This window comes from Coptis chinensis, chromosome 3, assembly GCF_015680905.1.
Source record: "Coptis chinensis isolate HL-2020 chromosome 3, ASM1568090v1, whole genome shotgun sequence".
In the NCBI taxonomy this organism is placed as follows: Eukaryota; Viridiplantae; Streptophyta; class Magnoliopsida; order Ranunculales; family Ranunculaceae; genus Coptis; species Coptis chinensis.
In genome coordinates this window covers 36,515,179-36,624,402 of record NC_141458.1, presented here as the reverse complement: position 1 = coordinate 36,624,402, position 109,224 = coordinate 36,515,179, and the positions used below count along the sequence as shown (strand labels likewise).

The 109,224-nt window shown below is 38.3% G+C and overlaps 5 protein-coding genes and 2 long non-coding RNA genes across 7 annotated transcripts; 3 read left to right on the top strand and 4 right to left on the bottom strand.

Moving 5' to 3' along the window:
- Nucleotides 1-13,553: 13,553 nt before the first annotated feature.
- Nucleotides 13,554-19,017, bottom strand: LOC147509437 (uncharacterized). The gene is made up of 7 exons (XM_086597814.1): nucleotides 18,907-19,017; nucleotides 18,643-18,825; nucleotides 15,743-16,234; nucleotides 15,423-15,649; nucleotides 15,080-15,290; nucleotides 14,081-14,271; nucleotides 13,554-13,872 (listed from the first exon to the last, which is right to left on the bottom strand). Exons 1-7 carry the CDS (start codon nucleotides 19,015-19,017, stop codon nucleotides 13,554-13,556), a joined length of 1,734 nt encoding a protein of 577 aa, XP_086453940.1.
- Nucleotides 19,018-28,724: 9,707 nt separating this feature from the next.
- LOC147509436 (GDSL esterase/lipase At1g71691-like) lies at nucleotides 28,725-42,319 on the top strand. The gene is made up of 11 exons (XM_086597813.1): nucleotides 28,725-29,374; nucleotides 30,336-30,463; nucleotides 30,729-30,971; nucleotides 31,066-31,321; nucleotides 31,589-31,768; nucleotides 32,193-32,338; nucleotides 34,707-34,841; nucleotides 35,319-35,383; nucleotides 35,493-35,583; nucleotides 35,666-35,921; nucleotides 41,965-42,319. Exons 1-11 carry the CDS (start codon nucleotides 29,149-29,151, stop codon nucleotides 42,183-42,185), a joined length of 1,947 nt encoding a protein of 648 aa, XP_086453939.1. The 5' UTR covers nucleotides 28,725-29,148; the 3' UTR covers nucleotides 42,186-42,319.
- Nucleotides 42,320-43,750: 1,431 nt separating this feature from the next.
- On the bottom strand, nucleotides 43,751-44,485 carry LOC147509435 (uncharacterized). The gene has a single exon (XM_086597812.1). The coding sequence runs from the start codon at nucleotides 44,483-44,485 to the stop codon at nucleotides 43,751-43,753; it is 735 nt and encodes a 244-aa protein (XP_086453938.1).
- A 9,974-nt stretch (nucleotides 44,486-54,459) lies between these two features.
- On the top strand, nucleotides 54,460-56,459 carry LOC147509434 (uncharacterized). The gene is made up of 3 exons (XR_015216554.1): nucleotides 54,460-54,595; nucleotides 54,681-55,510; nucleotides 56,318-56,459. It is a non-coding gene; the product is annotated as an uncharacterized LOC147509434 (long non-coding RNA).
- On the bottom strand, nucleotides 54,580-56,735 carry LOC147509433 (GDSL esterase/lipase At1g71250-like). Its single transcript, XM_086599216.1, has 3 exons — nucleotides 56,480-56,735; nucleotides 55,740-55,995; nucleotides 54,580-55,561 (listed from the first exon to the last, which is right to left on the bottom strand). The coding sequence occupies exons 1-3, from the start codon at nucleotides 56,723-56,725 to the stop codon at nucleotides 55,356-55,358; spliced, it is 708 nt and encodes a 235-aa protein (XP_086455342.1). The 5' UTR covers nucleotides 56,726-56,735; the 3' UTR covers nucleotides 54,580-55,355.
- Nucleotides 56,736-60,921: 4,186 nt separating this feature from the next.
- On the bottom strand, nucleotides 60,922-67,382 carry LOC147509432 (AIG2-like protein D). The gene is made up of 6 exons (XM_086601727.1): nucleotides 67,287-67,382; nucleotides 66,873-67,113; nucleotides 66,732-66,804; nucleotides 62,973-63,065; nucleotides 62,016-62,099; nucleotides 60,922-61,268 (listed from the first exon to the last, which is right to left on the bottom strand). Exons 2-6 carry the CDS (start codon nucleotides 67,025-67,027, stop codon nucleotides 61,128-61,130), a joined length of 546 nt encoding a protein of 181 aa, XP_086457853.1. The 5' UTR covers nucleotides 67,028-67,113; nucleotides 67,287-67,382; the 3' UTR covers nucleotides 60,922-61,127.
- Nucleotides 67,383-83,079: 15,697 nt separating this feature from the next.
- Nucleotides 83,080-83,741, top strand: LOC147509431 (uncharacterized). Its single transcript, XR_015218493.1, has 2 exons — nucleotides 83,080-83,427; nucleotides 83,508-83,741. It is a non-coding gene; the product is annotated as an uncharacterized LOC147509431 (long non-coding RNA).
- The last annotated feature ends 25,483 nt before the right edge of the window (nucleotides 83,742-109,224 follow it).

Here is a 109,224-nt window from a genome sequence, read left to right as displayed (position 1 = left end):
CGATCTGAAGGCGAACCTGGAACAAGCCAAGGGTTTAGGTGGAGCGGCGAGCCAGGTGGTGGCGGGACTAAACCGCAACCCGTTGGCTGATGTGGTGTGGAAGTCCGAGGTTCCAAGAGAGGTTTAACCAGCCCAGGTTTGAGAGGTATGAAGGGAAGGGAGACCCAGTGGATCACATCCATCACTTTCATCAGCAGATGCCACTGTGGAAAGAGCCGCGGTATGATGGGCTACGATACATGATGTTTCCCGCAAGCCTGAAAGGGGGAGCCTCTGACTGGTATTACTGGCTACCAACTACGAGTATAAATAACTTTCAGGCCGGAGTTAGAGCGAGCTTTCATAGACCACTTCATACATCAGAAGAAGCAGGTAGTAGATATTGTGGCATTGTTTAATGTAAGGTAGAGATCCGCAGAGTTGGTGAGGGATTTCTTTTGCAGATTCAAGGCAGAGACGTTGAAGGTGGAAAACTTGGATGAAAGAACTGCAGTGATAGATTTTGAACGAGGGTTACGGCCGGGAACTAGGGTGCATGAGTCCGTGGCCAAGAACGAAATCGCGACGTTGCATGACTTATACCCAAGAGTGGAGAAATATATAAGGTGCGAGGACACTATACAGAAAGAAATGAAGAGATCGGGAAAGGCAGTATTGTCATTGGAGAGAAGCGAGGACCGCCAAGGGTATGATGCGTCGGGCAAGGGAAGCGATAGGTATTGCGGGAATTCATCGCGGCCAGAACGGGGCCGAGAAGAGATTAGAAAGGAGAATAGGGAGAGGAAACCATACCGGGAGATGGAACAGGTGGCGGTGAACAGGCCGTTGGGCAAGATATATATTGCCGTTGATTCAGAATTTGCAGGGTTACGAAGGGCCGCGAAACAAGCCAACGAAAATACCAAGTAGGCCTTATTGTGCCTATCATCAAATACAGAACCATGAGACGAATGACTGCTATGCATTGAAGTGGTTAGTACAAAGGATGATAGGGAAGGGATTGCTGAAGGAATTTATAACAGAGAATGGGAAAGAGGAGCAGGTACCAAATCAGGGGAGCTGAGGATACTGGGAACGATCAACGTTATTTACAGTGGAGAAGTGTTGAGTCACAACACCCACCGAGACAAGATTAGACGAACAGCGAATATCCAGCAAGTCAACAAGGCACCAGGACAGTTGCGACCATCTCCATGGTTCGCAAGTGGAAAGGGGAGCATAGTGTTTACTGACGTGGACCTTAAAGCTGTCGACTCCCCTCATGAGGACGCGTTAGTAATCATAATGGTGATGGGTAATTATATGGTGAAAAGGGTGTTGGTGGATTGCGGTAGACTGTGGATTTGTTGTTCATAGGGGCAATGGAGGAGATGAAGATAGACAAGAAGCAGTTAAGATCCTCGCAGATAAATCTGTACGGGTTCAATGAAAGCGAGACGGAGCCTTTGGGAGAGCTCCTGCTCCCTGTGACAACGGGGCCGGTGACATCATTCTCTCGATTCAAGGTGGTGGACGCGGACTCACAGTACAATGCCATTTTAGGGAGGCGGTGGATCCATGAGATGAAGGCGGTACCATCCACTTATTATCAGGTGATCCGATTTCCTACCCAGACTGGGATGTATGAGTTTCGCGGCGATCATGTAACGGCAAAGAATAGTCATCAGGGGACAGTGAAGAGATGGGTTCGAGGAGCAGAGGGAGAGACCTCGAACTCCAAGAAAAGACATACATAACAATTACAGTGTGCCTCTACCAAAGGGGAGGCTTAGTCATCGGTGGGACTGAAGACTCTAGATGAGATTGAAATAGTGAATTTGGGGACGAGAAAGGAAGAAAAGTTCACGTCAATAGGGGCCAGTTTGTCGGAACAGTGGAAGAATGAGATGGTATGGTTCTTATCCGAAAACAAGAACGTGTTTGCTTGGGTAATTGAGGATGTCACTGGATTAGACCTGGCTTTCGCATGTCATCGGTTGCACATGAGGGAAGACGCTAAACCAGTGAGACAGGAAATGTGAAGCGTTAGGCTGATGTATGCCGAGGTAATTCGAGAAGAGGTCGCGAGGTTGAAAGGAGCGGGAATAATACAAGAGGTGGAGTTCACGGATTGGTTGTCTAATGCAGTCGTGGTATCGAAGAAAAATGGCAAGGTTCGTATGTGTGTCGATTTTACGGATGTTAATTCACAGTGTCCTAAAGACAGCTACCCAATGCCGCGAGTAGATTAATTGGTGGACAGAACAGCTGGATTCAAAATATTTTCATTTATGGATGCATCAATAGGATACAATCAAGTCGCGATGTATGGACTGGGTTAGGAGAAAACGGCGTTTGTGGTAGAAGGGAGTACATATTGCTATACTAGGATGCCATTTGGGTTAAAGAATACAGGGGCCACCTTCCAGCGAGTGGGAGAGAAAATGTTTGAGAGCAAGATTTGAAAGGGAATGGAGATATACATAGACGATATGGTGGAGAAGAGTATGTCAGAAGAGGAGCACTTAGAGGGCTGAGGGAGACATTCAGAATACTACGGATGCATAACTTGAAGCTCAATCCAGATAAATGCACATTTAGAGTGACCACGGGGAAGTTTTTGGGTTACAATATCACCCATCGAGGAATAGAGGCTAACCCTGAGCAAATTAGAGCCTTGGTGGAGATGCCCTCGCCGCAGAACGTCAAAGAAGTACAGCGCCTAATGGGAAGAGTCGCGGCATTAAACAGATTCATTTCAAAGTCATCAGACAAATGTAGGTCGTTGTATCAGTTGTTAAGAAGTACGCCAGATTTCATATTGACCACAGAATGCGAAAAGGCATTTCAGGAGTTGAAGAGTTATTTGGGTAAGGCACCTTTATTGTCACGTTCGGAACATAGAAAAATTATACTTGTATCTGGGGGTCACGGAGTATGCTATTAGCTTAGTTTTGGTCCAGGTCGTTGACAAGATAGAGAAGCCGACCGTATATTTCCAGAGTTAAACCTTACTGGATGCCGAGACTCGTTATAGTAGAGTGGAGAAATATACACTGGCATTGATATTCTCGGCCTTGAAATTGAAGCCTTATTTCGAGGCATACTCGGTGGTGGTGGTGGTAACAAATCTGCCTCTGAAACAAGCGCTAAAGGTGGAAAAATCAGGAAGAATGTTAAAATGGGCGGTAATGCTGAGTTCTTATGAGATACAATATCAGGTCAGAACTGCGGAGAAGGCACAGGCAGTGGCAGAGTTTCTGGCAGGATCCCAATTGGGGGGAAGAGATGGTCATGAAGCCAGAAAGGTGTACTGAGCAAGACTTCTTAGACCCCTGGAACAAGAGAAACGGGTGGAGGGTGATCGCAAATGGATCCGCAACAGACACATGCAGCGGAATAGGGGTAGTGATGGTTACACCAGATAACAGCAGGATAGAACTAACCATGAAGTTGGGATTTGCTGCATCTAATAACGAATCGAAGTATGAGGCGGTGATAGCGGACTTGAGAATGGCTGAGGACTTGGGGGTGAGTGAGCTGACGGTATACTCAGACTCAAATCTAGTGGTGTGTAAGGCGAATGGAGGGTTCGCCACCAGGTACCCGCGAATGGCGAGGTATTTGGAAGTATTGCGTAAAAGGTCCTCTAAGTTTACAAATATCAAGTTCATACATTTGGGTCGAGGGGAAAATAGGCATGCTGACGCCTTGGCCTACGTGGTCGCGGTAATACTAGGATCTGGGAGACGTATCCTCAGATTGGGAGTCTGACATTTGGGAAAATTGAGGGAAGATGAACAGTTAAACGAAATGAAAGGCAAGAGAAAAGAAAAAGATAACCAACCTGATGCACTGATCCAAGGACGAAAATAAGCGCCTGAGCAAGTACTGAGAGAAGAAAGAAAGGGGAAGTAGAGCACCAAGAAACAAAACGGGCGGGTAGCGAGAAGAGGGCGGAGGTGGTGATAGAGAAGTGAGAGAGGTTGAGAATGGCGTTGGAAGCAAAATATAGAGGAGAGTGAGAAGTGAATGAGAAAGGGAGAGGAATCGAGCGGGATTTGAAGAGTAAGAAGGGTAAAAGGGTAAAAGCAAAGGGGTGGAAACCGAGGGGCCAACAATTGAACCAGGGGAAACATGACACGTGGAGGAACGGGAAACGAGGAGGTTCAGAACATGTAAACGTGGGACACGTGTAAGATGAATGATGAAGTGTGAAGCATAAGCCAGGTAAGAAGGCGAGAAAGCGTGAGTTATCGACTCCGCAAACATCAGTAGGTTCGCGGACTCGAGAGGGGGAATATGTAGCAACCCAAATTATGACAGTTGAAAGATCAACGGCAAATGGACATGGTAGCGAGATAGAAAGTAAAATAGGGAGCACCTTAGCAGGGTCGCGGCTATGGAAATATAGAGGAGAGGGAGAAACACATGAGGCACGAGGTCGACGGATGAAGGTCGCGAGTCAAAGGTTGGATTAGCTTGGAGTCAGATAAGCACAGTCCCCGTGGGGCACAGGATAGAGTATCAGACGCATTGGTACGTACGAAAACCCTACACGTGGCGATATGGAGACCAAGAGATTGATGGACAGATGGACAATCGGGGTGAACAGAAGGGGTATAAAGAGAACAGTGAAAGGAAGAGATGAGGGAGGGAAAAGGAAAAGAAGAGGGAAGAGAGAGAAAGAGAGAGAAAAGAGAGTACTACAGGTAAAAACAACAAGTGAAAGAGATTCGTGCTGATAATGTGATATAAAACTAAAACTGAAATAGTACCAAACTCGGATAATTTCCCATTCACTGAGGTAAGGGTGTCAATGGGTACCCATCTAATCAGAACCAGAATCGGAGAAAAAAACATAGTTCTGGTCCCTATTTTTAGAAACAGTTTAAAAATGAGTACGTACTAAAAAAAATTGGACCATATAGAACTAGAACTGGACCAAAACTGAATGTTATCGTACTTTTAACATAAAAAAATATCGAAATAAAGAATATAAAAACTCAAAACGTTCATTTATATATTAATAAATTTTATTTATTAGTATAATATGTAGTTTTCATAGTATTTAATGTTATAAATAATATGAAAATATAGCTTATAACTTTAAATATATTGTTTTATTTAACTTATTATTGAATGACATAATTATTTATATCAATATTTAAAAATCAACTCGTTCGTGCGGTATTTTTGTGTTTTTAGTACACATTTTTTAATAAGACCAATAAAAAATGTGTGTAAATAATGAATTTATTAAAAACCAAAATGAAAAACCGGAACCAGAAATACCCGCTATGAACCAATGGTTATAGATATGGTTCTACAGTTTTAAAAACTGTAAAAAACCGAAACCGTAAAATTAAATGGTTCTTAGTTCTTATAACACTAAAAACCGGATCAGAACCAGGCCGTTGACACCCCTAACTAAACTTCTACATTTATAGTTTACAAAATGTAGTAGTAAAATGTTTTTTTTTTTTTTTTAAAGATTAAGCTAGGGTTAGGCAGACCCCCACCTGTATTAATATAATATAACCTTACATTCATAGTACCACTCGGATCCTTGTTTATATTCACGAGGATTTGCAAGTGAGCCGTGGACAATTCAGCATCTTGGTGCAATTAAGCAACCATGCTGGTACTAACTACATTGAAACCCCGTTAGGCAGGGCTCAAACTAGGTTCAACCATAGGAGACCAATAGTTGATGAAAAACCCCTTATCCCGGCTCAAGTCTACACTCTAGGCTAATAAACCGGCCCAACTAAACGGGCCAGAATCCAAACGACTGCTAAAGCCCAAGACAATATGCTGCTTCAAGCCCACCCTGTTCCAGGCATGCGGATTGAAAGTGGATCTGGATCGTGCGAAAGTGGATCAGGGTCGTGCAACCCGATCAGTCTACCTTCTCTACCCGCTTGCAACATCACCTTTGTTGGTTTCATCCCTTTCACAAAACTTTGACATTTTCGAATCGCGAAGCTGATACAATTTCACATTCCAATACCCCCTTGGTAGCCTCCAAACAGTTGTACAAGATCTAAGTTTGGAATTCAGCTCAGGATCAGATCTGCAACAATTGCTTATGCTAAGAAAGCAGCATAAAGACAAAAATCGACCTCAGCTCCTCTCTTCAAAAACCCAACCTCAACAAGAAACTATCGGCAAGAAATAAATTCTATCCCAAACGCCAGTTTCTGCCCATAGAGAATAGGGTTGTTTAAAAACCAGCTCCTACCTTGAACTCCTCGTTTGTTTCCGTCCAAGCAAAGTATGAATCAAGTCCCAAACTTTACAAGTTCTCCCACCAGATCCAACCTCTACTCAACTCCAACCTCCAAGGACGTCCATGATAATGGACCAATGCTTTCACACAACACGAACTCAGTATGTCTTCTACGGATCTTGAGGAATCAGACCTGTCTCTCGACCCAGGCCAATGACAACCAAAACCTTGACAACCATAAAATTTCCCATCCAGAATCAGTTCCAAAAAGAAAAAAAGAAGAAGAAGAGAAGAGAAGAAGAAAAGAAGAAGAAGAGTTCCGGCGACGGTGCGTTAAGAGGCAACCGCCGCCGGTGGTTGATTGATAATAGGGTTTTGCCTTCAAGAAGAAAAATTTTTTATTGAAAATGATTCTTGCATGAGTACAATTAACCTTTTCAAAGAGTGAAGTTTCTGGTGGGTATAGTAAAATGTTATTCATCACTATTTGCATTTAATGAAAAGGTAATATTTTCTCGTCACCCCGGCCTATGCATTAGGCTAAGTCCAATGGTTTGGGGCACCATCACACCAAACCACAATAGAATAGTGTATAAGCTAGGTTAGTGAGATAGCATTTGAAGACCCAATGGTTTTCTCCAATGGCGTACAAAAAAAACCACAATCACACCTCCCTAGCCGCCTTTGACAATGGCGTACAAAAAAAAATCCCTAGCCGCCACTCCTAAAGGCGTATGGGAAATAATTTTTTCTTTCCTTGCCATTTTGCATTTTCTCTTTAGTGTACAAATACAAAATAATAGGAATACAAATGTAATTCACCAAAACTAAAGATTTTGAAAATAAATTTGGTCAAACAAATTTTCTAGCCACTTACTACCGTGCAGACCATATGCTATATTGTTAAAACTGGCGATATAGATAGGTAAACTTATACCGATAGTGTTGGCGGGTTAGCATTTTGACGCACCATTAGATCACAATTTCTATCATATTTGGTGTTTTTCCGCACCATTGGACTTAGCCTTAGGTACGGCGGTCAATCAAACAATTCAAATTGGCACATTTATAACACTGCAATAATTTTTTTTTTTGCTTGCAACACGTACTGATGTCTTCTCTATGCTATATTGTTTTTCCTATTATTATTCTATATACTGCAAATAGATATTAAGCTAGCTAGTTGTTGCTCATGTAATAACACGCAGTTTAAATTATATGTTTGTGTAAGTGTAGAGGTTTAGTATTTCTGGACTTACGACCTGAGGTTGGAATTGATAGGAAGTGGATGCACTCTTTCTTGACAAGAGTTGCCTATCAAGTTTCTTGGGGTAAATTTGAATAAAACCTAACGTAGTTCATCTCTCTCTATTATATATATTTGAGCTGACCTTCCTTATTTGCTCCAGGTCGTTGTCAAGGGTAGATCCACATTGTGTGTTATTTTGATGATTCGCCATTACTCCTGATGTTACAAAGTAAATGTCTCCTTAATTGGTGGGTTGACTGAACTCTAGGATTACGCTAGATGATTTGCTTCCATATATGGTCGTAACTGAGATTTTGGACAACCTGAGTTTGGGTCGTTATGACGTGCTGGTCAAGTGGTATGAGTTGGTGGAGATACGACCTAGTGTGGACATGTGTGTTGTAGTGACATGAGCGCAGAACGGAGGGTACTTACATAGCCCCCTTTATTTTATTTATTCTTTGGACAGCTGTATTGTGAAAAGGAAAAAATAGAATAAAGCATTCAACACGTGTCACATAGCTGGCTTTCCTTGGTTTGAAAAATGTGCGGGAACTGTTGGATCTGACCCATGGGCCCAAAATCGCGGCGGTTTGTGGGCGAGTTATGATTGTGTTGTGTGGGAAAACCAAACGTTTTGTCTTTTTCGAGGTTTGTGTAGCTGAAGGGTTTAAGGTTTAGCGGTGGCTTCTCATTTCTCATTCTATCAACACGAGTCAAGAAAGTAGAGAAAAAAAAAAAGCAAAAACTTTTCAAGTTTTCGTCTTCAGGTGCGTCTTTTGAACTTTAAAATTTGATCTCTTTGCTTCTTTTGTTATTGCAATGTCGATTACTAGTGATAGTTTGAGTGGGGAAGTGGAGATTGATCAGTGAAGAGAGAGAACTGTAAGTGATGGTGATGATGGTGCTAGGGCACTTAGTGGACGTGAGACATCATCGTCCTCTTCATTAGAGATGATGACTGACGTGGCGGTGTCCAAGTTGGTGTGGGATAACTTTGGGGATTTGAGGATGGAGTTTGGGATTGATAGCCCCGACCTGATGATATATGACCTGAGTGGTGAGAAGAATGTATTTGGCTGTGATTATGTGTCTCGAGGCGGTGGGGTTGTAATTATGTATGGCCAACTGAAGGCGGGTTGAGGTTGTCGTTCTCACGTCTGACTATGGACGTTCTGAACTTTTGTGGTAAGCCACCTGTAGGGGAAATTCCAAGTATCTCTTGATCTTCCTCTGTGCCTTGTGATCTAAAATCCTTTGCTGAATAGAGAAGGGATAAGATGATGGTGAGTTCAGGGTTGAACCATCTGACGGCTGCCTACGTATATCCTTTGTTTTATTGGAAAATCAGACCCTATTTTGTGTAGTTCCTAAAAGCGAATCCCTATGGTTTATATAGGAAGGGTGATGAGAGTCCTAGGGTTTAGAGATGTCCTCACGGCTTGTGAGTTCCCTTCCATCTTTGGACTCTTTCTTCCTATTAGGATTCCTCTTCTTATGGAAATTTGAATCTAGACCATATCTTATGGGAGGTAAATTTCCTTGTTGATCATAATGTCCCATTGTGTATGGGAAGATTATATCTAAAAGGTAACTCCTAAGATATGTCATCACGATTTCTTTCTTATCATCAAAGATCGCCATCTTCAATTTCCTTCTGTTCAAGAACTGTCTATATCAATTCCTAACGACTGGGGTAACTGTTATGTTTAAAGGCGATTAGTCATGTGCCTGGCACATGTCCACTAAACACTCATGCTCAGCACGAGATCATTTATTCACATAACTGATCCGATGGTCCTCGTCTCATTTTGGACATATATAGTCTTAGGTTATTTCCCTTACATGTGTTATATGTTCAGTGATGGGAAATCCCCCTACAGATGCCCCCACTCATGCCAGCTAGCACGTGGGCGCTTGAAGCGATGTTGCTTTTGGCACGAGAATCCTTTTCCAAAACTGTTTGTTGGAACTGCTGACGTACCCAACTAATTAAGGCTATAAAAAGACGGCTCGAACAAACACGCCGTTTCCCGAAAAAGGTAATGATGGCAGTTCCATCCCAAAAAGACACACCACTTGGGCTCATCCTAACCGTCCATCTTATTTGTATATAAAGGATCTAGTGAGAGAACTTTCATTATCTCTTCTGCTACCTTTTTCTGCAGACTAAACCTTTTGATCTCCCGTTAGGGTTTAACCAAAGCTTGAAACTTTTCCTCTTTCTTGATCATGAATCCCAACTGGTCATGTGTAAACTTCGGAGATCTTTCCTCCCTAGAACTGATTCTCGAGAAATTTCACATCCCTGAAGATATCAACCTGGAGTAGGGGAGGTTATCTGATGAGTTAGCCTACAAGGAGGTAGCACTCATCACCATTGGTCAACTTAGGGCCGGACTCACTCTTCTCCTCCACCCATTGCTAAGAGAGTGTCTGATTCACTTCAATCTTGCTCTTGGTCAGGCAACACCCCTATTTTACAGAATTGTTATGTACTCTGCCCTTTTTGCCAAGAGATATGGGATTGCTCTAAACCGCTAGGTCTTCGGTTACTTTTATGAGGTATTGCGTATTCGAGGCCAGTCGTACTATTACCTCATGACCAGAGACAAGAATTCTCCAATCGTCTTTTTTGAAGGGAAACAGAGTGACAAAGGCTGGGATAATCACCAACTTCGTGTGTTGGGTGATGCGTGGAACGTTTGCCCATTTGATGCTGATGGTGAGCTAATGGAAATTCCTATTCCCAAAAAACACACCCATACTCCAACCAGTAAGTCTTCATACTTAGGTACTTTATAACTTGCTATAGGAGTCTTTTGCTTGAATATCTTTTGCTATTATTCCATAGATGACTTTTCTCCCTGGAATCAACTGATTGCAATTGATGCTGCTACGGTGGATATTATCAAGAAGATCCCCAAGGAACAGAGAATGCCTTGGGTGATAGTTCATGATCCCACCCGTCTTTTTAAATATTTCAACATGTCTACTGAAGAACTGCTGCAACTTGTTCCTGGCTATTCCCCCTTTGGGATAAATACTGTGAATTCTGGGCGCACAATACTTTCTCCTCCTGTTGATCAGGATGCCAGACTTCTTCCTTCTCTAGTTCAGAATGAATCCTCTTTGATTACTAGAAGAAGAGGAAACTGCAAGGAGAAGAGTTCGGAGGCCGTCTTCAGTGATGCTGCGACGTCGAGTTTAGTTCAGGAGCCTGCTGTTAGTGATGATTGTGTGATCATTGGTGGGAGGGGCCCTAAAATGCCTCATGAACTGTTGGCGCCCAACAATTTTAAAAGGGGAGTGTGTGCGTCCAACCGTTCAAAATTGAAGAGGTCTGATACCATTTATGATGTTGCCCCCTCTGGTAAGAAAATGAAGTTTCGCTTTCTCTCTATTAGTGAAGATACACTTTTTAAAGTTCCTGCTAGTGTTCCCCCACTTGTTAAGTTTTATAAGAATGTAGTTGTACCCCCACCAGTTCCAGTTCCTTCCACCGATTCTGAACAAATTGGTGATAATGTCCTTCAGACTGTTGACCCTCCCCTCCCTGATAATCGCAAGGGGAAGGGTATTGCTGAAACCACTACTGTAACTGTCGCTCTCCCTCCTCCTTGATCCAGTGATAGGAGGGGGTGAGTGACGACCTGCCCTTTTCGCCAAGATCTCCAGATTCTCCTGAGAGGGCAATGATTGTGGAGATGAGGCATTGGGGATGAACTGATGAACTACCTGTTACCAACAAGCACTCTGTTAAGGATGTTGATATCGCGCTTGGAGTTCTGGAAGCTGCGTGTCTTCCTGTTGACAAAGCTGAAGCCAACATAGCTGGGACCCTGGACCTATCCTTTTGCCGATCTGCTATTCACCTTGCCAAGGTAAGACTTTCTTCTCTGTTCAGTGTTTGATTTCTCTGATTGTGCTTCTTACACATCCTATATTCTTTTCCAGTTAGTGAATAACTTTTTGGCTATGAAAGAACCCATCTTTGTGGCCTCCTATGATTTATCCACTGATGTCATGGCTACTGGTGAGTTAATCAAGGCGAAAGAGGCTGCTGAGAAGATAACTGCAGAGCTCCAACTCCAGGTTGACCAGCTTTTGGCAAAAGAGAAGAAATCTGATACTGACTTCAAGAATATGAGGGACACTATCTCTAACCTTCGGAACTCTCTGGAGAAAGCCCAAAAAGGAGCTGCTGATGCTGCCACTTGGAAAGTGAAGTTCTTGGAACTGCGTGCCTACTTCACTACCCTGCAAGCTAAACATGACCAAGGAAGCAACTTGGACAAAAAGAAACGAAGTGACTGTCCAAGGGGAAGTTAACCATAGGAACATCGAGATGAGGACCCTTGGGCAAGCCATTGGCCATGCAAATGAGGTCATATCAGGCTATGAGAGGGCTCTAAAAGAGAAACGTCTTCGCTCTGAGAAGAAGGTTGATGACCTCCTGGAGAAGACCTCTGAGTTTTATTCTCAAGTGGTGAAGGAGGTGAAGAAGAGGTCAACTGAAAATATCATTCGCTTTGCTCTGAGAGTACTTGATGTTTCTCAAGAGTCCTTCGATGCTGCCAGACAAGTTAAGTTTGAGGAAGTTATTGAGCCTATTGGGTATGTCTTAGGGACGAGTGACCAACCCTTTTATCTTGTTTCCTGATCTAGACACCAGTATCTCAACTATCCAGGAAGAACTTATGCTTGATGCCTCCTCATCCTCTGAAGAAGATACTGATGATGACATGCCTCCCGTTCAGCTTCCTTTTATACCAGTTCTAGTTTTAGGTGAGTGTTCTGTTTTGCCTTCGACCATTCCAGCTAATCCAACCACATAGTCTGTTCTTGAGAGTGAATCCAGAGTTCCTTATGATGGTGCAATAGCAAGCACTGATGGTGAACCAAAGTTTGATTCTACCCCTGCTTCATAATTTTTTCAGTTGATGATTCCCATAAACAATTATTTTCAACAATTATTCTATGGATCTGTAATAATGAGCTATGTAGCTCACATACAATTTACTTACTGAGCTCTGCAGCTCTTCTATTTTATGCATGTGTACTATTTACTTATTGAGCTCTGTAGCTCTTCTAGTTTATGTATACACTATCTTCATTTTATGTTATATGACATGTATTACTATGCATCCTCTATCCCTAATACCCCCAAAGTTCATTTGGAACAACAATAGGTGACCCTAGTAGGCTAAACAGATTAAAATGAGGCATGACCAGAATCTGATCAGGATATCATGGGAGCCATTCAAGTTAACTGTAAGTAGGAGTTCGATCGCAATAGAGCTTATGTTTTTGTGAAAGGAATTAGGTGCCATGAGCACAACACTGTGTTTAATAACGATATGTTCTATTTATTTTAAAAAATAAATATGTTATCGGCAGAACATCAGTGGTGGAGTCTTCCTCAGTGCTTATCATGCCGATACTATTCCAGGCTCATGATTTGCGTGCTAGGATCTGGATCCAACCCAGATCTTCCTAGCAACTCCGATGTTGATGTTTTTAGAGCACGAGGAACTAGCATACAGTTTAGGCTCTCAAGAATACTATCTCTTGTTCTAAGTCAAACTGGCATATTTATTGAACAGTTAGTGTGGTCGAATTCCCTAAAGGCTTAACCCATCGAGGATAATTGCATTATGAAGGAATTGGCGTGCAGTTCCAACTGCGTGGGAAAGGAGCTGGCATACAATTCAACTTTTCCATGCTCAATACCACTGGTTCTAAAGAAAATTGACATACAATATTATTGAATAGATAGTGAGAAGATAATTCCCTAAAGGCTTAGTCCATTGTGGATCATAAATAAAGAACAAATGCAAGGAATAAATTTGATGGCAATGTGGAGCACTTTATTGATGAATTGGAAAGGAGCGAACAATGCATTGAAAAGTATAGAATAACAATTTACTGATAGAACCTGCGAAGGTGCTGCGCGTTCCATGGTTTGACAAGAACATCCTCTTCAACAGTGCGTAGATAATAAAAACCAGTTCGACCAACCTTAGTCGATGATGTATGGTCCTTCCCAATTGGGCCCAAGCTTGTCGTTGGGCTCTGGGATCTCACACAAAACTAGATCTCCAGATTTGAAGATCGAATCTGGACTCTCTTGTCGTATGATCTTTTTAGAATCTGCTGGTTAGCAGCTAAGCGAAGTGCGGCACCTTCTCGTTTTTCATCTAGGAGATCCATTTCTCTACATAACAACTCTTCATTGTCCAGAGTGTGTACAACATCTGACTTCTGAGTGGGAGCTACCAGTTCTGGAGGTATGATAGTCTCAGTTCCGTAGGTCAGTGAAAATAGGGATTCACCAGTTGACTGTCTGGGTGTAGTTCGGTATGCCCATTGGACCCTAGGTAGTTCCTCAACCATAAACCTTTCACATCGTCTATTTTATACTTCATGTTATCCAAGATGACTCTGTATTAGAGGCTTCAGCGCCATTGCCTTGTGGGTATCTTGGAGTAGAGAACAGATGGGTAATGTGAAATTCTTCACAGAGTTCAGCAACCAATCCTCCAGTGAACTGTTGCCCATTATCTGAGATGATAACTTTGGGTATGCCAAACCTGCAGACTATGTTGTTCCAAATGAACTTTCTAACATCATGTTCCCGAATGAAGACAAAGGGAACTGCTTCTATCCACTTGGTGAAGTAATCCATCGCAACTAGTAGGAATTGGACATTTCCTGGAGCAGGTGGTAGGGGTGCTACGATATCAGTTCCCCACTGCACAAATAGCCATGGGTGAAGTTCTGTTGTTGGAGCATGGATTAGAGGAGCATACTGTTAACATTTTTCACATTTGTGGGCAAAAACCTATGCATCCTTTTGCATATAAGGCCAAAAGTATCCTTGCCTTTAGGATCTTGAGAGCTAGTGTTTTGCCCCCAGCATGGTTGTCACAAATTACTTCATGTACTTCTCACATAACCTGTTTAGTGAGATGTAGGGAGAGACATCTGAGATGAGGTCCCAGAAAGAACTTCTTGTACAGATCGTCTCCTACGAGGGTGAACCTTTGTATCTTTGCAAGCAGACGCCTTGCTACATTCTTATCCTCAGGGAGTGGTCCATCTTTGAGGTAAGACTTATATGGATCCATCCAACTTGAAGTAATGGCTGGAACAACACAAACTGTTGTAACTGGGATCTGAATGCTAGATTTCTCTTGGAAATCTATAAGGATGGAAAGTGACACGCTGTTGCCCAACATCAAAGCAATATATGCCAAAGCATCTGCGTGTCGATTTTCGGATCGAAGCAGCTGAAAGAACTGAATGTTCTCAAACTTTCCTTGAATACCCCTTACCAGTTCCAGGTATTTGGCCATTCATTCGTCCCTAGCCTTATACCCTCCATCAACTTGAAACACAACCAGTTGTGAGTCATTATAAATTGTGAGGTGTGTTAGGCCCAAGTCGAGGGCCATTGTGAGGCCAGCAAGTGTCGCCTCATACTCTGCCTCATTGTTAGAAGCGTTCCAACCTAGTCAGATAGATTTCTCTAGCCGCATATTATCGGGAGTAACTAACACAGCTCCAACTCCTACACCTCTGTCATTTGAAGATCCATCCACAAACAGCCGCCATACGGAGATTGACTCCCATGGGTTTGGATGGGAGTTTGGGGATTCAGGTAGGATGCCATCATCGGAACTGAGGGTTGTTGAATCGTACCCTGTGTAGGTCATTGGGAAATCTCCCAAGAATTCTGCTAGTGCCTGACCTTTCTCTGAGATCTTGGGGACGTAAATAATATCATATTCTGACAGTTGCACAGACCATTTAGCTAGCCTTCCTGACCTGATCGGTCATTCCAAAATTGATCGCAATTGATACTCTATGATCACTCTGATGGTGTGGGACTGGAAGTACGGTCTTAATTTCTTTGCAACAAAAACAAGTGCTAAAGCGACTCTTTCGAGTTTAGGGTACCTTGTTTCTGCTGGTAGAAGCGTCCGGCTCAAGAAATAGACAGGCTTTTCAACCTTCTTTTCATCCACGCGTATCAGTACAGAACTGATACCATAGTCAGAGGAATAGAGATAGAGACCCATGACTTCTCCCTCAACAGGCTTTGAAAGGATCGGCGGTGCCCCCAAGTATGTTTTGAGTTGATTGAACGCCTTTTGGCACTCTTCTGTCCATGCGAAGGAGGTGCTCTTTTGCAGTAATTGAAAGAGGGGTTTGCACTTATCTGAACTCTTAGAGATAAACCTGTTTAGAGCTGCTAACCTGCCTGTAACTTTTTGAACCTCTTTCATGTTTTTAGGTAAGGGCATCTCTATAAGCACTCGGATCTGATCTAGGTTCGCCTCAATCCTTCTCTTAGTAACCAGATACCCTAAAAACTTTTCTGATGATACAACAAAAGCACATTTTGCAAGGTTGAGCTTCATGGAATACTTTCGAAGAACATCAAATGCACATTTCAAGTGGGAGAGATGATCTCCTCGTTTCAAACTCTTGATCAGGAGATCATCCACATACACCTCCACAATGTCTCCTATTAATCTTTCAAATATCTTGTTTGCCAAACGCTGGTATGTAACTCTTGCATTTTTCAATCCAAATGACATGACCTGATAGCAGTACAAGCCATTCTCGATTGTGAAACTGGCATGCTTATGGTCCTTTTCATGTAAAGGGATCTGGTTGTAGCCTGACGACCTAACTGTGAAGGATAACAATTCATGTCCAGCCATCCCATCTACCAACTTGTCAATTCGTGGCAGATGGTAGTTGTCCTTCAAACATACACGGTTCAGATCCGTGAAGTCAATACAGATTCTCCACAACCCATTCTTCTTTCTTACTGGGACGATATTAGAAATCTAGGTAGGGAAATTGATTTCCCTGACAAAATTAGCTGCCTTTAGTTTTTCAACTTCAACTTTTACCGCCCTGGATCTGTCAGCACCTATCCTTCTCGGTTTCTGCTTGACTACTACTGCATCACTGTGGACATTAAGCTGGTGGCATGCCACATAAAGGTTAATTCCTGGCATTTCTTTGAATGACCAAGCAAACACATTTATGTGCTCTCGGAGGAACTGTATCAGAGCTTGACGCTTTTCAAAACTCAACAAGGTGCTAATGAAAGTGGTCTTTGGCGAGCTGTCACCTACAATTTCCACTTCCTCTACGACTCCAGTGAGGGGGGATCCTCCCTTTCTCATGGGACCAAGTCCGAGAGAGGTGGATCTAACTGTAACTGCTATTTGGCGGGTCGCCCCACCTCTATTGGTTCAAAAGGGAGTGGGGATTGTCTCGTTGCCAATGCATAGTATGCCTTGGCAGCCACCTGATCTCCTCTGATCGTCTATATTGTCCTATTATGCGGGAACTTCAAACATTGGTGATAGGTGCTGGGAACAACTCGGAGTTTGTGTAGTCAAGTCCTTCCCAAGATCATATGATAGGGTGTGTTAGCTTTTACTACAATAAAGTTTATGATGAGAGTTACCAAACCAGTAGCTACGGGTAGTTGGATCTCTCCAACTGTCAGAGCTTTGTCCCCACTGAATCCATACAGGTTGGAGTTGGTGGTCACCATTTCAGAGTCCGGAATTTGCAGATTTTTGAATGCGGCGTAGTATAGCACATCTGTTGAGTTGCCTGGATTAACCAATATGTGATACAAATCTTAATCCCCAAAAGGAAGTGTCAAAACAAGCGCATCCTCATGGGGGGTCTGGATGCTACAACAGTCAGTCTCGGTGAAGAGGATGAGCAGATCCGTGTGGGGTACCACGTTATCCTGAGCTCCTATAGTCAGCTCACTGTTCATGATCCTCATCTTCTTGGCGATCTGCATTTGATATCGCACATCCTTTTCAGTGATCTGTCCATTATGTTTACTTGCTTTTCTGGAAATCATATTTATCTGGAGTCGGCCATTAAGCGGTCCAGCACCTGGAGGATCCTAAACTGGCATACTAATCTCTTCAGTCAGCATCGCATTTGCCCGTTAGGTATGCCACAAACCGCCCGGATACCCCTTTCAATCAGATCCTGTAGTTCATTTTTCAGGGTCCTGCAGGCTCTAGTGTTGTGACCCTTACTATTATAGAACTTGCAGTAGGTCCTTTGGTCTCGGTACCCAGGGAGCCTGGCTTTAGCGGAGCTGGCCATTTGAGGTAGCTCTGATTTTTTATCGAGTCCAGAACCTCATCTGGCATTTTGTTCAGAGGGGCAAAGTTCCTATCCAACGAGGGAAGAGCTTCTTCAGTTCCTTCCACACGTGGCTTCTTCTGTGGTTTGCCATCTGCGCTACTGGCTACATTTTGGTATTGCCCTCTAGGAATTCATCCCTTTGATGGAGATTAGGCCCTTTGGCTATTACGATTACGGTCTCTCTTTGATTTTTGAAGGGAAGAATTTCCATTCCCTTCTCAAGGAAGCCTAGGAACTGCCTGACTTATCTTCTTTGCTTCCTGACGTCTATTCAGGACATCTTCTTTCCACCCTGCATGAGTTTCAACCCTGTCAAGGAGTTCCTCTAAATCGCGGGGTGGTTTCTTAGAGAGAGATCCAAATAAGGCGTTGTTTTCATCCAACCCGCTTGTTTGAAAGCTATTATAGCAGTCTGTTCATCGCAAGGCTCTATTTGGATTGAAATTTCCATGAACCGTTGCATGTAGGATATCAACGCTTCTCTCTCCTTTTTCTTGATGTTGAACAGTGCATCAATGCGTTTTGGCTAATGTTTGTTGCATGAGTATCTGTCAATGAAGGTCCTAAATAGTTCCTCTGATGACCTGATCTGACGCTCAGGTAATCTGTGGTACCACTGGAGCGTTGATCCAAACAGGGAGGCTTTGAACTCCTGACACATAACATGGTCATATCTCTCATATTGTCTTATAGTGGCACGATACCTGAATACGTGATCAATCGGATTTGACTTGCCACTAAAGACACTGAACTTCGGTTGTCTGTACCCACGGGGATATGGCTTCCTCATCACCCGTGATGCAAAAGGAGATCTGCCTGCTCCCATTATGGCTGATTGAACAAGGGAGTCTTGCATTTTCCTCCCCTTGTCCATCATCCGATGCATCTGATGGATCAGGTCATTCTTCTCAGTTTCCCATGCACTTTCTTTGGTAGAAAGTTTTTTGTTCTGAGTTCTTTTTCGGTGTCTAAGGTCGACATCACGATCCTGGTCAGTGGACTCTAGCTCTGAGGCTGTTCCTGAGTCCTCATTTGAGTTGCTGTATTCTAACTCAGATAGCTCGCATCGAACTGGGTCCCCATGCCTTGGGTTCCAAGTACGACTAACTTCGAGAGGGTCGCCATCATCGAGACCGATGAGTGGCTCCTTCCCTGTGTCGGACTGATATAAGTGCCTTAGAAACTGTAATTCTCGCTCAAGGTGGCTCCTTTGTTGTTCCAAAGCTTGCACCGCCTGACTTACCTGAACAGACTCTGGGTTGGTGAGGACAGCATTCTCGCCGTTTTGACGTTCCTCCTGAGTGTTATTCCTGAGACCTACTCTAGGAACAACTGGTTCATCGGTGCTGGTCATAGGTCCTTGGGGGGGGATCATTCACATCTTGTCGACCGACATTCTCTCCCCCTTCAGGCATCTCATGCTCTTCTTCTTTGGTGGCGACACTGCGCGTGGTAGTGCCACCCTTTGTTTTCTTTGCTCCTGCCATCACAACAGTAAGAGTTTTTAGAATAAATTAATCATTTGGAACAAATATTTACCTACTTTCGTCCCCACAAACGGCGCCAAAAGATATAGGGGAAATTCCAAGTATCCCCTGATCTTCCTCTGTGCCTTGTGATCTTGAATCATTTGCTGAATAGAGAAGGGATAAGATGATGGTGAGTTCAGGGTTGAACTGTCTGACGGCTGCCTACGTATTTCTTTTTTTTTATTAGAAAATCAAACCCTATTTTGCGTAGTTCCTAAGAGCGAATTCCTATGGTTTATATAGAAAGGGTGATGAGAATCCAAGGGTTTAGGGCTGTCCTCACCGCTTGTGAGTTCCCTTCCATCTTTGGACTCTTCCTTCCTATTAGGATTTCTCTTCTTATAGAAGTTTGAATCTAGACCATATCTTATGGGAGGTAAATTTCCTTGTTGATCATAATGTCCCATTGTGTATGGGAAGATTATATCTAAAAGGTAACTCCTAAGATATGTCATCACGATTCCTTCTTTATCATCAAAGATCACCATCTTCAGTTTTCTTCTATTTAGGAACTATCTATATCAGTTTCTAACGACTGGGGTAATTGTTATGTTTGAAGGCGGTCAGTCATGTGTTTGGCACATGTCCATTAAACACTCATGTTTAGTACGAGATCACTTATTCGCAAAACTGATCCGATGGTCCTCGTCTCATTCTAGACATCTATAGTCTTAGGTTATTTCCTTTACACGTGTTATCTGTTCAGTGACGGGAAATCCCCCCCTACACCACCCTTGCAATTTGTGGGTAATAGTTGGAAGGTGCTTCGCGTGCTGGATTTGTTAAGACTCAAAGGTTATAACATATGTTTGTCTGATGTGCTGGAGCATTTTGCTATAAAAATATCTTCTACTTTGAATTTTAGTTTTCAAGTGATGAGGGGTAAGTCACTAGTGATTGTTGGTGTGAGTAAAGAGGAGTGGTGGCGTAGGCCTCTATTGATTGTGGGGAATTATTGTCCTCCTGGGTATAAGGTGGAGAATCGTAGTGTGAGAATTGATGGTAGGTTATTTATTTGATGTGGGTCATTTTTATGTTGTAAGTTATAAGTTGTAGGTAGTTTGTTTTGGTTATAAGTTTGATATGATGACGTTCTGATGTTTGTTTGTTTTGAGGTCGTAGTTCGGAATCGCACATCCACGGGGGCGATTGAAGAGTTTGCTAGGCTGACTTTGGAAGAGAAGGCATCTTTGTTGGGGGAGGTTGCGCACTATTTCAAGAGACGAGGTGGTGCGAAGATTAACAAGAAGAAAGCTGAGCAGAAGAAGATGGCTCATAAGCTTGTTCTTGATATCTCTGATTCTAGCTCAGACACTGGGATGGAGAGGGAGAGCCAAATAAGGCAACCTGTTTCTGTAGTGAGAACGGCTGGAGGAGATACTGATAGATGTTCTACCTCAAGACATTCTGAGGGGGGCGATGGTGACCGATCTGGTCATGGTGGAAGTGTTGGGGGGAGTGGTGATGCTCCTACTCCTTTCCAGAGGCCTCAGCTGAAGAGGCGCTTTGAGGTGGTTGAGCCTGAAGGAGTGAAAAGGACCCGAACTGAGTCTAAGGAACAACCTGGTGTGGGGGAAGGTCATACTTCTTCAAGTTGGGCTCCTTTGAAGAAGATGAATCTGAAGGAGTTGGCTGTTGATGTGGGGGTAGTTGATGCCCGGGGCAAGAAGAAGGCTAGAGAGACTGAGCCAGCTGCCCAGAAGTGCAAGGGGTCGGGGAGTACGACCCCAGGTGACAAGGCTGTTGAGTCTGTCGTCTTGGATAGGGTGGTTAACTACTACGACCCAGTGAGTGGGTTGAGAAAGCTAGTGAAGAACAAGGACTACAACTTCAAGTCTTCACTAGTTGCTGGAGGGTTGCTGGAGAGCATTGCCTTGGATGGAGATTGGCACCAGCTGGAGACGAGGAAGGACTTGGAGGTGAACCTAAAAGATATAGATCATTCCATCTAATTTGTAAGTGTCCCTCCAATCTGATCTTTTGTTTTGTGCTTTGATTTATTGCTTTGTGACTTATTTTGTTGTTTGTCAGGTCCTGGCCATATATAGAAACCTGAAGGAGATGGCAACTATCTCCGACCTATATAAGAAGGAGCTGGATGCTGCCAAGGAGGCCTATGACAAGTTGCTGGTGGTGCAAGAGGTGGAGCGTGCTGAAGTTGGGGGGCTGAGGGCTCATATCGGGGACTTGGCTGGTAAGGTCGCCTTGTTGCAGTCGTCTCTTAACGCTTCTAGTGTGGAGGTCGGGCATTGGGTTGCAGAGTGCAAAAATGCACAGGCTGTTGCTGAGCGAACTCAGAATGAATACAATGACCTGGTCAACTTGGTAGAGAGTGGTGATGTCTACATTCGGGGATGATTATATGGAGCTAGAACGTAAGTACAAAACCCTCAAAAGGTCAGTCGAAAGTGGGGCTGCAACAGTAGCTGTGGAAAGTGCTATTGCAGATGCTAGTAGACGACCTGATCTACTTATCGACCCAGTCTTTCGCTCCAAATGCCGGCCTAATCAAGATGTTGCCACAGAAGTGCTGAATACAAGTGGTGATCCAAGTAGCGGTCCTGTTAGGGAAGAGGGCGGCCCATTATAGCCTTTGAATGTGGATAATCTTCCGATTGTTCAGTGATCTTGATCTTGTTGTTTTTTATTTGAAGTTTGGTTGAAGATTTTTTTTAACAAAGTTTAAATATGTCTCTTTTTTATATTGATAACTGATTGATTTTTTTTTTTTTTTTTTTGATGGGGGTGCTGAGGTCATTTTCTCAGGATAACCTGGGGGCCTTTAGCATCTAACCAAATTTGTATGAAGTAAAAATTATTTAAATTACTTACTTGTTTAGATAGTGTTTGAAGTTGGTATGAATGTGATTGTTTCTATTGCTTTGTTGTTTGACGTCCTGTGTTGCATAGTAGTAGAACCGACGACCTGCTGAACTTTGTTAGGTCGTCTGATGGAAATAGGTCGTAAAGCGTTTGTGTACAACTGATATATGTGTGTGGTTGGCACCTAGGTTTCCTCGTGTCCTTAGGTATATGTGTTGGTTAAGTCGTTCCTTTTAGGGGAACTCCTTATTGATTTTTGACAGCTAACTAGCCTTTGAATGGTCATTATAGTTTAGTCTAACTTAACCCATTTCAGGGATTTAAGTTGACTTGGGGTCCTTTTGGGGGTCCTCTGGATTGTATTTGTTTGATAATTGGCTTTTGTGTGGCAATTACAGTTGAATCATGTTTAATCCTGACATTGGTGTTAAGTTGATTGCGGTCCTTTTGGGGGACCGTAGATTGAATTTGACTGATAATTAACCAATGCGTGGCAATTATAGTTAAATTGTGCTCAATTCTGGCATTGGTGCCAAGTTGGATATTGTGATACCCCAGATTGGTTAGCGCGTGCAAGGTGTGCGGTATTTATGTAATGCAAAAATAATATTCATACGCAAAATGTTGATGAAATTTCATTCAATTGATTGATATAACTGGAGACATTTTATTGGTAGAAATGCTTGAGTAGTAGAGCTGTGTTCCAAAGTCGTGGAAGCACATGCATCACCGAGCTGAGTTTTGATCCAGTACACTCCATTTCCTATGTTGGGTCAAGCTTCGCTGGTGCTAATGTCTTTTTGAGGACTAGGTCGCCAGCTTAGAAAGATCTTGGGATGACCTTCTTGATATAAGATTGTTGGATTGTTTAATGGTACTGAGCTAGGGTAATTGCAGTTGTTTCCCTTTGCTCTTCTAGGAGATCGACTTCTTTAGCTAAGATGTTGTCATTTTCTCCTAATTTAATGATGTCAAATCGTGTGGTTGTGATTGTGAGCTCTGATGGTATGATTGCTTCTGTTTCGAAGCAAAGTGTGAAAGGAGACTCATTGGTGCTAGCTGTGGCTGTTGTTCTGTATGCCTATAAAATGTTCTCGAGTTGTTCTGGCCATTGGCTTTTCTTGCTCTCCAACTTCTTTTGGAGATTTTCTTTGATGGATTTGTTCGTGGCCTCTGCTTGGCCATTGCTTTATGCATATCTAGGTGTGGAAAATGCTTGAGTGATGCGCCATTTTTGTAGAAATGCCTTGACTTGTGTGCCAGCAAATTGTGTCCCGTTGTCCATGATAAGGGTGTGGGGTAGACCAAATCTTGTGATGATATTGGTCCATATGAAGTTGATGACATGGACTTTCTTGACTTGGACCAGTGGGATGGCTTCCACCCATTTAATGAAGTAATCTGTGGCTGCTAGGACATATTTGAGTCCTATTTTCTTTTGTGGGATGAATGGTCCCATGATGTCTAGCCCGGCCCCACATATGAAAAGGCCATGGGCTGGCTATGTTGATTAACTCTCGAGCTGGACTGAGATGGTTGTGGCCAAATATTTGACATTGGTGGCATTTGAGGACATATGTTTTTGCCTCGATGTGCATGCATGGCCAATAATACATACCTTTGGGCGATTGCTTTGTGAGCGAGAGATCTTGCTCCTGCATGGTTGCCACATTCGCCTTTGTGAATCTTGTTAAAGATAAGTTGGCCTTCATGTGGAGTTATGCATCTTAGGTCCACTACTCCTGTGGATTTATGGAATAATCGTCCGTTGATCACAGTATATCTGGGAGCTCGAAATTGTATTGCCCGAGCACTCTTTGCCTATGCTAGGGAGGTCACCATGTGAAATATATTTTAGGAATGGGCCTATCCAAGATTGAGTGATTTCTTCATCAGATGAGGGCTGAAAGTCCGTGAGGCTGTTGACACTTTCTTGTTGGTAAGCGGGCCTCTCTAGGATGTCGATGTAGACTGTGCTGGGACATGCCTCTTAGGTTTTTGAGGCTAAGAAAGTCAGGTTGTCTGCATGTCTATTATCCTCCCAGGGAATATGTTCTAAGGAGAATGTTTTGAACGAGCTGATGATGTCATTGACGACCTGAGCGTACTTGGCTAAGTTTGCTCCATTTGTCACACACTCTTTGGTGATTTGTTTGACGATTAGCTACAAGTTACTGTAAGCCTTGAAGCTTTTTAACTTGTAGTTGTTGGGCCATGCGGAGGCCTATGATTAATGTTTTATATTCCACTTCATTGTTGGATGTTGTGAAATCAATCTTGATTGACTTTTGTAGTTGTGTTCCCTCTGGTGAAGTTAACACAGCCCCCAGTCCACTACCGCTGTTGTTGCACACTCCATCTATGTAGAGGTATCATGTGTCTGGGGTGGTTGGTTGATGGAGTGAAATGATGGGCTCAGGTTCCCAGTTGATGTCTTTGACAGAGAAGTCGGCAAGAAAGTCAGCAATGATCTGACCTTGACGAGACGTTCTGGGAACAAATTCGATGTGATGCTCTCCGAGTTCTTCAGCCCATTTGGCCATGCAGGCCGTTTTGTTGTTAGAACTCAAGAGCTTGATGGGTATATCTATTATAACATTGATGCTATGAGCCTGAAAATAAGGTCGGAACTTCCGAGCAGAGTACAACAGAGACAGCATTGTTTTATCCATTGCAGAGTAATGTTTCTCTGCATCTGCCAATGTTTTGCTAGTGAAGTAGACTGGTTTTTCGATTCCCTCGCTTTCGCGAAAGAGGACCGAGCTGATGGCAAAGTCGGTAGTTGTAAGATAAAGCCCCACTATTTCTCCTTCATTTGGTTTGGATAGGATGGGCGGAGTTGATAGGTAAGCCTTCAGGTCGTTGAAAGCTTTGTGGCATTCGTCTATCCAAGTGAATGTTGCGCCTTTCTTGAGTATTTGCAGGAACGGTCTGCATTTGTCAAAAGCATGTGAGATGAATCTGTTGATGGCTGAAACCATGCCAGATAGCTTGTGGATTTGGTAGTTGGCTCTGGCATTTCTAAGAGAGCTCGTATTTGTTCTGGGTTTGCTTCAATGTGTCTTTGTGAAATGAGGTATCCTAAGAATTTTCCTAAGGCTACTCCAAATACGCACTTAGCTAGGTTGAGCTTCATCTTGTTTTGGCACAACCTTTCAAAAGCTTCCTGCAGGTGAGAAATGTGATCGCCAGCTTTTTCGCTTTTGACTACCATGTCGTTTATGCAGAATTCCATTAATGTCCCCCAGTAAGTCTTTAAACATCTTTGTGACCAGTCTTTGGTAGGTTGCACCGGCGTTCTTCAAGTTGAATGGTAGGACATTGTAGCAGAACGTTCCTTGTTATGTTATGAAGGACGTCTTTTCCTGATCTTCTTCTACGAGTGGTATCTGATTCTACCCGCTGTATGTGTCCATAAATGATAGATTTTCATGTCCGCAAGTTTGATCTACCAGGATGTCAATCCTTGGTAGGGGAAGTTGTCCTTTGGGCAATGCTTGTTGACGTTGGTGAAGTCAATGCAGAGTCATACCTGGCCGTTCTTCTTAAGAACAGCTACGATGTTAGCTAGCCAGGTCGGTACTCAACTTCTCTATTGAATCCAACATTTTTGAGCTTTTCTATGGCTTCATTGATGGTTTTCTGAAATATGAGTGCCAGTTTCCTATGTCGTTGTTTGATAGGCTTTATAGTTGGATCTACATTTAATTTGTGGCAAGCGACCTGAGGGTCAATTTCTGGCATATCGATATACGACCAAACAAAAATATCTTTATTGAGATATAGAAATTTGACAAATTGCTCCTTGAGCTTGGGGTTTAAATCAACCCCTACATAAACAAACTTTGGGTCATCATTTGTGCCCAAATTGATTTTTTCTCATGGTTCGATTTGTGCTTGTTTCTCCTTGAGCTTGTATGTTGCTGGTGCTTGTGTGATAGACGCTTGAGGATCTTGGAGCTTTGGGACGTCTTTGATCTTGGACGACCTGAGTTTTCGTCGTGGTTGTTGCGCTGACTTGATTGCATCTATGAGCTTCTAGTTGGTTGCTCCTGAGCTCCATGATGCCTCGAGATCCGGGGAACCGCAGGACTTGCTGTAAAGTGGATGGAACTGCTTGGATCTTGTGAATCCACCTATGTCCTAAGATGGCAGTGTAAGACGACTTGACATCAATTACACTGAAACGTGTTGAGGTCCTGACCATGTACTCTTTTTCTCCAATGGAGACTGGTAAGATGATGTCTCCAATGGCATCAGTATGCTCTCTGTTGAATCCATAGAGTGGTTGGTGCATTTGATTCTATCATCACTGAGTCTGGTAGGTGCATATCTTTATATGTTTGATAGAAGAGGATGTCACAGGAGCTGCCTGGATCGATGAGGACCCTTTTGACTGTCCAGCCATTGATTTTGATCGACGTGTACTACCAGGGCATCATTGTGAGGTAGGCACACCTTATCTAGATCTTCCTCGGTAAATGAGATTGCGGCTGTTGTTTGGGAGCTGGTAGGAGTGATCACCTCAGCTTTGTGGGGGAGGTGGTAGATTTCTTGCAGTGCTCCTACCCACCTGTGCTTTTCCCGACCTGAAGTCTCGTTGTTGGAGGTGTCTATAATCATATTGATTACTTTTTCCTCGTCATGGTCAAGGAGTATTGTCTCCTGTTGTGCCTCGACCGACCTGGAGATTTAGATCACTGGGCTGTTCTGCTTCTGCTCCTTCTGTGTGCAAGTCGTTCGTGGCTTTGGCTCCTGCTTTTGTGGCGATTAGCATTCAGCTTATGCTTGAGATCGCTTTTTGGTAGGAACTCTTTCAGTTTTCCCTCTTCGACTAAGTCTTGGAGGTAGTGCTTGAGGCTCCAACACTCATCGGTGTCGTGGTGTCGGAGTTTGTGGAAGTGGCAGTATGGACATCCTTGGATTGCTATGATTTTATTGATGTTGGGCTTGAAGTATGGCTTTGTATATATCTTCTTCAGGATATGGCTTGGCGTCCTGGAGAAGTTGGAGAATTCTCTTTTGGTGTATGAGGGCTTGTGGGAGCTGGAGCCCTTGTTGTTGTTGTTGTTGTTGTTGTTGTTGTTGTTGTTATTATTATTATTATTATTATTATTGCCTAAGTAGTGATTGTTTTCTTTGGGTCCTCGCTTGTCGCTTACTGCGATGACTTTTTTGCCTTTGCACTAGGCCATCCATTCTTCGTACTTGATGTACTTGTCGATTCTGTGGTACAGGTCGTCTAAGCGTTATGGCTCGTTGCGCATTAGAGACCCTACTAGGTCGGAGTCGTCCAAGAGGGTGTTAGTGAATGCAGAAGTTGCAAAACTGTCTTTGAGGCCTGCCTCCATTGATAAGAGCTCCTTCTTGAAACGTCCTAGGAAAGCACAGATTGTCTCGCCATGTGCTTGCTTAAGTTGAAACAAAGAGTCCAGGTCGGCTTGTTTTTTCCTGTTGTGGACGAGCTCCACTACGAACGACTTAGCCAGTTTATCGAAGTTGTTAATTGAATTTGGGGTGAGCGTGTAGAACCAGTCTAGTGCTCCGTCCTTCAAGCTGGCTGGAAAGAGTTTGCACTTCAGGTAATCATAGTCTGGAGCGCTATAGAGTGGGAGGATCTGGTTGAAACGAGCTACGTGTTGTCCTGGACACGAGCTACCGTCGTACAACGGGAACTTTGGAGATATGAATTCTAAGGGAGGCTGTTTGTCCCTGATTTCAATGGTGAATGGTGATGCCTTGTATGACTGGAGCATCTTTTGAGCGATCTAGATCGCGCTGGCTTTATCGTTTGACTTCTCCAACCTCTGGGCGAAGTCTTCTAGTCATTGATTGGTGGTGGTAGTGAAGGTTGTGACTGTGTTGTGCTCCCCTGCGTTTGGAGTGTCGTTGTTGGTGTTGGAAGTTGTTTGCTCACGCATTATTTGGTTTTCTTGTTGGAGGGCGATGAACGAATCTTAGAGAGTCTTCATTTGGTCTACTAAGGCCTGTAGCTGTGCTTCCATGGTGGTTTTTTATGACCAGCTTCGTGGGTTTGAGAAAGTAATTTGTGTGTTTTCTCAAGGAAACGAACCGGCAGACGGCGCCAATGTAGAGGTTTAGTATTTCTAGACCTACGACCTGAGGTTGGGATTGATAGGAAGTGGCTGCACTCTTTCTTGGGACAAGAGTTGCCTACGTATTAAGTTTTTCGGGTAAACTTGAATCAAACCTAACGTAGTTCATCTCTCTCTACTTATAGATATTTGAGCTGACCTTCCTTATTTGCTCAAGGCCGTTGCCAACGGTAGATCCACATTGTGTGCTATCATGATGATTCATCATTACTCCTGATGTTACAAAGTAAATATCTCTTTGATTGGTGTGTTGATTGAACTCCAGAATTGCGCTAGATGATTTGCTTCCATACATGGCCGTAACTGAGATTTGGGACAACCTGAGTTTGGGTCGTTATGACGTGTTGGTCAAGTGGTACAAGCTGGTGGAGATACGACCTGGTGTGGACACGTGTGATGTAGTGACATGAGCGAAGAACGGAGGGTAATTACCGCAAGTAATCTAACAATGTTATTGGAGAGTAGTATTGCAATTCAATTCATCAAAAATTGAAGCAAAGAACAAAAACACATGCATACATTTCATTTCTTCTTATGCATTTCCAACTTGAATCAAAATGTTTTGCCAACCAAGTGCATCGCACGTGCCCGTCTGCTAGACTTTATAATAGTGCCAACAGACTCACAAGTCACAACCGACCGTCAAATAATGGAAGAAGTCATCTCTACTTGTCGAGACTCGAGAGCTTATTGACATGTCTAACACGGCACCTGGAGGGCTGAAACTCGATCACAGTCGGTCTTTGTCTCAGTTCACGTGTTCGATCAATTCATCTAAACACATCACCGCAATCTGCATTTAGTGCATAAAAGCGCGTCTTCTCGTACCACAGATGCTTTTATTGTTGTACTAGCTAAGCATACATTTTCTTTACGAGTTTAATTTTTTTTTCAGCTAGCCACTAGTAAGCTCTGTACACATGACTCTTGTTCTGAGTGCAGCCACTCAATATAGTTCACAATGGTTATAAATACTACCTGACACCTCCGAGCAACTTCATAACTTCTCTTCTGGACATGGAGATCTTTATGCTGTTATTTGTTTTTGTTGCAATGCCGCCTCCAACTCTGGGTTCATTGCAAATTCCAGCCATGTTTGTGTTTGGAGACTCTTTAGTTGATCCAGGGAATAACAACCCACTCTACACTTTTGCAAAGGCAAACTATCCTCCTTACGGTGTTGATTTTCCACTTGGTCCAACAGGGAGGTTTTGTAATGGTGCAACTGTTGCCGATCAATTAGGTAAACTTCATGTAATCTAAGAAACACATTCATATTATGTTGATTTGGCTTTGTGTCGTTGCATCTGAACTATATGGCCAATATATACCGGCCTGGATTATATTTTCCTTCGTTCATATATTTTCCTTCCTCGGGAACAAATGTATAATATTAATCTTTAAGAGTAGAAAGTCCTTCCTAATCTTCGCACCATTACATAAAAATTGAAATCCTGGATTATCTTCGACAAGAACTTACGTTATAATCCTTGGATAACAACGTACGTACACGGTATACAAACTAGTCGACACTCTACAAGTACAAAGATTACTTATTTGGTGAATGCGACCACTACCATACTACAGAGTACAGACTAAGAAAATGAAAGACTCATTGACTGAACGAAGTAGTGTTCAATTCAAGCAGGCATTCGATATTTGGGAATACTTCTGTTATTATAAATTTTCAATCCGAACCACCAAACCGATGTCCCCTAGCAGGAATGACCCGGCCCATGGGCCATGGTATGTAGGAGTAGGAGGTTTATTTACTGAGAGTAGAACATGTCTCCCAGTTGAGAAAAGTTGTTACTGGCGAATTAAAGCTCACAAAAGTAGCTAATTAACATTCCATGGGACATGCTAATATGTGTTGCCAAAGTAAAAAATAGTGGAAGCATGTGGTGATCTGAACAAAAAATAGATTGCTACTTCGAGAGTATGTATTGCCAGTGTTTTTCGATGCTATTTTTGAACAATATGGTATGTATCAATATCTTGAACAATATGGTATGTATCAATATCTTGAGTCAAGGATGTAAATTTCACCAATCTTGTATCTATAAGCATGTCGCATTTGTGCCTTCGCGGTAAATTCTCTGAAGTTATTCTCATCTTCTTATTCTTCAATCTATTTCGATGATCTTCTCCTTTTCCCTCTTTTGTTCATATACATGTTGAGTTTTTTCGTCCAAAATCTGCAGGCAACATGCTTGGGCTACTATTAATCCCTGCATTCAATGATCCAAGCACAAGAGGGCCAAATATATTGCAAGGAGTAAGTTACGCATCTTCTTCAAGTGGAATACTCAATGACACCGGTGCACAAACGGTGAGCAATCAGAGTTTTTGGTTTAATTTTCTTCGCTACTATCCCATCATTTATGACATCTTTATAATAATGCCAACAAAATTACGTACATAGCGTTCTAAGCAAGAAAAACGTGTTGGAGAAATGAGTTATATCCAATCAACCATAGAACAAATGAAATATTATGGCACTAACTAATCTGGTTGGTTTTAACATGACACGGAGAATAACACAAAGTGCAGTGCACCGTGTCGTAAATAACACATGGACGATTGTGTTTGTTCAGGGACAAATTATTCCATTGTCTCAACAAGTGGAGCACTTCGGTCAAAAAACAGTCCCGGAGTTGAGGACACTGGCATTGAATACCACAGTTGAGGATTTTTTAGCCAATTCTCTCTTTTTTTGCAACAATGGAAACAATGACTTCCTCAAAAATTATTTACTTCCCAATGGCAATCTACTGAACCAGGAAGTCCCACCAGAATTTTATGATTCCCTTGCCCATGAATACAGCATCCGCCTCAAGGTACAATACCAAACCCTTGTAATTATTGTAGTGCTGGCTCTACTACATTGATACATAGCAAGTAAACTATATTTAATCATGTTGTTGATTGCAGAAATTATACAGTTATGGCGCACGGAAGTTTATAGTGAGTGGATTAGCACCTCTGGGTTGTATCCCGATGGTTATAGCATTTTACAGTAACGATACAAATCAGTGTTATGAGCATCATAACGAAGTTTCTCGAAAGTTCAGTGCAAAGATCAAGACCATGGTTCAACAGCTTAACCAAGATCTTCCTGGAGCTTCCATACTTTACTTGGACATATATAATATTGCTAAGAAAGCCATCGACAATCCTTCAGATTATGGTATATATAGTAGTTTACAGTTTTCATTAGAACTCTTTTCACTAATTTGTAATGAACTTTGTTAGTTTTTTTCTTTTTGGTAGGACACGTGCATGCGACAATTTTTTTACCTTCATGCAATAGATTTAACTGAGTTGAACGGGGCAATCTTAGCTGCACACACATATTTCTTTACCACTTTGTGCATTGCCCTTCCCGAAACCCTGTGGGAGATGCTCTAAGATGCGTACATGTACTAATTGTAATTCTTGTCCATTTTGCACACAGGATTCAAGTACTCCCACACTGCATGTTGTGGTGGAGGGAGGGCAAATGGTTTAGTACAATGTTCACCTGTAAGTTTAATATGTCCTAAGCGAGCGGAGTATTTCTTTTGGGATCCTTTTCACCCAACTGAGGCTGCAGTTAAATTTCTTGCGAAGGAAGCCTATGACGGCCTGGTACAGAGCATGTGATGCTGTGGCTTATTCAAGTCTAGTACAGTAAAAGCCTTTGGCGTTCGATCGCTGTCAATCCTTTGCTCATTTTCTGAGTAAATATTACTTGTTGGAAAGGCAAAATGAATGGACAGTTCTAACGAATAACAATTTTATTAGTTGACCTGATCACCTTCAAATTATGTCACTTTTTATACTTCAAACTAGAGCACGTACTGCAATAGTTGAGACGCAATTTGTCGACTTCAAGGTATCCTCGTAGGAAAATGCACACGTGAAACGCATAATATAAGATCCTATTCATCAAGGGCGCTCTCTACTACAATGATCTAGACGGACCCAGGATTTAATTTCATCGAGGGTGGTCATACATGTTATGTAAGAATGACTTGGACAAATCTACAAGATCTTCTAAGGCATGTTACCAATTGCAGAGCAATTCCCCCCTCTCAATACTATTCTCACAATGCTAGGGGTGGATGTAGCCTTATTGCCGCAGCCAAATGAAGATATAGAAGATGAAATGCTCTGGGAGCACACTCCTAACGGAGAACTCACTGTCGCATCAACTCATGAAGCTGTAAGAGCCAAGGGGAATTAACCTTTTTGGGCTAGTTTCCTTTGGAATGCAACACTACATCCCAGAACTGCTGCAATTTGATGGAAAATCTTCAGAGGAACCATGCGCGCACACATGATAAATTGTAGTCCATGAAATTCAAGCTGGCCTCAGGATGCATCATCACCTGTAAACAACAGTGCGAGACCCAACATACATCACTTATTATATGAGTGTGAGTTTACTAAGAAGTGTTGGAACTATGTCGCTAGTACTTTTCAGCTGCAGCAATCTCCAACTACTCACCTACCCTTGAAGTCGTCGAAGCATGCAAGAATCACAGCCCAGTGGCAAAGGAATTATGGGCAGCAGCTTCCATCTCTTGTATGGTTGCCATCTAGAAAAATCGAAATAAGATGCTTTATGATCATAAACGAGCTAACTATGCTCTGGTTTGCAAGGGAATCATAAGCTCACTCACATTTGCGCGCGCACAAAGGGTCTAATAAGCACTCAAGTTCAATTGACCATCACATGCTTCAGCAACGCGTACAACTTGCAGCCCAAACTCAGACACGCGCCTAAAGCCCTAGAATGCTACTAGTTGCTGCCTCCGCCTAGTGTTATAAAGGCAAACACAGATGGGTCCTTAAGAGGTAACCCAAGACTTGCCAGTTGGGGGAGTATGTAGTACTTAGGGATCATAATGGGATTGTGTGTGGTGCTAGGATTGGTGGAGTAGGCATTGAAACATACTATGTAGCGGAATTCCCAGGCAATTCTTGAAGGAGTGGAAAGAGCAGCTCAAATGGGTTAGAAGAACATCAGGGTGGAGTCTGACTCTCAAGCCGCAGTTCATGCATTTCAATCAGGTAATGTTCATTGGAGGTTTAGAAGCCACTGGAACAAGCTAAAGAGTAAAGTCTCATTACTAAGCATCACCTCATCATGGAGAGAGGTAAACTTCATTCTCCGCAGATACATGCGCTCGACAAGGATGTGCACTAGCTTTAGGAACTAAGCAATGGTGGAACGGTAGGCCAGAATTTCTAACAAAGCTTGAGGATCCTGCTGCCACATACTACAGATTTATCTCTTCACGAGCTCTTGGAGTTACACTCCAATGGCCTGCGCTTTATGTATCTTCTTTCTTTTTCTATTTACTCCCACGTAATTTTCTCCTTTCTAATTAACATTACCCTTTAGCAAAAAAAATTTTAAAAAAAATGCAGAGCAATTCGGCACGTCTAGATGGTTGCAAGTTGCAACCTATACCCTTCTTATGACAAGATCGAGCTGAGATATCTTTTGGGATGCTTTTCACCCATCAGACGCTACAAATGGAATTTGTGCTAAGCAAGCAAGCATATGAAGGTATGATACAGAACATGTTGATGCAGCTTCTTCAACTCTAGTACACTGAAGCCGTTAGCATTGCAATTTTCTCACTGTCTTGATCCAGGAACAACAAAACCTACATAACATTTGCAAAGGCCAATCGTCTTCCCACTATAATCGGATAAAAAATTGTGCATTGTCTTCAAACACAAAATCGGCAGGAAGTTGAAGTTAGCACTTTAACTAAGGCCCCCATTGGTGTTACTGTAATTCTAAAGGTTTTTTTTCATAGATCCCGTAGCTTTAACATAGTTAACTTTTTGTGAGGGTGCCCTAATTGAATTTTAATTCTTGTATATTTGCATCTTTATCAAAAGAGATCTTCGGAGGTACTTGATTGCAACTTCTCTCCAGGAGATTTCAGTGGAGGTCCACGTAACAATAGTGTACAAATTTACACTTAAATTGTTTTGCAGTTCTCATTTCTTATGTTGAATTAATGTCGTATTTAACTGTTTAAGAATCTTAGAAAATTGTAAATTTAAAAGAGCAATTGAAATCCTAGAATAATTTGTTGAATTTCATATACCTTTAAGATAGGAATGCATTCGGGGAACATATAACAATTACTTGCCCAAGATTTAGGTCTTGCAAATAGTATCAAGATCTTCTTGAGAAATTATACTAAAACCTTTATGATGTGCGTGTTTGACGACATTAATTCACATATAGATCTTGTTACTCTTATTAAATTTTGCAGTGGTCATTCATATTTGTTGGCTATTCCACATGAGGAACGCAACCCAAGTTCACTTCTGATAATAACGGTCCAATGATAACGGTCCACAGGGCCTACACAGTACACTGTACCCATGCACTACTGCTATTCCACATTTACACTTAGTTATAATGTTGCGCAACCATTGAAAACCACTGCAACGTAACCGTCTAAGCAACTTCTTTGCTGCTACATATGGAGACCTTTGTGAGGGTTGTAGTGTTTTTCCAACTATTTGTTGGAATGCCTTTTCCCACTTGGGCTTCAATGCAGGTTCCAGCTATGTTTGTGTTCGGAGACTCGTTACTTGATCCGGGGAATAACAACCATCTAAAAACTATTGCGAAGGCAAATTATCCTCCCCATGGAATTGACTTTCCGTTTGGTGTACTGGGCGATTTTGCAATGGTGCAACAATATCAGATCATTTAGGTAATCTTTGTGGCTACATTGTTAATTGATTTGCCATTCTTTTACAAACATAAGATGTACAAATGTACTTATTGTTGAGCTATCTATGGTCTCCAAAATATGCAGGCTACCTGCTTGGGCTAGACTTAATCCCAGGTTTTAATAATCCAAGCACAACAGGGTCAGATATGTTGCGAGGAGTAAATTTTGCATCTTCTTCAGCTGGAATACTCAATGACACTGCTAAAACAATTGTACGTGGGTGATCAAACTTTCAAGTCACCTCACATATCCCTTCTTTGGTCTAGATTTTTATTATGTTTCAACAATAAAATGAGTACATTTTAATTGCAATGCATTATCTTACTGTATCTCTTTGCAGCCTAGTTTATAATCAAAGCTGTATGATATTCTTTTTTTCTAATAACAAATATAAAACTGAAAGGATCACCCTGATTGCTTCTGTATGTTCAGGGACAACGAATTCCATTGTCACAACAAGTGGAGAACTTCGGCGAAAAAGTACTCCCAGAAATAAGGTCACTAGTGTTGAGAAGTAATGCAGAAGAACTTACGACATTTGAGGATTTCATTCATAGCCAAATCTCTCTTTTTTTCTAACATTGGCAACAATGACTTCCTCAACAGATACTTACTTCCCATTGAAAATCCACTGAACAAACCGATTCCACCAAATTTTGATAATTTCCTCATTAAAGAATACCGCATCTATCTGAAGGTAATATAAATTTATGCATAACATTATTCAAAAGAAATACTATTTTCCTTAATGAATTCATCTCTTATTTTGTTGACTACAGAAGTTATACGATTATGGCGCAAGGAAGTTTCTAGTGACAGGATTGGCACCTCTAGGGTGTGTTCCAATTGTTATAGGATTCTATAGTAAAGATACCAATCAATGCTTTGACAAGTACAACGAAATTTCAGTGCAGTTCAGTGCTAAGATCAAGGCCATGGTTAAACAACTGAACCAAGATCTTCCTGGAGCATACATCCTTTATTGGGACATATATACTATCATGAAGCAAGTCGTCGACAATCCTACACCATATGGTACATTAGTCCCTCTTGTGTAGTGTACTAATTAGTCATTAAGTACAGTTACATTCGAAATTGATCGCCTGTTATACTTATTTTGAAATGCAATGAGTATCGTTAATGTTAAGTAAGGTACTATAAATGTAAAAAATTTAATGTGCTCAACTTCTTTAAAATTTTGGCGAGTCTACTGGTACATGCCGCAAAGATTTTGTATAACACCCCGTGTTTTTATTCTTTGTTTTCCTAATAATAATAATAATAAAGATAATAATGAAAATATCTATATAATAAAACAGCTTGGTCTTTAAGCTCTTTGTGTGAAGCCTACATCGGATCTGCTAACAGAATACACTACTACATCCGAATAGATAGTTAATATATATATTAAATTATATCTCATATCTTCATTCGATATATATCCACAGGATTATATCTCATATATATCCACGGGCCGCACTCATCTTCTATATAGACTGACTTTTGCCCCATCGGAATAAGTTGATTCCAATTAGAAAACTACTCAAAGATACTGATTCATACCAATTAGGAAACTACTCAAAGATACTGATTGATATTAATCTATATCTTCATTCGGATATATATCAACAGGATCCAAGGCTATATAAATCTAATCTAAGTTCATTCCAATTAGTATATACAAAGCTCAAATCTATATAAATCTATCTCATATATATCCACGGGAAGGCTATATAAATCTATCCAGACTGACGTAAAATCTATCTATATAAATCTATCCAGACTGACGTAAAATCTATCCAATTACCACAAAGCACAAGCCGATACTTGAAATAGAGAGTCGGAAGAGTCCTAGGATAATAGAGAGTCCCAGGAAATAGAGTCCCGCACTCATCTTCTATATAGACCTGCGCCTGCCCCATCGAAATATCCACGTAATAAGTTGATTCCAATTAGGAAACTACTCAAAGATACTGATTCATACCAAGTAGGAAACTACTCAAAGATACTGATTGATAATTAATCTATATCTTCATTCGGATATATATCCACAGGATCCAAGGCTATATAAATCTAATCTAAGTTCATTCCAATTAGTATATACAAAGCTCAAAGTTTAGCTTAGTAAGTGAATCTCACGCTTTAGAAGCATTAAGCCCGACTCAAACAAGAAATTGAAGTAGTGGAATCACTATCCAATTACCACAAAGCACAAGTCCCGGGTAAGTAAAATCATATAAAGGTGTCAATCATCACTCACACCAATCAATGAAGTATAGATTATAGCTAGAGGCATTAATATAATTAATAAGGGAATTAGAAAAGAAGTCCAAGTTTTTATTAATGTGTATGCCTTTAACATCGCACGGAAATTAGGGTTTTAACGGCTCAAGTTATCCATCTCTGTATTGCGAAATCATCTATGCAACGGGTACACAAAACGTTAATAGAACTTTTATATCAAGTTACTCCAAAGTTCACATCAAGTTACTCCAAAGTTCATCTATTAGGGAAAAAACATGTGCACAATTGACACTTCACACTCACACCTTTGAATCGGATTCAAGTTAATTGGTGATCGAAGTTCTTTCTATTTACACGCTTTCTTCGCATAAGTTTCCCATGAGTGCATGATTTGCAACAATTGGAAAACTTGGGTAAACCGAGCCTTAACGGATTTCGCTTTTCACTACAAGCCAATAAACCAACATGCAAATTAACATATATCAAACCACTAGCACAAATTCAATAAAGTCTGTTTTTGTACCATGGGTAGACCTCATTCCCTTTATTATCAAAAAAATAATAGTAATAAAGACCTCATTCCCTTTTAAACCAACTACCAAATCCAGTTACTTAGTGGCATGTAATGTAAAAATCAAGCAGATATATATCAGATTAACAGAGGCAACTCTTTAGAGTTAACTGCTATGTGCATCACATCTTAAATCCTAAATCTACCAGATATACATGATATATCTCAGGATAATTCCAAACACACACCAAGTCTAACGGCATAATAATAATAATAAGATTCCATTGTAGTATCCGGTGGAATAACCAAGTCCAAGGATGATATATCAATCCGCTCTGGGGTAATGTGGTGGAGGTCCCCGAGAACATGTGTCCTTTTCCGGTATGGAGCCTTGCCAATCGAGGGATCCCCGGAAGAAGGGGTTCAGAGTCCCGATTTAAGTAGGTAATTGCCAATCTTCTTTTTCTCAGAGGTTCCCAAGCTAAGTGACCATATAAAGAGCAACAATTATTAGAACTCCTCCTATAATGTTGTGCAAGTATGAAAAATACATAAAGTTAGCACAACGATGATTGTCGCAATTTAATTAAGATATGATGCTTAGTTTTTCGATAACTTGCAAAGCCAACAGCTACAAGATACGCCTCGACATATCCATTTTCGGGCTTCGTATGGGTACCAAGTCCAACTACTCCTGTTTGTGGGATATAGCAGTGTCTCTTCGGTTTGATAAATGACATGCAGTCAAACGGCTAAATGCATATCAATAGAAGAACCAAGGCCGATTGTCTAACTAAAAAAATGGTTTGATAATGCTCCTTAGGAATGATCTTTTGTCATATGGTGAAGACGAATCGAGAAGGTTTATCAAAGTAGTCATGTTTTTGTTTTATCAATATCAGTGTTGAGGATTATATGTGTATATATATATATATATATATATATATATATATATATATATATATATATATATATATATATATATATATATATATATATACACATATAATCCTCAACACCGATATTGATAAAACAAAACATGACTACTTTGATACTTAAAACATGATACTTAAAATAGTTGTTTAACATGAAATTGAATATTGTAAAAATAATGTTTAATGCACTTTTGTAAAAAGCATAGTATGAGCTAATGGGTTTAAATTCTAGTATAATAGATAAAACAGATATAGAATATCCAAAGTAGCTTCGGACGGATAAAAGCCCGTGAGGTAAATGGATAAGTGTTGTCCTTGTTTTTCGAGTTTTCTCAATGAGTTTTGGGAAAAAACACAACGAGGGTTTTAGAAAAAAAAATGGGAGTTTTAATGGGAAGGAAAGGAAGGTTTTTCCCGGTAGGGTGGTTGATAATCGGAGAGAGCTACTGGTGAGTAGATTAGTTTTTCTATTCACGCCTAACTTTACCGCTCAAAGATTCCACTCATGGTTTCTCGCTTTTTTCATGTCATTATTATTCGCCTTGTTGATGTGAAAACTTGTTAAACCGGCGTTATTAAAACCGGTTAAACTCGTTAAACTCGGAAAGTGGAATTTAAGTGTCGGAGCTTATTGGGCACGATAATGGCGGCACGTCCTGTTTTTGTTTTGGTTGAACTATTCTGTTGTAGTTGAACTTTGATGGTTGTGGTGTGATTGAGTAAGGTTTGGTTGTGTTTGTAAAAGTGTGGGTATGAGAATTGATGTTTGTGGGTTCCGTAGGCTACTTGGAGGGTCGTCAATGGAGGCGCCAGCCTCTTAGAAATCGTCCTGTCCCGTTTATACTTTTGGGGTGTTTTAAATTCCACTTGTGGTATTGATTGTGGATGATTGGGTTTATGTTTGAGTGTGTGAGGACGTCGAGATGGAGATTAGAGTGTGTTGTTGAAGCTCGAAGCTCCATTAATGGCGGCTTGCCCAAACCAAACAATACAGTAACATAGTTTGAACGTTTTTTTTTGTTGATATTGTTGTTGTTTGAGTTTAATGATGATAGGGTAGTGTAGCGTGGGTGTCGGGGCTGTCGATTGGAGCTTGGAACAAGCTTTAATGGAGGCCGAAATTGTAGATCTACTTTTGAAGAAAGGAATTGTTGTAATTAATTGAAGCTTTCACTTTTGTTAATGTTGTTTGGGTTGTTATAGGGATCAAAACCGCGGGGTTGTATTGGGTGGTCAATTAGAGCTCGGTGGTGGTCGGTTTTGGTGGCTGTTGGTGGAGGGAGAAGATGAACAGTAACCGATTTTGGGCTTGAGCCTAATCGGTTGGGCCGAACCCTTATTGTTAGCTGGGCCGAAATGTTTAAATTCTTTGGGCCAATTTCTATTTCTTATTGGGCCCAATTTTAAGTTATTTGTGGACCAGTTTAATTTAAAGTTTTTGGGCCGGTTTCAGTTCAATTCTTGGGCTGAATCACTTAACTGTTTTGGGCTAGTTTCTAATATTGTTTGAGGCCAGTCCATATAATTTAAAATAGATCTACATGGGTCTTTCAACTTTTAAACTTTCGGGTTTTAAGGTTTGGGCTTGGCGATTGGTCCGAACCGCTTTACCTTAGCCATGAGCCATACGACATCGACCTTATCCATGAACCGTGGCTATAACCCCGAACCTCGCTGAACATGGAAACGATAGTTTGACTTCGACCATGATGGTTGACTTTGATCGTTGACCAGGGTTGACTTTGACCAATTGACCCAATTTGACCTTTTAACCTCGGATTATGATTTGGGTTATTAAGATAGGTCTAGGGCTATTAGCATACTTGACTTTAGGCTAAGACCTCTATATATAATGCGTGTATGTGTATTAACTACTATGTGATTTTGCAAGATTTTATGATATGCAACGTTATGACACTAAGACATCTTTGAAATTAATAACGCGTAAATAAAAAATACGAGAATTAAGATACTCATTCGTTCTCTCCGAAATGATATATAAAATAAAGTTCAATAATGCGTAAATAAATTTACCGCGACTCTTTAGAACTCTCCAACGCCTAAAGTTTTGGAATTGAGTTTTATGACCGCTGATGTCATATGTTAGGTGGGCATTTATGGAATGTGCCATAAATGGCCCGTTAAATGCTATCTATGGGTATTCATTGAATGTGCCATGAATGACCCGGTATTCATTGAATGTGCCATGAATGACCGTGATTGTTTGGATCCGCCTTTGAGAGAAACTAAGGTATTCGGCCTTCATGGGTTAGTTGTATTCCTTAAGTGTATCGGAAATGTAGGGTTGGGTATTCTTTGAATGTGACGAAATGACCTAAGGTACATAGGTTGTGAAATATGTGTATAAGAAAAGTAATTGATTATTTGATAAGAGAAATTGATTTGATTGTGCGAGTGTGCTTGGGTTTACTTTTGAATACCTATAGGATATCGACAAATGTTAGAAGTTCTAACTTTCTTTTGCAGGAGGGTAGGACTTAATAACATTTTGTGCAGGGACGCGGTCCTACCCTTATACAGCAGTGGATATCGGTAAGTTTTAATTCAATGGTTTAGATATTAAAACGAGTTATGATAATGAGTTATATAATGGAAGTCTTGCTTGGGAAGAAATTATGCCGGTTAAAATGACGGAACTACCTGTCTTCCAAGCTGTGAATGATTAAGTTATGAGAAAATATAAAGTGATTGTTTGGATAATTAAAGTATGATAATGTTTATATGTGGTTAGTCTACTCATACCAAAGAAATTCCATTTTGTCACCCATGTTTGCTTTGTTTTGGCTAACGCGTGGGTGTGTTCTTGGGAACAAGGCAATGGAACCGCCGAACGCAGTGATTTGGATTCTTGTCCGAGTAGTCCGGGAGTTTATTTTATTAGGTCCGATCTTTTGAAGTATGTAATAACGTAGTTTTCTTTTCATATGACACGAGAATACGATGTTGGAAATTGTTATTCTTAAAGTTTGTTTATGTTTGTATTGGGATGGAAGAAAGTTTTTAATAAAGTGATAGTTGAAGAATTTGGAGATTTTTGTTGTTAAGTTGATCCTGTTGTGATGTGGGTTTTAGGTTTTGACATGTGTTGTATCACTCCGTCATAGCCTGGGTTTTTAGACAATTGAACCAAGTGATGTTTGAAATATTTATATTTCAAATATTCATTTTTTTTAATTGTTTAGAAAATCGGGCTGTGACATTTTGCCTCAATGCAACCAATCTTCGCTGCACTATTATATCTTTATCCGTTAGTATGTCTTGTACAAATGCCTACATGGCTCAGAATTTCAGTTTACTCTATTGGAGTCTGGAGATGTTCTAGGATGCTTATGCTTGTACTAATATGTGTTCATGGATTTGCATACAGGATTCAAGCATTCACATACCGCATGCTGTGGTGCAGGGCGAGCAAACGGCTTACTGTTATGTCTTCCTGTAACTTTTCTTTGTCATGATAGATCCGAGTTTGTATTTTGGGATGCCTTTCACCCATCAGACGCTGCCAATGCAATTTGTGCTAGGCAAGCTTATGAAGGTGTTATACAGAGCACATACCCCAACAATGTGAAGCAGCTTATGCAATGCTAGTGAGTAGTGATTAACGACAGTGGATATCAACACTAGCTCCAAAAAACACAACGGATACCACACAGCTAGCTACCCCATTAAAGACAAGGCTTTGAAATACTGTCATTCGAAGCTTTTGAACTTTCATCTTAAATCCATGGTAGTGAATGTGCACAGTCTGTGTTTCTTTAATTTGAGAGACAATTCTTTTTTGCAAAAGCACTGGATCGATCATAGTGCAACATGGATATATCCATTTATTTGGTTGCTTATAGTGAACGACTAGAAAAATGCTTATCCTGACAGTCGCACATTTGACTTAGAAACATACTTGTCCTTTTTTTTGGTAACTCGACAGATACTGGTATAAACACCGAAATTAGGGTCTTTTCTAAACACACGGTCAATTTGGTTTGACCGTTAACTTTCAAGTCAAATAACTGAAAATGATATAAATGCCCCTACCTAATTAAAATTGAATATTTTCTTTTTGAAAACAATTAGGGCATTTGTGTAATTTTCAATTATTTGATTTAAAAGTTAACGGTCAAACCAAATTACCGTGTGTTTAGGGGAAGACCCTAATTTCCCATCTAGTGGGGGGAAAATCCTAATTGGCTCATCTAGTGGGGGGTAATACTAGTTAACCCTAAAAACAATGTTTCAAAGTGGTTACACTACTCCTGTAATCCAATTGTCCTGTACTTATTAGTTGCAGAGACGGTCTTAAAAATCATCAATGACTAATGCAGGACTACATGGTACGTTTTTGCACAAATGAATTGATGAATCTGCAACGAGAGTTGAAATGTTGCTCCAAGACTTCATTTTCTGTTGTGTGGACAGGACAAGGAATTTTCAGGAAAACATACAATTAATCTGTGTGCTCAGGGGCAGACCTAAGGCATGGCTAACAGGGGCTATAGACCTCCCCCCCAAACTTTCTCCAAGAAAAATAATAATTACTGTCTATAACTATGTATTACGGAAACGCAGGCATCCATCCACATTAAGCTGTGAGCCTGTACAAACCCAAATAAAACATCCTGCTTGAATCTAGTCATCTAGTCCAACTTAATAACCCCACCCCACCCCACCCCCCCTTCTGAAAAAAATTCTGGTTCTGCCCCTGTGTGTGCTTGCAGTGATTAGAAACTTGAATCCTGTGGTAAAATTTAAATAAGGCAGACAAACAGATATGCACAATTAGGCCTCCTACTAGCCGAACATACCAGTCTTCTGCTAGAGAGAAAAAAAAAAACAAAGTAACTTCAAAGTTTCAGACTGACTATTCTGAGAACTGAGAACTTTATAATTGGTCACAGAAGAAAATAACATCTGAATCCATAATTTTGTCTCAATCAAGATTCAAGTATGCATGTGCCATTGAAGTAAATAACTCCAGTACAATGCAAACACCTTACTTATTCCAGGAACATCAATGTCGAAAAAACTAAAACATAAGAGGCTTAATCTTCTGGCCATCATCACAAGTGTAGCAGCTCTACAAGAACCATATTGGAACTAGAACCTGAGGAAACTTCTATCTCCTTTAGCTTAATCACATCTTCATTACCTAGAAAATTTTAAGGAGATACAAGGCTTGGAACAAAAAAAGATGCACAGAAGGATCTTGGAATCCCATTTATCTCAAGAATGAAGCGTTCTTTCTTATCTAGACTATACAGAGCAAGATGATTATGATACTCGTGTGATCTATAAAGAGAATAATGGTTATGATACTCCTGTGAAGGAACAACATCCTTTATCTCTAACGCTTCAAACAATAAATCGTCATGGCTCAACACACCCAAAAGTCGGAACCTTCTTCTAAAGTGTTGAAAAGTACAAGGCAAACTAATAGTGAATTGACAAACCCTGCCACCAGTATTCCTGCTACCCACTATTTGCCATATCCAAAGAACTTCTTGAGAGGAACTGATTTCGACCAAAGCTAGGGACTCCCTGAATTTAAGTAGATCTAAGAACTCAGGAAGCTTAACAGAAGGTGGAAACTTGATTGTTTGAAACTTCTCGCTGACAATGTCCAATACAAGGATCTGGTCCAAATGAGAACCATGTCCTTTCTTATCAAGCGCCCAATGGAAGGCGCCATTCGAGAAAACACTCCTTAGTTTACTATTGCAGATTGTCACTTTGTGCGGAAAATCTAGTGCTCTCCAGGAACTTTCACCCACTGTAATAATCTCACCCTTGATGCAGAACCCAATAGGTTCATCATAAAGTATGTTGTATACTCGTACAACTTTATATATCTTGTTAGCTGAATCATAACCGATTCCGAGGTCACTTGCATACATTAAAACTGACATGCCCTGAATTGTAAAGTCTGACTTTGGTAACATCAAGCATTCTCTTAAGATAGGATTGTATATGACAGGGTCATCTCCACCTTATTTAGATATGCAAAACAAACCATTGCAAGAGTCTCTCCTGCTACCCCAATCATTTATACTTTCTGGAATCCCCTTGCAACTCCATTTACCATTTGCAGTACTGAGCAAAAACAAATTGTTTACAGGACCTGAGAAAGTTTGTTGAAGGACGATATCAGTTGGGTGTGTTGTTGCTTTGCTCAAATGGAGATCAATGAAGCCAATCTCCTTTGATAACTCATCCAAACTCTTACATACAGTTCTACATCGACCGATATCCTCAACCGGAAGTCTAGACAGTATATCAGAAATGATTTCCGTGGGAAAATCCAGCAACAGAACCACTTTAAATTCATTCCCACCAACAATTTTCTCTGTTTCTCCTTTTCTTAACTTGGCACCGAGGACGGTTTTACTTCCACAAACAATGTTAGTTGTTTCATAACTGATAGACTTATTGCAAGTACACACCTCAACAGAACTGGTCCTCGTAACTTCAGTAGTATTGCAGGACGTGACATTCACCTCTGTATTATTTCCATCCCCAACAAAAATATCTGTCCATGTTACTCCATCAAACCACGTCACGTCTTGTCCTTTCCGCTTTCGCTCCATTACAGCTTCAATACTCCACCTGTATAATTATATTTGACAAATTTCAGTTTGTGACAACATAGAGATCATATATGCTCAGACAATAGTTTCATGTTTCCCCAAAATAACAAACAGCCAGTTTTGTCTAATATGACTATCTATCTCATAATCATTTTTAGAACATACATACCAGTGCCACCATGTTATTTAAATAGTTTTTTTTTTTCGAATATGGCCTGGGTTTAGCAGTCCCCACATACTGTTGCATTAGAATCACAAATATACATGACCTTCTTTATCCTCCTCCACTATTCTCTGTAACTGAGGCACTAGAGGGGGTATAAAGTAGTTGTAACCTTCAACATACTCAAGAGAAGCCAAGAGATCGGCTGCTCTATTACATTCTCGGTATACATGAATAAATTCTATGGAGAGGAATCTTGATGCAACCTCTAGAATTTCTGCTTTGATGTTCCAGCAATCCCATGGCGCTTGTTCTTTGTTAAGGAGTATATGTACTGCTCGCATTGAGTCTGAAGCCACCTCTATTCGCTGAACTTGTATAGTCTCACATCCCTTGAGTCCCACTAGGATAGCATTCAATTCCTGGTACAGAACAGTTTTCAGACCTCCAACTCCTGTGTATGCAAGAATAACATCCCGTCTGCTGTCTCTGATAGTGCCTCCTATGCTTGCTCGAGTCCCAATGAGAGAGCCATCAGGGTTGATTTTAACCATCCCTTCTTTAGGTTTTGTCCAGCTGCATTGTTTCGCTATATTGTTTTTGTAGTTCACCGTAATGCCCAAAGTCTCCAATATATACTGAAACTAAGGTTTTGTCCAATATTGTTTTAGCATCCTGATTAACATGTACTGAAACTAAGGAGCCTTGCAGAAACACCTTCATGTCAGTCATTAGTCGATCACAAACAACCTGCCATGGTTGAGAGGTGTTCTTAAATCTCCTGTTATTCCTTTCTGACCAAATGAAACTAACTGTTGCACAGATGAATGCCTTGAAGATTTCTGCCTTCATAGAGTTTGAACTGCATAACCTGATGATCCTGTGTCATTCATTGGTTGAGTTTAAGGTTGTACCACTTAACCCCAACTGGTTCTTTACTCGGCCCCAGATTGCTTTGCTGTACTGGCACTAAAAGAAGAGGTGTCTAGAGTTTTCCCTCGACCTATTGCATAGGCAGCATGAGGAATGATGAAGTACCTTCTTGTGGATCAATCTGTCCTGAGTTGGTAAGCTATTGGCAAAAAGCTGCCAAGTGGTGAAAGAGTGTCGTGGTATTACATACTTTCCCCACACAAGGTTGTACCATATGACCCTTTTCCTTGGTATTTTTAGGGCATAATATGCAGATTTGGATGTAAATTTGCCACTTGGTGGGGGAGTCCAGATAACACAATCTTCTGGTAAGAAGTTGTTTATGACTGTATCTTGAATCATCATCTTGAGTTGACCATCGGGTAGATTGGAAACAAGGCCATTCCACTTACCATAGGCGATCAGTGGGCTTACTCTTGCATTAAGAGGGACATGGAGATGATTGCGAGCATCAGGCGTATCAATCAGCAATCTATTAGAACACCATGGGTCATACCAAACCCAAGTGTTCTCACCATTAATTAGAAATATTGTACTTGATGTATTGAATAGCAGTAGCTCTAGTATCAAGGATTTTGTGCCACACCAATGAGCAGCCAGTGGGGCATTTCATTTTCCAGAAAAACTTGTCCTTTATATGGTTCTTCCATGTCCAGTCTGTCCATAAAGAGATTTCCCTCGAAACCAACTTGTAGACAAGGCCACAGTACGAGGCTTTGTTACACAACCTGAGGTTAGTAATCCCTAAATCTCCTTCCTTCTTGCTCAAAGTTGTTTTGTGTTTGTCTGCATGGTGCATTTTCTTCTCCATAAATGGCCCACTCCATACAAAATTATTGCAGATTCTTGTAACTTCATCCAGAATAGTACATGGTAGGACAAATTTCCTAGCCCAGTAGACATGGAATGATGGGAGAACATAGTAGATCAGCTCGAGCCTCCCAGCATGTGAAAGACATATAGTTTTCCAATTGTTTATTCTGTTGGTTATCATCTCAATGAGGGGCTGACATTCTCTAATGCCCAGCCTAGATGCTACTAGGGGGAGTCCTAGATAAGTAACAGGTGGTGTTACTAATCTAACTTCCATATAGTCCGCCAAGAATAGGCTTTCCTCTTGACTTAAACCCCCAATGAGAAGGGTAGTTTTGTTGGTGTTTATTCTTAATCTAGTAACTTGTGCAAAGGAATTAAGAATTACCTTCACAGTGATCATAGATTGTAGATCTCCGCAAAATAAAAGAAGCAAATCATCCGCAAAGCAAACATTGATAGTCTTAGTCCTTTTGCATTTGGGATGAGCATTGATGAGTTTAGAATTGAGCCCTTCCTTAAGCAAAATACTGAGAATCTCCATAATAATGACAAACAAGTAAGGGGACATAGGGTCCCCTTGCCTAAGGCCTCTTCTGCCTTTGAAGTAACCCTCAGGAGAGCCATTGATGAGCACAGAGTAGTAGGGTGTTGTAAATAAACACATCATAACCCACCTGAATCATACAGAGAGGAAATTTGAGGCAGTGCAACATACTCTCTATAGCCTTCCAACTGACAGTGTCAAAAGCTTTAGAGATGTCCACCTTAAGAGAGCACCTTCGAATAGTTATTACAGAAGAGAATATCCTCTTTTTGATCTCTTTGGACCAACATCTGAAGATGATGATCCCAAGCCATATATTCCTCTACACTAACTGTTGGAATCTCTATGAGTATTTCTAAATACTAGTGTGTGTATGCAAAGTAGAGGAGATGAACAAAGTGTGTTCTCTCCACTTTAGTGCATTGTAGATAGTCCCACATTGAGCGAGTTAGACTGCTATGACTGACCAAGTCTCTATATATAGGACTGTGCATCCATAGAGGTTATAGACTTGATCAGAAACCCATCTCAGAGAAACATAAACTATAACCTATACTATTCTTCTTCTCTTCTTCCTGTAGCCGCCAGAGAAAGTTATATTGCTGTTCTAGAGGGTAGTATGTTCTAGTGCAAAGTCAGGCTGTTGTTAACTATTGAATCCTATGAGGAAGATACCACTGCTGCCTTTCTACACCATTGGAAGGGGTGAAATCTTTACTTAAGGACAGCCTAATCCACGCCTTGGTTATTACCTGTTAATTCTGTCATTGTCTATTGTTCCTTATGTTCTACTCTAGTTGCTGTGTTGATACAACTATTCTAACAATCTTAAGAAAAGAATTTTTCGTAGTAGAACAAAGGAGAGTGTTTTAATACGGCAATCAAAAGATAAGTCTTAACTTTAGAAATTTTTTGATAATTTCGTTTTTGTTAGGAAAACCAATTAAAGATTGAATCTTAATTGATCTTTTGTAGTTTATCAAACCCTATATAGTTGTAGACCTTTCTCCTACGTTTGTGGGAGACAAATTTGAGATTTCTATCAAGAAAAACGTCAAAGTTCGTCTTTTTGACAGTTGCGTCGCTCATTATGAAAACTGTTGTAACTTTCAGCTCAGAGCTTGGTTTTGCAATCCACATTTTGTGTTGGATAGCTGATTCAAAGAGATTTCCAATGGTATAAGGCTTGATACCCAATTCGTCCTTGAGCTGGTTCAGAATTACAGTTCTTTTGAAATATTTTTTCTAGAAGGAGGAAAATATGGTAATCCGGTTTTTCAATCGGTTAGGTATCGTATTTTTTCACTCTTTGCAATTCTTTTGGTTTGATTATATGGTGATATTCTTGCCTTGAGTTGCATGCTACTTTTTCTTAGGAGGGAAATCCCCAAGCTTAAATTTCTTTAATAACCTAGTTAACAAATTATACGTGTTTATCACTAAGATATTAATTGGTTTGACTAGAAATAGTTTGATATTATTTTTCTTTGTACATATGTAGATGTATGTAGATGGTCTAAGAGAGACCTTAAGATATTTAATATCAATCACACTCAAATCTTGAATAGTAATTATAATATATTCAATGCATAATTGCTTACCTCTATTGAGTGTATGTATTGTTAGATGATAGTTATAATTGTACTATTGTAAAAATACATGTTAGATGAAGTAACTTGTAGCTTATATCCAATATAGCATATGTTAAAGTTGTATAGCATGCTAGTTTTGGATATTAATCATCGTGGATTTATTTTGAACTTGATGATAGTTTATTGTAAATTTTTCTAGTTGAAGACATTAATGGGTTGAGCCATTAGATGTTGTGGTAGTACTTGAGGTCTTGTTGATAGGGTATCTCATCTTGCTTGAGCTCATGTAAAAAGATGAGGTGAAGTCCTCAGTTGTTTTGCATATTCAGTGGCTAGATTTGCTTAAATATCGTATACTTTTTGTTGTGAGGGGCACAGTTAAAGTTTACTTTTCCTGAACCTATGATATTATATTAACCATGTTTGGCATGAATGCATTATTTAATATAGGCATGAAGCTTAACCATGTCATATATTATTAAGTAATGAGCATCGTTGTCTATGAGAGGAAACAATATGGGAAACAATCATATCCTCCTAAACCTAATTTAGTCAAGGAGATGTAAGGTTATGGATTATCTTCTTAGACAATATCCTCCAGTGACTATTTTAGACAAGGAGATGTAACGATTATAAATTGTCTTATTAGGCATTATCCTCCTATGACTGAATAAATAGCAAAGGTGATGTACAAGTCCATGGATTGTCTTACTATGTAAGTTGAAATGTTGAATTATGAAAAGAAGAATGATAATGATATTATCTTGGGTAAAACCCTTTTCATCTAATTCTTCTATTCTTTAAAATTCATTTGAATCACTTGTGGATTTCCTTTTATATAAATAGCATGAACATAATATAACTATGTTTAATATGATCCATAATCATAAACTTGAGTAAAGTATATTCTTGTCATAAGAGTGCATATTATTGTTGTTGATTCTTTTAGTATTTATAACGGTATAATGTATTTTGCATATAAGTTTGATTAGGTTGAGTAACCATTGAACTGTGGGGGTTGGTGATCCATATGTATGACACTGTTTTACCATAGTTTACCTCACAAGATAATTGGAAAGACATTGAACTACAAAGTATATATGGAAAGGTCTTGGGCCTATCCAAAAATGCTTCAAAATGTGGGGGTGTCTTGTCAAGGCTATTGTGAATAAATCTAAAAGAAGTTTTTTTTTTTTTAAACCTAGAACTATCTAGTAGATGTTCATTGGTGAAACTCATAATAGTGATGTTTGTTTTTAGTTGTTATGCGTGATAACAATCTTGTAGATGCCACATTATTATTGAATGTCTTATATGCTAATTTTATTTGAGGATGTGCTTTCTGTGAAATTGGCATAGAGTGGTTGAATGTTCATAATGAACTACATAAGAGGATCCCATAATTTTTGAACAAGAAATTTAGAAGACTATCAGTCAGTATGTCCACCATTCATGGTGATGATGTTTATATGTTTTTGAGAAATATTCATTATAAGGAAATTGTTTGTCTATGAGAAGTGTATTTTTTGAAGGATACAACTCATTTAAACCGGACTCTTAATTTATTGGGAGATCTATAGGTTGAATTGGATCTTCAAGAGAAAACTAAAACGTGATAGTTATATTGCAAAATACAAGACTAATAATAATAGTCAAGGGGTTTCACTTAGATAAAAGATTTATAATATTTTGGAACCTTGCTCATGTAACTAGAATTTCTTCTTCAGAATTCTGAAGACTCTAGTTAAGTAGTTGTGAGGAACTACAATACCAAGTAGTACTAGGTGATGAGCTTAAGGTATACAATTTAGTTAAATCTTTGTATGAGTTGATTCAAGTGCCTATAAATGGCATGAGCAATTCAACGATATATTAGTGTCGTATGGATGTCAAAGTACCATTGTTGATAAAGATGTGTCCTTTCATTTAGAGTAAAGCAAGACATATGTGTTAATCTCTTTTTGTTTAGATGATTTAATATCATGAGTGCTAGCATTGAGAATGTGTATGAGACAGAGAAATTCCTATTTGAAACACATAATAGACCGTCATTGAAAATGATAGTTCATTGTGTTGTTAAACTCATTTCTGTAACTGCTATATTCAATTGTCAAAATGTTTACGTTTGAATATGGTTGAAGCCCACAACGTACCTTAAACCAGACCGGTCGGATGGTTTAGGGAAATTTCGGGCACTACAAAATTGAATGATTGGTGAATATAGGAATTAAAACTCATGTTGGTCTTATTATATTATTTTAGCATGTAGTAGAAATATTTTTCATTGACAAGTATGGGTATTCTTATAGTAAGCATGTGTTAACACCTTTTGTGGCAAATATGCATCTTATGAAAAATAATCTACTTGTGTTTTCTCATACTAAATATGTCAATATCATTAGTAGCCTATTGTACTTAATGGATTATATTTATGAGACATGGCATTGTCTACATTAATGGCATACTGAGTTAATAACTCATTGTTCTTAAAAGGAACATTGGATGTATATTGTCAAATTATCCAAGTACTATAACGGACCTATTGATTATGGACTTATATTTAATAGTTTTACAACATTGTTGAAAGGGTAATGTGTTATAAGCTGGATCCAGTAGTGTTTATGTGTTTACCCTTGGTGGAAATTGAGTGTCTTGGATATCATCCAAGCTAATCGCCTTAGAAAAGGCATGTGCTGATGTTGAGTGGGTTAGCAACCTCTTGGCAAATCTTCCTATTGACTCTAAACAGTTTCCTGATGTGTATATGTTTTGCAACTGTCTCATTGCAATAGCTAAGACAAAGAAATATGTGCAATGGGAAAAGAATACATGTAAGTTTGAGATATAACTTAATCAAGCAGCTGCTAGAGATTATGTTAGGTTGGACTTCGTTTGGCTACATGTCTGACCACACCACTTTTTGGAGGCAAGTGGTTATACGTCGAGGGGGATGAGACTTATGCCCATATATAGGGCGACACTAACGGCAACCCTACCTATGTGATTGGAGATCCCATGAAGTAGGTTCAAAGGGCAAAACAAGTCACTTCGTCGTCCTGCAATACTATTGTCTTATTTATTTATGAGACATCCCACCCTATGGCGAGATGGTACTATAATATACTTTGTATAACTAGAATTGCAATGAGTAAGAATGAGTTATTTTACTCTTATTGGAATCCATAGTCCATTTTATAATGAGATAGTGTATTTTAACTGCGATGTACACTTGATAGATATCCACTTACGTGAATGTAGAACTAGGTCGGTTCATATAAGTATACGGGCAAGTACTCTAGAGCATTCATGGAACACAAGCAGCGCAAGGGCCAAAAAGTGCAACACCGCAGAACAGGCATATAATGAACGAGTTGTGTGGGTGCATGTGATCTATTTTACTATAAGGGAATATTGGTTCAAAGATTTTTTAATCCACCACTTTCACGTATTATAAGACATGTTACCCTATGACTGGTTCAAGCCCGTAAAACACCAGTATCTTATGCATTGTTTTTTCGATTCTCTCTGGCATTTAGTTAACCCATTTCTTTTGTAATATCCTATTCCAAAATAGTGGGGGACTATTAGTATTTTGAAATAGTGGGGGATTGTTGGAATCTCTATAAGTATTTCTAAATACTAGTGTATGTGTGCAAAGTGGAGGAGATGAACAAAGTGTGTTATCTCCATTTTAGTGCATTGTAGATAGTCCCACATTGTGCAAGTTGGACTGCTATGACCGACCAAGCCTCTATATATAGGATTGTGCGTCCATAGAGGTTATAGACTTGATCAGAAACCCAACTCAGAGAAACAGAAACTATAACCTATACTATTCTTCTTCTCTTCTTCCTGTAGCCGCCAGAGAGAGTTATATTACTGTTCTAGAGGGTAGTATGTTCTAGTGTAAAGTCAGACTGCTGTTAACCATTGAATCCTATGAAGAAGACGACACTACTGCATTTCTGCACCATTGGAAGGGGTGAAATCTTTCCTTAAAAACAGCTTAATCCGCGCCTTGGTTATTACCTGTTAATTCTATTCTTGTCTTTATACTCTAGTTGCTGTGTTGATACAACTATTCTAACACTAACAACAATACAATTTCACTATAACATTTGTACATGCAAATTATCTCATGGCCAGATGAAGGGGATTATGGAATAATATGGGGACATTGAAGTATTGAATGCTGATGCACCTTGTTATACAACCTACATTATTAAGAGACTGGCCTCTCAAAGGAATTATTCGAATTTGACATTATGGAACTAAAAGTAAAGTTACAAAATATGTTCCATGATGCTATCTTAAAGAAACCTAAAAAAATATTTGTTCTTATAAACAGTTACATACACCGGTCAACAATCTGATGTTCTACATATAATACAATGGAAAAAAGGGTTGTACTGCAGACCATAGTATAAAATATCAGGATATGAATATTTATCGATATTTAATTTCTGGATATGTATCGTGGATATATCTCCTTCTATGGGGATATTTGACATTGTTTCACATACAAATATCGTGGATATATCCAAAATATCGACAAATATTGTAGATATTATGGATATTTTTGATATATCATGATACATTATTTATATTTATTTGAAATATAATGATAAATATTAAATAAAATTGTTATATATACAAAATATCAAAATATCACCAAATATCTCTAAATATCACAAATATTATCGAAATATAACTGATATTTGCAGTCGTATATATCTCTAAACATATGGTGATATTTAAATATCTTTTTCTGAAATATGGATAGATATCTCCAAATATCGCGATATATCGAGATATTTTGTACTATGCTGCAGACAAACCTATGTATAGTGTGATCAAGTCCACTATGCCTTGAAAAATATACAAAAAACCTAAAGGAGACACAAGGCATGGTACTTGCATGCCTAGTCCAAAAGTTCGAAATTTCCAATTTTAATTCTTTAACACACATACCAGTGTTAGTATATTGACTAATATAAACTGAAATATTATATACAAATATATAAGTATTGAACAACATGCCACCTGAAAATTCCTTCTCAAATCACACCAAGAGGGAACAACAGGAAAAGGTTGAGAAACCCTTCGTTCATACATATTAGTGGGTTCCGGGCCCCGCAATTAATGACTTGCATTAAATAGACCCGGCCCAATTGACACTGCTTGGGCCGAAGCCATTGAGCCCATAGATGATAGATCAATTGACGTTTTTGATGCACAAACGTCAGACGTATCTGACATTCTGACAACAATTTTGCTACTTTCTTTTTCTTATTCGCCGGCATTTTTTCTTTCGATTCATTTCTTACTTAAGATGAAATTTCTTTCAGTCACCATTGATTTAATGCGCCATGGTATGATGGTACAAATTACAAAAGATAATTTTCCTTATAAGCAGTTTTACTGTTGTTATATTGTATTGGTCATTTGGTTTTGCAGATACTGGATTTAATCTCCCTGGTGTGTTGATTTTGGATTAACCATGCCTGTTGCACTTGGTACGTGTTGAATTCACTGATCGAAACTGTCGGTGCGGGACTTTGGAATCCCACAATGCTCGTGCCTCCGACATGGAAACTTTGGAAAGTGCCTTAATTTGAACTATCAGTTGACGCTAGTTTGTTGCCCTCAGGATGGCATCAATAATGCTCAACTAGATTATGTGGCATATTTTGTTGTTACTTTTTAGGGTTAGTTAGTATTATCCTCGATGAGCCAATTAGGATTTTCCCTATTAGAGGGCCGGTCTTTTCTCTAAATACACATAAAAAAACACGGTCAATCTAAGTTGATTTTTTTTTTGTGTACTCTAGTAGGAAGAAATCCTAGTTAACCCTACTTTTTATCTTTGCATTGACGAGCCAACGAGCATAAGATTTCATACTTTTACATTTAGGAAGCATAAAATTGAGATAAGGATGAGGTGATATTTGAGGGACCTGAAATTGGGGTTGGATGTTTTAACTGGGTGATTTTCAAGAAAACCCTGTAAGGACCAAGACTTTGTGTACATAGTTAGCTGTATACACAATAACCACAAAATGACCAATGAGCACTCAGAAGTGGTTGTGTCACATATTCACATTTAGCGCCAAAGAATTGATCAAGTTGCAACTAGAGTTGAAGAAGTTGCTTCACATTCATGGGATAAGTGGTCTGTATAGTACCTCTGTACGCTTGCTTGACCAAGATTTCATTTGCTACATCCGTAGGGTGAAAATCATCCCAGAACACATATTGAGATCGATCAGGACACACCAAATTCCCAGGTAAACATATTACTATACAATCGCAACACCCAGTGTGTGAATACTTGAATCCTAATAGATAGTTGAAATTTTGAAATGTATCAGCCAAACATTCTATGCTAAAAGACCTACTCACATGCACACACGTACCCATTATCCATATATGACCACATTAATAAACTTCGAACACCACCGTAGTATAAAAGTATATATGATCATGAGTACGTGTAGATAGAGATAGATGAATTACCGTACTCCGAAGGATTATCAAGAACCTGTCTCATATTAGTGTATATGTCCCAGTAAAGTATATAGACACCAGAAAGCTCCTGGTTTAATTGTAAAACCATTGTCTTGACCTTGGCATTGTACTTCACTGATATTTCGTTGAACTCCTCGAAACATTGTTTGCTATCCTGGCTGTATGATCTGATAATATTAGGAATAAATCCCAAAACTCCTAATCCAAAAACCAAGAACTTCCTTGCTCCAAATTTGTACAGTTTCTGCACCCATCAACAAATAGAGAGGAAAACCAGTTAAATTATACATTATTTATGATTCATGATTTTCGTTTTCTTTCTTTGGATAACCTTCATAATTTCATATCATTACTCTCGACGAGCGACGCCAACAACGAAGTCTACCTACAAATTAAAAAAACACAGACCCGCCCATGCCTTTAAGACCATGTTGCTATTAAATGGATCTAAAATGAACTAAAATAGGTTTAGCCCATCTTGCCATTCATGAATCATGATCATTGACATTTTATTCAGCTGGTTCTTATCTATAGAAAAGCCGTTCTGACTTATGGAACATTGTCAGAAAGCTAAAACATGGCAACCAAGGATATGGATCTGATTTGAACAGCCTATGATGATGGGCCTCCAGGCTCTTACAACATGGGGAGTGGGGTCTGCTTCATAAAACAAGGAATTAACTGATTCTTGCTGAGAAAATATAAGGAAGAAATAATAATGTGTATACCTTGAGATAGAGTGTGCATTGATCCACAAGTAAATTATAAAAACTTGGTGGAACCTTTTTATGTAGTGGATTCGCCAGGTGAACGAAGTAATGGTTGAGAAAATCATCATTCCCAATGTCGGAAACAAAAAGAGATTTGGCTAAATAACCATCAAAATTGGTTGTTGCATCTTCATTGCTTGTCAACAATAACGACCTCATTTCTGGAAGTACCATATTTCCAAAGGCCTCGACTTGTTGGTACATTGCGAGTACTTGTCCCTGATGAATCACGTCAGCAACGTGGTCAGTTGGTCACGCAAAGTACATTAATATTGGCTGGCCAGGCCTTTGGCCCGTCATTGCGTTATTTAAACCTTAACACTGGCACCCCAAAATTTTGCTAGATTCCTGGTAGGGGCCCTGGATTAGGGCAAGACCGGCACTGACTTAAAAGTTAAAAGAGCACTTACTGCGCGGTTGCCAGTGTCATAGTACAAAATATCAGGATATGGATATTTATCGATATTCAATTTCTGAATATGTATTGTGGATATATTTTTTTCTTTGGGGATATTTGACATTGTTTCACATGTAAATATCGTGGATATATCTAAAATATCGACAAATATCATAGATATTGTGGATATTTATTGATATATTATGATACATTATTTATATTTATTTAAAATATAATGGTAAATATTAAATAAAATTGTTATATACATAAAATATCGCAAAATATCTCCAAATATCGCAAAATATCACAAATATCATAAATATCACCGATATTTACAGTTGTATATATCTCTGAACATATCGTGATATTTATATATTTTTTTCTGAAATCCGGATAGATATCTCCAAATATCACGATATATCGGGATATTTTGTACTATGGCTAGTGTCATTGAGAATACCAGCACCTGATGAAGCAAAGTTAACTCCTAAAAAATTTTAGGCCCTTGTGTGCTTGGGTCATTGAACGCTGGGATCACACCTAACCCAAGGAGGTAACCTGCAACATTGAACTAGATTTGTTGGAGCACGCATGACTTTTAGACTCGTACGTACCAACTATATAACATTCTTATTTGGTTGTCGACAATATCATGAAAAAAGATTCAAAATATAGAAATTTACCTAAATGATCTACGATTGTAGCACCATTGCAAAACCTGCTTGTTGCACCATATGGAAAATCAATTCCATTTGGAGGATAATTGGCTTTTGCTATTGTTATGTAATCATTGTATTTCCTGCATCAAGTAAGGAGTCTCCAAACACAAACATGGCTGGAAGTTGAACTTGCGCTGACGCTAAAGTGAAAGTAAGCATTCTAACTTGAAGGAGGAAAAGTACGAACCATGAGAACGCCTCCATATATGGACCAGAACAACGAATGCTTGAACTCATTTTTCTTGTGTTTGGCTTTAATTTATAAACAAAACAGTTGAGGGATTCAATTGTTTTAGATACAAATGAGAAATAATATAGTCATAGTTTATGCACAAAAAGACGAGCTTTTTTTTTTTTTGAAGCAACTAGGGGCTAAGGTAGACCCAAACCTTTATTAATCATCAATGAATTCTCTCATACATCATTCTAGACACATTCTGCTCTAGAATATTACAAAGTTTAATTTACATCATATGGAGCTATGAAAAAACTCAGATGATCAACTTCCATACTGCACTTGGAGAGAAAGTCGATTAGCTGCTTGATTGGACTTTCTAAAGGCTAAACACATGTAACACATTCACTCTCTCAAAAATTCGGATCTTAACCATGATTGAAGCATGTAGATCAGCACAGTACCATGAGACTTTTTCTCTTCCTTGTATTGCATTGCATTAACTGTGTTAGGGAATCAGATCCTATCCTCAGCTTTCGTACTCCTAGTTATTAGAATATGTCCAATATATAAAATCTCACATTTCTATAAGTGTGGACATCCATATCTAGTAGTTTCTATTTTTATGTTTTAGATTAGTATAAATATGTAACTCTAGGTAGAAAACTAACTCAATCACTCTAACCCTAATCAATCTCTCTCTTTCTCAATCTATCAATCCATTATTTTTCTTTTTGTGAGAAAGATTGAAACTTGATTTGAATTGAATACTGAAAATTGAAAAAAAAAAATTGATTTTGATTTTGATTGATGGTGAAATATTGTTCTCCTAACATACCACTAAACTTTGATTTGAACATCACGCTCTGATACCATATTAAATTCTATGTTATAGGTGATGCTAGGAGAGTTGTGACATTGATATATTAAGATAACCAAAAAGAAAAACAATGGATTAATAGATTGAGAGAGAGATTGATTAGGGTTAGAATGATTGAGTTAGTTCTTTAACCAGAATTACATATTTATATTAATTTAAAACATGATAATAGAAACTACTAGATATAAATATCCACATTTATAGAAACGTGGGACTTTACATATAAGGCATATTCTAATACTGACTATATTCTAATACTAATAATGTAGCACCAAATAGGTGAACTTATCTTGTCATTATAGCTCTAGTAAAGATGAACAACAACACCACCAACAACATTAATAGAAATTAATAGAAATCTTTCATATTTGAAGAATCTAGGTGGTGGTAACTCTATAGTCTCTTTATATTTGAAGAATGCGCCAATACTAATGGTAAATTCCAAAACAACTCACGCGACATTAAGAGTGGCGTCTAACCATTCAAAAGTAAAAAAAAAAAAAAAGGCTCCTCGTGACCATTACGTTAGATATTTCCCCTGGTTTTCAAATTTCATGTTAGAGATATTTTATGTGATGCATTTTGGGAGGGTCAAGGAGGCTCCGTGAATTTTCTCACCGATCCGAATGAGGGGAGATCGACACCTCTACCTGTATTGATCTGATGTATTGATCGCATTGATTGAGGCATCGTGTGTTTGATGTAACCGGAGCCTCTCCATTGGTAGGGCTTGGGAATGGAGTCTTTGAGGTACTAATGAAGCGTGGTAGGGAAAATTGAGAAACACGAGGAGGCTTGTATATACAATTCCTTTCGGTTTGACACTTTTGGTTTTCTTGCACAACAATCTGTTGAAACAACTCACGTAATGACATTGGTTCTAATGAGTTTGTTTTTAGGAGGATAGGATTTGCCATTCGAAACCATTTATTAATAAAATTTCCAAAAAAAAAAAAAAAAAAAAACCACGCGACATTAGGAGTGGCGCGCTAATGCATTCACCGCTCGTGGTCTTTGGGTCAAAGTCAAAAAAAAGTAGGGCGACATTTGCAATGGCGCGCGATATTACCAATGTCGCTCCGCATCCGCATCCAAATTGTCAAATTTGCGAACAAGAATGCGAACAAACAGGTGATGCGACTACGAATGCAACCACCTAAAGATGAAATTTCGGAAAATTCCGACGCAGTCATTCAAATTTGAAGGATGCGACTAAGAATGTGTCCACCTAGAGATGCTATTACCCAAAAAACCCAAAGTTGATCGCTATCTATTAACTAAGAAGTGCTGCATGGCTTAAAAATATAGAAGCACATGATAAAAGTCATAAAACAATACGAAACATATCAAGAAAAGATTCTCGCCCGCCACATTCAGTAACATGGGATCTAGTATTTGCTGCAGAGACACCCACCAACAAGCATTAAGTTTCCACTTGAAGGATTTTGCATCCCAGCTCAAAATTTATTCTGGAAAGCTATGATTGTTTCGTTCTTTCCTTGCTAACCAGTACTACCACAACTAGGGCTGTCAATGTATCGGTCTGTGTTGGGTTATGTAAAATCCGAACCCGATAAAAAAATTGAGAATTTGAAACCAAATAAACCGATAATATTATATTTTATTCAAAACCGAATCCAACTGATAAGATATATTACAATCTAAAATCGAACCGACCCGAACCAAAAATTATAAAATCAATTAAATCTTAAATTAAATCAATTAATTTCAACCACACAATTGATAAATATATACAAAATTAATCATAAATATTATTAAAATGTCATCTTATCGGTTCGGATTCATATCGGTTCGGTGGAAGACAAACTCCATAACCAAACCATTATCTTATCAGTTCGGTTCGGTTTTGGGTCGGTGGAGAGCAAACAAAATTATCAAAACCCAAACTATTTTTTATCGGTTTGGTTCGGATCAGTTATCGGGTTATCGAAACCCATTGACAACCCTAACCACAACAGCACCTTTATGACCTAGCAGAAGTGATGGTAAAAGTTCACTAAGAGCATCATCAACACGCTGTTATATTTTTTTGTGACACCTCGGCATTTTTAGTTGATCAAAATTCCTAATGATTAGTGATACTACGTTTTCACAGTGAGCAAATTTCTAAGAACTGTACCTAAGAAAATTGAACCCACTCAACACGAGGGATAGGTTCAGGAAGTTAAAAACCTGGTGGTATTGTGTCAGAACGTCCATGGAAATTAATTAACTCAGAAAAATCATTATTTATGGGACTATGCGGTATAATTCAAGATGACTTAGTTGATCCGGATAGAGCAACTATATAACTATAAAAGAGAAGGAAATAGTGAAAACAGAAAACGGAACAACACGATGGATTTGTAAATCCCAAATTTAAAGCAAGTAGACACTTCAAGTATCAATAGTTACTCTATACAATCTATTTTATATCAGAGAGTAGGGGGACTCTCAGCTTGATGAAAGAACTCCTCATAAGTAGCCACCCTCGGCTTTGATTCAAGTCCTTCAAACTCTTCAATGAAACCAGTTGTCATCTTGAGAAAGTCGCTCATGTGCACTTGCCTCCATGCCTTGTTAGAGATACCAAAAAAACAAAATGAACGTACATAAATTATAGGGCCTCAACATATTACTATCAATATCGACTATTATTATACTAAATGACATAAAAACACATACGAAGTGTTGCAGCTGTCCGCCTGTCGGGTTGGGCAAGTGCCCAGGGTCATTATGCAGCCTATCCAGTAGGGTTTTTTTTTCTTTTAATTGTTTTCTCATCCTTCTTTTTAAAACATATGTAACCATTAATCTAATACAAATTAGGCCAACCCCAGCTCAACCCAAGGCAGACAATTTGCACTGCAACTAGGCATAGGCTGCCAGTTAACCCTTCAACTTGATCCAAGGCACCCTTCAACCTGCCCTACTCACCTGAATAGCAATTCTTCTACGGTTTTTCTTTTTGGAACTCGTACAGTCTACTACGTTTTCACAGGTAGAGAACAAGGACGCGGCATCGAATTATACAGCAAACATAGAACTTCTACATGTTCTACAATAGGTGCTATCACAAAAACATTAAAACACAATGATAACAAAAATCTAGTCAGAGCACTTCTCATAAATTTTGGAGGATTCATTTCAAAGTCTTGCCCTGAATCATAAGTTTTATGTTGAATTCTTGTCCCGGACATATCAGATTGAAAATAATGTCTCAGCTAATCAATTCACTCAAAACATTTAATTGGTTGCAAGGTTTGTATAGCAACAGAAATTATCAAAATGTACTGCATGCGAGTGTTGATGAAGATGGTTACCTCAATATCCCAGTCCCCATACAAATGTGGATCATTTTTCTCTTTCCAAACATAAGTGTAGGTCTGCACCCTCTCACAAGTATCCTGCAACCCACCCAACATTCTTCCAATATAGTAAGCATGAAATAATTAGGAGTGATAAGACAGAAATAATTTTCTAAGTTTCTATATTAAATAGGGGAATATGGAGAACTTCCACTAATCTAAATTTCAAGATGATATATACACCTGTACATCTTATTGCAGAAATCAGAACGGCCAATAACAGCCTCAGCCTCAATGAACTTGCACTAGAGTGACAAGAGAAGAATAACGTAAACATATTAAGGCCTTAATGAGAAACGACTGAATGAACGACCATGATTCTTCCAGGCAACCCCAAATTTAAGAATAAATATTTTCATGAATTTTTTTTTGCTCGGTAAGTTTAAATTCTATTAAAGATGAAAGCGAACTGTACATTGAGTACAAATGGTTAGCAGGGTCAAGATACCCTACTAGGACTCAAGCTAAATCTCCATCTACATCGCCCATTTATACATAAGCGGTAGGAAACATTTAGACAAATCTAAAGAACCTATCAAAAGGTACTTTCCCACTTCTGCAGCCATGGGGACCTACCATCAGTCGAGATAGTTTCATTCGTTGCAGATATTTTCATGATTACATTGCACTCAAACACTAATTTCAAGTCTTCTACTTGAAAGAACACGACTCGTCCAGAGTTAAAAACAACGAGTTAATACCATTATGATTTTTTATTTTGACTGTGCTGCACTGAAAACATTGCCACCCCTGTTCTCCTTGAAGAGTAGGTTTCAAGTGTTTAAGTATGCAAAGTAAAGTTTCCTATAAACAAGTAGGCTATTAAGGTGTTCAAAGCACACTAGTCTTTTCATAATCACATATAAATCATGAAACGGAGAGCAAATACGATTGAAAGAAAAAATTACTTACAATTAAAAAGGCATCGACTGTGTTTCTTTCATATTCAACATCCTCAAATGCATCTAACAAATCTAACTCAGGATCCGTGATACCAAATAAGACCTGTTAAATGAGCTTTGTTTAGTGAGTAATAACGATAGATATGATCTTCTAATACCAACATGAAGAGAATGAAATGTAATAACCAACTGACTAGTATGGTAGTATTTTTCATAAGCATAACTAATCTAAGAAAGAAGTAAGCTAGTGTAGATACTCAGAAATTGGACCCATGCACCTGCCATCATAGCTTGAACATTTTGGACATCTAGCCAAGGGTTACCTAGAACACATTATTTGAAGCTAAAGAACACAAAAAAGCCGCTTTTCTCTCGGAGCCTCAAACTTACAGTCGAGTTTTGAAAGAAAAAATTAACATGGAAGCTATATATCCTAACATTGAGGAGAATGAGATCTGGACAATATATTCATGAATTTCGGATGCGCTTCACGTGAATACCCTTGAGGAAACTCTCTATACACTTTCACGGGGCTGTAAATAGCAGCCTCATGGGGAGCAAAAAGATGTTTTCCATCCTCTTTCGTCCTTGTACTTCCTTCTATAGAGCCTTTTCCCTTCTCCAAGCCATTGTTGTTGTCCCCTGTTTGTTTTGTCCACTTCCATTTAGGCCTTATCACATTAGCTCTTTGGTGACTCCATTTGACTTAAATGGCCAAGATCACAAATAAGAAAAGAAAGGGGCACCATTATACAATTGTCGAACGCCCACAGCTCGGAAAGGGAAAACTGATTGGAGAAACTAACAATGTCGACCGACACCTCCCTACACTAGCATAGTACCACCTTGAAAGATCAACATAGAAACACCGTCGACAGACTATACCATCCAAGCCATACTGCAAAGTGAGGAGGTCACCAGAACACCGCATTATTCCAACAACTTTCTGCTCTTCAATATAGGTTTCTATCTATCCCGCGAGTCAACAAACAAAGTGCTTCAGCTTCCTTTTGTCCAGGCTAGTGACCATTACTTACAGCAGCATCTATAACCCACCAGAAAATATAAATCCCAGCAAACAAAAAGCATATGAATAAGAGTTCTAATGCAACAGAGGTAAAATCATATAAATCACTTTCGTAAATCTAGGAAAGCAGGCGAAGCAGAATTTTGGGCGGCAATGTAGCAGCTGCATCTGCTCTGCAATAAACATTGGAGGGAGATGACTTTAAAAAGAGGTGCTAAGGAAGTAATTGAGACCAGCAAGGACGGAATAGTGTCTCCATTTTGGAGTTGGGACTCTGTTCTAACTAATATTCATGTCATTTCAGTTAATTTTGAGTTTGTAATATTTAGGTATACTCGTAGAGGATGATAGTTTAGCCAACAAATTTGCACCTTGGGCTTAGAGAAGGGGATCTGCTGAACAGACTCTTCTGTAGTAACAGTTAGACGGTATCCATTATCCAAAAAGAAAAGAAAAAAAAATGCAATAAACAAAGAGTAAATAGCTTAGAAAGTGACTTGCAAAAAGGGAAAAGACATCAGAAAACGAAGGAATAACACGAAAGAGGAAGGTGAGAAAGGATAGAGAAGATCCCTTCCAGCTATTCACAAATGCGCTATTTATAGCTTCCAACAAAAATGAAGAATTTTCAATACGGGTAATCAGATGAAGAACACATGAGAGTCGTAACTCGAACGAGATATTTGTTTGCATGAATATCCCATATGGATCTTGGTTTGTATCCTTTCACTGAACTGCTGGGTGACAACTAACAACAAGGCTTCCATGTTGATGGCCACAATCCTTTGCACCACGAAAATATGCTCTACCAGCTCCAGAGCACGACATCCTATCCAGTAATTTCAAATTCAGAGTCAACAATAACACGAGTGTAATCCAAGACATTAGGTTTTTCTTGGCTGACCAAAACATGTTCTCCAATTGACACTCTTCGTCATATAAAAACTTCCAAGGGAATCACAATCTTACATGCACTCCTCATGAACCCCACATCAAACTCCCGCGATGCATGTTCCCAGATCTTGGGTACCAACAGAGCAAAACATCCATTACTCAGATTCTTTTGATACAAACAACAAATCATTGTCCTATATCAAAGGAAAAAAAAATCATGTTCCAATAGATAAATCCTCATATTCTACATCAACATCACAGTCCCTTCCAATGAAGGGTTCTCTGAAAACGTGCAGGACAGAGGGCAAAGACATCTCAGAGGCCTTATACATGAAATAATGAGTCTCAGAGGTCTAAATCTTATGGCAACCACTTATGCCATGCAATTGCCTCAGCCACACCTTCTATGTACGAAACTAGTACTCTCAAACCCTTGCCATGATTTATGACTATAGAAACTATATAGTATAATCAGAATTAGTTAGGTCTGGGGACTTTTCAAAAGTTTACACTTTCTCACTGTCTGAACCATCTAAACTGGGGACTTTCGGCACGCTAAGAAATCACTTTCCAGCTACGCAGGACAGTTCAAGTATAATGGTTAAGACCCCTATTACTCCTAACATGGAAGCCACATCTTTCAACACTGTAAGGACAATGAGATACAACACAATCCGTTTGAAATATTCAAGCCAGAAAATATCGCATTCAAACATCACGTGTACAGTGTTCCTTACATGATGACCCTGATGGAAATTCCCCACCAAATTTCGTGGCTATAAATATTATGTCTCTGCAAAGAAGAATGATCATTTTCATCCTCTTTTTCCCCTCTTTCACCCTTGTGCTTCATCTTCTGGTAAATCAATTTTCATTTTCAATTTTCAATTATTATTACTATTTTTATTTTTTTTGGATAGGTAAATCAATTTTATTAATATACACATCAACAGTAGGATGAGGTGTCCGACCAAAGTACCAAATACAAAGATTACAGATAGAAGAGGTAGAAAAGAAATAATAAAAAATGCATTAAGGAGCATAAATGCTCAAAACAGCAAATAGAAACTGTAGAACCATGAGTTGTCTTCCCACAATTAGCTAGTATTATTATCACATGTTGATTTTATATTGTCATACATGTCTTTCTTTATGTCTTTATATGTGTCACAGGAGAAGAACAAAATTATCTCATTCACTTTAAATCTTATGATGGATCAAGAGCATTAAGTTCTACTCCAAGGGTTCGCTTTTTCTCAAGATGCCAAAGAACCTTCTCAAACAGTTGCTGCCTCCTCTTCAATGCAGCCTTGATTCCTCTCTTCAAAGTTATTGTTTCTGGCACTCACTGAGTTCAGTTCGTTCCATCTGCTGATCAGATCATCAGACAGCCAAAATGAGGTACAGATAAACCAATGAAGAGCCTTCAAACTCCCCAAGAGAAAGGACAATTCCCTTTCTTGGCTATCCCCTCTGTTCCATTAATTACCATCTATGGTCTTATACAGCAAATACCAATACCTAATCTATGGTCTTATACTGAAGGACGAAATTAAGTCAGTCCCAAACAAAGTGAACAATTGAAAGAATAACAGAAACTTGTGCAGTGCTTATGAAACCAGATTGCAAATTAATAGCTACTAAATGTTTACATAAGACTTACTAGAAGACAAGGTCCAGATAAAACTGAGTACATAATGGAAGAATATATTTATTGCAAATCATGATCACATAAAGAAAACTAGTCGAGGTATCCCAATGGATTAATTGAGCATCATAAGTATATTTTATAAACTATTTTTATGAAACCAAATTCACAAAATATGAACAGAATCAATAAAGACACACCTTTCCATTAACTTTCTTATCCTCCACTGGTGTAATTGCTGGATATACACGTCCTTCAACGCTAAACCTACGGCTGCATGGATCAAACACGAAAATAAGGGGGGGTCATGAGCCTCAAGAAGAAGAAAAAAAACAACTTACTATCCATCGAGAATGGCGGGAGAAGAATGAGGAACTCTCTTCAGAATCACGCTGACAACCTCATCAGCTAATAAGCTTCCGTACACAAACACTATGTGACTACTCTGTGGAGGCAGAATCGTAGACCCCATTTCTGTCTCTGTAATAGTAATCATTGTGACGTACTATTATATTACCGGTTGCCACATTAACTCTCTACAACCACGTCTGTCTTGACACAAGTGTAGAGGAGTTTCACTTCCTATAATTTATAATAACAAAATTTTTATTAAAATTAACTTTTAAGTATATGAGATCGATTTCTCTAACATCCATTATATACTAAATAATATATTGTTTACAGACTACAAAGAGCAAAAAGTTTAAATTAAATTGGATTAGAAAGATGGAGACACAAACTCGCCAAACTCTCACATTATCATTTCCAACAAGTATGAAAACAATGCTACGCATCGAGATCGATAGTTAGCATGGTTTATTTGGATTCTAATTGTAAATGGTAATTGTAATTATATAGGAAAGACCCGTTTATTTATTTTTTTAAAACAAAATGGAATATAATTATGTTATTTAAGTAATATTAGAGAGGTTATTTTAAATTATCAATAATAAAATAGGGTTTGCTTTAATTTCAATGTGGGAATTGACATTAGATAGGTGTTTCTAAATTATTAATACAAAATAGACCTTGTTCAAATTATATTAATAAAAGTGGGGCTTATTCTAAATTTAGTGAGAGAGGTGTTTCTAAATTAAGTAAATAAGAAGATTTTAAAATGGGGGACAAAGCTGAAAAGGACAAAATTCCAAAATAACAAACCAAAAAATCCAACTTATTTCAAAAAGACTCTAAGGGCAATAGTTGACTTTTGTCTAAAAAAGACAAAAGTACCCTGATATGCACAGGTGTCGGTGGATACCACCTTAAATATGTCGTCTTAGGTATGCACAGACATCAGTGCATATCAAATATCACAAAGAAAATAGTATGCATAAGTGTCAATGCATACCACCTCTTGGTATGCGAGGTATGCACAAACTTCAATTCATACCAAATATCACAAAGAAAATGGTATGCACAAGTGCAGTGGCGGAGCCAGGAATTTAAGTGAGGGTGAGCCACCCAGAAACCAAACATAAATAATAATAATAAAAACATTAAAAAAAAAATACACTATTTTTTTTAACTAAAAATTCAAACTCGATCACAAAACAAGTATATTTTAAACATAAAAAAATCATATAAAATGATTGCAATAAATGTAATATAAAAAAATAAGAAAAAACAAAATAATTCAATCTAAACAAGTACTTCTTCATAGTTGTCCTCGATGACTTTCTTTTTAGTCATCCTTCTTCATATTTTGGAAGCATTGCAAGATCAACTCGGTATCAATGTTATCAAAAACTTCTTTTTCAATGTATGTTATTAACAATCATTCAACCGTCATCCGATTACAACGACTTTTCTTTGATCAAATTATTTAGCATAGCTATTTAAACAATTAAAATAAATCACCAATCAATTTAATTGAAATTGCACAAATTAAAATAAACCACCAATAATGTGCACAAAATAAAATAATAATCACAAACATATAAAAATCTAAATAATATGGTTTAGGAATCAGTACAAAAAAACGACAAAAAATTAAATAATATAAGGCTTACCTAGTTACCTCCACAAAACCGGTAGGTGTAGTAAAAGTGTTTGTTTGGTTAGAAAAGTAGAAAACTTAAATTTTAATATATAAAGTAATAGAGAATTGAAGAGAGGAGAAATAGAATATGTGAGGGGTTTTTTTTTTTTCTTTTTCTTTTTCTTTCTGTGTTTATATATATATATATATATATGACAGAAACTTGAGTTTATATATGGGTGTGTTTTTTCGGAGGAGTGATTGTTGGGTTTTCTATATATATGGGAGGGATAGAGGCACATTTTTATGCGCACATTATAGCCACATTGTAAATTAATCCAAGCAAATTCATGGACTTAAAAGTTGAATTAAGGGCTGATTTTTTGTAGATATGATCTCCCCACCATAGAGAACATGCTCACAAAAATTCAGCTCATTCAAAGAAGTCTAACATTACAACATGCTCACAAAACTTTTAGACCGTTAGATAAAAAGTTCAAAAATGAACACAAATGAACACTAAGTTTTACATGGTTAGACATATCCAAATATTATGATTTTTTATGAGAATGATCTTCATGGTAGGTAGATCATCTCCACAAAAAACTAGACCTTAATTCATTCGTATGTCGAAAATGTGGCTACTTAAGTTAACTTAAAATAAGTACGTACGTAAAACTTCACCTACAAAATGAATTCAAACATAATTTTTTGTGGTTATGAAGCACTCACCATAATGATTATCTTCCCAAAATTTCAGCTAATTTAGAAATCTCTAACATAGATAATAATTGTTGTCATCTTTAAAAAGAAATCTAACGGTCCAAAAATGTTAAATTTTTGTAATTGTTTTTTACCAATATTAGAAGTTTCAAAATGAGTTGAAATTTTGTAGAGATGATCTTAAGTTAACTTAAGTAGCTACTTTTAAGAGAATGACTGATATATATATTTATTTATTTTTATTTTTTATTTTTGCCTTTTTGGTAATGTTCTCCCGAGTCACGATTGTACACCAATTACATCACACGTCAGCACAACACATGTGCCTTTTATTTTTTTTTTTACTTGTTTTCTTTCTACACATCGATCAAGTACAACACATCCAATCATCAAGTACATAGTACATCAGCACATGCCCATTTTTACTTGTGCATGATAACTCAAGTTGAGGATATGCTACATGCCCATTTTTACTTGCACCTTATAACTATATGTATAATTATTATTTTTTGTTGAAGTTGAGGGTACGCCAGGGTGTACCCTGGGCCCCCTTGGCTCCGCCACTGCACAAGTGTCAGTGCATACCACCTCTTGGTATGCGAAGTATGCACAAACGTCAATGCATACCAAACATAGAAGGGTAAAATTGGAAAGAGTAAAAAATAATAAAATCAAGTCTGTCCTTATTAATAATTAAAACGTAAAATCTAGTTTTTCTAGTAGTTATAAGCCAAAAAATATCTTTATCAATGGTTTCAAAACCCAATTGTCCTAGACTATGATTAAAATTGAAAATTGGGCCTTTTGGCTTATTTCTTAATCTTAAATTCTCTACTCGATATTGGGAAGGGTATTCCGGAATACCCGGCTATCATATAGTGTAGATATATCGAACGCGCTCTCTTTGGTTTGAAAAACTCTATCTTGGAAAATAGCTAAAAGAGGTTGATGTATAGCCAAGTCCAAAATCGAGTCCAAAATTGGCTCAAATGAACGTGTGTCACGAAATTATGCAAAAGCAGAACCGATAGACAGTTTATTCGGCTAACGTGCCCACGCCGTTTATAAGTAATAGAGATGAAGGTGATCATCACATTGACGTGGTCACTCATTTGATGGTGGGGATGCAAACGAGATATCACACGGTGAAAGCATTTATGGGTTCTCTTCCTTTGGAAAACAGAAAACAAAGGTGATCGTATATTCATATTACAAAAACTAAAAACTAATGATGCTCATTTTATTTTTTCAGCTAATGGTGCTGCTGAAATCTCTAGCCTTTGGGTTTTTTTTGGCACCTCAAATTGAAGCTCAGACACCCCTACAAGTTGAGTTAAAGTGTTAATAGTTTGTGGATATGATCTACTAACCAAAGATAACATCTATACAAAAAATCATCTTATTTGGAAATCTCTAATCTAGATAAAAATCATCAACTTTGAATTTTTGTTAATAGTTAAGATTTTTCGATTTTGCAATTATCTTTTGATATAGTTAAACATTATCAAATGAGTTGAAATTTTATAGAGGTTATCTTCATGGTTAATTAAACACATCTACAAAAAATTAGGTTATAATTCATTGTAGGTTGTAAATGGTAAAATATATATATATATATATATATATATATATATATATATATATATATATATATATATATATATATATATATATATATATATATATATATATGTTTGTCTAAAGTGCCACTCTTATAGTGACACTCTTATCTCACACTTCTCCTCAGCCGTTCGATCCAACTCCAAATTCTAACCAATCAAGTGGGGGTAAAAACGTCTTTTCGTTCTCATCTTCTCAAAAAAAGAAAAAAAAAAACAGATCTACAAAAAAAAGAGAGGGATCGACTAATATGAGGGATCTACAAAAACAACCAACCTGACTTTGCTTTTGGAGTGTCGTTACATCTCAATTACACCAGCATCAAGCCAGAGAAGGGACAAGTATCATTTGGCAATTCAACTACCAGTTGCATCAATTCAAATTTAAACTTCTTTTTGATCGCCTTTGTGGATAGAATTGATAGATATGTAATTACTATAGTGCACTTTTGGTTATGGTGCTTGCCTATTGGAACGTTTTAATTGACACTTGGATTGTCATTATACCATAAAAACTTGAATTTTGATTTAATTTAGGTTGCTATGATTATAGTTATGATTGATACCCTCGTTTAAAGACGGCAACAATTTCGGTGAACTCTGTCAGAGTTCGGTGAAGTAGCATATTCGGTGAACTCTGTCAGAGTTTTGAACTCTGTCAGAGTTCGGTGAAGTAGCATATTCGGTGAACTCTGTCAGAGTTTGGTGAACTCTATCAGAGTTTTGAACTCTTTCAGGGTTTTGATGTTTAAATTATTTACATTGTTTATGTACATTGGGATTTTTGACTGTTTAAGTTATTTATATTTTTAATTTTTTCGATTTATAGAAATGGAGACAGAGACATTAATCAATATCGAAGAAGACGTAGTTGGGTCTTCGTCTACTAAAGCCCCTGTTCAAGGCATGCAAACATTAGCTGCTCCTTATATAAGAATGACTTTTACAAGTGTTGACGAGGCAAATACTTATTACAAAGAGTATGGTCAACAAGAGGGATTTGAGACTCGTGTTCGAACGACTTCCAAGCAACAAAATCAGGTGGATTTGGTTAGTGGTTGTTTACTAGTTTGCTCACGTGAAGGGGTTAACAAGAGAGATGAAATCCGATCAAGAAATACATCAACTATCCGGTGTGGTTGCCAAGCTAGAATCCGTATTAAGAAAAGAATGCATGAAGAGATATATGAGGTCAGCGTTGCTCATAATGACCATAGTCACGGTTTGGTGACCCCATCGAAGAGAATTTGCATGAAAACTAACAAACATATGCCCTCGCCAAAGTGCTTGACCGAGATATTTAGTGATAACAGTTTTATCCGTTGGAAAAGTGGCATCTGTTTTCCATGGAGAGGAAGTTGGGTTTACACAGAAATATTGTTGGAACCATTATTATGGTTTGACCAGAGAGATGCCTAAAGAAGGTGATGCAACTGCCATGCTGCAATATTTTATGCAGAAGAGTGTCAAGAATCCCTGGTTCTACTACGCTATTGATTTAGATGAAAATGGGACTGCGGTGAACTTTTTCTGGGTTCATGGGAGGTCTCGATGCCAGTATGACTATATCGGGGATGTTGTGTCTTTTGATACCACATATCGTACCAATGCATATTCCATGCCTTTTGCCCCTTTTACTGGAGTCAACCATCATTATCAGTCGATTCAGTTTGGTTGCGCATTGTTGCTTGATGAGATAGAAGATATATTCATATGGCTATTTAAGGCCTGGCTTGCAGCCATGGGTGGTCGTGCGCCAACTGCAATCATCACTGACCAGGATAGAGCGATGAATGCAGCCATTGCCAAAGTGTTTCCTAGTACTCATCATCGTTACTGTCTTTGGCATATTATGCAGAAATTCCAAGAGAAGATGTCATTTACCAAATTTGAGACATTGGTAACCGAAAGTTGAAGAACACTATTTTCTTTTCGTATAGGATTGTTGATTTTGAGAGAAGATGGTGTACAATCATTGAGAAGTATGAGTTGTCTGAAAATCCTTGGTTGATGAGAGATATATTCAATCGCGGAGAAATGGGTTCCTTGTTATCTCGGTGGCACCTTTTTTGTCGGGTATGCACACGATCGGGTCGGTGAATCGATGAATGCTCATTATGACCAGTTTGTCAATTCGACGACTACGCTTATGCAGTTTGTACATGGTAATGAGAAGTCTTTGGCTTTGCTTGCTAGAAAAAAAAAGATTCTGATTACCGCACCGAGCATAGTTCACGGATTGTGCCTAACGATGCTTTCCTCCTTATGCATGCCGCGAAGGTCTATACGATCTCAATATTCAATAAATTTAAAAAGCAACTAGAAAAGGCAAAGATGGAGTACAAAATTGATGGGGAACAGATTGACAGGTATGGAACCGGAAGCTACATGGTGAAATGGAGAGACCCGCTGAAGAATTATGTTTGGAGAGTGAGTTTCGATAGAGGAACCTTAGAGGGAGACTGCGAATGCAAGTACTTTCAGTTTATGGGTTTGCTTTGAGGTCATATCTTAAAGGTTTTTATGCGCTACGAGATTGAAGAGATTCCAAACCATTTTAGATTGACGCGGTGGATGCAAAAGGCTAACACTTATAGAGCGGAGTTTGATACTGGATTTGTGGTCGGGAATGTCTCAAATGAACCTTTGAGAGTGGCTCATTATATCAAGGTTGCTTCTCAAGTGGCTTACGATGCGTCGCATACTTTTGAGGGTTATTCATATTTTATTGAAAAGATTGGTGAAATGGCTATTGAAATTTCAAAGTTTAATGAGACTTCCTACAAAGGAGACGCAGAAGTTGCAGAGCCTCCAGTTGTAGAGCCTTCGATACCTTCGGTTAATACATCACAGGTTTTTTTTATTTGAATGTTTAATTTGATATAAATATTTATTTTAATTCGGTCTTTATTTCAGCTATTGATTTTGAATCCCAACATTTCTCAAACAAAAGGGAGGGGGAAGAAGAAAGCGGATAGATGGAAATCCCCCAAAGAGATAGCCCTAAACAATTCATGAAGAAAGTGTCACGATGATGTGGACGATTGCTAACCATGACTCAAGAAATTGTCCGGAGAAAAATAATAATCTCATCGATTGTAAGTATAGCTTTATTCAAAACTCTTTGATTCATTTGTTCACTAGTTCTAATGATATTTTATCTGCTGGCGAATATTTGATTCTATATTGGTCCCGGATGTTGTGTCATGAACTTCATTGATGTCCGGACTTGTTAAGAGTGGTTTAGATATGGCGGCCTTGTTAGAGTTTTATCTAGTGTTGTTAAGTTGAACTGCGGTCGAGGGTTGTGTTCTATTGCATCATTATGTCCATTGGATAGTATCTAATGTTGCCTTCTAGGCTCTAGATAGGAAACAACATAATGATAGACCGGTGCTTTTTTGATAACTTCTTTCTCCCTTTTATTTTCAAAGTTCAATATTGCCGGTTTTAGGTTACTTTTGGGGAGTTTAATTAGACTGAGTTCTAATCTCATTGATGTTGTAGAAAAAGAGAAGTATGGCTCAAGGAGAAATGGAGAATCTGGAGGCAAAGCTTTGCTTTAGGTAAAAATATCTTTACTCATCCTGTTGCGTTTCCGACCCCTCGACTTTGCATTAGTCGATCTTGATCTTTTCATCATTCTCTCTCAAGGGTTATGTTTCCGATCGCTACAGCTCCACAAGATGCCACAAAGATCAACCGCCACCTTAACTATGCACCATTCAAGAAAGTGAGTCAAAATTGAGTTATTAGCTACAACGGAGAAATTGTCGTGGAAAGAGCGAGAGAAGAAGCGTAAGTGTTGAAAGAAGGTGGAAAAGTTGAAGAGAGTGAAACTTGGAGTGAAAGGCTTGAACAAGCCAAAGCTAGGTGCGCAAAGCTATACTTGTTGCTAATTCATTCGATGTGCTTAAATGTTGTAATACGAAACAATAATATTTGGGATTGCATAAAGCATTTTGATGTGCTTATTATAAATGTTATCATTGTTGTTACATGGCCGCTTCACTTGCAATTTTGTTCCGTAAGTTGATATGATGCATTGATGCGCATACTATACCACCAAAGATAATGCCAACGTTTGTCAACAACAAATTTACATCAACTCATATGATCATCAATCAACATCAACAAAATTTAGCTCAACTGATAAATTGCCAAAACACGAAACTTCTGTTTTTTTGCCTTTTGACTGGTGTGGCCAAGGGGCAAAAAAACAGACACGTCATTTTTTTATCCAAGTTCAAATCCAAACGATATGGCCATGCCGTTTGGGACTAAGTCCAAACGGTGCGGCCATATCGTTTGGATTTGAACTTGGATAATAAAAATGACGTCTGTCTGTTGAACTTAGTCCCAAACGGTGTGGCCATGCCGTTTGGTACTAAGTCCAAACGGTGTAACCATATCGTTTGGATTTGAACTTGAATAAAAAAAATGGCGTTAATGCGTTTGGACTTAGTCCCCAAAGCGGCATGGCCATGCCGCTTTGGACTAGGTCCCAAACAATTATGTGGCCATGCCGTTGGGGACAAAGTCCAAACGGACACACCATTTTTTTATCCAAGTTCAAATCCAAACGATATGGCCACACCGTTTGGGACTTAGTCCCAAACGGTGTGGCCATGCCGTTTGGGACTAAGTTCGAACGGTGTGGCCATATCGTTTGGATTTGAACTTGCATAAAAGAATGACGTGTCTGTTTGGACTTAGTCCCAAACGGTGTGGCCCAAACGTTTGGGACTAAGTCCAAACAGACACGCCATTTTTTTTTATCCAAGTTCAAATCCAAACGATATGGCCCGCAGCGTTTGGACTTAGTCCCAAAATGGCATTGCCACACCGTTTGATTAGTCCCAAACGCATTGCCACACCGTTTGGGACTAAGTCCAAACGGTGCGCCATATCGTTTGGATTTGAACTTGCATAAAAATGGCGTGTCTGTTTGGACTTTGTCCCAAACGGTATGACCATGCCGTTTGGGACTAAGTCCAAATGGTGTAACCACACCGCTCAAGAGGCAAAAAAGGATCTTTTGTGTTTTGGCAAAAACATTAAGCATCTTTGCATTAGATTTTTGTGTTTTGGCAAATAACATTGGGATTTTTGTGTTTACGCATTAGATTATTAATAGAGATACTTCACTGTGACAAATTAAAATGCCAAGTTGTCGGAGAGCACAAAGAAGAGCCATTGAATGGATATAAACCGAGATCTAAGCAAAACAATGCATCGCCAGCAGCCCACTGGTAAGTAGTATAATAATCTGTTTTACTCCATCGGCAATGAGGCGTCCTATTAAAATCAATGCCCGCTAATAGCGTAAACATAACCAAAGGCCATTCTTTGGCATGCCGTTTTACTAGATCTTGCACAAAAAAACCTAGGATCTTAGGTGAACATCAAAAAGAATGACAAGTCCAAAGCAAGATCACTATCATTTCATATTTCAACAATGTGACACCATGTGAAATACATTGTCCGAATTATCAACATAAAGCTAAGTTGCTACATATCAACAACTTGCACTTACACAAAGAGTCCTAACATAACATTTTTTGACTACAAAGAGATTTCCAATCTAACTTTTCGACTTTAGTTGTATATCTAACTCTTTGTTCTTTATCTCCTTCCCGCAAAACAAAAAATTGAATAAACAGATCGGTCAAGCAAAGTTAAATCAAACCGCTTTATTAAGGTCCGATGGAAAAACTAACCTCTCCACTTGCTTCCTCATGTTCACCATCTTCCGCCACCACCATTTGCCTAATTACCCCAATAAAAACACATGAATCAAGATAAATACTACCACATATGTCAAATCCAACACCAAATCTAGAAACCTCATTGATTGGAAAACTCTTGAACTTAAGTCATGATCAACTCTCAAAAGAACAAAGAAAGACAAATGCCAATAAACACTCCCCAGATCATCTCAAACAAGAAGTATACAACTCTGTAGCACTCCCCGCATCATCTCAACTAACCTGGCCCTGAAAAGTAAAGCAAAACCCGCGATCATCTCAAATGCCATAAACACTCCCGATCATCTCAACTAACACAAACTGAAAAAGTAAAGCAAAACCAAAGCATTATCTCAAATGCCAATAAACACTCCCCGCATTATCTCAACTAACACAAACTGAAAAGTAAAGCAAAATCCACAAAAAAACAAACACAAATTCCAACTAAAATGATCTCCTAACTCTTTCTTTAGCTCCAAGACACCGCGGTGCACTTACAACTCTCGGTCTGCTAAAGAATCGAGTTATGAAAGAAATAATCTTGGAATCAATACCCTCATTTCCAAGTCGCTTAATAACTCAGAAGATCATTGCCAATCATGAGCATTTTTATCTACTAGACAAAAAACAAAACCACCCTCACTTCCCACTTCCCCACTTAAAACTCTAAAAAAATAATACAAGAACTGATAAACACTATTGAGAACTGATAAACCATTGAGAACTGACAAACAAACCATTTCCATTTCCAACACTCGTCCCAACACAAGATAAAAGGAGCTAAACTAACCAAACTAACCATTAAACCCTAAACTAACCAAACTCAACATACCTAAATCCTATGCTCCTTCACGATATCGTCCGCCATGAACTTGCACGAGGTCAAATTGTATGCCTCCATGAACTTCGTTACGTTACATCGTCACGGAATCGCTGATCCCACCCAATCGCGGGCCTTGATTGAAAGCGAGAAAATTTCATCGACGACGACGGGTCTTTGTCAAAATTAAAACGAAAAACTACATTAGTATATACATTTACATTTATAAAATACCAAAACAAAACAAAACAAAAATTAACATTGTAAGATATTAACTTCGCGGAGATTATGATATGAAAGACTCGTAGGGAGTAGTGACTAAGATGATCGGGGTTTATCATTCGAATATGACTATTGTTTTCGTACCAACTCATGTATCTACTAACACACTCTCATGGATAAGGCGGAATGGGTCCTCGTTGTTCAAGTTGAATCAAGTGATTTTGCCATTTACTCGATAGGAAAACTTGATATTAAATTTCACATCATACATGCGTCGAAGTAGTTAAGCGTCGAGGTCTTTGGTCTTGGGGATCCGAGGGTACAAAATATGACCCAACCGACGACCCCCGAAACATTGATCTTTGCTTCGACATTATCAAGAAAGCATATAAATCTCTCGAAAAATGCTATTTCATCCACCGGCCGTGTAGCTCGGACTTGAACATAGGGATACCATTCAACTGTCAAATAGCATATGATCAAGGAAATTAATCATTAACCACATACTAATAATATCAATTAATAAATAAAACTATTTACATACAAAAATGCTTACATCGGTACAAGTCATATTATCAATGGTGGCTCGGGTATGCTTCAATGCAAATTTGTTGTGCTAGCATAAAAAAGATCGAGTAATCGAAGTACCCATGAGCGGGGGACATGCTCAAATGATAGTCCTCATTTGGGTATGCTGGCTCGAACACCGGGAAGTACTCATAAATCCATGCCTACATTAATATAGACACCCGGTTAATATTGTAATATATAGATAAAATTGACATTGAAAAGAAAAACAAAAAAACTAATACACGTAGGAGAGTGAAATAGCACGAAACACCATTCACATTGGCACTTGTGGGCGGTCCCAAGACCCCTACAAGTAAGCGGTAAAGGTCGCACCCCACGCGTAGTCTCGATCTCGGCAAATTTTGAAAATAGTCTCGGATAACAAACGGAACCGCAGTTCCGGGCGATGTCGATGAAGCGCGTACATCCAAAGAAAAATAACGGATAAGCTCTCACGACAAAGAAATCCTCTTTTTTGGGTTGGCGCCTTCTTCACAACAACCCCATTTTCATCACGTAAATCTTCATCTCATACGCTTCCCGAAGAAATCGCTTCATCAAGAAATCCATCCTAACTTTGGAAGTGAACTTATTGGATTTCATCTCCGCGATCTATCTTATCCATGGGTATGCCAAGATTTTTGTGGAGGAGTCTTTTTATTCATTTCAAAGGTCAAATCGGTGTCCCCGACCACGCTTTGCCTCTCGATCGAACTCCTAAGAGTTGGGAAACATCGTCCCAACGTGATTGTCATCTCGCCCCTACGGCATATGAAACGTGTTGGTCTCGGATGCCACATCTCCACAAACGCAGACTAACACAAGATCCTCGATGCATGTATACACCTAAGACCCGGAGAACATAAGCCGGCCCTTTGAAGCTCCACGTGAAAAGTAGAACGGTCAACACTCTCAATGATATCCCATCAGTACCAACTTGTTTAGGTGCCCATGGCACTTCAACACCCCTCGCCCTTAAAACAACAAAAACTTAGTATTAATATATGCACAAGTTTTAGAATACAAAATTTAAATACTAATAGACACTATATGATAATATTACGCCCCTCCCAAACATCGCGAGCCAAACAATCATAGTCATACAACGGATGTGACACACAAGGGCCATCTCCATAAACACCTCTCTTGAACTCCAAGTCATTATTAGACTTTCTCACAATATTCACCGGAGGTACAGGTACATGGACTTCCTCGTCATCCTCATCCTCCTCCGCGTCCTCTTCCTCCTCGTCAGTCTCCTCTTCTGCATCATCAACACCATCTTCTTCACTATCAGTATGACTTAGAACTACACTCTTCCCACGATCCATATTTACGTCATCGTCATCTACATCTAAATCTAAATCTAAATCTACATCTACATCTACATCTATATCTACATCACTTTAATCGTCCCTTTCTTCTTTTTTTGATTTCCTAACTTCTACACCACTTACAACATTACTGGGATCATCCGCTTTCCGATCCCCTCTACGAACTGATGCCGAAGTGGTTGTTCTCCTTCCTCTCTTTTTCTCAGGCTCCTCATCGCGATCCGAACTACTACTCCCCCCACCTAACAACTTCTTAGCACCCGTGAAAACACTTTTTGCTACATTCTTCACATTCACATTCTTTGTTCGAGGCATTGCTACAAAATAAATAGGAGTTAAAAATAAGACATTCAACTAATTCAAATTGTTGCAATACCAACGTGAAAAAACAAAGAAAGAAATAAGGCGGTGTGCATGCCAATCTATATCTAAGGTGTGCATGTTATCTAGGCAAACTATACTCCTCTATTAAATCCCCCCTCCACACACTAACAAAAAAAACCCAATCTAATTCAAGCATCTAAATCGACTAGGAAAACTTTATGAGAACGACTCATGTAAAACTTTAAAGCCGCCATGGAGATAATGAACATCGAAAAAAGAAGCACATTTGTAAAACGAAAATAGTCGACGGCATAAGAGAAAGACAATATAAGAGCTGAAGCTCGATGAGGAAAATGAAAAGGCCATAATCTCACGAGTGGAGGAACGAAGAAAGACCAACATCAAAGGGGAACAACTGTCGATACTCGATCTTAAGTCTCTAACTCAAAAACAAATGAATATGAACTGAGTGTAGAAACTATTAAAGTCACAGTTGTATACATAACACATCAAGATCAAGAAGTCAGAGAAAACTATAGAGTCGAATGCATCTACTTTGCACATATATATATATATAGCAGAAGGCATTATAGAAAAATTGCTATCAGTTATTAAATTGGATTCGAGCATATGGCATAGATGCAAGTTAAATGCAGCCACGTGGTCTTGAGTTTGAGGTAAAGTAATGTCATTATTAATGGTGATACACATTAATGAATTTTGGCGTCTCTCTTGCTAGTTTGGATGTCCAACATAAACTAAAATGTTAAAAACTTTTAATCTTTTGTACTTGCATGATCTTCATGGCAAATTCTTAGCTGGAAAGAAGCCTTACGACCATGCACGAGAGTACCAGGGTAGGACGGTAGGTAGTCGGGACCTTAATTAGTTTAGTTAAGCGTCACACTCCTACTATGATTTGCATGTACAAAATGGGTGTCTAGAATTCAAAAGAATTGAATCAAATATAACATTATATATATAAAAAAAAAGATAGAAAGATAGAACAGTTACCTAAAACAAAGCTATATATTTATTTTGAATCAAGCAAGCAGTACTCCAGTCCATATGGTCTCAAATAAAAATCTAGTGATATCAACAGGAGAGACAATAAGTTCATAACTTCATTGCTTGATTTAATGATTTATTTATTTTGAACTTGGATAAACATAACATTGATGTCTCTGTCTCCATTTCTATAAATCGAAAAAATTAAAAATATAAATAACTTAAACAAGTAAAAATCCAATGTACATAAACGATGTAAATAACTTAAACATCAAAACTCGACAGAGTTCACCAAACTCGAGTTCAAAACTACGATAGAAAGTTCAAAACCAAACTCGACAAAGTTCACCGAATATGCTACTTCACCAACTATGAAAGAGTTCAAAACTCGATAGAGTTCAAAACCGAACTTCATCCGGATATGCTAGTTCACCGAATACTAGTTAAAACTCGACGAGTCACGAACTCGATAGAGTTCATCATCGATATGCTAGTTCAAACTCGACTAATATGCTAGTTAAAACTCGACAAAGTTCACCGAATATGCTACTTCACCGAACTATTTCAAAACTCGAACTTCACGGCTCCTCATTTCAAAATTCTAACTCGATAGAGTTCATCAAATATTCTAGTTAAAACTTCGATCGAGTTTCACCTATGCTAATATGCTTCACTTCACCGAACTCGATAGAATTAAAAATATGCTAGTTAAAACTTCGACGAGTTCACCGAATATTCACTTATGCTTCACCGAACTCTCGGCGAGTTCAATATGCTATTTCACCAAACTCGAATTGTCACCGTCTTTAAACGAGGATATCAATCATAACTATAATCATAGCAACCTAAATTAAATCAAAATTCAATATTATAAACGATTAAAAAAAACAAAATATAGTTACAATTAAGCATAAACCTCTCTGCATGTATAATTTCTATGTCTGTGTGTGTATGTGAGATAAAGAAAGTTATTAGATGACTATAATAACATAAGGCCAATAAGTAAAGCATTTCTAGGCACATACAGAACATTTTGACACAAAAGGAAACCTCTTTCACCAACCGTAATGAAAAATAATATTAAATAGTAGCTTTCAAATGACTAATTGAAAAAACTGCATAATTAAATAACACAATGTTAATAAACTAATATATATATATATATATATATATATATACCAGAATCACAATACCTGGGTCTAGTTTCCAGTTCGCACAACTATAATGGCATCAAATTGAAAGACATTAATTAAATAAAAACAAAGGTGTAACTTACACTTAAGAGTAAATCTTGAGAAAGGAATCAAAAAGACTGGTGCAAACTCATTTGTTTTTCTTCAAATAAAAACTTTAACAAGAAAGGAATCAAAATCAATGAGTTGTTTATTGCATTTACATCATCAATAAACAAAATGATGTTTGAAAATTAGAGAGGAAATGAGGTTGTTAGTTTTACGAGACTGCCATTTTGAGTTTTGAGCATTCAAGTTTGCAGTAGTGAGTGAAGTGAGTGAGAATAAAATGTGTTATATATTTCAGACAAGAAGACCGAAAATGTAGGAGACCGAAATGTGTTAATGGAAACATACCTTAATTGGAACTCGAGAGAGAGTGAAGCCAAGAGAGCTCAAGTGGTCATTAATGGCGATGGAATTGGGTTTTAACAAAAGTCGATCTCTTTTTTTTTTTTTGTAGATCTTTTTTTTTTTTTTTTTTTTTTTTTTGAGAAGATGAAAACGAAAAGACGTTTTTACCCCCACTTGATTGGTTGAAATTTGGAGTGTTAAATCATCAAATCTTGAGGTGAGATCCGACGGTTCAAGAAGAGTGTGAAATAAGAGTGTCACTATAAGTTTATAGTAGCACTCTAGATAAATACCCATATATATATATATGAGTCTCTCTTGCTATTTTCTTCTCTTTCCTCTTGAAAACACCCATAAAAACGGCATGGGCTACCACGAGAATACCTTTATAGGGATGAGGTTCCGAGATATGATCCAATAGTCCAAAAATCAAAATTCAGACTGTTGGATCACTGTTGGATCACACATCCAAAGGTCACGGAGATATCCCGGGGTAGACGAACTCCATAAAAACTCACATTAGAAAAACTCTATTATTTATTATTATTATTATATTTAAAAAAATCATGGCAACTATTTCTTCCTCTTCACTTGTTCACTTGCAATTGCAATTCAGAAGAAGAAGAAGAGACTCACAACTTGTTTCAGAAAAACGCTTTTTGGCAGAGACCCTGCGCTGTTGTATTATTATTATATGACCCGCATTCATCAGCCTTAGCTGCTGCTCCTGCTATTGGTGTGGGTGCTTCCTCTGCTGTTTATCAATTTATGTTCAAGGCGGCTGCGTTTGTTTCGTTATTTAGGTTTCTATGGTATTCATGGTACTCCAACTGCCAAAGACTTTTTCATACAGAATCTCAAGGTGAATATTACAGAAAATTTTGATTGGATCTCAGTAAAGCTTATCATTGCTTATTTCGATTTTACAATTAAGACCTGAGGATGGATTTATTGGCTTCAAGGTGAATTATATGATTCCCCGAATTTTCTTTTTATATACCAGCATGAACTTTTGCAACTACTCACTGCGTTTGTTTGTTAGGCTTCCCCGAGACTTTCAAGGAAGACTTTGGTGGGATTGCTGATTTTGCAATCGGAGTATGGAATTTTCAGGGAGACTAAAGACAGTGAAAGTGCATTCCACTTGAGAAAATGTATCGGGGTCACTGTTTTTTATGATTGCCGAATTTTTGTACTTAAAATGGTTTCTCCATATTGTTCAACAGATAAGAAAACACATCGGGATCCAGATGTCTCTCAAAACTTGGATCATGAACTTTATTATCTCCGCTGCTAAGAGTAATGTGGCCGACTTGAGTTGGGCAGGACTCTTGGTTAGGAGTGCCATCTCTATCATTGAGTGGAGAGTGGGGGTCATAGAGGAGTGTGTGTCTCAATGGTGGAGGTGAGTGGTTGATAGATAGGCTGGAGTTGTTGGGGTTAAAAGTGTAAAGAAAGGAAGGGATGAAAGAGCATGTAGAAAACAGACATGACGAGGAGGATAAAGACTACTGCCACTGATGATTCGGGTATGATGATCTGAGTGATGCAGATGAGGATGTTAAGTTGGGCTTCGAGTTCTCAGACGAAACCTATATCGTAGATGTGGTGATCAAGGGGGTGTGGTGATCTAGATTAGGGTATGCATGGGTCGGCTCGGGTTGATTTTGACCTCAAACCGACCACTGAATCAAGGTGCTGCAATATGGGTAACCAAAACCAAACTGACACGAACCGAACAGAAACCGCCTTGAAAGTTTGGATCAGTTGCGTCGGATTTTGGGTTCTACAGCAATGGTGAAATAGATGGGCAGATCCACATTATATAAATTCTATTCTACAAATATTAAAGATGAGCATCCAACTTGAAACCAATTGGTGATGAGTGGAGAGGTGAAAGACTTATATATTTTTATATATGGCTTAACATATCCCAGATTCCCAGGAAGGACTAAACATCCCACCATAATGTTTCTAAACAATGTTTAGAAGTTAGTTCCACTTCTAAACCATTCAATACTAGCATTCTCCTTCAAAACCTTCACCAATCTCACCTATTTCATGTATTCGACACAAAAAAAGAAAAGAAAAGAAATGGGAGATTAGAACAAAAAATGTCTTGTACTATATTAGTACTAGAATATACCCCGTGCCTTAAGGGCACTCATCGGCATGCCTTCGGCACACTTTCGAACCAAACTTGCGTAAAAGAATATTCCACTATGTATTCCATGCCTACAGGAATTCCTTGTGGGCACTCATGCTTAGGCATGCACTAGAGCAGCACCCCACACACCTAGCCACCTAGGCTCCAAGAAGAATTGAAATAGAAAATCCACTCTATTATCTTTGATTGTGGAGTACCTTAGCGTTGGAAAATATTCAGCAAACTGGCAGGACCATGCGTCTCTAACAATTTGGGTTCAGGTTCGAGTCACAGTTGTTAGATATAGTCTTATATCAGTTTTTATTTAATTAAAAGCTACTGCAACTTAAAATAATAAAAAAACAAAATGGACAATGGCGGGGTTCGAACCGTTGACCAACTTGACGGAAACGGACACTAGCAACTGGTCAGGCTCATCAGACTTCATGAAATTCAACGGACAACATTGAATTAATAGCTGCAAACACACATCTCGGTTTGTTCGGCTCGTTCTGTTTTCTGCACACCCTTAATCTGGATGATGACGATAAGGATGTTAAGTTGGGCATGGAGTTCTTGAACAAAATATATATGGAAGCTTAGGAAGTGGTGGTAGTGGTCTGTGTCGGATGTGGTGATCCAGGAAGGTGGAAGGGGAACCAACAAGAATATGCGATGAGTTCTTGTTGTGAGTTCTGTGTCCTTGGCGTCTTTTTTTTTGTGCTTATGCAACAAACTGGTCCTGTTGACTTATTTTGTGGTTCTTGTCATTCTCACATTCTGTATATGGTGCATACCTCCGCTTGTTTTTCTGTACTTTTCTGCTGTATATTTGAGCAGTATAACAGTGTTAACCTGTCGATCATTTGATTTGTCTTTTATTGGATCTTATAGAAAGAAATTCTTTTTATGATTTCATGTATATCTACGAATGGTTTCGGAGTAATTTACATAGTCATGTGAACCGATTGTTTCTTGCATGTATCAAGATGCCTCTTTTTTCACTTTATCCTACTTTATAAAGCTTATAATATTTGCTTAATAAATGATGTGACCTCGAGCATTTCATCTTTCATGATTAGTTTCTTATTTTAAGGTTAGATTATTTTTATAGTTTATTTTTCTGAATTATCAGTAGGGGTGAAAGTGGATATCTAAATATTTTTATAATCCAATTTTCCGTTTTTTTTTTCCCTCGTTCCGTTTAAAACAAAAATTTTTTCAAGATATTATCCTTGAAAATTTGATCATTTGATTTGTCTTTTATTGATCTTATAGAATATTTTTTTATGATTTCATGTATATCTACGAATGGTTTCGATAATTTACATAGTCATGTGAACCGATTGTTTCTTGCCATAAGATCCTCTTTTTTTCACTTTATCCTATATCCAATCCGATTTAAAAAATTAATAGTTATTATATATAATTAATTAATTAATTTTTTATTGTATAAAATATTATATAAAATTATAAACTAATAATATAAAACTATAATAACAAAATAATAATAATAAATAACAAATATATATATTTATAAATAGTTTTATAGTGGTAAAATGAATTATTTTTAAAATAAAAATAAAAATTTAAACTAATTTTAATTTAATAACAAAATAATATATTATCCGAATATATATATTTATACTTTTTTATCCAAATGAATTATTTAAAGATAAAATTTTAATATCCGTTTCGATCGATTTATCCGATTCCGTTTCGGATATCGGTATAAAATTTTTAATATTCGATTCGGATTCGATCTGATGATAAGAGCCCAAAATCCGTAGTTTTAACCCTTTAACCATCATACTTTTAGACCCGATTATGTGAGTAATAATTAAGAGTTAATCTTGATTCGTGTTTTTATGTATTTCAAGCTTCAAAGTCCATTATGTGCAGAAATGTGCCACTTTTAGCGAGATAAAGGAAAGCAAATGTCGGTTCTTTTAAGGAGTTATGATTAAAGGCTAAGATTCAAGAAGACAAAACCTTTCTAAAGCACTCAAAAGTCAAAAAAGTCGACGCGGCGAATAGAACAAAAGTCGCCAGAATTTTTCAAAGGCCGTATCTTTGGACTCAGACCTCGGAATTAGGCCTACCTTATGTCAAAACGACTGACTCGGAAAGAGCTTTACAATGGTCTAAGCCTTGACCCAATCAGAGGAGCAGAAGTGGACGAAAAGTCTGTTGAAGTCAACTGCAGCTGAAGAGGCCTTTTGGACTGAAAGAATTGGGTTTTGGGCCTGATTCTCTGGCCCAAAATATGGCTCCAAGCCCATGCACGATTTTCAGATCTGAAAGTATAAAAACAAGAGCTTGACTCTTTGTTAATGGTAGCTAGTTAGACCTAAAACAATAGATAATTATAGATCTAGTTTTTATTTAATTAAATTAAGTTTAGTTTATATTCAATTCTTGTTTTAGATTAAACTCTTAGAATCATTGTTCTTAATTAGTTTGATAAATAAAATAACTATTTGTCAATTTTGATTCTTGTCATTTACAATTGTTAGATCTAATTTCATTTATTACTTGTTATTCAATTCTTAGTTATTAATTAGAATTTAAGTATTGTTTAATTTAGATTAGTAAAATTCAATTCTTTATATTATGTTTAGTTTTAATTTAATCAGAAATGATTACGTAATGATTCTCGGCTAAACCTCCATTAGAGGGGGCTGAGAAGCCTTGATGAAAGCTTGATTCCGATTATCGTAGAGTCGTCGTAATTTTCTTTCCACTCTAGAAACGATTAGTTCACCATGAGAATGGGTGTAATTGTTCACATGCTAGTTATGAATTGGTAGAAATGTCATGTGTAATTAGGGATTAGGAGTAACCAGTTGTTTCGCTGGGCGATTCATTCGGATAACGACGATTAAATGGTTAGTAAGATTAAGTCGAGTTAAGGTGGAATCAATCCCCCTCTAACTCATTATCATAGAATCAACGTAGCATTCCCATAGTGTTTAAATAATCGACTAGTTGCATCTTGTGGGTAGTTGCATCGTAGTCTAGTTGCCATTTCGTAAATCTCTCATTAGACTTTAGAGTTAAGTTTACTTATACGTGAGAACACAAAGATCTTGGAAGGACTAGGAGTGGAACAATTTCCTACTCCACTATATCTTATAGGATTGAGAGTAGAAACTTTGATAAATATAGGCACGTAAGATAGTTTTAGTTTACTTACGCTTTGAGTTCATCGCTCATTTTAAGTAGGTAAACTATCAATTTTATGTTTTATCAAATGGCGCCATTGCCGCCTTAGTTTCACTTTCACATTGTTTTCGTAGTGTAAATTTTTCTTAAAGTCCCATTTCACCCACCCACCCTTGTTTGATTCATACTTGTGGTTTTCGATTCAGCGTGAAAAGTTCCGCTAAAAAAGTACACCGAAGCGCACCGGCGCTTCAAACGGAGCGCTCGCTACCAAAAAAGTGTAACACCGGCGCAAACCCGCCCCATGTGGAGCGCGACCCGCTTTAAATCACTGTAACTTGAAGTTACACAGAGCGCGACCGCGCCCTAAGCGAGCGCACCCGCGCCCTAAGCTAGATTTTTCCGGATTTCTACAGTTTTGATTCGAACTTTGATTTTTCAAGTTTTTCAGTGTTCTAACTTGTTATATACACCGAACACGCATAAACAAGACGCTATTCATAAGCTTAAGAACGCAATCAGGTATTCCTTTCTTCCACACCTCGCATCTCCTGTTAGAGGTTTATACTAGTATATCAAAATTGTTTGGAGTGTTGACGTGTTTAGCTAAGTTTGGTTTTAGCCTTGTATGAGATTAAGGTATGGCCGAACAAAAACACCGAAAGTAATTACACAACAACGTCAACAAACAAGTCTATCTAGTATACCACCCACTACACCTCTAGCTACTATTTCACACACACAACCTGATATAATGCCTGAAGACGAAGAGACTCCTCTCTCTGACTTCTACAAAGCCTTGAGCGATAGCCCCAAATCTTGCATCGTTCTAGCGGACCGATTGGGGATTTCGAATCCCCAAATATTTTTAATTTGTTACCCGTTTTCATGGATTATACCATGAAAAACCTTATCGGCACGCGTAGGATTGAACAAGTCTAACAACATTCCACCATCCTACGGTTGGTGCGAACAAATTAAACTAAAGGTATTCCCTTTCACCTTAGCCGATAAAGGCGTCTTGGTTAACCTTGGCGCTAATTCGTGGACTCGTGGGCTAAACTTGTTCAAATTGTTTATGGAATATTTTTACCACCCTTAAAGACGGATGAGATGCTTTCCAAGATTCATTTCTTTTCGACAAAATGCCCATGAATCATTTTCGAAGCTTGGAATCGCTTTCACCGATCTCCTTATAGAGTGTCCACATCATAACTTAGCGAAAAGACACGTTAGTTCGTGCCTTTTTTCAAAGGACTTCTACACCATCATAAAGAAGTCCTAGACATAATGAATGGGGTAGTTTCTTAAGCAAAGGAGCCTCGGAGGCTTATAAATTTTTAGAGGATCAAACTAAAGCGAAATAACAACCTGGGGGTAGTGATGATATCCACCGCCCGCTTAGTTCATCAAATACAGTTAAGGCCACCGGTATGTTTGAAATTAAACACAATCCCGAGCTTAAAACTCTAATCGAATCACTCACTAAAAAGGTAGAGGCCATTTCTATTCAACAAAAGCCTATCCCCGTCATGAATGTAAATTCAAATCCATGTAGTTTCTGTTGGAGCCCTGAGCATCCCGACTTCCACTGTCCTATAGCCTATGAACAGGCTTGTTCCATTAATAGTGAACCTAACACCCCTTGGAGACAAAATCCCAACTTTGGTTGGAGAAATAACCAACACATCATACCTCCAGGGTACAATAATCAATATGTTAGGCCAACGTACAGTTTTAACCAAGCTCCACTACGACAAGGACATGGTTAGGGTAATTTTAATAATTATAACAACCAAGTGCAACCTCGACAAGGACAAGCACAAGGTCAAGGTAGTTATAATAATTATAATGCTAATAGAGGTATCGTTCTGGTAAATAATAATTATCAAAATCCACCCATAAATAATTCACATGAAATAGTTCCAGTCATACCACCCGTGACTACTACACCCACACAACCGGATCGTCTTGACACCTTCATACAAGTGAGCCAAAAACTTTTCCAAACCATGGCTCAATCTAACTAACAACTTCTACAATCCGTTAATAATTTAACCCAACAGTTGGCTCAAGATAAAGCCCAACCCAAAGGTGTGTTTCCAAGTCACGCAATACCTAATCCTAAAACAACAAACACAGCCTTTGAGATAACCGATAATACTAGTAATGAATATGAAAATGTAGGTGAGCTAAATGCCATCACCACTCTCCATTCCGCGAATGGTTGATAACAAAGTAACTATGCCTATAGTTACCCCACCAAGAGATAACCTACACCTTTATTTTACTAGATACGAAATAGAAACCCAAGAGCCTACCACCGTAGAGGTACCAATTACAATACAACCTAAGAAACAGAAAGCCACGGTTAAACATCCAGGTGATACCATTGCTAAATATAGACAGAAACCACCGTTTCCACAAAAATTAGCCATGTTAACTAGGGATACAAATTATGAGGAGATTAGGGACGTTTTCAAGAATCTAACTATAAACCTTCCCTTCCTCGAAGCTATTAAAAAGCTACCACACCATGCTAAGTTTCTTAAGGAGTTGTGTACTACTAGGCGTAAGGCCAATATACCAAAAAATGCCTTTTTAACAGAACAATTCCCAACTTTATCTGAACATAATGGAATTGTTAAGTACAAAGACCCTGGTTGTCCTACTGTACAATACACATTAGGAGATTCCTATACGACGACCGCGTTATTAGACCTGGGGGCTAGTGTTAACTTACTCTCATTTTATTTGTATAAACAAATAGGTCTAGATGAGATGCAACCCACTAAAATGACGTTGCAATTAGCTGATCGGTCTATTAAGTATCCTAAGGGTGTGGTCGAAAATGTGATGGTAAAAGTTCGTGGATTTCTACTATCCCATTGATTTTGTAATCCTCGATACGAAGTCGCTAACGACTGCCTCTCGATCATCTTAGGGCGTCCCTTTCCTCAACTAACCAATGCGCCAATAATAATTGCCGTGATGGTTCAATGTCCATGTATTTTGGCCATCTTGTCATTTGAAGTAAATGTTTTAAAACAAAGACACATTTACCCGATTCGCCTCTATGGATGGAGAGGTTAGCATGATCGAGAGCTTTGCTCGAGATTATTTCAACAACACGTTCCCTGATAATCATATGCCCAAATTTATTTCCTTTGGAAGTTCACACTCCAACATTTTCATCCCTACACTAGTCGATACACATATTACGGATAAGGATGACATAGATGACTTTCTCAAAGATATAGAGGACTATCATAGTAACGGGATATGACCAATCTAGATGAGGAATTCGATGAGTTTCTTAGAGCGGTGATGATTCACCCTATCAAGAACTACTTTGCACAACATCCACCTCGACTCCCTCCTTCCACCCTTTCAAAGGAATCTCGAAGTTTGCACTCGATCCTTTTGTTTCTCCCCGGCTTCATAATTTTTTTAAATCCACCTAGTAAACAAAGACTTGGAAGGACAAACCATTTGACACCTTCATTTTCGGACTTGAGACAATCCCTACCTACACCATGAATGAGTTTTGTTCTAAACCCACATCCTCATTGTTTACATGCTTTCCTTGTACAACTTATCCATATCCACCATATTCTCCACAACCATTCACTTTTCCACACTTATTCACTAGAACACCCTCTCGTTCAAAAATGAAAAAGAAGGTGCATGCTAGGTTACGTTATAGGGTTATCCGACTTCACTTTCATTTCACTAGGTTGCGTCATAGGAAATCTTGGTGCTTGATTGTGTTTGGATATGTTTTCTGTGATATTTATTTATGGAATGATCCACAACTATTTCGGTTGTTGATATATGATAAACTGCATGTTCATACATATGTTTAGATAAAGTCTCGAGTATCTGACTATAAATGACTCAATTTTTTTTTTTTTGCAATTGGTGCATTCCTTTCATTTTCAGATATTGGTGAATGCACCACTAAGGTAACCGGGCCCTCCCTATGGAGTGTGTGGCTGTAAGTACCGGATCCTAAGTCCACATTTAACATAATTCACGTTTTCCACTCTTGCATGTTTTCTCGGATTTTTTATTCATGTTTCTCTATGGGGATGAATTATGTCTTTATTGCTTATTGTTTTTCCTTATAAAAAGAGAAAAAAAAAAAAAAAAAAATATTAAATAATAAACATAGTAATCTAGGAAGTCTCGGATTCTGACTTTAAAAGACCCACTGTTAAAAAACAAATTTTCTAAACTTTGTTGTAAAGTGGGGTATTCGTGTTTCCATCCTAGAATGTTTTATGTCCCATTAGAGTTGCTTAGGCCGTTTAATTGCATTTCGATCCGGGTTGACATAATCTATGAATTTAGAGTTCAGTCGTTCGCATAATGTACGTCATGCACGCACTCGAGGGCGTTTTCCACTATCTTATATGTCATCCATGGTCGGAATAGATTGTTTTATGGATCATTGGATTGGAAATTCTCTCCTGATCATTTCCATATCTCATTCGCAAAAATCGGACCCGAACGGCGGCAATTTTAGTTTGAAGTTTCGCGAAAAATCGAAAAATTCAAAATTTCGAATTGGCCTTGGGCCCAACCTGGGCCCAACCCGGCAAGACCGCAGCAGCGCATTTTTTCCCCCCCAACAGTGGCGTTCATCTTTCCAAATCTCCATTAATCCACACCAAAGCTCCAAACCAAAAAAAAAAAAAAAAATAAAAAATAAACCAAATTAACCCACGCCAACCATCAAAAATCCAATTCAAATCTCCTCTAAAACCAAACCACCACCAAATCCACCAACTTACATCACCAAAAACCCACGAAAATTTACAAATTCAAGCTGTAGCGCCACCACCGTGCCACCACCACTGTTTGCTTCAGTCGGTCGATTCAAATTCCAACACCACATCCCATTTAAACCCCCACTACATTCCAAACACTAAAATGGCTCAACAACGTCAAATTTTGCCAGAGCAAGCTTTTACTGGCGACCATTTCACGCCGTTTTACGGTGACGAAATGATCAGTGGAGACTGGAATAGCTTGTGGTACTTTCGACCGAAAACCTTTTACCACGAAGACTTAGTCCGACGGTTTTACAACCACGAAGGAGGTGGAGGGACTAGAATTTTGTTATGGTGGCGAAGAGGAGGAAGGAAGTAACTATCGGTTGTTGGCTGAGATTCTAGGCATTCCGCCTAGAATCCATCTGATGTCTTTGCAGGAGTCCCAATATAATGGGGTAGAGCCATTGATGAACGTGGATAAGATTCGGAACTACAATCGCGAGATCGATTGTGTTCGCCCGAGCATCCCTCGTAACCAACCAAATTGGCCGCAGCTCGATGGATTGGTCTAACGCCCCGGGAAGGAGAAGGTCGGCGACATCGGCCGAATCTGCCTCCACATTTTATGGATACTCCGGGAGCGAAGTCACGAAGTTCAGATATTGGAGTTTTGCTTAGCATGATTAGGGGAGTAGGGAAGTCCGTTGCACCTCTCCCCGTGTTGATAACCAAGATCATTCTGAAGTTGAGAGCGGCCCGTCGATAGGAGTCTTACATAACCCTACAATCGAAAATTCTCGCATCTATAAGGAGTGTGTCCAACGAGTTTGGAGGTTGCCCGAGGATAGGGTAGGACGCGAGGAGGATGGTGGAAATGAGAATGCCGAGGAGGATGGGGAAATGAGAATGTCTCGGAGGATGAGGAGGACTTGACTTGTTTTGATCGCGGATGCCTTGGAGGTGCTTTGGTCGATGTAGAGCATGGCTGTGATTCATCGTGGCATGCATTCGCCAACACTATCTACAAAGACCTCCGGACTTCGACAGGCAACTATCCATCATAACTTCGATCCGTTACCCGAGAGAGGATGAGAGGTGGGAATGGATGAGGGCGAGCTAGAAGCTTCGGTGCCGATTCCGAACCGACATGCTTGCACGATTCCCACCTCACGGGGATTCTCCTTCCGAGGACACACCATCGAGGCACGAAAGTCCGCCGAAAAGCGAATGGTGCCGGCCCATCGGAGCTTCGAGGAGCCATCTCCTGAACGTGTGCCCTCCGCTACCAGTACCGGAGTGGTTAGGGATAATATCGTTTGATGTTTCTATTTTTATTTGTAGTTTCATTATTGTTATTTATTTAATGTAAGTTTTATTTCCGTAATTTGAATTTTGTAGTGAAATGTACTTCGAATGAAAATTTTAATATAATACGGTTATTTTATTTTCATTGTGCGTGGTTGTTTAATAATGATCCCACCTTCCCAAATTGTTTGGGGGTGGTGTTATCCATTCCAGCATGATTTTTATATGACTCTCGTCTTAGAATTTATTGCGGAGTCAAGGTGAAAATATGGCCGTTTAGGCATATCTATGAATAAGTATCATGGTAGGATGAAATCTCGATTAAATAGGTAGATTCTATCATAAATTCAACCTAAAAGATACTAGGTTTGTTTTAGAATCAAGAAAATGAGCTGTTTCCATTTTCGGGTTTAGAAATTTTGGTATTTCCGGAAACTGCCGTAAAAACTTTTTGGCAACTTCCCGATCCGTTTTAGCAACTTAAAACCTATATAAACTTCATACATTCTACACTCACAACTCACACTACACCTAACCTCCATCACTCACCTTTCACTCCCACGATTCCCACGTTTCGTCTCATTTTCCGATTTTCAACACCTCGGAGCGCGCCTGCGCCTAGAGGAGCACACTCGCGCCCTGCACATTTTCAGAATTTTTGTTCAGAGCGCACTCGTGCCCAAGGAGAGCGCGACTCGCGCTCAAACACTGGAATCCCAAAATCTTCGAGCGACTTCAAGGCAAGAGAGCGACTTCGCTCGACTTCCGTGGACCAGAAAAATTCCAGTTTTCTACGGGTTGTTTCCGGATCATTCGCAACTATTCCAGAGCATAATTTTGAGATGACATCTCCTACATTGATACCGGAATAGTCTTTCGAAGATTTGTTCCAAAGCACTACTTATGGTGCTTGGTTTCGCGAGGCAATCACATACGTTGGCTGGGAACCGCTCATGGTAAGACCTGATGCACTGTATTCTCCAACACTAGCATCTTATTTTTACGATAACTGCATTTTCTTTGAGAGACCAGATGGAGAACAAGTGTTCTCCATCAACATTGATAATGAACCAATGGAAATTACCAGGTTCTTGCTAGCATTTGTTCTTGGACTTGCTATGCTCATTTGAATACAAGACCCATGGTGCTATTGGGTAGATAATATGTATGTCTACACTTACGAAGTTTTGTATGAGTCGTATGGCACGGGCATTTTTCCGTGATCGAGGACCAAGGGGAATATAACGTCGCCTTTGGTAGCTGGGTCCATGAACATAGGAACTGTATGTTTTGGATCATGCTAAACATTTTAGGGAATGACATTTTTCTTACGTGAATGATGCCACTTGTAGCGTCTTCCTTGCTTTAGCCACGGATGTATGTGTCATGACCTTCCCGAACCTTGATGTCTAGTTTAGCTCGATCCCAGAGCATGAGGCATAAGTACCTTCTTATGCCTGTTCTAATTTCCGTATTATGCTATGTTTCTTTCCTATTTTTGTACACGCTTTACGGATTGGATTACGGCCCGACAATCGCACGACCCACCAATAGTATTATTCGATCTTTCCGTGTAATGACTTGGCAAGGGGTGGAGGATAGAACCTCATCGGTTGCACCCTACACCCCGTCGGACCAAGTGGCTTTTTAATATGTTAGTAATAATAGATGATAAATGGCGGAAGCCCGCAAATTATCATGGCATGGCAGGGACACGGAAGGAACCTCACTTCTTTATAGAGGAAGAGGATAAGGAAGATGATGAGTAAAGCGGGAGATAAGGTAAGTTTTAATTCTAGTTAGTGTCTGCTTATGTCCCAAGCAATTTCATTCTTGTTAACCCCATAATGGATAGAACTTCATTATAGAGTTAGCGTTTTTATTTCCTATATTAGTACGCTCTAACCTTGTTTTGCGATGTTCCCGAATTTCACGCGACTTCAATGGTATTTTTCCTACCCTCTTTATTTAAATGCTTTGAGGACAAAGCATGCTTCTTGTTTGGGGGCATAGAAACACGTGTAATTAGGGCATCTGTAAGGATATAGATAGGTATAATATGCACTTGTTTTTAGTTAAAATTTCAAAAAAAATTCAAAAATATAAATAAATAAGTTCATGCTATACACTTAGGAATAGTGGTATTGTTTTCCTTCTCTATGCTCCTAATAATCTAGAAGTCTCCGCGAGCTTTTGCATTCAGAATAATTTTTAGAAACTTAGGTTAATATGTAGGTAATAATCATGCATCTATCTATAAATATATTACATGAGTATCTATGATTGTTAGCGAAGAAGTTTCTAAAATCTAGGCTAGAGTACTTATTCTACAAATCCTGTGAGAATATAGCCTAAAGCCTTATATATGAGCTAAACATTTGAGAAATGACACAAGGGAGAAGTAAAATCCGGATAGAAAATCACACGCCCACTTGCTTGATCACTATGTCATATCCTAAGCGAGAATTTAGGCCCCTCTTTGGATCGATATAGCCAAAAACTCAAACCTATGAATTATTTTCCGCTAGTCGCCCTCCGAGCCTTTCTTTAGCCTTTCATAAACCACAAATCCTTTACCCCTGTTACAAAACAAAACAAAATAAAAAAAAAAAAAAAAAAAAAAAAAAAAAAAAACCTACCCAATTTAGATAAGTCCGAGAATAGAATGAGGAAGAAAGAAGAAGAGAAAACCCGTAAACAAAAGTTAGTTAATTGCTTCGAAAATAAAGAAAAGAAGTTTACATCCAAAGAAAAAAAAAAAATTAAAATAAATAAAACTCCAAAAATAGAATAAAAAGGGAGTCAAAAGACAAAGAAAAAAAAAAGAAAAATATGGCTAAGGATGGAAACAAAGTGTAGAAGCAAAAAAGTAAATAACAAGGTTTTCTCTAGTTACATAATAGGAAGACTCTATTATCTCGTGACTTGTCATTTTTGAATATCCATTTCCTTCCTTCTTAAACCATCTCCTAATCCCCGCGAACACCTAATAAAGACCTCTAGCTCAATTAGGAATAAAGCTAGTGTGATAGTAAGTGGCGATGTGTTTGATCGACTCAAACTTCTTTGTTGTCATTGAGATTGTAAGGTAAAGTGTGCCCACCGCATTAATCGGAGTAACTTAAACTTGAGTAGAAAAATCGAGTGTTGTATCTTGACTATTATTGTGAGAACCTACTTAAGGATTTAGGGTTTCCGAAGTTTCGAAACGAACCCTCGCTAGACATTTCATAGTATTACTCATTGTATATATGTTTATTGTAGATGATTGATTATTATGCATATATTAGCTTAGGGTTCAACTTGATTACTCTATATGCATTGCTAGTGAGAGGTATAGTTAATTTAGAGCATGAATAAGGAAAACAATAGTTTTATTTCTTAGTTGTTGTAGTATAGATGAAGTTTGTGAGTACCTTCACTGGAAAAACTCTCACGAGGGGCTATAACTCATCCACTAGGGAATTCCTAGTGGTTTAAAGGCATTGTTGCATATGGTCAATACAATCGCACTCAGCGAAACGAGAGTAGATAGAACTCCATTTTTGGTCACTTATTCTAATTTCTCATCTTTGCTTGAGGACAAGCAAAATGCTGTTTGGGGGTGGTTTGATAAGAGCCAAAAACTGTAGTTTTAACCCCTTAACCATCATACTTTTAGACCAATTATGTGAGTAATAATTAAGAGTTAGTACTGATTACGTGTTTTTATGCATTTCAGGCTTCATAGTCTATTATGTGCAGAAATGTGCCACTTTAGCGAGATAAAGGAGCAAAGGTCGGTTGCTAAGGAGTTTTGTGATTAAAGGCTAAGATTTAAGAAGACAAAGCCTTTCTAAAACTTGGTCAAAAGCTGAAAAGTCGACGCGGGCAGAAATAGCACACAAAGTTAGCAGAATTTCCAAAGGCCGTATCTTTAGACTCAGACCTCGGAATTGGGCCTACCTTATGTCAAAACGATTGGCTCGGAAAGAGCTTTCCAATGGTCTAAGCCTTGACCCAATCAGAGGAGCAGAAGTAAACGAAAAGTCTGTTGAAGTCAACTACAGCTGAAGAGGCCTTTTTGAACTGAAAGAATTGGGTTTTAGGCCTGATTCTCTGGCCCAAAACATGGCTCTAAGCCCATGCATGATTTTTGGATCTGAAAGTATAAAAACAAGAGCTTGACTCTTTGTTAATGGTAGCTAGTTAGACCTAAAACAATAGATAATTATAGATCTAGTTTTTATTTAATTAAATTAAGTTTAGTTTATATTCAATTCTTGTTTTAGATTAAACTCTTAGAATCATTGTTCTTAATTAGTTTGATAAATAAAATAGCTATTTGTCAATTTCGATTTTTGTCATTTACAATTGTTAGATCCAATTTCATTTATTACTTGTTATTCAATTCTTAGTTATTAATTAGAATTTAAGCATTGTTTAATTTAGATTAGTAAAATTCAATTCTTTATATTATGTTTAGTTTTAATTTAATCGGAAATGATTGCGTAATGATTCTCGGCTAAACCTCCATTAGAGGGGGCTGAGAAGCCTTGATGAAGGCTTGATTCTGATTATCGTAGAGTCTTCGTAATTTCCTTTCCACTCTAGAAACGATTAGTTCACCATGAGAATGGGTGTAATTGTTCACATGCTAGTTATGAATTGGTAGAAATGCCATATGTAATTAGGGATTAGGAGTAACCAGATTGTTCTCTGGGCAGCTTCATTCGGATAACGACGATTATCTGGTTTAGTAGGATTAAGTCGAGTTAAGGTGGAATCAATCCCCCTCTAACTCATTATCATAGAATCAACGTAGCATTCCCATAGTGTTTAAATAATCGACTAGTTGCATCTTGTGGGTAGTTACATCGTAGTCTAGTTGCAATTTCGTAAATCTCTCATTAGACTTTAGAGTTAAGTTTACTTATACGTAGAGAACACAGCATGCGGAAGGACTAGGAGTGGAACGAATTTCCTACTCCACTATATCTTATAGGATTGAGAGTAGAAACTTTGATAAATATAGGCACGTAAGATAGTTTTAGTTTACTTACGTTTTGAGTTCATCGTTCATTTCGTAGGTAAACTATCAATTTTATGTTTTATCATACAGGCATATCCGCATCCGAACCTATCCGTTTGCACCCCTAATTATCAGTAAAAAAGAAGTTTTTTTGCCATATTGCTTATGCACTGTTGTATTTCAGTTGGAGGCATTGCTTCAGCTTTGCTTCGGCTTTTAGATTGTTTTATCTTCTGCTATATATCTGTAAGTAAATATTAACTTGCAAGACTTAGGCTTGGTTTTAGCATGCTCATAAAGAAATATAATCTTCTTCTTTTTGACAGGATTGCATGTTGATGCATCAACTCCATATATAGCTCATTTACTTAAAATTAGAAATAATTATTTTTTAAAACAGACAAATGTCTGAGATAAATATGTTGTTCCTGTACAATACACAAAATGTTGGATGTATGATTTTGGAATTTTATTCAACTATTAATGTAGAGCACATAGCAGTAAAATGTTTTAGAAAATCAAGAAAGCACTCCAAAAAAATATATATATATATATATATATATATATATATATATATATATATATATATATATATATATATATATATATATATATCTTGAAAAAGATGACATGCAGTGACATTATGAAGCAAGAAATGGGCCTCAGCCCCCTTAATCCAATCCGGTTATATGTAAACTCCTCCCTCATGAACATACCTATATAACCTCCCTATTATTTACACCTTCCTAATTAATCTCCCTGTTTTCCAGATTATGAGCAATTTGCGGTCTAATTCTTATCCCCTGAAATTTTCTATTTTCCATTCTACCCTTTTCATTAAATCAAATCCTTAAATTGGATTATATCTTTTTTCCATTACCTAGATCGTTTTTTTTTTGTTACTAGGATGAAATTAGATCTACTTAAAACTGTTGGGCTACTTTGCTTCTAAGATTTGGTGTATGAAAAAGTCAAAGTCAGTGTTAAAGATGTTGTAATTTGTTTAATTAACCGTGAGCGAGAGGGGGAGCTGATTGATCGAGCATTGTTGAAGGATGTGTTGGATGTTTTTGTTGAAAATGGGGATGGGGGGAATGTATTGTTATGAAAATGACTTTGAAGCAACGTTGCTTGATGATACTTCTACTTATTATTGTATCAAGGGGAATAAGTGGATTGAAGAAGATTCTTGTGAACTGTATATTTTGAAGGTTGAGGAGTGTTTGAGATTAGAGAAGGACAGGGTTTTGAGTTACTTGCATTCAAGCAGTGAACAGAAGGTTTTGGAGAGAGCGCAACAACAGTTGTATGTGAAACTACAGACAAGGCAGTGTCTAGAAAATGAACGCTCTCAGCTTGAAAATGAACACTGTCATTTACTTTTTTCATCTAGGCACATTGTTTTGATTGTAGGCACATTGAATTTTCATAGTTGTTTTAACCTATGCAAAATTGTATTTACATATTAAAATTTAGATTTTCGTAGTAGATTATTAAAAAAAAACAATTCTAATATCAGACGCATGCTATGAAAATCTTAATTACACAAAAGTATTAACCTATGAAAATTTTAACCCGCAGAAGATGTGATGTAGGAGTTCTTTTTGTTCAAGATGGATAATGGCTATTGAAAAAATGAAAAAAGTACAGTTTACAATAACATTTTCTTTTTGATATTGGACTACATTTATTTCTACAAAGATGAATAACAAATACGACTCATGAATTACCATTGTGATCATACAACTTTCACTCAAACCAAATGCTCAAACCCTCACATTTTTTTTGTATGTGATGACCTTGTATTATGCAAACTTAAAACTACATAGCAATATCACTGCATTTTCATAGACGTTTTTTCTAACATCTGAGTTCTGAAAGGTGACACAGGCTATGCAACGAAAATTCATATTTTCATATGCAAATATGAAATTTCATATACATTTTTTCTGACATCTAACAGGTGACACAAGTTATGTAAATATGAATTTACATATACACATGGATTTTCACAAACGTTTTTTTTTTTGTCATCTAACAGGCGATAGTCTATGCAAATCTGAACTTACATATGCAATATGAATTCTGATAAACTTTTTTCTGACATGGCTACGGAAATCTGACAAAGGTATCAGGCTCATTTTTTCCATTACATCCAGAATTCAAAAATCAAGAATTCAAACAAAATTAGTATTCAAAAGTTACATTCAGAATTCAAAGACAAACTGACATTACATAAAAGATCAAAAATTTACGTCCTTAATTCAAACAAAATTAGTATCCCAAAGTGATCCACCAGACCACCAATAAAACACAACACATCATTTCATGATATTCTTTCTTTGCCTCTTCCTCCCCATTCAACTCAGTCTCTCCAATGTCCTTCCTCCTCATTCAACTCAGTCTCTCCAATGTCCTTCAACAAAAACTATAAAAAATTTGTTCAAAAAGAGTTTCTTTCGTCTTGGCGATATGAACATCTCTAATTCTTCATTTGAACTCTTGAAAAAGTGCTAGCATAGACAAAACAGTATAACAAAACACCTTGGTAGAGCTAGTAGGTTTTACCTCCTGTTGCAATAAAGGAGAAAATAATAAATAAGTCTATTAAACTGACATTTCAAAATTTACTTTCACATATATGAAAATACAAATTTACACAGCAAATTCAGCTATGCAAGTAAACATACGAAAATGTAAATTTACATAGTTATTATTGTAACCAAAACAGTACTGATGAAAGCAAGCATACATATGTAAATTTATATTCACATAGAAGTATGAATTTACATTCAAATTTGCACAGACTATGCAAATATGATACAAATTCAAATCTTCATATCAACTACAGAGTGTGAACTTCATACCAACTATAGAGTGTCAACTAATATCAATTTCAGACAACTTAAAATATGATTCTCACCTTAGATTTCGTTTATTTATAAACGAAATTAAAAAAAAATATATGATTTTTACCTTCAATTTGGTCTTTTTATCAGTAGTTGTTTTCCTTTTTGTTTGTGAGATGAAAACTTTCGATTTTTTTGTTTTGGTGGGTGTTTCTCTCTTATTTTTCGATTATTTTGTCATTTTTGCAAGATATCTAGGGTTTGAGAATGCGGCGAGAAGAAAGAGATAAGATAAGTTTTAGATCTAGGGTTTTATGTGTGGGGGGTATTTTAGTCAGTTTGGGTATTTTAAAAAAATAGGGGGTTTTTATGGGTTGGTACGTAATGAGGGGTTTTTTATGCTGGTTATGTATCAACCAGGGAGATTAAACGCAAAATCTGCATTATGAAGTGCTGATGTCATCATTTTCTAGACCAAAAGGCTAGCATCTCTATTTCATTACAATATTATATTTTCAAGCCTTTTTCTTGTTTTTCATGTTTTTTTAATATAAGTTCTAGATCGATTAGGAGTTTCTTGTTTGGTTTAGACCACTTTGGCATGCCCAGTGACAACAATATGGGTGCGTTCGGCACCGTTCGACGTGTCTCTGGGGTGTTTACAAAGGCAATGTTTTTCACAAAAATAGACTTGTCTACAATGCAGGAAAAACAATTTGTTTGTTTTTGGAATTTTTTGTTCATAAGTGGTCTCATTTGAAAGCTATTGTCATGCCACTTCCAAAAATACAAATTTCGTGTAGGCTGACTTACAAATTAAAAGTTATTCCATAATAAATTTCAAAATCCAAAAGGCATAAATGGTATTTAAAATGTGAGTTTCTTCAAAACTGAACAGTCTGCAAGTGGCCATTGAGATGTGAGTTTCTTCGAACACTCTTTGGCTATTTAAAATGTCACCAATTTGTGAAAATTCGACATTTTTCAAAAACTTATGGCACTTATATGGTAATAGATATAGATGTTGGTAGTGCAAATAGGTGTATAGAAAGGTTGAAATGGTAAAAGATACAAATTTCTGTGAGGTTTTCTATTTGGCTAAGTCGATCTTAGAGTTTCTAGTTATAGTAGAATATGAGTTTTTAAATGGTATCAATAAGTTAGAAGCATGATTAGAAAGGTCTAGAAGTTCTTTTGTGTTTTAAAAGCTTTTAGGTATTAGTTATTTGACGGATTCAGTTATTCATGTTCAGGAAGTTCCTAATTTTTTATCAAGGAATTATCTATATAAATAATTTTTAGAATGAATGTATTCGACTTATTATTGATTACATTGAGTTATTTTACTTTTCGAGAGTTATATTGAGTTACTTTCCTTCTTTTAGTTTTATTCTTGAGGGTTTTGTGAGACAAAATTCTTCTTTATCATCTCCTTCTGATATTTATTCTTTTATTTCTTGTTGATGGCTTATTTGTTTCATATGTTGTCAGCTGTTATTTGACTTAGAGTCCAGTTCTTCTATAATCAGGTACAGAGATGAATCTCTATAATCGTGTTATTGCATTATTAGATCTGTGCCGAGATATGCAACACACATATGTTGAGGTTGAGATTTGTATGTGTGTATTTCGAGACGATACAGCAGAGAAATAAAACGGTTACCCGTAGAGGAACCGGACTCACTTAAGTCACGCTTATTTGTAAATGGATAAGGTTATCGATCTAGTTTCTTACCTCTTTGAGCTGTTGAATGGGGCTAAACAACAACTGACAAGCACACTCCAGTAGACTTCACTTTAGAATACTAATTGGACCATCATACTGGCACCAAATTATAACTAGTATTATCAACTTCTCCACAAGAAAAATACATTTGAATTTTAACCTTCTCCTAAAGGACCTTCGGGTTGACCAAGTGACGTGGCAGCGCCTTTCATTTGGAGCCACAAATGCAAAAAAGACCGCCATTACAATTTGCAAAGTTGCAATGCAAAGTACAATGCAATGATGGTCTCAGTGAAGAGGTAGCCATTTGGTGGATTAGTTCTGTAACAAGGAGATTATTGATAGATTATTGGGTTTTCTGCAAATAGATGGACTTGTATGAATGGGTAAGAAATGAGGTTGAATTTAGACTATTTGAATGTGATTGGAATGCGGGTGAGTTTGGGCTGTATAAAAGGTTATTGGCAGCTTAGTGGTTCTTCACACTTCTTCAAACCAAGTTCTTTCAATTCCTTCTTTATATGAGCCCTAACACAAACAAGTTTCTGTCTCCCTCCAAAAACCCAAATTCTGTTGAACTTCTAGCTATGGATTTTGCTGCCAAGATGAAGATGCCTTATACAGATCCTCCAATGATAACCAGTTCTGAGAAAATGAAGAGTAAATATGTGGGCTATAATAAGATGACTCTGTTTGGTCGTGTTCTGGATGGAAGGCTGAATATGAGCACAATCAAATCAACTCTTGAAAAAGCATGGTACCCTTTTAAGATTGAAGACATGGTTTTGTACAAAGGTGAAATATTTCAAATCAGGATGGAGTCTCAGGAACAGGCGGCTACACTTCTGCTGGGGCATCCTTGGATTGTAGCTCAACACATTTTTCAGATTATACCATGGATGGAATTTTATGAAACCAAGGAGTTAAATTTCTCAAAATTTTATGTGTGGATGCATTTACATAACTATCATGATGTTTATTTGGACAAGGAGATTATTGAGGGTAACCTGGTTGAATCTGGTTATTTTGATATGTCTAATATCAAATTTCTAGAGATTTATCCTAAGACTAAAACACAACCTAGTTGTGTTTGAGTTAAAGTGTTGCTTGATGTTCACGAACCAATTCCACCTGGCTTTCTTATACCGGAATCCATTGATGGGGTCGACTGGATGTCTTTTGTCTTTGAGTATCTCCCAGTTTTCTGTTTTAAGTGTGGCCTCATAGGACATCATTTTGCAGCTTGTAATGTAACAGAAGAAAGTCATGGGAATGAAATTCGAGTTTCACCAGGAGGACAAAGGTTTCAGTTCTACTCTTCCAAAACTCGTGTTGTTCCAAAACTCATTGGAGACCGATTTGTATTTGGGTTCTCGTTGTTGTTTGGTACTGATCTTAACCAACCACTTCTTCCGATGATTACAAATGTGGCTGATTCTTTGGTGAATTCGAAGCGAATGAACACAATTGCTGAACCTTTAAAAGGACCCATGATCATTGACATCTCGTCACCTCAACTGCATGCAACTGTTGGTCCTAGCAATGACCTTGGATGGCAAACTCCACATGATCACCTACCTCTAACAGTGGAAGCGCACAACCCTGGTCAGCTGGGGTTTTCAACTCAAATGGATTTCCAGAATTTTCATCCCTTACATGAACTGGAATGCCCGCCTGGATTTGCCCAGATTTCAACTGATCCTAAGAAGCTCCATTTCATAGATTTGTCGCAGCTACAAGATCAGGCTGTCCAGCAGGAGGAATACTCTTATAAAAGGCAAGAAATATCGCAAGGGATAGCAGCCAAAGGTGCGATGAAACAAGACAGGGAGAATGTCAATGAAATGGTCGAAAGTTTCTTTGAGGAAGATAGAGAAGCTAGAAGAAAAACCCCCTGTTCATAATGACCATGAGGTGGCTGCTGTGCATCCTAACATACTGCAGAAGAATTCAGCTGGGAAAGGAAAAAAAAATCAGTTGGTTAAGGGTTCTGGCCGTAAGCAGACCCCAATGATTCCATGAGTCTACTAGCTTGGAATAGTCGAAGGAGTGGCCGACCTTCGATGATGGAGGAGCTAAAACAAAAAATCAAGGATGTCAGGCCTATATTTATGTTTGTTATGGAAACTAAGTGTTCTGTAAATAAAGGAGTCAAGTTAATTAAAAGATTAGGGGATTTCGAGTCTTTTGTAGTACCAAGCCAAGGTTTGTCTGGTGGCTTGTGGATCTTTTGGGAAATAAGTGTGGTTGTCGGAGTAATTATGTCCGACTCATGGTTCATTCAATCGTGAAAGTGAATGGAGTAAACGAATGTTTCATTTTGTCATGTGTTTATGGAAACTCTAAGTCTTGCATTCGACGATTCACGAGGTCCGTTTCTTACTATGTTTAAACCCACAAATGATGAATCATGGTTGCTCATAGGAGATTTTAATGAAATAACATGTCCCGAAGAAAAATGTGGGGGAAAACTTTTTAATTATTCCAAAGTTAGGACTTTCTTGGATATGATTGATGATTGTAAGTTGTTTGATTTGGGATTTGTGGGTAGTATTTACACCTGGACAAATAGGCAGAATGGGCGTCACAGAATATGGGAACGAATTGATAGAATGATGGCAAATGAAGGTTGGCATTCAAGATTCTCTGATTGTAGAGTTCGGCATGATTTGGCCACCAGTTCTGATCATAGTTTATGATTTTAAAGTTGATACAAGCCAGGGTAATGGTTAGATGGCCTTTCAGGTTTGAAATAATGTGGGCGTAACATGGTGGCTGTCAGGAACAGATAAAAGATGCTTTTCAGAATGAGTTGCGGGGTTCTCCTTCTTTTGTCTTATGTAAGAAGCTTCAAACCTGTCAAAAAAATTTAAAATGGCGGAATAAGCATGTATTTGGTGAGGTTGAACATAAGTTGGAGCTTGTTATACAGAGGCTGAGTGGGATTCAAAGTTTAATAGAGAATGACAATGAGACAGAGGAGTTATTCAGGGTAAAGAATGATTTGATACTGGAACATAATGATATCCTGGTACAGCAAGCAAATCATTGGGGGCAGAAAGCTTGTTTAGATTGGTTCCAATTTGGAGAGCAGAATACAAGGTTCTACTATAACATGGTAAACTTTCGAAGACAACGAAATTATATACACTCAATCAAAGATAGAAATGGTGGAATTTTAACTGAAAGGAGACAGATAGGTGATAGGCTCAATGAATTTTTGAGGAGACAATGACTACTTCGGAACCTGATCTTATGCCACAGATTTTTAATGTTCAAGCTCCATGTCTTGATGAAGGTGAAAAATTCAATTTGTTAAGGGGAGTTGATAATGACGAGATTGTCGCTGCTCTGAAGCATATGAAGCCCTTTAAATCTCCAGGACCAGATGGATATCAGGCATTCTTTTTTCAACATTTCTGGAATTTGGTGGGTGATCAAGTAAGTGCAATAGTCAAGTCTTTCTTCCTCTCTAGCTCTTTCTCCTTGCAGCTAAATCATTCCTTCATTGCCTTAATACCAAAAATCATGAATCCTTCACTCCCGGAACATTTTCGACCAATCAATTTGACAAATGTGTTTTACAAAATTATCTCCAAGATTATGGTCAATCGCTTGAGGCCTATCATTCAGAGAATTATTGGTCAGTTTCAGACTGCCTTCTTACCCAAGAGAAGTATTCATGACAATGTTTTGCTTGCAAATGAATTTTATCATAAGATAAGAGGACATGGGAATAGAAAAGCTAAATATTTTGCCTTAAAGATTGATATGCAGAAAGCCTATGATAAAATCGAATGGAGTTTTCTAAGAGTGATGCTGACCAAGTTTGAGTTTCTGGTGGACTGGATTAAAAAGATAATGTTTTGTGTTCAGAATGTTTCTTACTCTGTGCTACTAAATGGTGTTGCACATGGTTTTTTTAAGCCATCGCGAGGGTTAAGACAGGGTGATCCCCTTTCTCCCTACCTTTTTATATTGTGTTCAGAGCTTCTGTCTTTGAATTTCTTAAAGCTGAACAGAGAAGGGCTTATACATGGTTGCAAATTGGGGAGATATTGTCAACCAGTGTCTCATTTAATGTATGGTGATGATCTTTTAGTGCTGGTTAAGTGTGGATTCAATGAGCATCATCAATTGAACAATCTGCTAAAGGAGTATTGCAGAGTGTCAGGCCAGACTATCAACAGAACCAAGTCGTAAATTATCCATCACCCCAAACTGCATAGAATGTTTGTTTACTTTTTGCGAAGATGTTTCATGATGCCTTCTACTTCTGTCATGCCAATGTACTTGGGAGTACCAAATTTAACAGGGAAGGGTAGAGTTCAGAAGTTCAGTCCTATCCTGGAAAGATTTCAAAGAAAACTTGCAGGATGGAAAGCTAATTGTTTATCTAAGGCAGCCGACTCACTCGTTAATTCAGTTTTATCTTCGCTGCCAACTCATGCTATGTCCTGTACAATTTTACCTGCACAGATACTGGATCGAATGGAGATTATCAGAAGATCTTTTTTATGGGGCCATACACCATCAACAAGGAAACTTCATTATTTCCCTTGGAAATTAGCATGTATGTCAAAAAGAATAATGGAGGGTCAAGCATAAAGGAGCTCTGCGGCTTACAAAATTATGTTTTACTGGCCAAGAAATGTAGGGATTTACTGAATCCAACATCATTATGGGCTCATCAAATGAAACAGAGGTACTTTCACAACTCCAGTTTTTTGAAGGCGGAAGTCAAATCTACTTCATCAGTTATGTGGAAAAGGATTTGTGAAACACGAAACATTATTAATGTTGTATCGGTCTGGAAGCTTGGGACTGGTACCTATTAATGCATGGGAGGAAAAATGGATTCCACATTCTGAGGATTTGACTGAACTTACTGGGAAATCAATTGACTGTCCTTTTCACCTTGTTTCTGACTTCATTGACATGGATACCAATACCTGGGATTGGGATAGGTTAAATGCATTTTGGCCTGTAGAATATGCAGAGAGAATTGCTCCGATGCCTATTACACCAAATGAGGAGGATACTTTGATCTGGAAATGGGAGGAAAATGGAGAATACTCGGTGAAGTCTGCATATAATAGTTGCATTCAGTTGATTACTGCAACAAATACATCGGTTCAGGATAACAATGTTTACAAACATGTTTGGAAGATGAAAGTATCATTCAAGCAAAGATTTTTCGTATGGCAATGCTTGCAAGGTGTCGTCCCAACAAATGGATATTTTGGTATCTCATCATTTTCATGTTTATCCAGAATGCACCCTGTGTGAGAGATTTCCTGAAACACAAATTCATGTTTTCTTTGAGTGTTCCTTTTCTAGAGCTATTTGGTGCGGAACAAATTTGAGTGGCCTTGTTTATCAGAGGAATATGAATAGTGGCAGCTTTAAGGAGCGGTTATCGTGCTTACTAAAAGATATAAGGTTTCAAGGTAAACGTCCTCATCCAGTTCGATACATCAACAGAGCCTCTAAACACATACAGCTGGTTAAGGAAGTCATGTCCCGTCAGATGCATAAGGAAAAAATGATGGTTTATATTAAATGGTTCCCACCCAAAGACGGCCTTGTTAAACTGAATACAGATGGGGCTTCTATTGGGAACCCAGGATATGCAGGTGGAGGATGTATTCTCAGGGATTCAGCATGTAATTTTATAATGGGAGCATCAATTCCAATCTTTTTCGCAACCAACAATGAAGTGGAATTTTTAGCTCTTTTATACGGACTTCAAATTGTGGCAGAAGCAGGATATATGAAG

Coding starts and splice junctions, on each gene's coding strand:
- LOC147509437 (XM_086597814.1), bottom strand. CDS start 19,017: ATGACCAGCACCGATGAACCAGTTGTTCCTAGAGTAGGTCTCAGGAAT. Junction 16,235..18,642: donor CCACTGACCAGGATCGTGAT/GTCGACCTTAGA, acceptor GTATGTTTGAAG/GACAACTACCATCTGCCACG. Junction 14,272..15,079: donor ACCCATGGGAGTCAATCTCC/GTATGGCGGCTG, acceptor AAATGTTAACAG/TATGCTCCTCTAATCCATGC.
- LOC147509436 (XM_086597813.1), top strand. CDS start 29,149: ATGGAGATCTTTATGCTGTTATTTGTTTTTGTTGCAATGCCGCCTCCA. Junction 34,842..35,318: donor TACTGGGCGATTTTGCAATG/GTGCAACAATAT, acceptor CTGTATGTTCAG/GGACAACGAATTCCATTGTC. Junction 35,922..41,964: donor CGACAATCCTACACCATATG/GTACATTAGTCC, acceptor ATTTGCATACAG/GATTCAAGCATTCACATACC.
- LOC147509435 (XM_086597812.1), bottom strand. CDS start 44,485: ATGTATGCAAGTGACCTCGGAATCGGTTATGATTCAGCTAACAAGATA.
- LOC147509433 (XM_086599216.1), bottom strand. CDS start 56,725: ATGTACCAACAAGTCGAGGCCTTTGGAAATATGGTACTTCCAGAAATG. Junction 55,996..56,479: donor AATGCACACTCTATCTCAAG/GTATACACATTA, acceptor TGATGGGTGCAG/AAACTGTACAAATTTGGAGC. Junction 55,562..55,739: donor TGATAATCCTTCGGAGTACG/GTAATTCATCTA, acceptor ACTATCTATTAG/GATTCAAGTATTCACACACT.
- LOC147509432 (XM_086601727.1), bottom strand. CDS start 67,027: ATGATTACTATTACAGAGACAGAAATGGGGTCTACGATTCTGCCTCCA. Junction 62,100..62,972: donor CAGTCGATGCCTTTTTAATT/GTAAGTAATTTT, acceptor GGTGGGTTGCAG/GATACTTGTGAGAGGGTGCA. Junction 61,269..62,015: donor ATGGGGACTGGGATATTGAG/GTAACCATCTTC, acceptor ATCTCTAACAAG/GCATGGAGGCAAGTGCACAT.